A 144179-nucleotide genomic window follows, 5' to 3' on the forward strand; every position below is an offset into this window, starting at 1 on the left:
GAGTTGGTGATGCCATCCAACCATCTCATCCTCTGTCATCCCCTTCTCCTGCCCTCAATCTTTCCCAGCATAGGGGTCTTTTCAAATGAGTCAGCTTTTTGCATCAGGTGGCCAAAGTACTAGAGTTTCGGCTTCAACATCAGTCCTTCCAATGAACACCCAGGACTGATATCCTTTAAGATGGACTGATTGGATCTCCTTGCAGTCCAAGGGACTCTCAAGAGTCTTCTCCAACATCATAGTTCAAAAGCATCAACTCTTCGGCGCTCAGCTTTCTTCACAGTCCAACTCTCACATCCATACATGACCACTGGAAAAACCAGAGCCTTGACTAGACAGACCTTTGTTGGCAAAGTAATGTCTCTGCTTTTTAATATGCTGTCTAGGTTGGTCATAGCTTTTCTTCCAAAGAGTAAGCGTCTTTTAATTTCATGGCTACAGTCACCATCTGCAGTGATTTTGGAGCCCAGAAAAATACAGTCAGCCACTGTTTCCACTGTTTCCCATCTATTTGTCATGAAGTGATGGGACCAGATGCCATGATCTTAGTTTTCTGCATGTTGAGCTTTAAGCCAACTTTTTCACTCTCCTCTTTCACTTTCATCAAGAGGCTCTTTAGTTCCTCTTCACTTTCTGTCATAAGGGTGGTGTCATCTGCATATCTGAGGTTATTGATATTTCTCCCAACAATCTTGATTCCAACTTGTGCTTCCTCCAGCCCAGTGTTTCTCATGATGTACTCTGCATATACGTTAAATAAGCAGGGTGACAATATACAGCCTTGACATACTCCTTTTCCTATTTGGAACCAGTCTGTTGTTCCATGTCCAGTTCTAACAGTTGCTTCCTGACCTGCATACAGATTTCTCAAGAGGCAGGTCAGGTGGTCTGGTATTCCCATCTCTTTCAGAATTTTCCACAGTTTATTGTGATCCACAGAGTCAAAGGCTTTGGCATAGTCAATAAAGCAGAAATAGATGTTTTTCTGGAACTCTCTTGCTTTTTTGATGATCCAGCGGATGTTGGCAATTTGATCTCTGGTTCCTCTGCCTTTTCTAAATCCAGCTTGAACATCTGGAAGTTCATGGTTCATGGACCTATGTAGGGAGAATCTAATCCTACAAAGTTAAAGGTACTGTTGGAACACTAAACATAGTATTGAAATCCAAGGTCAACATAGAGAACTCGTGACCATAGTAGGACAGGGCAGGCTGAAAGAGTTCTTAACCCTGGTAGTAATAGTATTAATAAGTTATTATTAAAACACTGTTTTAAGACACAATCATATATACACACACACATATACGTATATAATGTGTTTAATAACACAACAAAATGAGGTATAATACTGTAATTAATGCCATATCCCAATGAGAAATTCAAGGGCTCTCAAGTAAGGCAATCACCCCCAATGTTTCTAGGCTACTAAAACACTGAGCCAGAATTTGAGCCTAGGGTCTTGGCACTGGAGTCCATGCCCTTAACCACTAGATTGCTGCTCAAAGCCATAGTGCTTAAATATAAGCAACCCTAGATCTAGATCTGAAAAGTCCTATGATCAATCCTTTCCTTCCAGGGTAGACATTCTGACATATAGCTTTGGGGAGAGAAAGGGAGGGAGAGAAGGAAGTAGAATATGAGATGTTCTGCACTGCCACTTGCCCCTTGCCCCCTGTCTTCATACCGAGGCGCATGCTTAGCTTTGGATAGGATTGGCAGAGTCTAGCCTGGCAAAAGCGTTTGAGTGAAACCTTCACACTGCTTGTGTTTCTTTGTGCCTGTATCATGGATTTGTTGCTCCTTGCCACCCATCATTTCCTCTCATATGCATGCTAAGTCACTTCAGTCATGTCCGACTCTTTCCGACCCCATGGACTATAGCCTTCCAGGCTCCTCTGTCCATGGGATTCTCCAGGCAAGAATACTGGAGTGGGTTAGCATTTCCTTCTCCAGGGGATCTTCCCAACCCACGGATCGAACCTGTGTCTCTTATGTCTTCTGCATTGGCAGGCAAGTTCTTTATCACTAGCGCCACCTGGGAAGCCCCCTCCTCTCATATAATAAGGTTTTATGGGGCCACTCGCTCTCTCGGATGACAGCATACACATTTTGAGCTTTAGGAGGGAGGCTTTTTGGTAAGAGAGAAAAAGGAAGTGACTCACAACTGAAATTTTTCAGCTGGTCAGAACATTCTGTCTGATGCATTTGACCACTGATTAGAACAAGAAACTAGCGTATCATTCCCATCTTCAAAAATGAAAGCTGCCTGGGGTAACTATCATGCTTCCCAGTGACAGAGAGTTCACCATCAGAAACTTTCTGGGTTTGACTCCTAGACAAAATTGCAGTGGTATGTGCCCAGAATCACATTGTAGGCTTAAGCTGTAATGAAGGACCCTTGCTTTACCAGCAAAATCCAGAAGCTGGGTTAAATATTCAATGACAGGTCAGGTCCTGGAACATAGCCAGTCTACTTGTTAAGAAACAATAATCATCTAACAAAGCTTCTCCAGGATGGAAAATAGATGGCTGTCCCATATTCACACAGCTGCAATATGATAGATTGAAGTGGGATAGCCACAAGCAAGGTAGACAGAAATATGGTCTAAAGATGTACCAAGTCATGACTTTAAAACACAGACTGCAGTGACTGGGGAACACTGCAAAAGGTGGAATACTAGGTATGCCACAAGTCAGATGAGAGCCTCTGCTCTTTCTAAGGAAGGGCATTGAGAAGAGCAGGGGACAAAGAGCTTCAGGCTGAAACTATAGTCCAAACGACAACCTTTAAATATGCAGTATATGGAGTGTGGATGATACTAATTGTCATGGCTATAGATCTGCATGTATAACTATATAGGGGTAGAGTAGCAGCTTGTAAGACCTAACAGTGATTACTTTAAAGAGCATTAATGGTTAACATATGTAGTAATACTTAAATTATTTAGATTAAAATGCTTACTGACCACCAGCTATAGACCTTCCCAACAGAGGGAAGTGGAGAGGAACAGAGGAAAATAACAGATGGAAATGTTACAAAGCAGCAAGAAAGACTTCTGTTCATCTTTAAAAAGAAGAGAAGGAAATAAGACAAAAAGGTGGAAACTGAGACTGTGAAGCCAGGTTCTTTCAAAATGGAGCTTTGAAAAAAAGATAACTTTAAAAAAAAATCTCCATTCACCTAAAATTTTCTGCAAAGAATTTTACAGGTTTATTAACTATCTGAATAGTTGCCCAACCTTTAAGTCTTGTGTGACAGAGGTAACCCGGGGTTTAGAAAGCCTGTGAAACCCATGAGGTTATATGCAGAACTCAGTGTGTTTATGTGTATATTTAAAGATGTGTGCATATTTTTCCATAAAGAGGGATTTCCCCCTTTTTTTACATTGGCTGGGCAAGGTTGAAATTAGTTGATATTTAACATTAGTATAATTAAGATATACATTTCTGACTTCATGGGAGAAGACGTTTGCAAATGACATATCTGACAAGGAATTAATATTTCAAAAATACAAAGAACTCATACAACTCAACATCAGAAATACAAATAACTCAATAAAGTGAGCAGAGGACCTGAAGAGACATCAACACAAGATGGTGCCCAACATCACTAATCAACTGGGAAATGCCAATCAAAACCACTCTGAGATATCACCTCACATCTGTTAGAATGGCTTTTCTTAAAAAGACAATAAATAACAAGTGCTGGTGAGGATGCAGCGAAAGGGAACCCTTATGTACTGTTGGCAGAAATATAAATTGATGCAGCTACTGTGTAAAGCAGTCTGGTGATTCCTCAAAACATTAAAAATAGAACTACCATATAATCCAGCAATCCGTACAATCCATACAATCCACTTCTGAGTATTTATCCTAAGAAAACAAAAACACTAATTTGAAAAGATACATGTACCCCAATGTTCATAGCAGCACTGTTTACAATAGCCAAGATATGGAAGCAGGCTAATGTCCATCAACAGATGAATGGATAAAGAAGATGTGGTATATCATTTTGAAATGTATAGAAATATCAAACCATTATATAGTGTTGTGGGTCAATTATACTTCAAAAACAAACACAAAAACTCAAAGAAAGAGAAGATATTTATGGTTACCTGAGATGGGGTGGAGGAGGGGGAATTAGACAAAGGTTGTCAAAAGGTAAAAACTTACAGTTATAAGATAAATAAGTACTTGGGATGTAATGTACAACATGATAAATATAATTAACACTGCTGAATGTTATATATGAAAGTTGTTGAGAGCAAATCCTGAGTTCTCATCACAAGGAAAACATGCTTTTCTATTTCTTTAATGTTTTCGCTATGTGAGACAGTGGATGTTCATTGAAACTTATTGTGGTAGTAATTTCATGATTATGTAAGTCTATTCATTATGCTTAAACTTATACAGTTCTCTATGTCAATTATATCTGAATAAAACTGAAAGAAAAAAAGATATACATTTCTGGACAGAGTAGTACCCATGGGGTACCCATGGGGGGAAAAACACAGAAGATACAGACTAAACAGTTTCTAGAGCATTAGGCTGATATCTGGATCCCGTGACTCAGTAAGAATCTCACTATATGGTTGCATATCATATATGACTGGGAAAGAAAGAAGAGGAAACTACACCTAAAAACACCTATTATGTGCCAGGCACCACCACTCATTTATTGAGTCAACAAATATTTACTGAGTGCCTGCTGGCTCAGATGGTAAAGAATCCACCTACAAAGCTGGAGACCTGGGTTCGATCCCTGGGTTGGGAAGATCCCCTGGAGAAGGGAAAGGCTACCCGCTCCAGTATTCTGGCCTGGAGAATTCCATGGACTCTATAGTCCATGGGGTCGCAAAGAGTCAGATATGACTGAGTGACTTTCACTTTCACTACTATATTTACATGTATATTTTCTTTCCTAAGCCCCACTCTGTAAGCATCATTTCCCACACTTTATGGATGAGGAATCAAAAGTTCAGGGAAGTTAATTAATTGCTCAAGATCAAAGAGGAAATGTTAGAGTGGGGATTTGAACCCTGGCCTTCTTGGACTCAAAACCTGAGTTGCTACCTTTAAATCCAAGTGACAAACAAAAATATTGAGACCTAGAGAGTCAAAATGCTTGACAGGGTGTAACAAGTAGCAAAGTGATGGGAAGAACTCAGGGCTGCCTTAGGCTTCTGCTCTCTGGGTAAGACCATCTGAGGAGCCAGTACCTATGACCTGCTTCTGGGACTCCGCCAAGCGACCTGGCACTGCTCAGGTTGGCTTCTCCAAAGCAGCCTTGCCCCTATGCTCTTGTTTCCAGCAGAACTGACGCTATTAGATTACAGACTTCCCTGGGAGAAGTGACAAATGGCTTTTCCAACCTTCCAGCTGCCTGACTGAATCCCCGGAGGCAGTCTCTCCTCACAGGGAAAACTCTAAAGAGTCAGCTATTGGTGACGCTATTGTTTGACTTCACATTTTGGCCTACCACCAGCTTGCGGTGACAGAGGCTGACTTTTGGCTAGCCAATCCTGATTTGTAATTGATCAGTCTCTCCCTTTTAACTCCCTTCAGAAACCTTAGACAGTATTTGATATCTGTTTCTTAAATTAGGGCTGCTTTTTGTCCAAGTCACTCCTCCTCAGACCAGATCTGTTAAAGGATATTGTCCTTGAAGATCAAAGATCCCATGAGTTCTTTTAGGACTCAGGAGCACTCATGATGAGGAAATAGAAGAAAATGCTTCAGGGGATCCCTGAGAATATAGGAGCTATATACTGCTTCGGGGCTTCCCAGGTGGCGCAGTGGTAAACAATCTGCCTGGCAGTGCAGGGGACGCAAAAGACATAGTTTCCATCCTTGGGTCAGGAAAATCCTCTGGAGTAGGAAATGGCTACTCACTCCAGTATTCTTGCCTGGGAAACCCCATGGACAGAGCAGCCTGGCAGGCTACAGTCCACTGGGTCACAAAGAGTCTGATAAGACTGAAGCGACTGAGCGTGCATGCACACACACACACACACAAGTACACTGCTTCAGCAATCACACAGAGCTGTTAGACCCAACTTCCGGAGGCTAATGGTGAAACGCTTGACATAGCAATCACATACTTTAGGATCAGAGTCACATGCCCAAACTCACACCTACACTTCTAATGTTTCCATGGCAACAGTGAAGGCACAAAGGCTCTTCTCTCTCTTACATATGATAGCAGTCCCAGATTGCCCAGTGCTAGTTCTCTGTTTGTGCAGTTCCCTGGAGTCTCCTGCCTCGGTTTTCCAAACAACATTCCGGGAGAATGTAGAAAGGAACTCAGGACTTTCTGGTGGTCCATTGCAGGGTGGGGTGGTGGTATGGGTTTGATCCCTGATCAGGGAACTAAGATCCCACATGCTTTTCCACTCCATAATATGAAACAAAAATAGTGGGGGTTATTTAGCAATACCTACAGTTAGTTTGCCCAGGACCCTGTATTTCCAAAAGACTGAACTTGAGCTGCAAGAGGATTCTGAATCACAAAGCAAATAATGAAAAAGGCAAGAATTGGGCATTTTCAGGGTTGAGGACATTATTGGCACCCTTTGGAATGCCAGTGTTGATCAATTACAGTATCATTACCATCAAGATAAGAATATCCTATTACTGTAGCATATTCTTTTTAACTCTAAGATTTCTCAGAATCATCACTATATGGAACCACTAGGTATACTTCATTGGAAGCTTGAATGACCCAAGTCCACCTTTAGCTACATGACAACCTTGAAAAGTCCAAAATGATCTATTTTTAGAAACCACTGCTGTCCATGGGATTTTCCAGGCAAGAATACTGGAGTGGGTTGCCATTTCCTTCTCCAGGGGATCTTCCTGAGCCAGGATCGAACCTGAGTCTCCTGCAATGACAGGCGGATTCTTTACCACAGAGCTACCAGGGAAGCCCTGATTTTTGTTTTTTAACACCAGAGACCGCAAGTGTCTTTCAAGTAGAAAAGCTTCATAAAATAGGAAGGTATCCAGTTTACCTCATCCTACTATTTTGCCAAAACAAAGGCTTCTTTGGAAAGCCAGGGGAAAGATCAAATGCCTTCTGGGTAAAGCTCCTTTAGAAGTTCATTTTTGGCCATGCTCTTTACTTTTGCAAGATCATTGTGCAATCCTGTAATTCAGGAGAGGTGGTTGTTGGAGAAATGTTGTAGGGCCTCACTTGAATGTGTGTGTGTGGGAGTTCCACTTGGTGTATCCAGCTCAAGTTCCAGAAAGGAAAGAGGAAGGAAAGATGCCATCACTCAATGAAATTCCATTAATATGTAAGCCTAGACTTCAAGTTCAGAGGGAAAACTGAATCATAAAATAATGAGCACTAGATGCTACTGCAGCCTCCCCACACTGCCAGTTTTTTCTCACTTTTTAAATTTTTCTGATGACTCCTTGATGTAAGGACTAGGGAGCAGTCAAAAAGAGATATCCTTGAAAGATGTACTCACTTGAAACACTTCACTTTCCCTCTTTCTCCATTCTCAGTTCTAAGCAAACCCAGAAAGTTATGGAATAAAACCATGAGTCACCTTGAAAAGCAGTCCTTTAGAGGGTCCTTAATGATATCTGTGGCTCAAACCAGTTAGGTCACTATATTCAGAACCATGGCTAATTTAGAAAACTTTGTTAGGTCTTGTGACTCGTATCTTTCTTGATAGCTCTTGAGCAGATACTACTCATGGCCTGAAGCACAGAAGCTCAAGTTCATGGGGCTGTCTAGGTACAAAAGAAGGCAAAGAATTTGTCCTGTTCATTATTCATTAGAGTCCACAAACCATTCTCTTCTCTTTGTCCAGAACAATTAGCATCTATGCCAGAATATTTCTTCATTGCCATATCACCCCCAGTTCACTGTGGGCCCACATACCCTTCCCCAGAAGGAAGTATGTTTATTCAAAGTGAATGTGGCAAATAAAGATGAAGAAGCCAAAGAAAGTGAGGGGCTCTCATGGAAGATGTTGCAGGAAAAGAGAGTGGGGTATGAGAGGCTGGTCTTGTCTCAGGTCTCAGGTCTCAGGTCTCAGGCCCTGGGATGACCGCCAAGGGTGGATTCTTGGCTTTGTGCAGGAAAGAATTCAAGAGTGAGCCATAGTAAAGAGAAATAAGGTTTGTTCAGGGAGATACACACTCCACAGACAGAGTATGGACCATCTCAGAAGACAGAAGAGGTGCCAGGGTATGCAGTTGTCAGTTTTTATGCACTGGGTAATTTCATAGGGTAATGAGTGGGAGGAGTATTCCAGCTATTTTGGGAAGGGCTGGGGATTCCAGGACTTGGGCTGCCTTCCACATTTTTACCTTTATGGTTGACCTTGGAACTGTCAAGGCACCTGTGGGTATGTCATTTAGCCTGCTGACGTGTTATAATGAGCGAATACCGAGGCTCAAGGTCTAGTGGAAGTCAACTGGTCCACCATCGTGTACCTAGTTGGTTCTAAGTAGTTTATGTTGTGTCCTCAGGCTATGTTATCCTTTTAAGGTTGTGTCCTGCCCCCTTCTTGTCTCAAAGGGGTCTCATAGAGCAAGGGTAGGGAGGACTCAAAGAATGGGGAGGATGCCATAACCTAGCAGTTAACCTCAACTTAGCTATTAACTATAATGTATTTATGAGCAGATGGATCTTTCTTTTTAACTCCAGTTGATGAAGCCTCCAGCTTCTTTGCCCACCCTAGCTTCACTCCACTCTCACCCCACCCCTACTCCCATCCCATCAGCCACCTGCACTCTGCTACCTAGTAGCAACTCCCAGAGTGCAGAGGTCAGAGCAATCATTCTATTAGCCATACCCTAGGGATGGTTTGGATCACTGCCATTTCAGAAAACCTTACCTAACAGAGGGGGAGGGGTTGGAAAAGAGCTACAGAAGACTGTAGAAAGAGATTAAGGGCACAGGAGGGGGAGGTGTTGCCATATGGCAGAAAGGAGTCCTGATTAAAAAGATTAGCTGCCCTTCAATCAGAAAGGCTGGGGTGGGAGAGATGCGTTAGAAAGCTATAAAATCACAAAAAGCCTCATAGAGTGAGCAATGAATTCTAAAAGAGAAAAAAGGAAGAACCCCCTTCAAGTATATTAGGTAAGTTTAAGTCGAATTGAGGGAAGTCTGATTTTACACAGTGAGGAGAAAATTTAGAGAATCCATTACCATGAGGAATGGCACAAGCTGGCAATCATCCCGCAAAACGCAAAGAAAGATGCACTCTTAACAAACCCGCAATGAATTATTAAAGGAAAGGCAGTAACATCAAAGAGGCCAACCTCAACCCATCTGTGGGAGCCCCTGCAAAAGATAAGAGCCAGGGGCTGAAGAACGGGGCTGGCCTAGCCTTTTCCATTCTTTGGTTCTTAGGAAACATAGTGAAGATGGGTTTGCACTCCCAACACCTTTGGTTTCTAGATCTTCCATCTGGAGAAGAATCAACCTACTGAAAATGATACCTTCTATATGTCTTCTAAAGATTTTCCAAATAAAATTTTATAGTCTACCATGTTGTAAATAACTTTGAATTTGGAGCCATAAACATAGCTATAGAAACATCTTGGCCTAGGTCATAAAAGTAATTGTCTGAGCCCAAATGAAATCAGGCTCAAAGACCTAAGAATCTGAGTACAAGTGGAAACCTTCAACACACTTCACTTTTGCTAAAGTGAAGGGAAGGACTGGGGCAATTACTGGGCTCTTTGGAAAACTCCATAGGCATATTTGAGCAAGGCTGACTCGGAAGATTAGCTGCTCTCCTCAGGAAATTGTCATGTCTTTAGGTCATAGGGTGGTAAGCAGCAAATGGAAAGACAAAAGGAGAGACTTATTCTCACCTAGCCTCTCTGTCTCTATTTGTCTCTCTCTCTCTTACATACACACACACACACACACACACACAAAATGCTTAAGCATGTGGGAATAATGCAAACATACTCAGTGAGAGATTGACTACTTATAGAATTCTACCTTGTGGACTGATGCTGAAGCTGAAGCTCCAGTACGTTGGCCACCTGATGCCAAGAACTGACTCACTGGAAAAGACCCTGATGCTGGGAAAAGATTGAAGGCAGGAGGAGAAGGGGATGACAGAGGATGAGATGGTTGGATGGTATCACCGACTCAATGGACATGAGTTTGATCAAGCTCCAGGAGTTGGTGATGGATAAGGAAGCCTGGCGTGCTGCAGTCCATAGGGTTGCAAAGAGTCAGACACGACTGTGCAACCGAACTGAACTGAACAGATAATCCTAGAAATATGTCAGCCAGTCAACCAGATGGCACTCAAACTTCAGAATGACCTCACGCAAATACAAGATGTTTATGATGCCCTTTTAGGGTTGACCACACTAGAACAACTTTAAGATGTTACAGAAGAATTTGAGTATTTTCCTAGGGAGCTTTTAGACTGGCTAAGACATTTTTTAATCACTTGAAGTTGCTGCCAAAGGAGACATTAAAAATGGATGGATGGTTTTGGGTGATTTTTAAGGAACTGGCAGGGAATTGCCCTGTTGAAAGGGCAACTTTACTTTGCTCTTCAGATTTATTGCCAAAGGCAATGCTATTACCTTTACTGGAAACAAAAGCAGTTAGTTTTGGTATCTGAGGCTAAGCAAGCTATTAGGAACAACACCTGAACATTGTTGCCAATGTTGGGGAAGAAGAAATTGTCCTCTCCCCTTCTAGGTTCTTCTGGTTGGTCTAAGAATTCAATTAACATGAGACAGATTATCAGGGGAAAATCCAACAAAAGTTTAGTGACATGTATATATGGGAGAGACCCAGAAGAGCTGAGTAACTCACACAAATGGCAGAAGCCTTCACTTTAAACACCCTTCTCAGCTAAAGAGAAAGTTTAAGGTGGGAAAAATCAGTTACAGGAAGTTACCAAGAAAAGCAGATTTAAGTAAGTGCCTTCTCCATTGATGACAGTTTCTATAGAGTTGGTATTCCTCCCCCAAACATGGTTGTTGTTCCTCGGTTGCTAAGTCGTGTCCAACTCTTTGTGAGCCCATGGTCTGCAGCACATCAGGCTTCCCTGGCCCTCACTATCTCCCCGAGTTTGCTCAAACTCATGTCCATTGAGTCGATGATGCCAGCCAACTTTCTCATCCTCTGTTGACCCCTTCTCCCTGCTCTCAATCTTTCCCCAAACACAGAGAGCAGTCATCCTTACAAACAGAAATTTCTCTTACAAATATAAATATTTCTTTCTTAAGGGCAACACTTCCATGGTTTTCAGAGCACTTCCCAAGTCTGCTGTTTCTCGAAAGTAACCTGCTTAAAACAATATGCCAAAGAGACATATTTTAGGATGACAAAATTCTGCTTCTTTACACTGAGAAATTAGAATTTTTAAGAATTCCAGGAAGCCAAGAGATTTCTGAGTAATGTATAAATCATAGAAGAAAAATCTACTTTTTTCAGGCCAAATGTTGCCTCTCCAGTGATGCAATAAGATCAATAGGGCATGAAGCCTTTGTTCTCCTCATGCAGCTTTAAGTTGTCCATATTTTCAAAATACTGTATTTATCAGAAATACCCTCTCTGTCACCCTCAAGGAACGAGTAGGAGTAGGGACCCTCCACCCTTGGATCAACACTATTAAGGAGCCACCCTCTAGATACTTTCTCCAGGAGAGAATCCTGACTCTTCATGAATGTCCCCAGACTTCTTGAAGCCAGCCTTTTTCCTAGTATAACTGAGCAGGACCCTATGGGGCCTTACTGGGACAGACACCACCACCCCCCCAACCCCCAGCCACATGCTCTGCTTCAGCTCCTCTCTGAAGCACCTAGACAATAGTATCTGATGCTTATTTCCTGACTATTTCAGATGCTAACACCTTCACCAAGTGGGAACAATTAACTAGTACACAAGTACAGAGCCCCCAGATCTGGCGCCTAAGGGCTGATCACCATCAACCAATCAGCGAATTGTGCACAAGCTCATGATAAACTCTGGGGGATACACCCTCCCTCACCTGACCTTTAAAAAATCTTTGCTGAGGGACCATGTGGGCTTCCCTGGTAACTCAGACAGTAAAGAACCTGCCTGCAATACGGGAGACCTGGGTTCAATCCCTGGGTTGGGAAGATCTCCTGAAGAAGGGAATGGCTATCTTCTCCAGTATTCTTGCCTGGAGGATACCATGGGCAGAGGAGCCTGGTGGGCTACAGTCTATGGGGTCACAGAGAGTTGGACACGACTGAGTGACTAGGCTACCATATACATATATATATTCCCTGGTGGTCCAGTAGTTAAGAATCTGCCTTGCAGTGCAGGAGACACCGGTTTAATCCCTGGTCAGGGAACTAAAATCCCACGTGCCATGCAACACAACTAGAGAGTCTATGCACCACAAAGAAAGATCCCACATGACAAAATGAAGACCATGTATGTCGCAGCTAAATAAATAAAGATATTAAAATAATATAACATTTAAAAAAATAGTTTGCTGAAACCCTTCGAGGAGTTTGAGCCACCCATTTTCCTTGTATTAGTACCTTCACAATATGCTGCATTTCCCTTCACCAAAACTTGGTGTCAATAGACTGGCTTTACCACATGTGTAAAGTTTGGTTCAGTAACAGGGGCATCTTGCATTACAAATGAAGCTATATACACCAGAAAATGCATTTCTGTTGACTTCATGTCTTCACATCTACTGCTGATATCATCCTTATCATCATCAGTAACATGGATACTTAAGTTAAAAAATAAATTATGTGATATATATAGTAGCTGTACAAAAAATAGGTAAACATACACACAAAAGGTACATGGACAAAACTATAAAGAAGAAAATTCCAAGTAACTATACCCTCACCCCTCCATGATCACTACCAGGTACCATGCAGCAGTTTTCATTCTTCCAATATTACCAGCTATGCTCTTCACATTTCCTTCCCCCCACGGGGTGGAAAGCACCCTAGTGCCATCTCAATCTGATCCATGATATTGTAGGAACTTCTCATGAAAACAGGCCCATTCAGTTTCTTAAGACTTAGTTCCATTTGTTTCGCAACTTTAACCTTCTATTTGATTTTAAGCTCCCACTCCCTCTCAGTGCTTCCTGTCCTGCCTTCTTTCTGGTGCTTACCCTTCTGGTATTGGGGTTAAAAGAAGAAAGAGAAACTGATCTCAGTGAGGGAGCAGTGAGCGCTGGTGTGAAGCGAGATCTACTCTGCCCAGGAATTGAACCTGGGTAGCCGGGATGAAAACCAGGAATCCTAGCCCAACAAAGGCTAGAGGATAGAAGCTATTTTTCCCTGGATCTTTGCCCCCAGTGAAAAAATGCATTTCTCACGGAGGCAAAAATCTGTTCAAAGTTTATTACCAAAGACATAGCACGACAAGTGGGAAAGCACACAGAGAAGTGGTTTGTTTGGTTAAGACAGAAGCAAGGAAGAGATGCACATCTGGAGAGAAAAGGTGTGGGTGTCCCACATAATGAAGGTGAAAGTGAAAGCCGCTCAGTCCTGTCTTACTCTTTGCGACCCCATGACAGTCCATGGAATTCTCTAGGCCAAGAATACTGGAGTGGGTAGCCTTTCCCTTCTCCAGGGAATCTTCCCAACCCAGGGGTCAAACCCAGGTCTCCTGCATTGCAGGCGGATTCTTTAACCAGCTGAGCCACAAGGGAAGACCCCCTAGTGAGGAGGAGTGCAGTAAGAGGCAGTTAAGTCATTTATATAGGACAGTTCTTCTGGGTCTTTGCTTACCTTTAGTCAATTATCTGGTTTCTTTTTCCACACTTGACCTACCCTGGGACCTTCCCCAACATGCATGCACAACTTCTTTCCAAGATGGATTCCAGCCCAGAGGCCTAAGGGATCACTTATTGGCATCACATATTATGGGGTGGTGCCCCCTCCTTTTGACCACCAAGGAGCCTTTCTGTACATGTGAAATGCCTCCCTTGTCCCAGGGATAGGAAGTATATGAACTCTTAATCTTTTTAAAAAATTATTTGTTTATTTATTTATTTTTGCCTGCACTGGGTCTTTGTTGTTACACATGGGCTTTCTCCAGCTGCAGAGAGTAGGGGGCTACAATCTAGTTTCGGTGCTTGGGCTTCTCACTGTGGTGGCTTCTCTTGCTGCAGAGCAAGAGCTCTAGGTCCATGGGCTCTAGAGCACAGGCTCAGTAGTTGTGGTATATGGGATTAGTTGCCTCGAGGCATGTGGGATCTTCCTGGACCAGGGATTGAACCTGTGTCCCCTGCATTACAAGCTGGATTCTTAACCACTGGACCACCAAGGAAGCCCCTAAACTCCTAACCTTTTAACAGGGCTTATTCCCACTCTGTCCCTGCCATTAAAATGCCCAATGTCTGATTATTTACCCTATTCACATTGCTAGTTTTTTGTTTTGTTTTTTTTTTAAAGAATTATTTATTTATTTGCCTGGGCCATGTCTTAGTTGTGGCATGTGGGATCTAGTTCCTGACCAGGGATTGAACCTGGGCCCTTTGCATTGGGAGTGCGGAGTCTTAGCCACTGGACCACCAGGGAAGTCCCCATATTGCTAGTTTTTATATCAAGGTGTAGATCTCAAAATATAGACTGGAGTCCAGTCATAAATATATATTAATAGTCCTGGAGCCTATTTGTTTCTTGCTTCAAGAAATGTAAACAGGGGCTGGTGATGAATGGATAGCCTGAAATTCATTGTCTTTCTCACCGCAGGAGGTGTGAACCGGAGGCCAGTTGTAAATGCCTAGCCTGGAGCCCATCTACCTCCTGCTTCAAAACTATTATAGTTGAGCACTTTGGATGATACCACTTGATACCTCCCCTGAGCAATTCTGCAGTTGCTTCCCTTCTGAGGAGCTAGGTGTTGTGCACACCCACCCCCTAGACACTGATATTCCCGGCATCTTCCAACTGGTAATCCTTCTCTGCATTCCTCTTGAAGCACATGCCTCTTGTCTCCACAATATGCATGTGCATGTGCGTGTGTGTGTGTGTGTGTGTGTGTGTGTGTGTGTGTGTGTGTGTGTTGGGGGACCTATAGCTCCCAATCTCTTCCAAGGCTCTGACCTCTTGGGAAGGAGAAATTCAAAGAGAAGTTATTTGCTCCCTTTTCACCTGGGAGTCCCGTCATTCCTTGGATTCTAAAAGTCTTGACTCCTTTCCAGTGATACCAGGCCTGGTCTACAGAGCAAGACTGGTGACTAAGCAAATGTCTAAGCACTATGGTTCTGAGGCCTCCCTCCAGTGTGTATGCTGAGCCAACTCAACCCAGCTCACATACACGGATTGGTAAATTTTCAGAAAACACTTTAGCCATTTGACATCATATTGGTACCTTGAAATTGGCCTTGGCTGGAGTGTTTACACTCCAGAGATGCCTCCAGTGTGCTGTAATTAACCAGCATACCATTGCCTCTTTTCCACCAAGGGGAGGGGAGTTGGAGACGGAGAGAGTCTCTCACCATCACTGCAGTCCCCAAAAGGCAACATTTGTTTTCCTTTCAGTCCAACTTTAGATGGGTGGAGGCGGCTGGCCTCAAGAACTAGGGCTATTAGATTGTTTTTATTGGCTGCCTGCCATTTCATTGTCTCATTGCACCATGATTTTTGTAAACATAAATCTTTGTGTTTGATGACGTAAGCCTTCAATAAATGTTGGCTCTTATAAGGAGGATGATGATGATGATGACTTTTAAGTGGGGTTATCAGGCTCAGCACAGAGCAGGGCAATACTAAACAGCCCCTCCCCTTCCTCTTTCCCATCAACACCGTTAATGCTGGCTGTCTTACTCCTCTCTGCTCCCGCTCCCAGGCAGGAAATCAAACGGTTCCTTTCTGGGAAATTTGGCCTAGGAGAAAAGACTCACAGATATGGATATTCAAATGAAATGGCCAGTTCCACATAAGAATGTAAGACCCACTAGTCAGTTGTCCTAATACACACACACACACAACACACAGCTTTTCAGTTGCCTCACTCCTAAATACAAATGAATAGTTAAAGATAATCAAACACTGAAGAAAAATCTTTAATAGAAACAAAGAAACTAAAACAGACGCTGAAAAAAGAATCTGGTAAGAAATAGAAACAGTGCAGGGAAAAGAAGAAGCTATATACTTAATATTCTCAGAGAAATGCATGAATGCACTGTATACATGAAACATTCATTGATGGTAGAAACAAACAAGAACATTCTGAGCATGAGAATGATCTCTTGAAAATTCAAACTATTAGAAGAGAATTGTTTCTAATTCAGCAGAAAGAACATACATTTAAAAAAATCTCTAGAATGCAGAACAAAATGACTGAGAGGTAGGTAATAAAGACAAGATAGAAGAATTAAAGAACCATTATCCAGGAGGTCCCAGAGAGAGAACAGAAAAAATGGAGAGGAAATAATCAAATAGAGTAAAAGAAAGCTTTTCCCCAAAGGAAATGAGTTACCAACTTTAAAGGCTAAATATCTAGAATAAGACTGTAACACACATGCTGAGACACATTGTCATAAAATTTTGGACTATGAGGGAATAACCTCTCAAAAACAGTACCTCCCATGAACCCTTTTCAAGAAGCTATTGGAATAAGTGCATCACCAAGACAAAGAAACAAAGGATCCAACACAAAAGACTAATGAAGAAAAGTCCCAGGGGACTTCCCTGGTAGTCTAGTGGTAAAGAATCCGCCTGCCAATGCAGAGGACATGGGTTCAATCTCAGGTCCAGGAAGATTCTACATGCCTTGGAGTAACTAAGCCTGTGTGCCACAACTACTGAACCCTGCCTAAAGCCTGTGCTAGGCAGGGGCTGGCAGGGGCTAGTTCACATGCTAGGCATGTGAAGACTTTTCTTCATTAGTCTTTTGTGTTGGATCCTTTGTTTCCTTGTCTTGGTGACGCACTTATTCAATAAGTGCCTAGAGCCCATGCTCCTCAACAAGAGAAGTTACCATAATGAGAAGCCTCTGCACCTAGAGAAAAGCCCATACAGCAGTGAAGACCCAGCACAGCCAAAAACACACAAATATATAAAAAAAATTTTAATTCCAAGATGAAGGTGAAAGGAAAACAGCCATGTTGTAGGCTAGAGACAGATAGATGGAAGGTTCTGAAAGGACATCTCCAGAAAAAAATAACCATCAGATTTTTTGATGTGTTGATCTTATTGAGAAGAGTTTTAGATCCTTTGAGGAAGTCTGAGGTTGAATTAGTAATGACAACCACATAAATACTAAGCTAGTGAAAAAGGAAACCATTATCAACTCCAAGAAAAATAGGACAGTTGTGTATATATAATGAAGGGGAAGGGTTGCAAGAGAAAATTAAATCATTATATTCCATATAGGAAATGAATTGATAATGCTTCAAGTTGAAAAATCAAGAAATAGCAGTAAAAGCTGTAATTTAGGAATTTAGAGTTGAAAAACAAAGGCCCAAACCAGCCACAAGACATGAGAGTGGTTTCCTCTTAGAAGATGGATAGAGGATAATTAACACACTGTAGAGATGGCAAAAAAAAAGAAGATGGATACAGGAATTGGGAAGAGTAAGGGTTGCTGTTTCTTTTCAATATTAGGGCTACTAACTGTTCAACTGTGTGCATGTATTGCTTTGATAATAATAATAACTGCTGAGAGGGGTTTTTGTGGGGTTTAAGTAATATAACACAGATAAAGCTCTCAGCATACTACTTGCAGTGTACATGTTAATTGAAAGTCCCTGTTAAGTACAAAGTTGTTATAATATTAGCCACAGAAAGCTGTAATCAGGAAGGTCAATCAGCCATATATTGTATTTGAAGTCATGTGACTCTTGGTCTTGCAGGCACTTGGGAATTTTAAAACTACTTCCTATCTTCTATTCACACACAAATTGGAGAGCTTTACATCTGTTATTCTCCTTCCTTGTAAGTCCATTTCCTCCATTGTTAGGAGACAAAGAAGATACCTCTGTTTTTGTCCCTCTGACGTTTAGCCTCAGAAGTGAAATGCACTACAGCAAAATAAATAATGTGACTTTGTTCAGTAGAGCACATGAGACCTTGATTCTTTAAAGTAAACATCTCAGACCGGATGGAGTATTCTCAAGCATTGCAAATGTGCTGGTGGCCAAAGACACAGGCTCTCCCTGGTATCTGAGCCATCAGATCTCTGGACTCTCAGGCTAAGAGAATGGAATCTGAACGAACGGCTGGAAGTGTAGCTGGGGAAGTTTTTTTTCCCTGAGATTCCTCTCAACTTGAAAGCTTTTAACCCTGTTTTATTTGTTGTTTCATTGGGTTTTTTTTTTCCTCCTATTTAATGGCACACTAGAACTGTGGTCTAAGACAGTCCGATTTTCATCAAAGATCTAATCACACCACAGTCAGGATAACCTTTCTTATACCACACTTAGTAGAAAGTTTACAGAATAAAGCGAACATATGGGTGGTGTGATATCTGATAAAAGCCCTGAATCTGGAGTCAGATGAACCTGGGTTTATCTCAGTTTATTCTTTCACTGTCACCTTAAGCAAGTAACCTAACCTCTCTATGCCTCAGTTTTTTCAACTGGTAAATGGGAACAATAATAACATCCACTCTCTTAAGAGTCTCATGAGGACTAAGTAAGAAACAACACGTGAATCACTTCACCTCGTGCCTGGGGCGTAATAAGCCCTGGAAAAATGCTAAGCAGCTGTCTATTCATCATGCCTCCTTGGGAAGTGACGTAAGTTCCTTTCCACTTGAGATATGGAAATCGAAAGGTACTTAATCAACCCTAGAGTTTCCACTTTATCATCCAACTGGAAAGGCACAAAATCTAAAAGAAGCCCCAAAATGATCAAAAATACTTTTCATTTCTCCTAATCAAAGGGAAAGCGCTTTCATCATTTCATTGATGATTTGTCACTGTACCTCTGGCGCCCACTAGTGGCAAAATGCACAAAATTTCCTCAATTGTCTCTCCGGTGATTTTGAAAGTAACAATGCATTCTGTGAACTTCAAATTTGAAGTGGAAGAGAAGTCTTTAAACTGCCGTTGTGGTGTTTGTTGTTTAAATCACGACTCAAACCAAGGTGCCACATATTTTAGGTGCGTTTGTCGGTAAGCCTCTTGCCTGTGGATGCACTTTAAATTGGGATTCTCTCTATAATCAGAGATGAAAATACAGGATGACCTAATAAAGAACTGACTAGGTTCAGTAGTTACAACTTTAGAAAATGCCAGGCTGCATCAATAGGATCCACACAAGGACTGTGAAACTCAGACTGCAGGTTGGCTCCCAAAGATCATGAATGGCTGATGCAAGAAAATTGCGTTTTATAACCTGCAATTAGGGACTTCTGAGAAAAGTCATTCAAAGTGATATTAACTATAAGCAAATTATTTTTATATTTTATTTTAAAACTGAGTCACTTACACGGGCTCTTTCTAACTGAATGCTTGAGAAAGATTTCAAAGAAATGAAGACAGTATCAATTAAAACACAATCACATGTACAGTATTATTAACTAAACTATAGATTTTATTCAAATTTCACAAAATTTTATGCTTGTGTACATTATTTGTTTTCATACCTTATTCAAGATTGCCTTTAGCTGCATTGGGCAGCTTCAGCTGCATGCAACGAATTCTGGTAAATTCTCTTTTCATTTTAATTTTGTTACAAGTATTTTCTAATTTTTCTTGTTATAGCTTCTAAGATATACCCATCATTTGAAGGTGGACATTTAATTTCCAAATACATGGTTTTTTTTAAGTATCTTTGATATTAAATTATCATTTTGACATTAATTTCTCATTTAAATGTTTTCTTCTCTGTAATCATCCTCTGTGATTTTTCTCTTTTTTTTAATTAATTTTTTTAATTTATTTATTTTTCATTTATTTTTATTAGTTGGAGGCTAATCACTTTACAATACCGCAGTGGGTCTTGTCATACACTGACATGAATCAGCCATGGAGTTATATGTATTCCCCATCCCGATCCCCCCTCCCACCTCCCTCTCTACCCAATCCCTCTGGGTCTTCCCAGTGCACCAGGCCCGAGCACTTGCATGATTTTTCAGACTTTTAACTTTATTGAGGCTTTCAATGGCTAAGTCAAGGACCTCTCTTGGTAAATGTCACATTGCACTTGAAAATATGTGGGTTATTTTAAAAAATCTTTTGATATTGATCTAATATAATACTACAGTAATAAAAGAATAGACTTTGTAAGATTTCAATACCTTTAGACCATGACATTTTTGCAACTTCTTTTCTGTCCCTGGATATGTTCCAGTGTTTCCTAGTTTATAGTCTATGGGAACTGAGTAAAATTTGTATCCTACTGCTGTGTGAAAATTGTATAAGTCTTAATTATGTTGAACTGGTTCATGGTGCTTTTCAGGTCTATTGCATCCTTCTACTTTTCTGTATATTCATTCTATTGATTTTTGAGAGTTTGATATTGAAACTCCAACTAAAACTCTTAATTAATCTACTTTAAAAATAACTAATGTATAGTGGAACTATATGTGACTTTGTTCTGTATTTTCCAAGTCTCCTGTAAATGTGTTATCATAACTCTATAATTGAAAAAATAAAAAATAAAGAGGATAAAAAGACAATCACATGACCTAGAGGGTGGAATGGAGGGAGTGGGATGGAGGCTCAAGAGGGAGAGGAATATGTGTATACATATGGCTGACTCACAAAGTTGTACAGAAGAAACTAACACACCATTGTAAACAATTATATTCCAATTAAAAGCGCACACACGCACAAAGATAATCACAGAACCTTCTAATTTGGATCATCAGGCAACATCCAGTCTGAGGAAAAAGGAAAGGACATTTCTGACTCCCAAGGCTTAAGTAATTTCTTGTGTCAAAGTTCTATTAAATGTTTAATCAAAAAGAGCAACTCTAATGTTGCTTCCTGTATTTCTCTATTTCTTCCTTCTAGTATTTTCCTTCTTTGTGTCTCTTGCTGTTTCTGTTGCCGCCCCTTTCCTATACCTCCCTCAAATCAATTCAGCTTTATTTCACAAGAGTTGGGTTTAGGAGTTAGAGTCCAAGTTTCCCGAGACACCATCCCCACACACCATTTAATTAACATCATCACTAAATAGTATATTCCAGAAAATGTGACTAAATAACCAAAGTTGTCATGGTTTCAGAGCTTCTAGGAAGGGAGCTGCCTTTCTTGGGTTGGCTCATGAAATATGCTACCAAACATGCCCAATTTTACTTTCTCTTTGTTTGTTGGACAATGCAGCCTACAACATACTCACTACAGCTGCCACGCTGCCTAAGACCTCAATCATTGTGATTTCATCTACAGCTCTGCCTATTTATCAAGTGAATATAATGTACCCAGTAAATAGTGTCCTTGTACCCATCACTTGCTGAGCACAGAACGCAGAGGGGAGTTTTAATGAGGCACAGAAGAAACGTTTTAGCAGTGGTAGTTCACCTGAGGAAAACCTTCAGCTAGTGAGCTGAGAAGCTTCTGTGATGGCAGTTTTTAGAACTGATTTTACCATTTGAAATATGAACCCGCCAAAGCCCTACCAAAATGTCCTACTACTCTGCCTGCCATGGATCCTAATGATGACAGACACAACTGAAAAAGGAAAAACCAACAGAGACAGATCCTAGGTCTCCCAAAATACAACTGGAAAAAAGCTAGAAAATACAAAGGCATAAAACTTGCCTGTTGTAAAAATCGACGCTTACTCATAAAAGATAACATTGTGAGCAGAAATCGCATCTTCAGTATACATTTTGAGCCTTTGGTATCCTCGCCCACAGCCAGAAAAGTGTTCAAAACCAACTCAAGAGAGAGTGGACAGGATATGTTGACTGACCCTCTCAGTTTAAGGAAAAGTAATAGCTTCTGAAATGATTGTGAAATTTGGGGACCAGTTTCAACCCATTTCAGGCTGAGATCAGCCCACTTTCCTAGAATTCCTGCAGCACTTCAACTGTTGTTTATAACAAGGGCAAGACCTTAACGGGCTTTCTGAACTCTCAAAGAATCAGCCATGCTTAGTAGAATTTTAATGTTAAATATATTTTATTGTCTTCCTATTCTTCTTAAGGGGCTTAAATTGGTAATTATCATAAAGGACACAAGCACTTCCAAGCTTACAAATACAGCCGGTTCCAAAAAGTTCTTAGTAAATAGTAATTTGGAATCTGGATCCCATTTTCCCAGGAATCAATGACACAAATGAAGGTTTGGTTTCAAGTTCAGCCCACAAGAGCTTATTCAACATTCAGTGTTAGTGAAATGCTGGATCTTAACCAAAGAAGAAACAAAAAGTGGTTGCAGCAAAATCAATAATTACGTGAGACAGAAAGAAAATTGAATAATTATTTTGCTTTTTTTTTCTCAAATGATAGTGCTTGAAGTCTAGTTACAGGAGGATGAGGAAATAGGTGGATTTGTGGGGAAGCTTCTGGGCTTTAAAGGGGATATGGTACTTGCTGGCCCTGGTGCCTTATTATGTTTTGTTGCTGTTGTTTAGTTGCTAAGTTTTGTCCAACTCTATGTGACCCCATGAACTATAGCCCACGAGGCTCCTCTGTCCATGGGATTTCCCAGGCAAGAATACTGGAGTGCGTTGCCATTTCCTTCTCCAGGGGATCTTCCCAACCCAGGAATCGAACCTGCGTCTCCTGCTTGGCAGGCAGATTCTTTACCACTGAGCAGCCAGGGAAGCCCTTACTGTGTTTTACTGTTCATCCTTCTCTAGGATTTCAGGGACTCCCCCGGTGGTAAAGTGATTAGGACTCCATGCTTCCACTGCAGTAGCCCCAGTTCAATTCCAGGTCAGGGAACTAAGATCCTGCAAGCCCCATGGTGCAGCAAAAAAAAAAAAAAAAAAGGCATAACAATGAAACCCTTCCTCTGGGATTTCAGAGTGAAATTCATGGTACCCAAGAATTGTTGCAATTCCTTGTTTGAACAGCTGAATGAAATTATATAAGTGAAGGTCTCTTGTACAGCATGGAGCCTGGAGCCCGGACAGGTGGAAAACAATTTAATGAACACTGGGTGACTCTGAGCTATAGAACAGGTGTGAATTCTGGATTTGGGCAGCATTTCCCAATGGCTGGTTCACAAACCTACAGTTTCAGGTCACTAAAGGCAGTAATGGCATCTTTTTTCAATTTCTGTTTATAAAATCAATATTTTTAAGTGTTTAATATTTATTTAAAAAGAGAACAGTTGAGTAACTTCTAGGGCAGAGGTGGTGACCTCACATGGCAGTCAGTGAATCTTAGATGATGATGGATCAAACTCATCACTCAGCTACTTCATCACTTAGCTACTTACTGAAGGCTAGTCTGTTGGTTTGATCATTATATGGTTACAAATTGGTTTTGTTGACAGTCATACATTGTTCCATTTTTGCCTGCAGTGGATGGCTGACTAACAGATGCAAAGCTTAAGAAAGACTGCTTTTGAAATATAAGTGAATAAGAATAAAAAGGTGGGTGATCACACCAACCTGATTATCTGGGTTGTGAAGATCTTTTTTGTACAGTTCTTCTGTGTATTCTTGCCACCTCTTCTTAATATCTTCTGCTTCTGTTAGGTCCATACCATTTCTGTCCTTTATTGAGCCCATCTTTGCATGAAATGTTCCCTTGGTATCTCTAATTTTCTTGAAGAGATCTCTAGTCTTTCCCATTCTATTGTTTTCCTCTATTTCTTATACTGATCACTGAGGAAGGCTTTCTTATCTCTCCTTGCTATTCTTTGGAACTCTGCATTCAAATGGGTATATCTTTCCTTTTCTCCTTTGCTTTTTGCTTCTCTTCTTTTCACAGCTATTTGTAAGGACTCCTCAGACAGCCATTTTGCTTTTTTTGCATTTCTTTTTCCTGGGGATGGTCTTGATCCCTGTCTCCTGTACAATGTCACAAACCTTCGTCCATAGTTCTTCAGGCATTCTGTCTATCAGACCTAGTGCCATAAATCTATTTCTCACTTCCACTGTATAATCATTAGGGACTTGATTTAGGTCATACCTGAATGGTGTAGTGGTTTTCCCTACTTTCTTCAATTTGAGTTTGAATTTGGCAATAAGGAGTTCATTATCCAAGCCACAGTCAGCTCCAGCTCCCGGTCTTGTTTTTACTGACTGTATAGAGCTTCTCCATCTTTGGCTGCAAAGAATATAATCAATCTGATTTCACTGATGGCCATCTGGTGATGTCCATGTGTAGAGTTGTCTCTTGTGTTGTTGGAAGAGGGTGTTTGCTATGACCAGTGCTTTCTCTTGACAAAACTCTATTAGCCTTTGCCCTGCTTCATTCTGTATTCCAAGGCCAAATTTGCCTGTTACTCCAGGTGTTTCTTGACTTCCTACTTTTGCTTTCCAGTCCCCTATAATGAAAAAGACATCATTTTTGGGTGTTAGTTCTAAAAGGTCTTGTAGGTCTTCATAGAACTGCAAATTTGGAAAACTCAGCAGTGGCCATAGGACTTGAAAAGGTCAGTTTTCATTCCAACCCCAAAGAAAGGCAATGCCAAAGAATGCTCAAACTACCACACAATTGCACTCATCTCACATGCTAGTAAAGTAATGCTCAAAATTCTCCAAGCCAGGCTTCAGCAATACATGAACCATGAACTTCCAGATGTTCAAGCTGGATTTAGAAAAGGCAGAGGAATCAGAGATCAAATTGCCAACATCCATTGGATCTTCAAAAAAGCAAGAGAGGTCCAGAAAAACATCTATTTCTGCTTAATTGACTATGCCAAAGCCTTTGACTGTGTGGATCACGACAGCCTGTGGAAAATACTGAAAGAGATGGGAATACGAGACCACCTGACCTGCCTCTTGAGAAATCTGTATGCAGGTCAAGAAGCAATAGTTAGAACTGGACGTGGAACAAGACTGGTTCCAAATAGGAAAAGGAATACGTCAAGGTTGTATATTGTCACCCTGCTTATTTAACTTATATGCAGAGTACATCATGAGAAATGCTGGAATGGATGAAGCACAAGCTGGAATCAAGATGCCAGAAGAAATATCAATAACCTCAGGTATGCAGATGACACCACCCTTATAACAGAAAGCTAAGAAGAACTAAAGAGCCTCTTGATGAAAGTGAAAGAGGAGATTGAAAAAATTGACTTAAAGCTCAACATTCAGAAAACTAAGATCATGACATCTGGTCCCATCACTTCATAGCAAATAGATGGGGAAACAGTAAAACCAGTGGCTGACTTTATTTTGGGGGGCTCCAAAATCACTGCAGATGGTGACTGCAGCTATGAAACTAAAAGATGCTTACTCCTTGGAAGGAAAGTTATGACCAACCTAGACAGCATATTAAAAAGCAGAGACATTACTTTGCCAACAAAGGTCCATCTCATCAAGGCTGTGGTTTTTCCAGCAGTCATGTATGGATGTGAGAGTTAGACTCTAAAGAAAGCTGAGCACTGAAGAATTGATGCTTTTGAACTGTGGTGTTGGAGAAGACTCTGGAGAGTCCCTTGGACTTCAAGGAGATCCAACCAGTCCATCCTAGAGGAGATCAGTCCTGAGGGTTTATTGGCAGGACTGATGCTGAAGCTGATACTCCAATACTTTGGCCACCTGATGCAAAGAGCTGACTCATTTGAAAAGACCCTGATGCTGGGAAAGAATGAAGGGAGGAGGAGAAGGGGATGACAGAGGATGAGATGGTTGGATGGCATCACCGACTCAATGGTGATGAGTTTGAGTAAACTCCAGGAGTTGGTGATAGACAGGGAGGCCTGGCGTACCGTGGTACATGGGGTCGTGAAGAGCCGGACATGACTGAGCTGAAGGATGAAAAGAATGACAGCAGTTTTGGACATTTGTCCTTTATGGACTGAATTGTGTTCCCTCCAAATTCGTATATCTAAGTACTAACACTCAGTACTTCAGAAAGTAACTGTATTTGGAGACAGGTTCTTTTCAAGTGGTAATTCAGTTAAAACGAGGCCATTCGGGTGAACCCTAATCCAGCATGACTGATGTCCTTATAAAAATAAGAGATTAGGACACAGAGCAAAGAGCATCTGAAAACACCAGTAGAAAATGATCATCTACAAGTCAAAGAGACAGGACTCAGAAGAAATCAATCCTGTCACAATTAAATCTTGGATTTCTAGTCCTCAGAACTGTGACATATTTCTTTTGTTTAAGTCACCTGTTACTTTGTTATGACAACCATAGCAAACTAATACTCTGTCTGAAACTGCGTTCTACCAGATTCTTAAGTGACAACCTCTGATCCAAAAAATGTACATGGTGCATTAAGCTGTCAGACTTCAAAAGTCAATCACAAAATTGAATGTACAGTGACAATTATGTGTAGTTAGGTTCTACATTTATTGGGGAAATATTTTAAATGTTTGCTATATTATTTATGTAGAAGGTGTGGAGAAATAGCAACACCATTTTCTAATGTCATCACTTAGTAACAAAATACTAAAATTATGTAAATAAGCAAATTTATTTCTATAGTACAAAATGTAAGAACTCCAAACATCACATGAAAGCAGTTTTTATTTTTTGATGCATTGCACAGTTAAATTGCTTTCAACATTTTAATATACATTCAGTCTCCAAACAAAACACCGTAATGTCTTATTTAAATGCATTTGTCAACAAATCATGTTTCATTTTGCATAGCTTAAACAGCATGCATCACTCCAGATAAATAATTTTCCTGCATTTTGAATAATATTAAATATTGTATTGAAATGTGCTTTAAATTATGATCTTTGTGGTAGGTAGGAAACCTCTGAGATGGCCCCCAGTGATCCCTGCCTCCTGGGATTCAGGCCCTTGTATAATCCACTCCCCTCAAATATGGGCTGTACCTAGCAACTTGCTTCTAACAAAGTATGGCAAATGTGGTGGTATTTCACTTCCAAGGGCGTACATACTCACCCGTGTCTGACTCTTTGCGACCCCATGGACTGTAACCCACCAGGGTCCTCTGCCCATGGGATTTCCCAGGCAAGAATAATGGAGGGAGTTGCCATCGCCTGCTCCAGGGGATCTTCCCCACCCAGGGATCAAATCTGCATCTCCTGCTTGGCATGAAGATTCTTTACCTCTGTGCCACCTGGGAAGCCTGGACCTCTTCTTAAGGCAAGTCAGATTGAGCAAGTGAGAGAGAGAGATTCAGTGAGAGTAGAATAAGCAGGGGACAGTCAGATTCTTGGGCTTCCCTGGTGGTTCAGTGGTAAAGGATCCGCATGCCAATACAGAAGACATGCGTTTGACCCCTGATCCGGGAAGATTCCACATGCTGTGCTGCTGCAACTATTGAGCCTGTGCTCTAGAGCCCAGGAACTGCAACAAAAGTCACTGCAACCAGAAGCCTGGCACTGCAATAGAGAAAAGCCCATGCAGCAATGAAGACCCAGCACAACCAAAAGTAAATTTAAAAATAAATTAAATTAAAAAATAGAAAGAAGAAGTCCACGTGGCAAGGAACTGATGGTTTTGGTCAACAGTCAAAAGGAACTGACCCCTTCTAACAATCACTTGAGTGACTTTGGAAGCAGACCCTCCCCTTGTTGAACCTTCAAAGGAGACCACAGGCCATGGCCAATGTCTTGATGGCAGCCTTGTGAGAGACCTTGAGCCAGAGGGAACCAAAAAAGCCAGGCCCAGATTCCTAACCCACAGACATGTGATGGATGACAATGCTGTTTTAGCTGCTAATTTGGGAGTAATTTATTTTGAAGCAATAGGTAACTAATACAGTCTTCAATAATATAATGATCAAAAATAAAAATATTTGTTCCTCAGAATCACTCTTTGCTATACATTATCACAAGAATGAGAAAATATTTCAACAGTTTCCAAAAGGGATTTACGAGATTGTATATTGATATTAGGGCTTCCCCTGTGGGGCTAGCGGTAAAGAACCCACCTGCCAATGCAGGAGACACAAGGGACACAGTTTCCATCCCTGGGTCCTGGGTCAAGAAGATCCTCTGGAGGAGGGCATGGCAACCCACTCCAGTATTCTTGCCTGGAGAATCCCAAGGGCAGAGGAGCTTGTCAGGCTCTAGTCCATAGGTCGCAAAGAGTCAGACACGACTGAAGTGAGTTAGCACACACACATATTGATATTAACACAAAAGAGCTATAGAAACTTGCAATGGATTAAGCAATGCTTTCCTTCTCTGGAGAATCTTTGGGTTGTACTGGCCAGGAATGGTTATGATGGGAGTAATTTCCCCTGGGCCAGAGCTCTTGGGGTTGCTGACTAAAAATGCAGATTTCTGGTGCCCATCAGGAACTACTAGATCAAAAGATCTTAGTGGGCTGGGGTGTATAAATTTGCATTTTTATCAAGTCCCACCCCACCAAGTGAATCCAATGTGTATTGAAATGTGAGAATTATTGTTTTCCAGACAGGCTTGGCTTCTTAAGCCTAGCTCTGTGCATCAGACTTATCTTGGGAGTTTATTCAACCCTGTGTTCTTCTCGAGAGGTTCTGAGGATGGGTCAAAACTAACCAGACAGACTACAAAATCTGTCTGGCTAGTTTTGAAAGACATTCCCAAGGACCAGCTTGGTTAGGCTAATATTTGTCACTAGGCTAGTAAATGTCACTTCTTTGGCTCATGCTATCCACCTGACCTGTCCTAATACACTCATTTGGAAAACTGCTTATACTAAGTATTCCAGATCTTATTGGTCCCAGAGGAACCCACCCACACCTCGGCCACGTGCACTAGGAGAGAGAACAAGAGCCTGGCTTTTGGGGAAAGGTCCATGAGTTACAAGTGACGAAACTCCATGATGGCTGGTGGGAGTAAAGCACATAACTGAATATTCTACAAATCCCATCACAGTTCTGAGGCACCCACAACTTGGGTCTCATGGAGCATGGGAGAAAACAAGGACCCTGTTATAAACAGTATCTGGAAATCAGTGTTCTCAAGCATGGCCTGATGAGGCTCTGGAACCAGATGATATGGCCTGTGTAGTAGTTGGCTACTGGTCTTTTCTTCCTCAACTATATCTCAGTGAGCAGGCTGATGAGATCTGTGATAGCAACAAATTCGAGCACCATTTCTGGACTCTTGCTCCAGTCAAATCTTATGTTAAAGACTTATCATGAAGCTGCTCATTCAATACTCATGATAACCCTGTGAGTTGAGTCCATCTATAGTCTTCATTTTATACACTAAGGTTCAGAGAGGTTGAGTAGCTTCCCCCAGGTCATGAAGCTAAAAAGTGGTAGAACCCACATCTGGCTGGCTCCAGAAGCTGAAACCTTAGCTGAGACTAGATTATTTGTATTTATAAGATGGTACTACTTGTCCCCTTTGGCTAAGGCCTTTACCACTGAAGCTAACAGCAACTAAAACTTGGTGGTGAGTGTTGTACATAGTCCAGCTGCAAGGTTTTCCAGCTGGCTCTCAGCCCTCCTATAAGCTCCTTTAGATAAGAGTGACTCATTCTCATAAATCTTGCCTGTTGGGGATGAAAGGCTCCAGAGTAGCCTCTCAACACTTTTTGAGCCTGGGGGCTCAAAGGCCCCCATCACAGGACCTGCTCCCTGGTAGGTTGGCGTTCTTGAGACCCTAGGTCATTTAAGTACAGTAGCAGCTGGCTCTGAGATAACCAAGAACTTGGGTTCTCCATCTTAGTTAACTATTTGTTCCAGGAACAAGCTGAGACTCATAATAAGCTCTGATAGCAACTCAGAGGCCATGGCTGGCCACTGCGTAGGGGCCTTAAAGAACAGGGTGGGGGAGAAGATCTTTCCTCTGCAGCATTCGTGGGCAAGTAGCTCATCCACTAAGAAGCTGACTCTGGTAGCTCCATCCTGGGCAGGGAAAGGAATCACCCTACTGGGCTTGGGGATCCTACCCCATCTCTGGCCTGCCCGTGGGATCTTCTCTGTTGGTCGGGGTCACAAAACTAGTACTGGGTGTCCTAGACGCAAGGACCCTGTCCTGCTAGACAGCCCTGGAAGGCTCTTTGGAAAACCTCTTCTGTGACCTTTGGAAAAGCCTCTCCTACAGGCTCAGGAGAATCAAGAACCTGTCGGAGAATATTTCAGGAGTTCAGAAACCCTTACACTTGGGGAACAGCAGTGTCCACAATAAAAAAGTGAATAAAGTGTCCACAATTGTTCACTTCCTGGGCTCTGGAAGGCAGAAGGTGCAGAAGATGGCTTTAACAGGGGCTGGAGGAGAGGCCCCTCAGACCTATGGGATGCAGGAGGCTGCCCTGACCTGGGAGCTGCCTGAGACGGCATCACCCACAACCACCTTCTTCCTCGGTTCAGAAGTGTGTGTGTGCTTCATGGCTCAGTTGTCTCCCACTCTCTGTGACTCCACGGACTACAGCCACCAGGCCCCTCTGCCCACGGGGATCCTCCAGACAAGAATATTGGAGTGGGTTGCCATGCCCTCCACCAGGGGACCTTCCCAACCCAGGGTTCGAACCCAGGTTCCCACATTGCAGGCGGATTCTTTACCATCTGAATTGGTCCCATGGGTCTTGGGGACTGGCTGACTTTTATATATAAAAGCCAACGCAAAGCAAGGGGTTCTTGAGACTTGGAGTTCACCAGGGTCTGTCCTCTCCCTGACAAAGTTCTTAGTAATTGGCTTTGGGACCTCAGGGACATTACAGAGAAATCATGGGGAGACTAAGGGCATCCTGGAAAGAGCACTCTGAAAATAGGATTAGGTCAAGTGTCCTAGGTCAGGGTCAAGCATCAGAGGCTAAAACTAACTTGGAGTGTCCTAAGCATTCTTTGCAAGCTTTGAGGCATCTCAGAGAGGATATAGCTCACTTCCTGATGGTTATCTGCAGCGGCAGGGGAGGCTAGCTTTCAGTGCTTTGGGGCCTGGACACTGACCCTCAGCCCCCTCACATTCTTCACACTTGATGCCCCCAAGTTGCTGTCAGAGGTAATGGTGAGAATCTCAGCTTATTTATGGGACAACATTTCTGAGGGAACAGACTGGCAGTAGCAACTCAAGGGATATCTACAGCCTGGGGGATGCAGGTGGGAGAAGTGAACAGCTACTATTCCCAGTGACAGCATTTCCAGTCTTTCTGGGTTGCCTTCAGATTGCATCTGGGGGGAAGCTCCCAAGGAGGCCATGGGGAAGAGGTTGGGAGGTAGCTAGATCTTGTGCTAAACCCTAAGTAATCCGGTCCCAGTGGTTCCAGTGTAGGGCTTGTTTGAGAGCAAATATCACACACATTGAAGTAAGCAAGAATTCATGTGCATGTTTGTGTGTGTGTGTGTGTGTGTGTGTGTGTGTGTGTGTATGCTCATGTAAGCACATTACTAGTTTCTATGTCCCCAACTCATGTGATGGTGACTATGGCAAATCTCAGTTAAAGCAACACCTTGAGTGGATGTAAGAACCATTTCCTACCCTCTTTTAGATAAATGTTACCTGCATGCAGAGTTGTAACTAAAACTCTCGTGGCTAACTTGTTGCTCTAGATTTATGGGATCTGGTTAGGGGTCCTCTTAGGTCTAATTGAAGTTTTATGGCTCCTAGGAGACCCACAGTGGTTCACACAGACTAGATCTTTAGAAATGCCCTCATGAATGTGCTTCTGGTTCCGTAGCACTGAAGACTCAGTTGTTTGCACTGAATGCTCCAGTGGTGAACATGTAGCCCTTGTACTTGTCCTTTCTGTCCAAAATTTCTGGTGGTTCAGTCAGTCCAGTTCAGTCACTCAGTCAGGTCTGATCTCTTTGCGACCCCAGAGACTGCAGCACGCGTCTTCCCTGTCCTTCACCAACTCCTGGAGCTTGCTCAACCTCATGTCCATCGAGTCAGTGATGCCATCCAACCATCTCATCCTCTGTCGTCCCCTTCTCCTCCTCCCTTCAATCTTGCCCAGCATCAGGGTCTTTTCCAGTGAGTCAGTTCTTCGCATCAGGTGGCCAAAATATCAGAGCTTCAGCTTCAGCATCAGTCCTTCCAGTGAATATTCAGGACTGATTTCCTTTAGGATGGACTGGTTGGATCCCCTTGCAGTCCAAGGGACTCTCCAGAGTCTTCTCCAACACCACAGTTCAAAAGCATCAATTCTTCAGTGCTCAGCTTTTTTTATGATCCAACTCTCACATCCATACATGACTAAGATGGACTTTTGTTGGCAAAGTAATGTCTCTGCTTTTTAATATGCTGTCTAGGTTGGTCATAACTTTCCTTCCAAGGAGCAAGCGTCTTTTAATTTCATGGCTACAGTAAACATCTGCAGTGATTTTGGAGCACAAGAAAATAAAGTTTGTCACTGTTTCTATTGTTTCCCCATCTACTTGCCATGAAGGGATGGGACCGGATGCCATGATCTTAGTTTTTTGAATGTTGAGTTTTAAGCCAGCTTTTTTACTCTCCTCTTTCACCCCCATGAATAGGCTCTTTAGTTCCTCTTTGCTTTCTGCCATAAGGGTGGTGTCATCTGCATATCTGAGGTTATCGATAATTCTCCTGGCAATATTGATTTTAGGTTGTGCTTCATCCAGCCTAGCATTTTGCATGATATTCTCTGCATATAAGTTAAATAAAGCAAGGTGACGATATATTATAGCCTTGACGTACTCCTGTGGTTACGTAACCCCTGTGGTTAATCCTGATGTAACACTGGTGGTTAATTTATTGGATTTCATCAGAAGACATGCCTCCACCAAAGAACCCATATATAGTTGCAATTTCTACAGCAGTCCCCACAACAGTGATTCTGTCTAGCAGAGCTCTGGGGAAATATTCCCTTCCAAAATCCCCCTCCCATGCAAACGGTGAGTCTTTAGGAGAGAAATTCCATCCCTATGTCTATTTTAGCTTTCATCAACATTGCTCTTTCCGGTTTGTAAACATTTCCCCCAGATGAGTAGTCTTTAACTCATATGACTCATGATTTAAGATCTCACATCTTCATCCTCTACACTGCTCCTAAACCACAGAAATGTTTAGTTGTAGTAAAGAAGAGTTACCAAGTTGTACCTTAGACAAAAATCTATTCTTTTCACTCCTTCTAATGAACTAAGACTTGTGTTACACAAGGAACTGGGTTAAGGGTGGTGGCAACCTACAAAAAGATATGCAAAACAGAAAGAGTCTCACAAACATAGAAAACAAATGTATGCTTACCAAAGGGGAACGGGAAGATGGATGAATTCCGAGTTTGAAATTAATGGATACACACTACTGTGTATATTAGTAAAATAGATAAACAACAAGGACCTACTTATAGCACAGGGAACTATATTCAATATCTTGTATTAAACTATAATGGAAAAGAATTAAAAAGAATATGCATATATATATATAATATACACATATATTAATACATATATATATATGAATCACTTTGCTATACTCCTGAGACTAAAGCAACATTGTAAATCCACTATACTTCAATTTAAAAAAAAGAATAAACTGTGGTCTTGACATTCAAGTTGGTGTGACTTCTTCACCAAGTGCAGTTATGGTATATTTCAACAAATGACAGTTCAGGGGGCAGTGTAGAATGAGGTGGTTTAATGGACTTGGGTATGAAATAGACATCTTGGCTCTGCAGCTTATGGTCCATGTAACATCAACCACATGACTCCATTTGCTCATCTCTAGAATGGGGATAATAATAGTTTTTATTGCATAGGGTGGTTGTGAAGAATACATGAGTAAATCTTGGCAGTCAGTGTTTTATAAATGTTAGTGATTTTTTTTACTTCATTCTCTCCAACTTATAAGAGCAGTATCTGTCTTCTATTGTGCTAAGACACAGGGAATACATGAAACATGAACTTCCAGATGTTCAAGCTGGGTTTAGAAAAGGCAGAGGAACCAGAGATCAAAGTGCCAACATCCACTGGATCATCGAAAAAGCAAGAGTTCCAGAAAAACATCTACTTTTGTTTTATTGACTATGCCAAAGCCTTTGACTGTGTGGATCACAATAAACTGTGGAAAATTCTTCAAGAGATGGGAATACCAGACCACCTCACCTGCCTCTTGAGAAATCTGCATGCAGGTCACGAAGCAACAGTTAGAACTGGACATGGAACAACAGGCTGGCTCCAAATTGGGAAAGGGGTACACCAAGGCTGTATATTGTCACTCTGCTTATTTAACTTACATGCAGAGTACATCATGAGAAACGCTGGGCTGGACGAAGCACAAGTTGGAATCAAGACTGCTGGAATCAATAACCTCAGATATGCAGATAACACCACCCTTACGGCAGAAAGCAAAGAGGAACTTAAGAGCCTCTTGAAAGAAGAGAGTGAAAAAGTTGGCTTAAAACTCAACATTCAGAAAACTAAGCATGGCATCTGGTCCCATCACTTCACGGCAAATAGATGGGGAAACAATGGAAACAGTGACAGACTTTATTTTCTTGGGCTCCAAAAATCACTGAAGATGGTGACTACAGCCATGAAATTAAAAAACACTTGCTCCTTGGAAGAAAAGCTATGACCAACCTAGACAGCATATTAAAAAGCAGAGACATTACTTGCCAACAAAGGTCCATCTAGTCAAAGCTACGGTTTTTCCAGTAGTCATGTATGGATGTGAGAGTTGGATGATAAAGAAAGCTGAGCACCAAAGAATTGATGCTTTTGAACTGTGGTGTTGGAGAATACTCTTGAGAGTCCCTTGGACTTCAAGGAGATCCAACCAGTCCATCCTAAAGGAGATCATTCCTGGGTGTTCATTGTTACGTCTGATGTTGAAGCTGAAACTCCAATACTTTGGCCACCTGATGTGAAGAACTGACTCATTGGAAAAGACCCTGATGCTGGGAAAGATTGAAGGTGGGAGGAGAAGGGGATGACAGAGAATGAGATGGTTGGATGGCATCACCGACTCAATGGACATGAGTTTGAGTAAACTCCAGGAGTTGGTGATGGACAGGGAGATCTGGCATGCTGCAGTCCATGGGGTCACAAAGAGTCGGACATGACTGAGCGACTGAACTGACCTGAACTGAAGACGCAGGGAATTCTGGAAGAAATCAGGCCTGGGGAAGCTGGGGCCTCACAGAATAAAACTTGGGACACATTTGCTATAGGCCAAGAGAAGAAATAGTGAGTGATCTAGAGGACCAGATTGTTTAAAATATCCCCACCCTTACAAATACCAAACTTTAAGAGGCCTTCTAGAATAGCTGCAGGACATGATGACAAGAAAAAAGCATGTGACTGAGTCAGGTTTCTGGCCAAGTTTCACCTGCCTCCTCCTCTCCACCACTCCTCACCTGACTTTGGCAAGGCCCAATCTCAAGCAAGGCTGGCCTGGAGGCAGCAGGTGGTAACAAGTAACCTTTAGCCAGAGTGACCAACGAACCAGCACACCTCTCTGAAGCAAAATCAATTCCCAGATGTGCCCTTGGAAAGATATAAGATTTGCTCACCACAAATTCTGCAAGTTTACATTGTAGGAGTGGATCTTCCAAACTTGCAACATTTTGAATAAACCTGAGTGGGGTGGGAGTCAAGAGTTTACTTTGAAATCAATAATCTCATGGACAGATTTTGTCCTTTCATTGCTCAAATTCTATGCCTGATTCAATAATGACTCCACCATTCAGTCCCTGTGGGTACTTTCAACCAACTTGGGTTTAACACTCTTCATTCCAATGAGATCACATTGCCAGAATGGATGCTGTCATTCAGTAAGTGGAAAACAGCTGTTTCCAGGTGCTTGCTTGGCCAGGATATAAAGTAGTGCTGTTGTCTGGTAAGAGGAAGTTGTGCCTCGAGGACATGTAAAAGGTGTCAGCACTGGTGAGTCATGGTATCCAAATAAAATATGCAAAAATAATATTTTACTCACGTTGTCTTCCTATAGTAGTGATGATAGGCTAATTTGATAGCTGAAAATAAACACATGTAGAAAACATTTAACTCCTATGTTAACTAATTTTCTTCCTCATGCATTTTCTATGTTCTATCTCCTCTTCTTTTAAAACAAACAAGTTCTCATCTCTTTTAACATTTTATTATTGAAAATTTCAAATATATGAAAAAGAAACTAGTATTATAACTCCTATCACCCATCTTTAACCATCATTACCATTTTGCCCTTCTTGTTTCATCTAGCCAACCCTCTCCCTAAATTAAAAATATATTTTTTTATTTTAAATAATTAAAATATTATAAATTAAATTAAAATTAAATTATATAAATTAAATTAAAATAAAATAAAAATTTAAATATTATATATTATATATATATAAAAGTATTTTAAAGTAAATCTCAGATATTATATACTTTCGCTCATAAAAAATATCAGTATGTATCTTAAACAGTTTAGTTCTGGAGATGTAATGTTCAGCCTGGTGACTAATAATTAACAGTACAGTTGGCTGTCTGTATCCATGCATATGGAACCCATGGTTATGGAGGGCCAGCTGTAAGGACTTGAGTACCCATGTATTTTGGTATCCAAGGGGGTCCTGGAACCAATCCTCCATGGATTTCAAGTGACAACTGAACTTTATTGTATATTTGAAAGTTGCTAAGAGGTCAGATCTTAAAAATTCTCATCACAAGAAAAAAATGTTAACTATGTGATATAATGGATGTTAAGTAGACTTATTGTGGCGATCATTTTGAATTATACATGTATATCAAATAGTTGTTGTACATCTTAAACTTATACAGTGTTATATGTCAATTATATCTCAATAATATTGGAAAAGAAAACATAATCACAATATAACACCTAATATAATTAACAGTAATTTCCTAAAACCAGTTAACACTTAGTCCAGTTTCAAGTTTCCCTGATTCACAAGCTCTATTCCAGAAGAGGCGTTTGAAATGAAGGGTTAGAGGCTCTGAGATGTGGCATGCTTTGCCCTAGGTCATACAGTCGGTTAATAAAAGAGCTATGACTAGAAGAATTTATGTCTCTTGATCCACTGTCCAGTGCTCTTTTTACCTTCTCTGTGTTTTTTTCCCCACTTTTTACTCTCCACTTACCACTGCTTATTGTCTTTCCTAACTTTTCCCCTTTCCATCTGACAAGACAGTCACCAATTTCTATTTGAGGGTGAAAAAAGCAACAGTAAGAAAAAGGACCATGATATTAGAAATCATGGTTACTGTATGTGCTTTCTACTGAAGATTTGGCAGCAAATCAATGCCAGCACTGATTATTAATTAGCTTAGATGACTTTGGCATCCTCCCATTCATGCATCAAAGCCAACGACATTCCAATGTCTCTGTCTGTACGTGTTTCCTCCTCTTCTGAGCACATTGCTTCAACATTTGGATATTTGGGGACTTTGCTAATACTTGCTGAGGATTCCAGCATATCTTGAATCAGTGGCACACCCTGGCACATGCAAACAAGGGGAAAATTGCAAGAAATAGACCCAATGCTCTGCAAAGATGCAGAGAGGATTAACAGCTAAAGCTCCAATAGCAGCTGCCTGTTAAGGATTGCTGGAGGGTGGGCAGGTGGAATGGCCAAAGGAATGGTCCAAGAAAAGCAGGACTGAACATGCCCTTGCATGAGTTCTGTGTAAAGATCAGTATAGCTACAGCCCAAGATCCATGTTAGAGAATCTGTGAGATTATGAGTGGGCAGAGACTAGAGTGCCAGCTATGTCTGGAGAGGAATTTGAATTTTTATGCTAACTCTAGACAAGCAAATAAGTAAATCAACAAATTACCAAGCCAACCCTTGATCAAATAGAAATGTAAAATAAAGTCCTATTGGGCCTTGGGTTTCTGTATCTTTTCTTTGGACAGCTATCTCCCTGAAACATTTATAAGATTTCAGTTTTTTGTCTCATTGTGGTATTAACATAAAAGAAAATGCCACTGTTGGAATCAAACCTGGACCAATTGCTTAGAAATCAGATCCGCCAGGACACCTCCTCTGCAGCCGGGCCATGAGATAGGCTCCAGTCAACCTGAAGGATGACAGGTGAGATTTGTGCAACACTGAATGTAGATGAGGAAGGAGAAGGCAGATTTCCAAGCTCATTGAAAGATGAAAATTAGACAGTAACAACTTAAAGTTATGTTCAAACAGTCTTGCTCTCCTACAATTCCAAAGCCAAGCTGTTTCTCAGACCAGTTGTTTCCACCATTGCCAGTGTAGTATTGTTTTAGTCCGTTCTGATTATAATGCATTATCAGGGGAAAAATATGCTATTTACCACAAGTGGTTGTTAGTCTAGTTCCTATTGGAGTCAAGAATTTAGATTTCTTGATTCTTCATTCTTTCTACTATATAATGAGTAACCTCATTCTGCCTTAATTTCTTCATCTGTTAAGTGAGATAATGATAGTTCCTTCTTCATAGAATTTATGTGAGGCTTCAAGGAGTTAAACATGTAAGCACTCAGTAAATGTAATTATTTATTCACTCATTTATCCATTTACTTAACAACTATTTGTTTACTACCTACCATGTCCGTACACAAGAAGGAGCTAAGCCCTATGAGACAGTATAACAAAGACAGGCTCCTTCCTTCAAAAAACTTACAACCTTAGGGGAAATGCAAGACATACTTCATGAATCTGTGACACAATTTGCATTAAATGAGGAAAAAAACGATATAGGCTATAAGCAATCAGAAGTCATGTTGCTGTTCACTCACTAGGTCATGTCTGACTCTTTGTGATCTCATGGACTATAGCCTGTCAGGCTTCTCTGTCTTTCACTATCTCCCAGAGTTTTCTCAGACTCATGTCCACCGTGTTGATGATGCCATCAACCATCTCATCCTCTGTCATCCCATTCTCCTCCTGCCCTCAATCTTTCCCAACATCAAGGTCTTTTCCAATGATTCAGCTCCTCAAATCAGGTAGCCAAAGTATTGGAGTTTCAGCTTTAGCATCAGTCCTTCCAATGCATATTCGGGACTGATATCCTTTAGGATGGACTGGTTTGATCTCCTTGCGGACCAAGAGACTCTCAAGAGTCTTATCCAGCACCACAATTCAAAAGCATCGATTCTTTGGCGCTCAGCCTTCTTTATGGTCCAAATCTCACATACACACGTAATTACTGGAAAAACCATAACTTTGACTAAAAGGACCTTTGTTGGCAAAGTAATGTCTCTGCTTTTTAATACATTGTTTAGGTTTGTCAAAGCTTTTCTTCCAAGGAGCAAGTGTCTTTTAATTTCGTGGCTCCAGTCATGGTCTAGGGTGATTTTGGAGGCCAAGAAAATAAAGTTTGTCACTGTTTCCATTGTTTCCCCATCTATTTGCCATGAAGTGATGGGATTGGATTCCATGATCTTCATTTTCTGAATGTTGAGTTTTAAGCCAACCTTTTCACTTTCCTCTTTGACTTTCATCGAGTCTCTTTAGTTCCTCTTCATTTTCTGCCATAAATGTGGTATCATCCACGGAAGTCATGACTACTAGCTAAATTTTCTTCTTCTCTAAATGCACCAGGTTCCACCTTTTCTAGGAAGACTTCCTTCCTTGACATCTCTCTCCCTCCAACCCCTAAGCTCTTCTCCATCTTTCTCCTCTGTTCTCCCGTAATATCCTAGGCATTATCCTCTCGTTCATGCTCTGAGCTACTGTAAATGGCCTATTTCTCTGCCTCCCCCATGAGACCTTGAGTGTTTGAGAGCCAAAGTCATGGCTTCTTCACCTCTATATCCCTAGGACATTGCACAGTGTCTGGCACACAACCGTGGTCAACTCTGTTGAATGAATAAGAATTTGCTGCCATGAAAATTTTGCTGGAAAAAGGACCATAAAACTTGGGTTCTGGTCACAGCCCTGCTACTCACCAAAGCCTTCTTGGCTTTAGCTTCCTCATCTCTGATACCTGAGGGTTGAACCAAATGAACTTCAAGAGCATTTCAAGCCCTATTATTCTAAAATATTTCTTCATTTAGTGTCATGGGATATCTGGGGGTTGAGCTATGACTGTACATCTCTTCCCTACATTGAATGTGGGTTACAAGTTGTAGTGAAAGGGACTTTAACTTTCTTTCCAAAATCCCTCCAGGCAGGGAGGGTTGGGGTGGGCAGAGATGAGTCATCTTTCCAGAGGACATTAGCAGGAAGAAGAGATAGGAGAACAATAAACATGTATTGCTTGTGGTGTGCTTTTTTTTTTTTTTGAGGTATGTGAAAACATATGACTCTATTTGTAACAATGATAACAACAAAAGCAATATGTGTCTCCATATGGCCTTATTTTCCTTCCCCTTTCTGTAATACAAAGGCCTATCAGTGCCTTTCCTCTGTAGGCATTTTTAGTTCAGTTGTCGCCATGTTTCCCTTTTTATGAAAGAATTACCTAAGTATAGGAAAGTCATCTTGACCCTGAAAAACCACAAATCTGCCTTTGCTCCTCCCTCTGTTCTCTACAACTTTCTTTCCTTTCTCATCTGTAATCCATCCTCTCTGGTTCAGCTTCTCACACTCTTCAATGCCCCAGAGTCTTCATTCCTGACTCTTTCACCCTTGGCCTCATGAGCTAACTTTCATCCATTCAATGTATTTACCCATTTAGCAGTGTTCATTAAGTATCTGTTTTTTTTTTAAGATTGCATTTATTTATTTATTGTTGGTTGTGCTGAGTGAGTCTTCATTGCTGCTTGTGGGCTTTCTCTAGTTGTGGTGAGCAGAGGCTACTCTGGTTGCAGAGCACGGGCTTCTAATTGTGGTGGCGTCTCTTGTTGCGGATCATGGACTCTAGAGCTCATGGGCTTCAGTAGTTGTGGCTCACAAGCTGTAGAGGGCAGGCTCAGCAGTTGTGGCACATGGGCTTATTTGCCCCATGGCATGTGGAATCTTCCTAGACCAGGGATCGAATCCATGTCCCCTGCATGGACAGGCAGATTCTTAACCACTGGACCACCCAGGGAAGTCCCAGTACCTGCTTTTTATCCAGGTCCAGAGCCAAGGAATGGATCTCAGAAAGTTTCTTAGAGAAAACATTTGAGTTAGATCTTGAAGGAGAATAGGAGTTTTCTGGAATGGGGTCGGGGATGAATAAGGAATTCTGGGCAGAGGAACAATATGTACAAAGTCAGTGGGGCATAAAACTCATAACAAATATAGGAGCCTTATAACCTGGGATGCCTATGGCACAGGAAAGTGGCAGTGTGTCCAACTCTTGCAACTCCATGGGCTGTAACCCACCATGCTAAGGGTTTGGATTTTATCAAACAGGCTATAGGGAGCCATTGAAAGTTTTTATGTAGGAGACTAAAAATCAGATTTACACTGAGAAAAATCTATGACAGTAGGATTAAATAAGAAATAAATAATTCCTTGGCAAGGAAGCCAACTGATAAGAGGATTCATCAGAACATTATTGAAATATTCTAGGAGAAAGAAAAAGAGGCCTGAGCCAAAGCAGTAGCAATGGGGATGAATAGTGATGAGTGACAAGGCACATGAATGGGATGTTTAGGAGGTAGGTGACAAGACTTAGTAACTGATTAAATGAGAGAGATGAGGGAGGTTTCTGACTCTGCTGGTCAGCTGGATGGCAATGCTATTTATAACAGAGGATACAGGAAAAGTCAAGGCCTGAGGGAAAATAATGAGACACATTTTGGATGTATCAGGTCTCTTTCAAATTCTGTTAGATAAACAGCACCTGAAGGAAAGGTGACCACCTTCCAAGTAGCTTAATGAGAAATTGCATTTTGTTTGGGTTCTGTATGGGTAACAAAACTGAAGATTAAGTTAATACCAATTATTTGATTTCTCAGTGAGAAGTCTATTGTATTTAGAAATCTTCATTAATTTAAAAAGCAATTTTAGACACCAAAGCTTTTCTAAAGCTGGAATGCATACAAGAAGAAAAAAATACATTATTGTGACCTTATTAAGTTTCTCCTGTAGAGCTTTTTAGCTGAGTTGCATGAAATAAGTTGGTCAGCCCTTCCCTCTTCATTATAAAGCCTTTTTTTCCAAAGACTTAGAGCCAACTCAATTAGCTATGCTGATGGAAAGGAGAATAGCACAAGTAATTGAAAACCTCAGACAATTCAAAGCTCCATGGACAACTCTTAAGAAAAATGTGGCCTCCTGTAGTTCTTTGGAACCCTGAGTTGGCCTCACTGGCAGATATAAATGGTCAGGCGGTGACCTTTATGGCAAGTTTATGTTCTAGAAAGTCTAAGTTTATAAATAAGAGGTAAGAAAAAACAGTGGGAGGAAGTAATAACATAATAACGATGAAGCGTAAAATTAACATTAAAAGACTGTTCATTGCTATTATCACACAGCTGTTGATGGGAGTTGGATTATTTGAAAGACTAAAGGGTGAAAACTGAAATATAATAGTAACTGAGTGACTAAGGAAAAAAGGATAGATCTACATGTTGCTTTTTTGAGTTAAAACTAGATGCAGTCTGATGTTTTCCCATAGTCCAAAGATCTGTAGAGAAATTGGAAATAAGGACAATTATTTATTTGTATTTCAGACCAAAAATCTAGAAGTTATAAAAAACAGAAAGAGACTCACAGACTTAGAGAATGAATGTATGGTGGCTGGGAGAGGTTGGGGGAAGGATGAGGGGAAGGGATAAAGTTATGGAGTTTGGGATGGGCGTGTACACACTGCGATATTTAAAATGGATAGCCAACAAGGACCTACTGTATGGCACAGGGAACTCTGCTCAATGTTATGCGGCAACCTGAATAGGAGGGTGTTTGGGGGAGAATAGATACATGTATATATATGCCTGAGTCCCTTCACTGTTCACCTGAGACTATCACAACATTGTTTGTTCATCGGCTACACCTCAATACAAAATAAAAAGTTTTAAAAATAAATTATTTTTTAAAAAAGAACCAAAAATCTAGAAGTTATATCTGATTTCTCATTTTCCCTTACATGCTACACTCACTGAATTAGCATATCCTGATAGTTATACTTGGGGCTTCCCTTGTGGCTCAGCTGGTAAAAAATCCACCTGCAATGTGGGAGACCTGGGTGTGATCCTTGGGTTGGGAAAATTCCCTGGAGAAGGGAAAAGCTACCCACTCCAATATTCCGGCCTGGAGAATTCCATGGACTCTATAGTCCACGGGGTTGCAAAGAGTCATGTTCTGAATCTATCCACTCCTCTCCGTCTTCTCTTAGTCCAGGCCACCATCACAGCTTGCTTGGACTCCTGCAGTTGTCTTCCAGCTACTGCAATTGTCTCCCTGCCTCTCCTCATAGTCCAGTTCACACATTATTCTTCATCTGGCAGCCAACAACATCTTCGCAAAATTTCAACCAGATCGTGTTTTCCTTGCCTAAAATCCTCCAATGCTTTCTCATTGTGTTTAGGAAAAAAATCCAAATTCATTAAAACAGCCGGAAAAACAAACAAACAAACAAAAAAAACTATGCTACCTAGACTCTATCTACCACTTTATCTCTCATCGCTCTCTTCCTCCTCTGCTAAATGACAGCCATGTGTGGTCTTCTTTCTGTTCCTCAAATAAACCAAGCTCTCCCCACTCATAAAACCTCTGCACCTGCCATACTCCTTTTCCTTGCAAGCCATGTGAATAATTTAGTCATTCTTTTTTTTTTCTTCTTTTTAAATGTTTTACTCTCACTTCAAAATGAGTAGCAAAGTACTGTATCTCAAGCATTCTTGATACAGTTCTTTTTAAAAAATTGAGCTATAGTTCACATACCATACAATTCACCCATTTTAAAGTATGCAATTCCATGGTTTGTAGTATATTCACAGAGTTTTTGCAACCATCACCACAACCTAATTTTATACTATTTTCATCACCCTATAAAGAAACTCTTTCACTATTAAACCCCACCTGCCATCTCCTCCCCAGCCCTAAGCAATCATTAATTTGCTGTCTCCATAAATTTGCTTATTCTGGACATTTCATATAAACAGAATCACATGATATGTGGTCTTTTCTAACTGGCTCTTTTCCATTAGCATAAAAGTTTCAGAATTTATCCATGTTATAAGAGTGCTTTGATCTTTTTAATGTTAAGATATTATTCCATTGTGGGAAAGAACCACCTTTTGTTTATTCATTTATCAGTTGAAGGACACTGGGCACTTTCTACCTTTTGGTTGTCATGAATAATGTTGCTGTGAATATCTATGTATGAGTTTTTTTGAGCACATAAGTTTTCATTTCTATACATAGAGGAGTTACATTGCCTAGTCATGTGGCAACTCCATGTTTTGTTGACCTTCCCTGACCACTCCATCAAAAATAATCACCCCACCACCATCATAGCTCTCCATTACTTTATCACACTTTGTTTTCCACATGCCCTTACCACTGTTTAAAGAAATATTATTTGTTAGTATACTTATTTGCCAACTGTGTCTCCCCACAAGAACATCAACTCCACAGGGACAGAGACCTTGTCAATCTTTCTCACTGCTGTTCCCTCAGCACTTAAGACAATACTCAGCATATAGTTGGAACTCCTAAAGTATTTATTGACTACTTGAATGAATCCATGGCAGGAACGTTTGGGATTTTTTTCCTTACCACAGGGCCTATCCACAAAAATATGTCTATTTTAGTGCTTTTCTATTTCCTTAACTCTTCTTCAGGTAAAGTCAAAATACCCATTTAAATTATAGAAAGAAGTGGCAAAAGCAAAGAACATGTGGATAATTTGACCTAGATTTGTACCTCCTATCTGCCCCTTCACCCAAAGTTGTGGAACCAGAGCCGTACGCCTTTAGTGGCAACTGCCTAAGATTGCAATAAATAGAAATGTTGCAGGAAAGAAACCCTGGTGAGTAAAATGAGTGAGATGCCCAACATAGTAAAACTGTAAATTGAGGCTTTCTTCTTTGAAAATGAGGCACTTTGCAAAATACCTGGACTTCCCATCCTTAGATACAAATTAAAACATGTTTTGCACTATTCCCATGTTTCTAAACTGGAGATCTTTCTAAAAGAGCAGTATTAGTCTGTTATATCTTTGTCTGGGGAATGGCAGAAAACTTGTGTGATATCCTGGTTTGACCTTAATCAGTCATTTGCATAAAATAAATGGTACAGTGTGAGGAGAAGGAGAGAGGGGATATTATTTGAGGGGTTTTATTTTCTCTTGGGTCTTAATAGGAAAATGAGATCAAGATTTATACACAAAATATTTGCCTCACTTGATTCAACATGCCCCTGTTTGAGGGTGGAAACTTTTTAAAAATTGAGATGCAGAACTGAACAGGTGTAAATTTCAAGACGATAAATCATTAACATTTCAGAAGGAATCAGAGTTGCCTATGTAACATTTTCATATGCATGCTAATACCTTCCTGCACAACTTTGCATTTCAGAAATGTTAAAAGATGCCTTTTAGGAAGTGTTTGTTGTTTGAAATTTCTGGTTGAATATTTTTAAGCCTTGAACAAGCAAGTTTTAGGTACAACCTTTGGTGGAGTCTTGGGGCCTGGCAGGGGAAGTATGAGCGGGTTTCTAGCTGAAACCACACACCTGGTTTCAGGACTTAACAAAGATCAGGTTCTTTATGTCTTGGGGCAAAAGGAATTCAGTGAGAGGCAAAGTAATAGGAAAGAAGTAGATTTATTAATATCCTTTGTAAAGAAGTTGCAGGGAAATGGGGCACAAGAGAATGATCACATCCCAGGTCTCAGGTGAGTCCTTGGGACAGGTTACCAAGTGAAGGTCCTTGACTTCACACGGGAAACAATTCAGAAAGAAGTCATAGTAAAGTGATAGGAGAGATACACACGCCAAAGGCAGAATGGTGCAGTCCTTCTCAAAAGGTGAAAGTGGCCTTGGGGTGCAGGGGTGGTTAGTTTTTATGGGCTGGGTAATTTCATAGGCTAATGAGGAGGAGGACTATTCCAACTATTTGGGAGAAGAGGCAGGGATTTCTGGGATTTGGGCCACCGCTCATTTTTTGGCCATTTATAGTCAACCTCAGAACTGTCATGGCACTGGTGGGTGTGTCATTTAGCATTCTAATATATTACAATGAGATAATAAGGCCCAAGTTCTATTGGAAGTAATATCTTCTGCCATCTTGGGCCTAGGTGATTCTAGGAAGTTTATGTCATATCCTCAAAGGTTATGGAATTCTTTTAATGGTTGTGCCCTGCCCCCTTCCCTCCTATCTCAGTACAGCCCAGTACACGTTCACAAAATGAGCATACCTGTGTAACCAGCTCTGTATCTGTAGTTCTGATTCTTAAGCTGAGTGGTGGGTACATGAGTGTTGGTTCTATTATTTCTACTTTTTATATGCCTGAAATATTTGATTTAAAGGTTTTTCTTTTAACTCCACAAGGGCCTCAAGTGGTTAGACTACTAATCCTTTAAATATCCTTCCAGTTTTAAAACATATGGAAATCCAATCAAAATAGGATCTCAGGGCAAAATGAATTAAAAAACCATAACCGGCATAAGTTATGTCATTTGTCATTTTATGCCATTTTAATGTGTATGATAATATCAAAGTGTAAAAAACTATAGTCACTTGTGTTAAAAAATTCAACCAAGTAAATTTGAAGATCTGTTTGGCCTTATTAGAAAATTCACAGATTGGGTAGCATCTGACTTGACAATTAGAAGAAGGCTTTGAGTAGTTGTCCAAAATGGAAAGTTCTTATCAGAAGAAGGACGGGGCAAGGGAGCTATTAGCAAATAAAAGAAATGATTATTTTTACATCTTTTGTGAGGAAAGGAAACTGCAAGGGTTTTATCATGCAAACAACATCTTTTTCCCCTGGGGGAAGGAGGGTGTAGAGAACCCATGTGGCAGATGACCTCATTGGTGCTAAAGAGAAAATTCCAGGCCAGTTGATGAAGATTACAATTCTAGTGAAGATCCAAACTGCAATTAGATTGCATATTAAATCTTCAGATTGCTATCATGAGCTTTAGCATAAGTGATACAATTTTACACCTGTGGCTTTTCTCTTTAACAATTGAATCCTCAAGGAGGGAAAAATTTTCCTTCTCCCATTTTAGATTCTTTGGTTGGCCTAATAATTAAGTTGACATTTATTTTCTTGGGCTCCAAAATCACCGTAGACGGTGACTGCAGCCATGAAATTAAAAGATGCTTGCTCCTTGGAAGAAAAGCTATGACCAACCTAGACAGCATATTAAAAAGCAGAGACATTACTTTGCCAACAAAGGTCTGTCTAATCAAAGCTATGGTTTTTCCAGTAGTCGTGTATGGATGTGAGAGTTGGATCATAAAGAAGGCTGAGTGCCGAAGAATTGATGCTTTTGAACTGTAGTGTTGTAAAAGACTCTTGAGAGTCCCTTGTATTGCAAGGAGATTCAGCCAGTCCATCCTAAAGGAAATCAGTCCTGAATATTCATTGGCAGGACTGATGCTGAAGCTGAAACTCCAATACTTTGGCCACCTGATGCGAAGAGCTGACTCATTGGAAAGGACCCTGATGATGGGAAAGATTGAAGACTGGAGGAGAAGGGGATGACAGAGGATGAGATGGTTGGATGGCATCACTGACTCAATGGACATGAGTTTGAGTAAACTCCAGGAGTTGGTGATGGACAGGAAAGCCTGGCATGCTGCAGTCCATGGGGTCAGAAAGAGTTGGACACAACTGAGCAACTGAACTGAACTGAAGAAAGATTAATAGGAGAAAAACACAAACAAAAGTTATATAACATTTTTAAAAAGTTATATAACATGTATACATGGGAGAGATCTAGGAAGACCGAGTAACTTTCTGAAATAGTGGAAACCATTAGCTTAAATACCATTTCTGCTAAAGACAGAAGATATTGGGAATAGGGAGTCAGTTATGGGCAGTTACCAGGGCACCATAAACTAGTGTAAGGTTATTAAGCAAATTTAAGTTCTCGTCTTCTGCATTAATAAGATTTTCTTGAGACTGAGTCATCCTTCGCTTCCTGGTACAGCAGGGTGATACCCTTACAAGTGGAGATTTCCTTACAAGTGTAAATGTCTTTTACAAGGGGTAACTTTAGTTGATTTTCAGAGATTCTTCCACATCTGCTGTTTCTTAAAAATAATCAGACTAAAATAATCCTTATGCCAAGAGACATATTTTCGAGTGACAAATTCTGCTACCCTGGAATACCTGATATGAAACATCCCCAAGAAATTTCACAGTCCAGAAGGTAAATTGCTCCATCTCACTGAACCAGTCTCTTACATCTGAGAATTCAGAATTCAGCTCTGAAACTGCAAAACTCAGATGGGACTTGAACCCACGGTCTTTTTTTTTTTTTTCCTTTTTAATTTATTTTTTTATTGAAAGATAATTGCTTTACAGAATTTTGTTGTTTTCTGTCAAACCTCAACATGAATCAGCCATAGGTATACATATATCCCCTCCCTTTTGAATCTCCCTCCCACCTCCCTCCCCACCCCACCCCTCTAGGTTGATACAGAGCCCCTGTTTGAGTTTCCTGAGCCATACAGCAAATACCCATTGAGTATCTATTTTACATATGGTAGTGTAAGTTTCCATGTTACTCTTTCCATACATCTCACCCTCTCCTCCCCTCTCCCCATGTCCATAAGTCTGTTCTCTATGCCTGTTTCTCTATTTCTGCCCTGTAAATAAGTTCTTCAGTACCATTCCTCTAGATTCTGTATATATGTGTTAGAATATGATATTTATCTCTCTCTTTCTGACTCACTTCACTCTGTAATAGGTTCTAGGTTCATCCACCTCATCAGAACTGACTCAAATGCATTCCTTTTTATTCCACTGTGTATATTTACCACAACTTCTTTATCCATTCATCTATCAATGAACATCCAGGTTGCTTCCAAGTTCTAGCAATTGTAAATAGTACTGCAAAAAATAATGGGATACATGTGTCTTTTTCAATTTTGGTTTCCTCAGGGTATAGACCTAGGAGTGGGATTTTTGGGTCATATGGTGGCAGGGATCAAGACCACCCCCAAAGAAAAGAAATGCAAAAAGGCAAAATGGTTGTCTGAGGAAGCCTTACAAATAGCTGTGAATAGAAGAGAAGCTAAAGGAAAAGAAGAAAAGGAAAGATATACCCATTTGAATGCAGAGTTCCAAAGAATAGCAGGGAGAGATAAGAAAGCCTTCCTCAGTGATCAATGCAAAGAAATAGAGGAAAACAACAGAATGGGAAAGACTAGAGATCTCTTCAAGAAAATTAGAGATACCTAGGGAATATTTCATGCAAAGTTGGGCACAATAAAGAACAGAAATGGTATGGACCTAACAGAAGAAGGAGATATTAAGAAGAGGTGGCAAGAATACACAGAAGAACTATACAAAAAAGATCTCATGACCGAGATAATCATGATGGTGTGATCACTCACCTAGAGCCAGATATCTTGGAATGCAAAGTCAAGTGGCCTTAGGAAGCATCACTATGAACAAAGCTGGTGGAGGTTATGGAGTTCCAGTTGAGCTATTTCAAGTCCTGAAAGATGATACTGTTAAAGTGCTGCACTCAATATGCCAGCAAATTTGGAAAACTCAGCAGTCGTCACAGGACTGGAAAAGGTCAGTTTTCATTCCAATCCCAGAGAAAGGCAATGCCAAAGAATGCTCAAACTACCGAACAATTGCACTCATCTCACACGCTAGCAAAGTAATGCTCAAAATTCTCAAAGGCAGGCTTCAACAGTACGTGATCAGGGAACTTCCAGATGCTCAAGCTGGTTTTAGAAAAGGCAGAGGAACGAGAGATCAAATTGCCAACATCCACTGGATCATAGAAAAAGCAAGTAAGTTCCAGAAAAACATCTACTTCTGCTTTATTGACTATGCCAAAGCCTTTGACTGTGTAGATCACAACAAACTGTGGAAAATTATTAAAGAGATGGGAATACCAGACCACCTGAACTGACTCCTTAGATCTGTATAAAGGTCAAGAGACAGCAGTTAGAACTGGACATGTAACAACAGATTGGTTCCAAATCGGGAAAGGAGTACGTCAAGGCTGTATATTGTCACCCTGCTTATTTAACTTATATGCAGAGTATATCACGAGAAACACTGGGCTGGATGAAGCACAAGGCTGGAATCAAGATTGCCAGGAGAAATATCAATAACCTCAGATATGCAGATGACACCACCCTCATGGCAGAAAGTGAAAAAGAACTAAAGAGCCTCTTGATGAAAGTGAAAGAGAAGAGTGAAAAGTTGGCTTAAAACTCAACATTCAGAAAACTAAGATCATAGCCTCTGGTCCCATCACTTCACAGCAAAGAGATGGGGAAACAATGGAAACAATGACAGACTTTATTTTGGGGGGCTCCAAGATCATTGCAGATGGTGACTGCAGCCATGAAATTAAAAGATGCTTGCTCCTTGGAAGAAAAGCTATGACCAACCTAGACAGCATATTAAAAAGCAGAGACATTACTTTGCCAACAAAGGTCTGTCTAGTGAAAGCTATGGTTTTTCCAGTAGTCATGTATCGATGTGAGAGTTGGAATATATAGAAAGCTGAGCACTGAAGAATTGACGCTTTTGAACTGTGATGTTGGAGAAGCCTCTTGCGAGTCTCTTGGACTGCAAGGAGATCCAACCAGTCCATCCTAAAGGAAATCAGTCCTGAATATTCATTGGCAGGACTGATGCTAAAGCTGAAACGCCAATACTTTGGCCACCTGATGTGAAAAACTGACTCATTTGAAAAGACCCTGATGCTGGGAAAGATTGAAGGCAGGAGGAGAAGAGGATGACAGAGGATGAGATGGTTGGGTGGCACCACCGACTCAATGGACATGAGTTTGAGAACTCTGGGAGTTGGTGATGAACAGGGAGACCTGGCATGCTGCAGTCCGTGGGGTTGCAAAGAGTTGGACATGACTGAGTGACTGAACTGAACTGAAATAATGATGGTTTTATTCCTAATATTCTAAGGAATCTCCACAACGTCTTCCATAGTGGCTGTATCAATTTACATTCCCACCAACAGTGCAAGACCATTCCCTTTCCTCCACACCCTCTCCAGCATTTATTGTTTGCAGACTTTTGTAGATGGCCATTCTGACCAGTGTGAGGTAATATCTCATTATAGTTTTGATTTCCATTTCTTTAATAATGAGTGATGTTGAGCATCTTTTCATGTGTTTGTTAGCCATCTGTGTGTCTTCTTTGGAGAAATGTCTGTTCAGGTCTTTTCCCCACTTTTTGACTGGGTTGTTTGTTTTTCTGGCATTGAGTTGTATGACCTGCTTATATATTTTGGAAATTAATCCTTTGTCAGTTGTTTCATTGGCTATTATTTTCTCCCATTCTGAGGGTTCTCTTTTCACTTTGCTTATAGTTTTCTTTGCTGCACAAAAGCTTTTACGTTCAATCAGGTCACACTTGTTTATTTTTGTTTTTATTTCCATTACTCTAGGAGGTGGGTCATAGAGGATTTTGCTTTGATTTATATCATCAAGTGTTCTGCCTATGTTTTCCTCTAAGAGTTTTATAGTTTCTGGTTTTACACTTAGGTCTTTAATCCATTTTGAGTTCATCTTTGTGTATGATGTTAGGAAGTGTTCTAATTTCAATTTTTTACATGTTCAGTTCACTTCAGTTCAGTTGCTCAGTTGTGTCTGACTCTTTACAACCCCATGAATTGCAGCATGCCAGACCTCCCTGTCCATCACCAACTCCCAGAGTTTACTCAAACCCATGTCCATCAAGTTGGTGATGCCATCCAATCATCTTATCCTCTGTCATCCCCTTCTCCTCCTGCCCCCAATCCCTCTCAGCATCAGGGTCTTTTCCAATGAGTCAACTCTTCGCATGAGGTGGCCAAAGTACTGGAGTTTCAGCTTCAGCATCAGTCCTTCCAATGAAAAAATGTAGCTGTCCAATATTCCCAGCACCATTTATTCAAGAGGCTGTCTTTGCCCCATTGTATATCTTGCCTACTTTTCCAAAAATAAGGTACCCATAGGTGAATGGGTTTGTTTCTGCACTTTCTATCTTGTTCCATTGGTCTATATTTCTGTTTTTGTGCCAGTACCATACTGTCTTGATAGCTTTGCAGTATAATCTGAAGTCAGGAAGGTTGATTGCTCCAGCTCCATTCTTCTTTCTCAGAACTGCTTTGGCTATTCGGGGTCTTTTGTATTTCCATATGAATTGTGAAAGTTTTTGGTCTAGTTCTGTGAAAAATGCCATTGGTAATTTGATAGGGATCTCATTGAATCTGTAGATTGCATTTGGTAGTATAGTCATTTTCACAAAATTGATTCTTCCTACCCAGCAACATGGAATATCTCTCCATCTGTTTATGTTGTCTTTGATTTCTTTCATCAGTGTCTTATAATTTTCTGTGTACAGTCCTTTTGTCTCCTTAGGTAAGTTTATTCCTAGATATTTAATTCTTTTTGTTGCAATGGTAAATGGGATTGATTCCTTAATTTCTCTTTCTGATTTTTCATTGTTAATATATAGAAGTGCAAGTGATTTCTGGGTATTGATTTTGTGTCACTGATTAGCTCTAGTAATTTTCTGATCCTATCTTTAGGGTTTTCTATGTACAGGATCATGTCATCTGCAAACAGTGAGAGTTTTACTTCTTCTTTTCTGACCAGGATTCCTTTTATTTCTTTTTCTTCTCTGATTGCTGTAGCTAGGACTTCTATAACTATGTTGAATAATAATGGTAAAAGTGGACACCCTTGTCTTATTCCTGATCTCAGGGGGAATGCTTTCATCTTTTCACCATTGAGAATAATGTTTGCTGTAGGTTTATCATATATGGCCTTTACTATGTTGAGTTAGGTTCCTTCTATGCCCATTTTTTGAAGAGTTTTAATCACAAATGTGTGCTGAATTTTTTTCAAAGGCTTTTCCCATATTTAGTGAGATGATCATATGATTTTTATCTTTCAATTTGTTGATATGATGTATCACATTGATTGATTTGTGTATATTGAAGAATCCTTGCAGACCTGGAATAAACCCAACTTGATTATGGCGTATGAGCCTTTTGATGTGTAGCTGAAATTTCATTTCTGTTTGCTAAAATTTAGTTGAGGATTTTTGCATCTATGTTCATCAGTGATATTGGCCTGTAGTTTTCTTTTTGTGTGCTGTCTTTGTCTGGTTTTGGTATCAGGGTGATGGTGGCCTCATAGAATGAGTTTGGAAGTGCTCCTTCCTCTGCAATTTTTTGAAAGAGTTATAGGATAGGCATCAGCTCTTCTCTAAATGTTTGATAGAATTTTCCTGTGAAGCCATCTGCTGCTGGGCTTTTGTTTTTTGGGAAACTTTTTATCACAGCTTCAATTTCAGTGCTTGTAATAAGGTTGTTCATAATTTATATTTCTTCCTGGTTCAGTCTTGGAAGATTGAACTTTTCTAATAATCTGTCCATTTCTCCCAAGCTATCCATTTTATTACCATACAGTTGTTCATAATAATCTCTTATAATCCTTTGTATTTCTGCACTGTCTGCTGTAACCTCTCCTTTTTCATTTCTAATTTTGTTGACTTGATTCTTCTTTTTTTCTTGATGAGTCTGGCTAAAGGTTTGTCCATTTTGCTTATCTTCTCAAAGAACCAGCTTTTAGTTTCATTAATCTTTACTATTGTTTCTTTCATTTCTTTTTCATTTATTTCTGCTCAGATCTTTGTGATTTCTCCCTTCTACTAAGTTTGGGGGGGGTGTTGTTGTTGTTTTTCAGTTGTTTTAGGTGTAAAGTTAGGTTGTCTATTTGATAATTTTTCTTGTTTCTTGAGGTAGGATTTTATTGCTATAAATTTCCCTCTTGGAGAACTGCTTTTGCTGCATCCCATAGGTGTGAGTTGTCATGTTTTCATTGTCATCTATTTTTAGAAATTTTTTGATTTCCCTTTTCATTTCTTGAGTAACCTGTTGGTTATTTAGAAATGTGTTGTTTAATCTCCATCTGTTTGTGTTTCTTACAGTTTTTTCTTGTAATTGATATCTAGTCTCATAGCGTTGTGGTCAGAGAAGATGCTTGATATGATTTCAATTTTCTTAGATTTACTGAGGTTTGTTTTGTGATCCAAGATGTGCTGTATCCTGGAGAATGTTCCATGTGCACTTGAGAAGATGTATTCTTCTGCATTTGGATGGAATGTCCTAAAGATATCGATGAGATTCATCTCATCTAATGTATCACTTAAGACTAGTGTTTCCTTATTAATTTTCTGTCTTGATTATCTGTTCATTGGTGTGAGTGGGGTGTTAAAGTCTCCTACTATTATTGTGTTACTGTCAATTCCTCCTTTTATGTCTGTTAGTGTTTGTCTTATGTATTGAGGTGCTTCTATGTTGGGTGCACAGATATTTACAATTGTTCTGTCTTCCTCTTGGATCGATCCCTTGATCACTGTGTAATGTCCTTCCTTATCCCTTGTAATCTTCTTTATTTTAAGGTCTATTTTGTCTAATATGAAGATTGCCACTCCAGCTTTCTTTTGCTTTCCATTTGCATGGAATGTATTTTTCCATCCTCTCACTTTCAGTCTATATGTGTCTTTAGGTCTGAAGTGGGTTTCTTGTAGACAGCATATATATGGGTCTTGTTTTTGTATCCATTCAGCCAGTCTGTGTCTTTTGGTTGGAGCATTTAATCCACTTACATTTAATGTAATTATTGATATATAATTTCCTCTTGCCATTGTCTTGCTTGGGGTTGATTTTGTAGATCTTTTTTCTTCTCTTGTATTTCTTGACTATGTAAGTCCCTTTAACATTTGTTGTAAAGCTGGTTTGGTGGTACTGCATTCTCTTAACTTTTGCTTGTCTAAAAAGCTTTTTATTTCTCCATCAATTTGAATGAGATTCTTGCTGAGTACAGTAATCTTGGTTGTAGATTTTTCCCTTTCAGTACTTTAAATATATCCTGCCATTCCCTTCTGGCCTGTAGAGTTTCTGCTGAAAGATCAGCTGTTGAATGTATACGGTTTCCCTTGTATGTTACTTGTTGCTTCTCCCTTGCTGCTTTTAGTATTTTTTCTTTGTGTTTTGTCTTTGTTAGTTTGATTAGTATGTGTCTTGGCATGTTTCTCCTGGGTTTATCCTGTATCGGACTCTGTGCCTCTTGGACTTGATTCGCTACTTCCTTTTCCATGTTGGGGAAATTTTCAACTATAATTTCTTCAAAAATTTTCTCATACATTTTCTTTTTCTCTTCTTCTTCGGTGACCCCTATAATTCAAATGTTGGTGTGTTTGATGTTGCCCCAGAGGTCTCTGAGACTGTCCTCAGTTCTTTTCATTTTTACTTTATTCAACTCTTCAGAAGTTATTTCCGCCATTTTTTCTTCCAGCTCACTGATTCGTTCTTCTGCTTCAGATATTCTGCTATTAACTCCTTCTAGAGTATTTTTAATTTCAATAATTGTGTTGTTTGTCCCTGTATGTTTGTTCTTTAATTCTTCTAGGTCTTTGTTAATTGATTCTTGCATTTTTTCCATTTTGTTTTCAAGGGTTTTGATAATCTTTACTGTCATTATTCTGAATTCTTTTTCAGGTAGTTTGCCTGTTTCCTCTTCCTTTATTTGGACTTCTGTGTTTCTAGTTTGCTCCTTCATTTGTGTAGTATTTCTCTGCCTTTTCATTTTTTTTTTAACTTATTGTGTTTGAGGTCTGCTTTTCCCAGGCTTCAAGGTTGAATTCTTTCTTCCTTTTGGTTTCTGCCCTCCTCAGGTTGGTCCAGTGATTTATGTAAGCTTCATATAGGATGATATTTGTGCTGAGTTTTTGTTCGTTTATTGTTCCTCAGATGGGCAAGGCTGAGTGAGGTGGTAATCCTATCTGCTAATGATTTGGTTTGTATTTTTGTTTTGTTTCTTGTTTAGATGAGGTGTCCTGCACAGGGTGCTACTGATGGTTGGGTGATGCTGGGTCTTGTGTTTAAGTGGTTTCCTTTGTGTGAGTTCTCACTATTTGATACTCTCTAGGGCTAGTTCTCTGGTATTTTAGGGTCTTGGAGTCAGTGCTCCCACTCCAAAGGCTCAGGGCTTTGTCTCTATTCAGGAATGAAGAGTCTATATGTGGTTTGCTAAGAAGTCACTCTGTGGTTCTTGACCTCAGTTTTTTAGTGTTTGCATTCTGTGATCATTGTTCCCTCTTCTTCCACAAATGAGTCACATAGGTGACTCTAGACATTCAAACTGCTGGAGTTTCAGTTTCTTCTAGGATCACTTCCCTGATTTGTAGACCTCAAAAGAAGGAGGGGGATAACAGCCTGGAGCTGTCAGACAGAATAAGCTGAATCCACAGTCTTTTAATTGGGATCACACACCTGGTCTCAGGAATTAATGAAGTTCAGGTTCTTTATGTCACATGGCAGAAAGAATTCAGTGAGATACATACTGATAGGTAAGAAGTGGATTTATATATAGAGAAACACACTCCACGGACAGTGTGGGCCGATTTCAGAAGGTAAAAGACCCTGAAATTTGGGGAGGTTGGTTTTTATGCTCTGGGTAATTTCACAGGCTAATGAGTGAGAGGGTTATTCCTACTATTTGGGGGAAGAGGCAGGCATTTCCAGGAATTGGGCCACTGCCCACTTTTTGGCCTTACATGGTTAGTCTCAGAACTGTCCTGGCATTGGTGGGTATGTCATTTAGATGCTAATATATTATGATGAACATATAATGAGGCTCAAGGTCCACCAGAAGTTGAATCTTCCACCATCTTGGATCTACTTAATTCTAACCATTTATGTTGTGAACCCAACAGTTATGTCATTCTTTTAAAGGTTGTGCCCTGCCCCCTTCCCTCCTGTTTCAGGTCAATTCAACTAAACAGTTATGTCATTTCAGAAAGTGGCTGATGTAGCTGGGCTCCTAAAGTTAGGCCTATATTGTGCCAGAAATCAGGTATTTAATAAGGCATTTCTGTGAAAACAAAAGAAAACCAAAATTAATGGTTGAAGAAAATTATGAACCTATGAAATTATGCCTGAGTCCTAAAAGTTGCTAGTCAAGATTTCTAGTACTAGTCTCAAAGTATCTGTAGGGAGCAAAATTTACCATCTCAAAATATTTCTCTTTGGCATGAGGATAATTTAGGTAGATTATGTTTAAGAAACAGAAGACTCAGAACGTCTTTCTTTTTACCTCTCCCTTAGCTGCCTAAAAACTTTAAGTAAAAGTCATGTTCTTGGAATAGAGCTATCACCAGAGATATCTGCAAAGAATATGGGCTAGATATGGTGGGCCTAAAGATTAGGATCCACTCTGCATCCCACTGTCTTTGCGTGGTCAAGCAAACATTTTTTTTTAACCAAACATTTTTTTTTCCATCTCCATGTCAATTTCCTTCTTCCCCTTTGAAGTCCCCAACCCCTACCCTCAACATCTTCTTTTATTTTTAACTGAAGAGGATATTTAAAGTGAGGATTTCAGCCATTTTCATGAGATTCTCAGGTTTCCTGGGTCTCTCTCTTTTTATACATGTTACTCAACTTTGGTTTGATTTTCTTGTGTTAGCCTGTCTCATGCCAATTTAATTCTTGTTTAAAAATATTTATTTATTTTTGGCTGCATCATGTCTTAGTTGTGACACCTGGGCTTCTCTCTCCAGTTGTAGCCTGTAGGCTCTAGAGTGCAAGGACTCAGTATTTGTGGTGCTCAGGCTTAGTTGCCCTGCAGCGTGAGGAATCTTAGTTCCCCAACCAGGGATCAAACCTGAGTCTCCTGCATTGCAAGGTAGATTCTTAACCACTGCACCACCAGAGAAGTCCCCATGTCAGTTTAATTCTTAGACCAACCATAAGCAATAAGCATGAATCTCCTTGTAACAGGACACAGTTGGAAGCTGGTTATATTACCAAAGCTTGATTTTAATGTCATATTTGAGACAGACAGACATAGATTCAGATATGATCGGACAGCTTAAGGAAACAAAAATTGACTTTATGGAGCCAATAAAGCCCCTTGGAGATATTGGTTTGGTACCTTGCTTACAGGGTTCCCAATAGTCTAACCATATGAGTAAAGAAGGTCGCTTCCTGGCAGGTTCCTGCTTATTTCATTTGAAAGTGAAAGTCGCTCAGTCAAGTCCGAGTCTTTGTAACCCCATGGACTATACAGTCCATGAGATTCCCCAGACCAGAATACTGGAGTGGGTAGCCTTTCCCTTCTCCAGGGGATCTTCCTAACCCAGGGATCGAACCCAGGTCTCCCACATTGCATGTGGATTCTTTACCAGCTGAGCCACAAGGGAAGCCCAAGAATACTGGAGTGGATAGCTTATCCCTTCTCCAGCGGATCTTCTGGACCCAGGATTTGAACCAGGGTCTCCTGCATTGCAGGCAGATTCTTTACTAACTGAGCTATCAGGGAAGCCCTATTGAATTTACACAAATAAATATATTCCATGAAAATAAGAACAATCACTATGAGTTTCTGAATTCTGGATGGATCAGGTAGGGAGAAAAAGATAAGTGTTTTAATTCTGCTTACAGAGGTATAATTTACCAAATTGCTGTAAATCATAGTTATCTTAAACTTCCCTGATTGCTCAGTGAGTAAAGAATCTCCATGCAATGCAGGAGACATAGGATTTGCAGGTTCAATCCCTGGGTCAGGAAGTTCCCCTGGAGAAGGAAATGGCAACCCACTCCAGTATTCTTTCCCGGAGAATTCCATGGACAGAGGAGCCTGGAAGCTTACAGCCCATGGGGGTCACAAAGTGTTGGACATAACTAAGTGTGCACACACACACACACACACACACAGTTATCTTAAGAGGAAAGGTATCCTTATATCTGGAAAACAAAAGCTTAAAGAACCACCAATATTTCTAACAAAAAGTCATTAAAAAATTATACTCATCCTCCTCAGCTTCTTCAGTCCACATAATCAATTCTTGTTGATCTTAATCTTTTGTTAGAAGTTTTATGAAGCCATCGATTTCTCCATTATAGTTCTGTAAATTCTATGAAGCCATCATTTCTCCATTATAGTTATGTAAATTCTTAGAACATTTATCAGAAATCTGTGTTCAGAATTCTTTCTATGAGTCTTGTTCAAGATGAAGCACTTTTATAAAAGCATCAGAGTAAAGCAATAACCATAAATGACAAAAGACTTAAAAATGACAATAGTTAAAGATCTGATTAGACTTTGTTACAAAGCAATTGAAAAGGAAATTTGGTTATTTCCATAATATACAATTAAGATGATAACTAGAATTACAAATGATAACATTGTGTATAACAGGACATATTAACATTAAATTTTAGGAATTTCATACAATTTCCAGAACATTTCTGTTAATAACACATTCCTGTACTTAGTCACTCAGTCATGTCCTACTCTTTGCAGCCTCATGCTAGGCATGCAACCAAGCCCGCTAGGTTCCTCCATCCATGGGATTTTCCAGGCAAGAATACTGCAGTGTGTTGCCATTTCCTCATCCAGGATATCTTCCCAACCCAGGGATTGAACCTGCATTTCCTGTATTGGCAGGCGGATTCTTTACCACCAAGCCAATAACGTAGTAAAGTGTTAGTCGCTCAGTCATGTCCAACACTTTGCGACACCATGGACTGTAGCCTGCCACACTCCTCTGCTCATGGAATTTTCCAGGCAAGAATACTGGAGTGGGTTGCCATTTCCTTCTTCAGTGGATCTTCCCAACCCAGGGATGGAACCCGGGTCTTCCACATTGCAGGCAGATTCTCTATTGTCTGAGCCACCAGGGAAGCCTAAGCCAATAACATATACTGACACAAATATAATAAAGGAACATTTAGCATCACTTATGTGACAGTGCTTCCTATGCAATTTAACATGCCAAATAAACTTAATTATTTAAATATCTCTCAGATATTTAAGGGGCCCCCTGAAAAATTCCTGGTTAGCTAAAGGTCAAAGGCACTTCGTTTAGAATTTGATTTTAGGAAGTTTGACAAAGATATCAAAAAGTTTGGACACTTGACTAAACAGGATCATAGATTATGAAATAATGGTGGTGGTGGTTTAGTCGCTAAGTCTATCCGACTCTTGTGACCCTATGGACTGTAGCCTGCCAGGTTCCTCTGTCCATGGGATTCTCCAGGCAAGAATACTGGAGTGGGTTGCCATTTCCTTCTCCAGGGGATCTTCCTGACCCAGGGATTGAACCCAGGTCTCTTGCATTACAGGCAGTCTTTACCGACTGAGCTACAAAGGAAGTCCTATGAAATAATACTCAGTTATCTATTTAACCAGAGTGACAATAAAAGATTTCAAAGACAAATACTTAAGGTTACATAGCGGTGAGCAAAATCAAAGACTTCATAAAGCACAGGAAATTATTTTCATAAAACACAAAATATTTGCTTTTTAGGCAGATATTACTTAAACGGAAAAGAAAAAAACCTTTCATAATATTTTACTATCAAGAACTGACCAATAGTACAGAAAAAATGTTATCTTTTTAGTAGATGAAAGAAAATTAAAATTTAGTTTTATATAATTACTTACTGATTTTAAAGCTCATTTTTAAGTACACACTATAAAACATATGTTTTATATGCCTAAAAGCTCTTATCCCAGTTACAACTATCTAAATAATTTGTTCTCAGCAATTATGTTTAGACTACTCACTAAAACTTCACGAGATATTAGACAAAGTCAGCAGTCATCTCAAACTAATTCTCTTGCTGATGAATTTTGTATAGATACTATGAACTTATTTGATGAATAAAACCAGCTGGAATAAAAGTTGCATGTCTGCATTACATTCTGTGTTGATAATTCTAAAGACATATCTATTTTAATTAAACCAACAAAATTAAATTGGCTTTTATTTACCAAAGTATCCTAGATCACATGAATTTGAAAAGGGATAAGGATAATTTTTATATTTCTGAGAGTTTCAGAATACCTGATCATTACAATCATTTGCCCCTTCAAGCTAACTAGAGTTCTTTTACAAATTAATTTTGGTAACACCATTCAGAGGTGGAAAACAACAACAACAAAAAAAAACCTTACAGAGTCAATATATAGACACACACAAATGTACAGACAAGCACTTAAGATTTTTCAGTTGCCCATTTTCCAAATATTTTTTCTTTTGATGAGAGTCATCTCCCTAAAGATTGCAGTTCAAAGAATGGCTCATGGGTCTTAGAGAAAATGGATAGGTAGGAACATCACAAAGGCACAGAGAAAGTGTCCAAGTTTTCTTCAAGATGGAATCTTGGGAATGTATTTGCCTATTATCGGAGATCTAGGATAACTACTATTTGGAATAGTTTTTGTTTTCTTTTTCTTAAGTGCAAGACAATTTTGTTTCCAATATCCCAATACCTAAAAGCATTCTGAGATGAATAGGGGAGGTCTGGGGCTTGGTTTGAGTTGTCTTTAGGGCTTTACTTCTAGCCTTGCAGAGATTTGCAAGACAAAGACATTTGCTTCCAATTTCTCAAAGAATTGGTTGCAGTCTGCATATCTAAGAGCCGGCCCACCCATAAAAAATCTGCTGCTGTCCAGAGGACATGAATTCTTTGGGTGGAGGTCCATGACAGACGCATGAAGGGCATTGCATAATAAGGGCCTGAATTTGACAGCCTGATTACAGAGCCCTAGAAGATAGGGGGAGTTATAAGAGACAACAAAACCTTATCACTCATCTCAGGTGCTTTTTGCTAAATTCCCTTCCTGGCTTTTAAATTTTTTCCAAATAAAGGTAAATAGAGTAGACTTGCTTGCGGCCCTTTAACACTGCAGGACAAGCGTGAGATCTCTTTGGTGCTGACAGTGCTGTATTTAAACCTTTGTTCCAACCCCATCAATGTCTGTTTAATTCATCCCATTTCTTAATAACCATCTAAAGATTCCCCAAAGAATTGAGCACTGAAGAATTGATGCTTTTGAACTGTGGTGTTGGAGAAGACTCTGGAGAGTCCCTTGGACTGCAAGGAGATTCAACCAGTCCATCCTAAAGGAAATCAGTCCTGAATATTCATTGGAGGGACTGAGCTGAAGCTGAAACTCTAATACTTTGGCCACCTGATGCAAAGAACTGACTCATTTGAAAAGACCCTGATGCTGGGTAAAATTGAAGGCGGGAGGAGAAAGGGACGAGAGGGGATGAGATGGTTAGATGGCATCGCCGACTCAATGGACATGAGTTTGAGAAAACTCCGAGAGTTGGTGGTGGACAGGGAGGCCTGGCGTGCTGCAGTCCATGGGGTCTCGAAGAGTTGAACATGACTGAGCAACTGAACTGAACTGAAATATTACCCGCTGGCAAGAGTCCTATGACCCTCTCCTTAGTCTCTTCCCCATTCTATTATTAATATGCCTAACATTTTAATTAGTATATGTAAGACTCATAAGACAGAGGTGTTTTTGTCTCAGCTCCCAAAGAAAACCTAAAGAAAGAGACTTATCTAGCTGCAAATGGGGTGCATCTCATGTTTCTCTCTGGTCAAATCTGGGAGCTCCCACCTGATGGCTGCCAAGACAAGTTCTTAGGACAAAAAAATGACACAAACAAGAAGGCAATAACTGAAAGCAAAGACTTTGCACTGTCACAGGCAGTAAGAATGATGTAGTACAAAACAGTGTCTCTGGTTTCCCATGAGAACATGAGATACTTCCAGTCATCGACTCACTAGTCTATGACACCAGCCAGCTGCTTCTGGACTGGGACTTCTCCAGAACTAAAGAGACAAATATTGAGAAAACAAAGTCCTCTTATGGACAGGGATCCCATATAACAAATTCCCCTGAGAGCTGGCACATTTGAACAAGGAATAGGGCTTATTGGAACCACAGCTTATTGGGCTGCCTGCCAAATACACGCCAGTACATGCACCCCCTGGTTGGCAGAGACCAGAAACAGTATTCTTACTGGTCATAAAGCCAAACTCCCAAGACATAGAGCAAGACAAATGATACAACAGAGAGAGAGAGAGACAAAGAAAAACAGTAATCTCCTCTGAGAGGAAAAAGATCAATAAAAACCAACACTCCTTCATTTACCAAATTTTTACCAGTCACTGAGTCTAAGGAACTGGTTCTACAAGTATTTTTCTCTTACCTAAATTTGAGGGAGAGGAAAGGATTCTTATCACTCTCACTTCCATTAGACCCTGAAGGCAGAGATCTGGGGGACTGATGTGGTGGGAAATCGTATCTTCTGCAAACTTTTTGTCAGCTCTGGAGTGGGTAGAGTTCTTCCAGTGAAATATCCTGCTATCCATGCCAACTGTAGCAGAGGAAAATTTTTCCTTCTCCTCTTCTAGGTTCTTTGGCTGGCCTAATAATTAAATTGGCATAAGATAGACTAATAGGAGAAAAACAAACGTTTAGGAACATGTATACAGAGGAGACTTAGGAAAACTGAGTAACTCTCAGAAGTGGGAGAAACCATCACCTTCTGTCCCGTCTTCGGGGAAAGATCAAAGAAGATATTAGAAATAGGGAGTTGATTATGGGCAGTTACCAGGAAAAGCACAATGCAGTAAACAAGTGTAAGGTTGTTATGCAAATCTGAGTTATTGCCTTCTATACAACGATAGACGCTAGCTTAAAACTCAACATTCAGAAAACTAAGATCATGGCATCTGGTCCCATCACTTCATGGCAAATAGATGGGGAAACAATGGAAACAGTGAGAGACTTTATTTTTTGGGGCTCCAAAATCACTGCAGATGGTGACCTCAGCCATGATATTAAAATATGCTTGCTCCTTACGAAAAAAGCTAGTACAAACCTAGACAGCAAAAAAGCAGAGACATTACTTTGCCAACAAAGGTCCATATAGTCAAAGCTATGGTTTTTACAGTAGTCATGCATGGATGTGAGAGTTGGACCATGAAGAAGGCTGAGTGCTGAAGAATTGATGCTTTTGAACTGTGGTGTTGGAGAAGACTCTTGAGAGTCCCTTGGACTGCAAGGAGATCCAACCAGTCCATCCTAAAGGAAATCAATCCTGAATATTCATTGGAAGGACTGATGCTGAAGCTGAAGCTCCAATACTTTGGCCACCTGATGCGAAGAGCTGACTCATTTGAAAAGACCCTGATGCTGGGCAAGATTGAAGGCAGGAGGAGAAGGGGATGACAGAGGATGAGATGGTTGGATGGCATCACCGATTCAATGGGCATGAATTTGAGTCAACTCTGGGAGATCGTGAAAGACAGGGAAGCCTGGCATGCTGCAGTTCATGGGGTCACAAAGAGGTGGACATGACTTAGTGACTGAACAACAATAACAATACAACAATAAGGGTTTCGAGAGACTGTCCCCTTCTTCCTAGTATACCAGGGAGACACATTTACAAATGTGTAGGGAATTTCCCTGATGATTGTAGAGATTGATATGTAGAGATTTCCCTGATGATTTTAAATATCTTTCACAAAGGGAAAGTCCTTCTTGATTTTCAGAGCTTCTCCCCTGTCTGCTGTTTCTTAAAAATAATCCTTATGCCAAAGAGACATATTTGGGGGTGACAAATTCTCCTCTCCTAAAGATCCAATGAGAGGAAATTTAATGTACAGGGGCCCAATCCTGGCCTTTTCCTTCTGCAGGTACCTCCCAGCTCAACTCTGAATTTCTACATAGGGGGTTCCATTGCCTATTGCCAGAGAATTCCCTGACTCCCCCACTGATAAAAAGGAAAACCACACAGGGAAGGGAGCTTGGGTTCACAGTTGTTTCAGCTTGGATGCTGCCCCCAACTGGTGGAAGATTCAACTTTTGGCTGATGAGTTAAAGCATTCTTTTCCAGCTATTAATTGAGGCCATATGCAATTTATAAACACAGTGTGCATGTTGAAATCTGCTGTTTATAGCTTGCCTGCATTTTCCTATAAACAAAAGCCATGTTTCACACAGTGGTTGAGCCCCCATTGTCATCCCCTCCAAATTCATAAAGTAATCAAAGCCTACCCATATTTCTATGGAAAGTGCCTTCAAACAGGATCAAGTGTTCACCAAGTTGTCTCCTATGTGTGAGGCACTGCAGGGCTCCTGATGTGATTCAGAGTCCTTGCCTCTCAGACAGTTATCTTTTAAGGGGAGAGAAGACATTAACATGAGTAACTTTAAAAGAAAGACTCTTAGAAGTGTCCATTGGAGGGGTGCACACAGAAAAAAGTGAAGCCCAAAGAGAGGAAGATATGACACCTGGGCAAGAGAAACCATGGAAGGCTTTAATAAAGCATTGGAATTTGAGATGAATAATGGCAGTAACAAAGAGGGTTGACTATTTTAAGGAGTAGGAACAACAGAAACCAAGACATGAAAGCAGGAACACACAACATGTGGCCTAGAAGTGGCAAATAATCCCTCATGTCAAGCCAAAATATTAGGGGACAATTCAGGTATGTCACTTGAAGATCCCTGGTTCTCCTTGACAGCAGGAACAAGGACGATCTCCTTCTCCCACCACCCTTTTTGGCAGTTGGACAACGATCCCTCTAGTTCAGGCGAGGCAGGGTGAGGGGGTACAGATGGGGAGTCCAGCAGGTTGAAGGTTGTGAGTGGCTGGAGATAGGACTCAGGGATGCAGAACAGACTTATGGATTTGGAGGCAAAGCCCTGGGTGATGTCCCCCCATGAGCAAGAAGTAGGACACTGAGGCCAGAGGTGCCCCACTTTCTCCCATTCTGCCTCCCTTCCCCTTTGTCCTCTCCTTCAACCCTGGCCAGCCCATGGGACTGGCACTGCAACAGCTAGAGGGTAAAGGGGGAAACTTCAGTGGTAGCAGCACTGGCAGAGTAGGATAGGGTTCTTTTTCCTCCCTTTCTGCCCCTTGACACTGTCATCTACTGCTGGGAGGGGTTGGGGGGTGAGGGAAGAGATGATCAGCTCTAGGAGGCAGGGGTTGATGAATAAACCCAGGCAGTTTTTCCTTCTTCTTCGCCTGTTGAAAGATGTTCTTTGTCACTGCTGGGGCCAGGCTCTAGGCCCCAGGACTGCCATGAGGGACAAATAGAGGGGGAAGTGGGCCTCCTCCATGGTGGCAGTTCCTAGGTGGCAGGCGTTTGTGGTTAGTTATACACACACCTCAAAGAAGCTCCCTGCCTCTCTCTTCTACTTATGTGTCAAGGATGCTAAGTTTGGAACATTCCCTGTGCAGTGAAAGAGAGCAGCCTACTATCACCCTAGACACAAAGGAGGCATGGGTTTCAAACTAAATTTGGTAATAGTACTGATAGCAATTAAATAACTAGCATTTGTGGAGGAAATGCTACGTGGCTGGCACTGAACCTTCCTTATCTCATTTAATCCTCACAGTACAAGCACTATAGATGTAAGCCCTGAAGTCAAACCAACCTGAGTTTAAGACTTAGCCCTGCCACTTTGTCGCTCCAGCACAGTGCTTGACACAGAGTAATAAACATGAATACATATGAAATAAACATGAATCAATTAACCAGTCCATTTATATTACTAATCCATATTCATTAATATCACAATGTATATTGGTGTTCACACACACAGTGCTATGACGACGTATTATTATCTTCATCTTATTAATGAGGAAATTGAGGTCCCCTAAGGAATTGGTGCAAGTTTACACAGCTAGCAAGTGGCAGAACCTAAATTCAAAACCAATTGTCAAGAGTTTCTGTTGGGATGATGAGAAAGTTATGGAAAGGAATAGTAGTGACGGTTGCACAGCATTGTGAATGTGTTTAACATACTGAATGCTACACTTACAAATGGTAAAAATGGTAAATTTTATTTTATGTGTATTTTTATTGTTTTTCAGTTGCTCAGTCGTATCTGACTCTTTGCGATCCCAGGGACTGCAGCATGCTAGGCTTCCCTGTCCATCACCAGCTCCCAGAGCCTGCTCAAACTCATGTCCATCGAGTCAGTGATGCCATCCGACCATCTCATCCTCTGCCGTCCCCTTCTCCTCCTGCCTTCAATCTTTCCCAGCTTCAGGGTCTTTTTCAATGAGTTGACTCTTTGCATCAGGTGGCCAAAGTATTGGAGCTTCAACTTTGGCATCAGTCCTTCCAATGAATATTCAGGACTTATTTCCTTTAGGATGGACTGGTTTGATCTCCTTGCAGTCCAAGACACTCTCAAGAGTCTTCCCCAACACCACAGTTCAAAAGCATCAGTTCTTCAACACTCAGCCTTCTTTATCTCTCGTCCATACATGACTACTGTAAAAACCATAGCTTTGACTAGACGGACCTTTGTCAGTAATGTCTCTGCTTTTTAATTTTGTTATAGGTTTTTTTCTAGGTTTTTCATAGCTTTTCTTCTAAGGAGCAAGCGTCTTTTAATTTCAAGGCATATTTTACCACACATTAAAAAAAAAAAATAGCTGTCAGAAGCTAGGCTTTAAACCACAGTGTTAAATATACTGCCTCTCGATGAACATTAATTCAGTGCCTATTGTTCATAAGGCCCTCCAGTATCATAGAAAAAGCACTAAATTTTCAGTTAAAAGACCTCTGTTCAAAACCACATCTGCTTCTTACTCATTGTGTTATCAGCGAGTGACTAAGTCTGGGTTCTCGAGCGGAAAGGGGAACCAAGTTCTGGGCAAGCCCCTCACCAAGAGTTCCCAGCAGTTGCAGACAGACAGGTCTCCTGTTATGCTGCTGACTGACCTTGAGGAGAGGGGGGTCTAGTCAGCTTTGAGCCCCTACGAGGAAGGTAATTAAAGTTTGAGCCCGTTTACCCATTCTTCCTTATTCCTTTCACCAAAGTGAAATGTGACCACGACTGGATAGGAACTTCTATGAGGAAGTGAGACAGCTACTGATACGGGAACTTGAGAAGGGCCTCCTTGGAAAGGGGAAGGAAGATGAGTTCATATTGAGATAGATCATTCTTGGGGGGAGTAAAACTAGATAAAGTCAGTATTTTCACATGCTGTAGGAAACAAACCCACACCGCAAGCAATGCTGGTAGCTATTTTTCCTGCAGAAGTGGATCACTCTTTATCCAAGCTTCTTTGGAAAGAAAACCTAAGTCCCCTTCAATCTTTTGGGTCCCTCTATGGCTTTGCACATACTCAGTGGAGAGAAGAAATATTCAATAAGTAGCTGAGTCCCCAGATATACCATGATGCTATACGAGGAGATGACACAAGAGGAAATCCACCCTCCTTCCCATTTTCCAGACCACAACCTCCATGCCCTTAATTTCTCTAAAGCTGTCGCTAGACTTTCCAGGATGGAAAAATATGACCAGCGGATGCTGCCCTCTTTTGGAAAATTCTGCCTCCTCAGAGGTTGCACAGCCATATGTAGCTTCTAGAAAAACTTTGTGGGTTAATGGTTTGAAGCCCATGACACATGTTCTTAATAAGAACAATTCAGAGTGCCAGGTTACCAACTGAAATGCATTCATCCTGAGAGGAGGACATGCAGAGCCCCAAGGCAGAGCAGGTCCGTTACCTCCTCCACACAGGACAGACAGTCCTATTACAGCCTGGAGGAGAAGCACAGGATGCATCAGTTTTATTTTCCCCATCCTGGCCCCATTAACTATGCTCAGTCTGTCCAGAGGAATCCAGGTATGTAATAGCCCAGCAACATTGGGTGCCCGTGTTCTTATTTGTTCTTTCAGCTCCACTTCAGCCGTCTTATTTACCAAGCATCTTGGTCTCTGGAACCTAATTGACTCAGCTTGTTGACTCCTGATACTCCCCCTCAGTCTCTCTCTGTTCCTATGCCCCATTTTCAAGAGTTCTTCAATCTGGATCTCAACAAGCTCTCTTCAAATTCTGTTAGTTTCCCCACAGCCTCACACACTCACCTTCTGCCCATTCCTTTATTTTTTTTTTTATTTTAAATTACCAAAGTCCCTGAAGTAGAGGACTAGTTTATTTTTAGTATTAATGTGACTAACAATAGTTCTCATTATTTTGACTTATCCTTTTTCAAACTCACTTGCTCAGAAAGTTACAAACCCATACAGTTTCTACCAAGTCCCACTAACCATTAAGAAAGGACTTATAACAATAAAAGTTATGTGCACATGAAAAACCAGAGTAGAAAAATGTCATTCAGAGGTATAATACAAAGAGAAAGAAGACTTTCTGTGATTTAAATAATGTTTCATGTCCATGATTCAGGAATGCTTCTATTGGGAGCTATGAAATCAAGGTGAGAAAACTTTGGTATCCAAATTGGATGTTCGGGTTCTCTGCCATGCCATTTTGGGCTAGGCCTGAGGAGGAGGAAGAAATTCTCAATTCCAGATCAGTCGCCAGTCCCAGGGTCAGGAGTGAGGACTAAGTACAAACATACTCAAGGTCTGACCTTGGACAACAGTGGGACAACCTGGGAAACTACTCACTTGAGTCAGGCTGGCTGTGAAGAGCCAGGTCAGCTCTGTTGCAGGCAGGGCCTTTATGCTACAGACCCTCAGAAGACTAGGCATTTTATGTGAGAGGCTGATATAGCTGGAGTTAGGTGACTTAAAAGGTTGTAACTCACAAGGATGGAAGTAATAGCCCTTAACACTATGCTTCAGATAATTGACATGACTCCACCTATAGGGCAGTAGGACTAAGTAAATTCCTAATAACTGAGGTTAGGCAGGATCTTAGGTCATAACTCATAGAAGAAGCTATAGGTTCTACTGTATAAAATACATGTACAGTATAGATCCAAGAGGCTGGGACACTTAGAGAGTGTGGCAGAATACATGGTCTTCAAAGATCTGCTTCTCTTTTGCTGAGAAGGTCTTGTCACATATTGGACAACTCAAACTAGGGGTCTGCAGGTGCTGCTCCAAGGCCAAGTTGTGATCAAAAACATCATCAGGAAAGTCTGATTTGCAGGTGGGGCATTTCTTGATGGAGAGCAGGCTTGGGGCAGAACTTTCTTGGATACCAGAATATGGGTTTCCAAAGACAAGTCCTGGGTCTTGTCTTGTACCTTGATTCGAAGTGGGCACTTGATATGACAAAGAGTCACAGTCCAGACCCATGTAACTCAGCAGTCTGCTGTTCTCTCTCTTCAAAAAATCATTTTCTTCTTCCATTTTCTCTTTCTCTCTCTGTAGAACATTATATGTCATCTTGTTCTCACTCAGTCCTTTTGACAGGTCCATGTTCTGGTCCATTAACTCCTGTTGTTTCTTCGCTGCAGTAGTTTCTCTCTGCTTCATCTCCTCCACTGTCTACTCGAGCTTCTTCTGGTGCTCCCTCTGCTCAGTTAAACTGAGAAAGAGCTGGCCATTTTCCTCTTGCAGGTGCTCCAGCTGCTCCGTCTTATCTTGAACTCCCTGAACAAGCTTCTCCATTTCTTTCCCTTGATTTGACAGCTGAGCCTGAAGCTGATCCACCCTGACTCCCATCTTCTCATTTTCTGAGGACATCTTCTGGTTTTGTTCTTTCAGTTGAAGCAGCTCCATCTCCCAACAGTCCTTCTGTTCTTTCATTGTCTGTTCCAACTTCTTATTGATGCTTTTCAGGGTTTCCAGCTCCTCCTGCTTCTTTTGGAGCGTGGCCTGCATGTCTGAGTTTTGCTTCTGGAGGCTGACACAGCTGTCCTTCAGCTCCCGGTTTTCTTTGCAAAGCTCCTTGTTGTGCTGCTCAATTTCTTCCACCTCACCCTGAGTGGTAACAACCAGGATGTCCTCTTCATTTTCTGGACGGAACTGGAAAGGGATACTTGCTCCCCGGACCACACCATCCTGATCCACATAGCAGAACTGGTAATACTCGTCATCCTTGGGCAGGTAATAAGCTTTGAACTGGACTTCCTGCTGTTTGGCTGATTCACTGTTTAGGTCGACGGGCAAAGTAACCCACATGAAGGTGTAGTACTCGTGGGTTGTCTTCCATCCAACTCTAAAGATGCCAATCCAATCCTTTCGACGGGGAATGAAATGTTGCGTGAGGGTGTAATAGCACGTGATGTCCCCCCCAGGGATGTAGAACTTCTCCACACTGTTAAAGATGACCTGAGAGAAATGACAGTGGTCCAGCAAGACAGCTGATGTGGGGGGATCTTCTACTGTCTCTTCCATGGTAGGGGTCCAGGGGCTGCAGCCAGCGGCAGTGCAATAGCAACAGGTGCCCATTCCTTTAGACGGGGTTGACCTGCTCCCTCAGGTTGGGGATACCAGAAACCACCTATCACCCACTCAAGAGCATTACTGCAGTGTCTTGTGCTTCAGTGTCAATCAAGGAAATTGTGGGACTCTTCTCACAATCTTGTTGACCTACCCCCTCACCACCACTGGTGCTGCTACTCCAGAGATTAACAAGGGTAGGTTAACAAGGGTTAATCTCTGAGGTGGCAGATACAGTTATGACTGGAAACACTGGGTTCTAAGAGTCCTGAGGGAATGCTGCATAAATCATATTTCTTGTTTCCTTGTTGGCAGAAAGGCCATACAGTGGGACCATGTTTTTGCAAACAGGAATATATTGGAATTTTGTTGGAATAATGTGGCTTATGCTAGAATTTTCCAGATTTTGCTTGAGATTTCCAAACTGTTTTAAGAAACATTCTATGGCTCCACCTGCTAAGGTATAATCAAGTCTGTAGGAAACCAGGTTAGTTTTGCTTCCTGAAGCAACAGGGGCTGCAGTTGGAGGGGAATGAACTGGCAACCCAATTCTTCAAGGTCTCAAAGGATCAATGTGCAATGAATTGCCTAGATCAGCTGAGCCTGGGAGCCCTTGGGAGCTAACAGATTTTACTTGAACTGTTAGAAGGCTGTCCCACATCTCCTGGGCACAGCAGATCCTCCCATGAGGGTTCAAGGGATGATGCAATTTATGTAGTTGGCTGCCCCCTCGTGTCCACAGAGCAGCAACAACAGCAGGCAGGGCAGCTAAGCTTCTGTTAGGAATGGCAGCAGGGCATAAAAGTGCTAGGCTAAGGTGTTGTGAGCCTGAAATTCAGCCTGTCCTCTCCTCAATGCACAGGGCTCCTTCCACCAGGAGGCTGACCTCTTTCTCTAGTTTTTCTGCCCACAGTGTTCATTTTTTCCAACTCTTATTTAGAAATCTCCACATCGCCTACTTGCTTGCTTTCCTGATGGCTCAGATGGTAAAGAATCTGCCTGCAGTGCAGGAGATCCGAATTTGATCCCCAGGTTGGGAAGATCTCCTGGAGAAGGGAATGGTAACCCACTCCAGTATTCTTGCATAGAAAATCCCATGTATAGAGGAGCCTGGCGGGCTACAGTCCCTGGAGTTGCAAAGAGTTGGACACGACTAAGCAACTGAGCTCGAACACACAAGTGCTTCTCTGTGGTCTTTCCCCTCCAATTGACACATAGGTGCACATGACCTGGATGCAGCTATCCTGCTGCTGCTGCTAAGTCACTTCAGTCGTGTCGGACTCTGTGCAACCCCATAGACGGCAGCCCACCAGGCTCCTCCGTCCCTGGGATTCTCCAGGCAAGAACACTGGAGTGGGTTGCCATTTCCTTCTCCAATGCGTGAAAGTGAAGTCGCTCAGTCGTGTCCAACTCCTAGCGACCCCATGGACTGCAGCCTACCAGGCTCCTCTGCCCGTGGGATTTTCCAGGCAAGAGTACTGGAGTGGGATGCCATTGCCTTCTCTGGCAGCTATCCTACTAAGGCCAAAGTTCAAGGGAGATGGAGATGTGAAATAGATTGAACCTGGGTCCCTGAATGACCATGTGGAGCTGAATACCCCTGCGTATTTGAATTACTCACTCTCATCGTTATCTGAGAAAGAAAGAAATTTCCTTAAGCCACAGAACTATTGTTGAGTCCTTTTGTTACAGCAGTCAAGGAGTATCCTAATTAACAAAGTGATCAATGAAAGGATCTTTGTATGAATAACTAAATGGAGAAGTAGTCATCCACCTAAACAACATTTTGGTAGATATTATTCCATTCGGCCTCAAATCAACCTGGACTAACTGACAGAACCACTTCTGGGCCATTTGGGAAAAAATGCTTAAGTGTTCAAGTGGGATTTCTTAAAAGACAAGCATGATGCCAAGCAAGGTCCTAGGCTTGGAGGCTTCCAGGATGATTAATGTTGTCTGGCAATTCTTAGTTTTCCAGAAACTATCCCAATGATTCATGCTCTGTTTCTTACCCAGAGAAATAATTCATCTCAAAAGACGAAAACTATTTGTCTGGTGCCTGCCCAGTGACCATATTCCTGCCTCCAAAAAGCCTACTCATACCCCAATCTTGATGAATCTCAATCCAGCCAGATCTATACCCTCAAAACCAAAGCCTAATATATACATGCATCCTGCCCAAAGAGATTTCATGCATTGCAACTGCCACCTTTATGCCTGTCTCAAGGCAGTTGGTGCCAGTGTGGAAATGAGAGCTGTAAGTGATCAACTCTCCCTTTGAAGTTCAGGAGCACAGCCATTAGGAGCCCAACAACCCCTGTCTTTAGATCACTTCATCTTAGGGAAGCCAAGGTAGACCCTAAAACTGAGCCCATGCCAGAAGAGGTGGATCACCTTCAAGCAGTTTTATTTTTCTATCCCATACATAGCAAGAAGAGCAAGCTACCGAGAAGACCCTGTAGTTGAAAAGTTAAAGAGACAGTCTAATTGAGCCCATTCTGGAAAGTCCTCTGGACTGTTAACTTCATAGTCATCCATTAAGTTCATCTATGAACTTCTGTCAGCCCTACCTACAAAAATATCCTGAATCCATCTGCTTCTCTCCATCTTCACTCAGTTCCAAACCAAACTACCAGAATTTCTGGTACAATGGTTGCAATAAAGAGAGAAATACTGGTCCGCCACAATGGACCTCTAACTGGTCTCCCTGCTTCCATGCTTGTCTCTACACAACCACCACGATGATGAGTTAGAAAATAAATCAGTTCGTGTGACTCCTTTCCAGTGGTTTCCACTAAGGGCTTGTCCACTAAGCTCCAGAAACACTGGCCTTTTTTAAAACTGAATTTTTTATTGAGATCAATGCAAAATCACATGCAGTAGTAAAAATAATACAGAAAGATCCTTGCACACTTGGCCCGATTTCCCTCAATGGTAACACTTTGCAAAACTATAATATCACAACCAGGATATTGGTACACTGATACAATCCACTAATATTATTAAGATTTCCCCCATTTTACTTATATTCATGTGTGTTAGTTACCTGTGACTGCTCGTGTATCCACTCTCACAGTCAAGATACCAAACGGTAATTCCCACAATGAGGCCACAAGGATCTCTCGTGTGTTGTACTTTTATAACCACACTCGCTTCCCTCTCCTACCCACTTGCTGAATCATGGGCAACCACTAATCTGGTCTCCATTTCTCTAATTTTGTCATTTCAAAGACATTATACAGATGGAATTGAATAGTATGTCACTTTGAAACACTTTTTTTTCCATTGAACATGACTTTCTAGAGATTCATCTAGGCTGCTACATGTAACCATAATTTACTCCTTCTTATTGTTGAGTTGTATGCCATGATACTGATGGTGCTTCAATTTAACCATTCACCCATGGATGGCATTTGTATTGTTCTTGAACATTCACGTACAGGTCCTATGTAAATATGTTTTCATTTCTCTGGAATAAATGCTCAAAAGTATAGTTGCTAGGTCTTATTGTAAGGACATGTTTAAGATTTTTGGACATGTTTAATTTTTAAAGAAGTTGCCAAATTGTTTTCCAGAGTGACTGTTCCATTTTATATTCCCACCAGTGATACAATAAACTCACAACTCTTTCCATGGGTTATTAGATCCTAGACAATCTGGCCTCTGCTTAGCTCAGGTCTGGAAGTAGCACACATCACTTCCACTCATATGTTATTGGTGAAAAGTCAATTATACTGCCACTCTAATTGCAAAAGGGCTAAGGACTAGAAAGGGAATTACTAGCTAGGCAGCCATGTCCCAGTGACAAATCGATTATCATAGAGGTAAAGGAGTAGATTTTAATGAGCAGTCTCTGCCACATATTACTAAGTTCCTTTACCTTCCCTTCTTTTAATTATCATTGTCAGATTGTGCTATACCTTTTGTTTTAACTACCAAATATGATTTATAAAACTCATGAGGAAAGTGATTGTTGTATGTGCCCATATTTCTGCTCTAGCCATTGTATTTTTTTTCCTGATGCTCCAATATTCCTTCTTTTACAATTTTCTTACTGTTTAAATAAACTTCCTTTAGGCATCATTAAGGATTGGGTCTGCTAGCAAACAATTATTTTGGATATGCTTCATCTGTAATTGCTTTTATTTCTTACTCATTCCTGAAGGATATTTTTGCAGGTATAGAATTTTCCCTTGACAGTTCTTCTCTGCCAACACTTGTAAAATGCATCACTTCATTCCTGTCTTTGTGGTTTCTGATAGAAATCTGATATAATTTGAATTGGCCTTCTCCTATATGTAATTTATTGGTTTTTTTCTGGCTGCTCTCAAGATTTCTTCTTTGTCTTTAGTTTCAGAAGTTTAATTATGATGTGTCTTGGCATGGATTTCTTTGGGTTTATCTTGCTTGGGGTATGCTCAGCTTCTCGAATTTGAAGGTTTGTATTACCTCTCATCAAATTTGAGGAGTCTTTAGCCATTATTTTTTCAAATGCTTTTTCAGCTCCAAAAGGAGAAAAGAACTTCTCTCCTTCTGGGCCTCTGATGATAAGAATGAATGTTAAATATTTTGTTATCGTCTCACAGATTCACAAAGATCTCATCATTTTCAGTCTTTGTTCTGTTATTCAGAAAGGGTAAATTGTATTGATCTGTTCTCAAGTTCACTGGTTCTATCCTCTGTTATCTCCGTTCTGCTATTGAGTCTATCCAGTGAATTTTTCATTTCTGCTATGTGCTTTTCAGTTCTATAATTTCCCTTTTTTGGGTAACTTCTGCTTGTTTGCTACAATTTTAACTTGTTTAAGGGGAATTTGCACTGTTGAAACATTTTTATGATGTTGCTTTCAAATCTTGGGCAGATAATTCCAACATCTGATTACTCTCAATGTTGTTGTCAATAAACTGTCTTTCTAATTCAAGGTATGTTGTTTGTTCTTGGTATGATAGGTGATTTTCAATACCAGCTGAACATTTCGCCTATTAGGAGACTCGAACGTTTGTGCTTGTGAGTGCTCAGTCATGCCCAACTGTTGTGACCCTATGGACTGTAGCCTGCCAGGCTCCTCAGTCCATGGGATTCTCCAGGCAAGCATACTGGAGTGAAAAAGTAGAATACTGGAGTGAGTAGCCATTCCCTTTTCCAGGGGATCTTCCTGACCCAGGGATCAAACCCGAATCTCCTGCATTGCAGGTGGATTGTTTATCACTCAGCCACCTGGGAAACCTCTAGGAGACTCTAGAGATTATGTAAATCCTCAAGTTTGTCAGACAATTACCCTGTTTAGGTTTAGCACACAGGTACTAGAATATTCTTGTGGGCTGTGATTCCAATGGTAGTTTAAGTTTCAGTCTATGAAGTCAGCCTCAGAAAGGTCCAGCTGAGGTAAGAAGGCATCCTCCCCATGAGCAGAGCAGCAGCAAGGAATCTAGGCATGCTGAAACAGGTGAACAGGAACATCCAAGAAAGGAGGGAAGTTAGAGAGCAAGAGAAAGTCAGGCTTCTAGCCTTAGAAGTGGAGGCACAGGGCAAGCTAGGTAATAAGATAGGGATCCAGGTATCAGGTCTGAGCTTCGAAGAGTACTTACCTTAGGAGCAAAGCCCAGGTACTAAAGACAAGGTGAAAAATTAGCCTCTAAGCAGCTAACTAAAGCTTCTTATTCAATGTCCCTCATCCAACAGCACTATTGATCTGGGACAGAAGCTATTAATAGGTAAGAAGTACGGGAAGATGAAGGTTGTGTATAAGCAGGGCCATAGAGACAGTGGTTAAAAGGATGGGCTCTGCGGCTAGAAAGCTCTATGTCTTATATGTTGTGTGGTCTTCAGCAAATTGTTGAGGCTCTCTGAGCCCCCATTTCTACAAAGAAGAAAGTAATAATAACACCCAGAGGAAGGATAGAATGAGAACTTCTATTGAAAGAATTGAGCCCAGTGCCCAGCACGTGGTAAGTGCCCCATAAATATGAACTAATTATCTTATCCCTTGCTTGACTCTGACCTTGAATAATGCAAGCCCCTTCTCAACAACTCCTATACTAGTGACAGTGAAAACAGGAGCCTTCAAGGTTGCCTAAAAGTTACAAAATCTCATTCTAGGGGATATGTTCATTGATATTCTTACCACCTTTTCTTACAGACAGCATCAGAGGCCGAGATTTATGTAATGTGAACAATTTAAAATAATAATTTCGGTAAGCATACACAGAGCCAGCTTTCAATTACTCACTCTAATGGACAAGATCAGAGTCATGTGTAATCCAGAACTGCCAGATCCAAAGTCATCTCTGTTTGGCTTGGAAATGGACTGGATGCCCTTCTTCTGCAGCACATTTGCTTTCTGGATTCTTTTCTGCTTTGGCTAATAATAAAATAAATGTACATTCTCTAAGCACACTAGCTGGCAGCAAGTGAAAATACACAAATATTCCTGGGGAAAGGGGGAAGCTGAGATCAGGGTATCAAATTTGTTGCAATGAACAAAGGATTTACTTTACATTTGTTTAGTGGTTCTCAAGTTCAGAGGAGATAGAAAATCACATGTGGAACTTGTTAAAAATGCACCGTCACAGCCCCAACCCTTAAAATTTTGATACAGTAGCTCTGGGTTGGAAGTGGGACTCAGAACTATGCTTTTCTTTCTTATTGTGATAAAAATACAGAGCGTTAGGGACTTGCCTGTCTGTCCAATGGTTAAGACTCCATGGTTCCAACACAGGGGGTGGGAGTTTGATCCCTGGCCAGGGAACTAAAATCCCACATGTGACATGGCATGATCAAAAAATAAAAGATACTTAATTTTTAAAAAAGATATTTAAAATATACATTAAATTTACCATCTTAACAATCTTTATGTGCACAGTTCAGTAGTGTTGACTATATTCACATTGTTGTACAATAGACTGTAAGAACTTTTTCATCTTGCAAAACTGTAATTTGACATCTGTTCGACATTAATTTCCCCTCTGCTCCTTCCCAGCCCTCAGCATCTATTTTCTGTTTTTATCATTCTGCCTACTTAAGATACTTCATGTGAGTGGAATCACACATTTATTCTTTTGTGACTGATTATTTCACTTGGCATAATGTCCTTGAGTTTCATCCATGTTGTAAATGTGGCAAGATTTCCTTCCTTTTTCATGCTGAATAATATTCTATTGTACGGACATACCACATTTTCTTTATCTACTCATCTGTCAATGGATGTGCTTTTCTAATAAACACCTTGGGCAATTGTTAAAGCTGGACCTCATACCACAACTTGAAAATAATAATGTAGATCATAAACTTTAAGCCTGGAAAGGCCTTCACATAAGAATCAGGTATCATATGATCCTGCTGTGATTTTACAGGTGAGAAAGCTGCATTCCAGGGAGGAAAACTGATCTGTTCAGTGTCATAAGACTAATGGTGGAATGGAGGTGGGACTTAGGTCTCCAGCTCTTCATATAATGAACCAGGCAGAGGCAATAATGGAGGCCTCTGAGGAAGAATGAAGAGAGAGAAGGGCAGACAGAGGACAGAATCATGGAACTTGGGGTGTGTCCACATTAGATGGGGTGGGAGAACACAACAAGAATAGAGAAAATGCATGAAGTAAACTGCTGTTGCTGTTGTTACTTAAAAAAAAAAACTTTTTATTTTGTATTGAAGTATAGCTGATTAACAATGCTGTGATAGTTTCAAGTAGACAGCAAAGGTACTCAGCTATACATATACATGTATCCATTCTCCCCTGAACTCCTCTCCCATCCAAGCAGCCACATAACATTGAGCAGAGATCCCTACGCAATACAGTAGGACCTTGTTTGTTATCCATTTTAAATATAGCAGCGTGTACATGTCGATCCCAAACTCCCTGACTATCCCTTCCCCCCATCCTTCCCCCACCCCTGCTCCTAACCATAAATTCATTCTCTAAGTCTGTGAGTAGATGAAGCAAACTTCTTGAACCTTGGCTCTTCTCTTCAGAACCTTCTAGCCCAGCATTTCTCAAATGACCATATACCTGGGTCAATCTGGCCACTCATTAAATTAAGTGCAGATGCACAGACTTTCTGATTTAGTTGCTCTGAGTGAGGGTTCAAGTTTCTGCATTAATTTTTTTTAAGTAGGCACATAGAGTGGTTCAAATGAAAAAGTGAAAAAATCAAAAGAAAAAATTATAGCTTGGAAAACTGCTTGTCTAAACTTCTAAGCTCTTGAAGGTTTGCTGCCAAGCTGCTTTAAAGAAATGTTGAAGTCATTGATAACTCCAGAGTCCCCTTAGTCAATGACTTGGGACCAGCATTGGAGTCTGATAACCCATCCACTGCTGGGATGGAGTGCTCTGTCTGGATAGCAGAAATATGGCATGCTGCTTAAGGATGCAGAATTTCAAGCTGTGTTGGTCTGGGTCCAAATCCTGTCTCTGCTATTTGTTAACTAAGTCATCTCAGGCAAGTTCTAGGTTATTTTCCTCTCTGAGCTTGTCTCCTCATTTGCAAAGAAATTCACTTTCCTCTCTTCTTGCCTCATAAGATCATTTGAGGGTGGTACCTAAATAGCATTTAGTAACCACTCAAACCCGGTTTAAATTATTACTGTTTCTTGGTTGTTTAGATGGTGGATCCTTTGCTCAGGTTTAATCCTCTGAAGATCCTACAGGAGTTAGAGTGAACAACAGTACCCATTGATCGAGGACAGGGAGGTCTCCCAGGACGAACAACTTTCAGTGCTAAAAACCAAGACTGTCCAAGGGAAATTGTGATGATCAGTCACTCTAAAAGCAGACCTTAATTTTATTTTTTGGCCGCACCATGCAGCATGTGGGATCTTAGTTCCCTGACCAGATATTGGACTCGTGTCCCCTGTATTAGAAGCAAAGAGTCTTAACCACTGGACCACCAGAGAAGCCTCCAAAGGTAGACACTTTTGAAGCTCTTCAAGTACTTCAAAATAATCGCTGAAAGTTATCTTAGAGTCTATATGTTGTTGTTGTTGTTCAGTCGCTAAGTCATACGGACTGCAGCACACCAGGCTTCCCTGTCCTTCACTATCTCCCAGAGTTTGCTCAAACTCATGCCCATTGAGTGGCTGATGCCATCCAACCATCTCATTCTGTCGCACCCCTTCTCCTCCTGCCCTCAATCTTTCCCAGCATCAGGATCTTTTCCAATGAATCAGCTCTTCAAATCAAGTGGCCAAAGTATTGGAGCTTCAGCTTCAGCATCAGTCCTTCCAATAAATGTTCAGGGTTGATTTCCTTTAGGATTGACTGGTTTGATGTCGTTGCAGCCCAAGAGACTCTCAAGAGTCTTCTTCAGCACCACAGTTCGAGAGCATCAATTCTTCCATGCTCAGCCTTCTTTATGGTCCAACTCTCACATCTGTACATAATTACTGGAAAAACCATAGCTTTGACTATATATCAATTACCTTTTCTAGCTAAAATTTCTAACTTGGGAGACTTGGAGAGAAGCTCATAGGGGGAACACATTTCTCGGCTCCCTGGAAATCCCTGTATCTGAAATGTGCCCAGCTCTGCTGTGTGTATTTCTAGACTAGGTGATATATTTCTTTTGGTAAACATGTAGCCATGTGTTTTTTATTTTATTTGATTGCATCAGGTCTTCCTTGTGGTGCAGGCTCTAGAGGACTTAGGCTTAGCTGCCGCGAGACATATGGGGTCTTAGTTCCTCCACCAGGGATTGAACTTGTGTTCCCCTGCGTTTGAAGGTGGATTCTTAACCACTAGACCACCAGGGAAGTCCCCAGATGTGTGTTAACAGGACTTGGAGTAGTCTTACAATGCTCTTTGCTCAGTCGCTCAGTGATGACCATCTCTGTGGCCCCATGGACTATAGCCCACCAGGCTCCTCTGTCCATGGAATTTTCCAGGCAAGAATAATGGAGCTGGTTGCCATTTCCTCCTCTAGGGAATATTCCTGACCTTGCTTTGTCAGGCAGGTAGTTTTTTTTTTGTTTTTTTCTTTTTTTACCACAAATGCCCTCTGGGAAACCCCACAATGCTCTTTGGTAGCTCAATAAATGTTAGATGAATAACTGGCTACCAATCAATATGTCAAGACTTGAGTGTTTTGGAGCCTTGATTTATGAAATATGATTTTTAAGTCATTCCCTTCTCAAATAACAATTTCCTCCCTCGCACAGCACTAATTCTCTCTTAATGTGGCCTCCCAGAATAAAGGTTTGATACATTGCAGCCACCATGCTTCTCAGGTAGCACTCACAGTAAAGAACCTACATGCCAATGCAGGAGATGTTAGAGATGTGGATTCAGTCCCTGGATTGGTAAGATCCCTTGGAGTAGGAAATGGCAACTCACTCCAGGATTCTTGCCCGGAGAGTCCCATGGACAAAGGAGCTTGGTGGGCTATAGTTCATAGGGTCACAAAGAGTTGGACATGACTGAAGTAACTTCACACACATGCATGCACAAGGCAGTCAAAACATCCTTGGGATGGCTGTAAGGAGCATTTGTGGAGTTTCTGAATTTGGCCAGGTCATCTGAGATGCATGTATGTGATATGAACACACATACATCATACATATTATTTACCTCAACAATGCCAAGCTAAAGTCATATATCACATGCAGCTATGTTCCAGGTGGGACTAGACCTTTGCTGTCCACATATTTTCATAGGACAGTGCTTTGGACCTGTTAGAGTGGCTGAGGGTTGAAACTGGCTTTTCTTTTAAAGATCTACTGTATTTTCTCAGACTAGGATTGTCATCTTCCATTCACCACTAGATGGCCCATCAATCAAATAAAAAAAATTATCCCTTCATTCGGAAAAAAGTTTCCCACAATCATTTGAGTATCGCCATCATGAATTTGAGCCATATCACAGCACACTACTATATACTTTTAAAATATTTTTCTTTAAATTGACAATTTTTAACTTAAATATGCTTATTTTAGAAGTAAACTGGAAGATGAGGGGTAGAAAAAAGAGAGGTATATTTCAACACAATGGCCCCAAAGTGAAAGAGCTGCACCAAATATTAATGGGAAAGGATAATGGGTCTGAAGCTGATGATCCAGAACTCAAGGGACTCAGATCAATAGCAGAGAGATGGAGGGAGCAGATGAGAAAAAAAGGAATTGCAAAACTGAGAGAGAGGGGCTTCCCTGGTGGCTCAGTGGTAAAGAATTCACCTGCCAATGCAGAGGACATGGGTTTGAGCCCTGGGCCAGGAGTATCCCACATGCTGCGGAGCAGCTGGGCCCATGCCCCACAGCTGCAGAGCCTGTGCTCTGGAGCCCGTGTGCCACAACTGCTGAAGCCCAAGCATCCTGGAGCCTGTGTTCTGCAATAAAAGGAGTCATCACAATGAGAAGGCAGAGCACTGCAACTAGACAGTGGCCCCCACCTGCTGCAACTAGAGAAAAGCACCCACAGCAATGAAGACCCAGCACAGCCAAAAATAAAATAAATAAGGAGTGTGTACGTGAGAGGCTTCCCAGGTGGCACAGTGGTGAAGAGTCTGCCTGCTGATGCAGGAGACAAAGGAGACTCGAGTTCGATCCCTGAGTCAGGAAGATCCCCTGCAAGAGGAAATGGCAACCCACTCTAGTATTCTTGCCTGGAGAATGGCATGGACAGTGGAGCTGTTGCAGAGTCAGACACTACTGAGAAACTGAGCATACACATATAAGAGGCAGGGAATTATAATTTTAAAAAACAGAGGGAAAACCAGGGCAAAAGATAGGATGAGGAAAGCATAGAACCTAGGGGATAGGGAGGAGCTGAGACAAATACAGAAAAGTTGGTATAAGAAATTTATATAAGGTGAGGCTGCTGCTGAGTTTGGCAAGCCAGAGGCCAAAAGAAAGGGGGAGCCTAAGGAAGAGGCATGGGGGTGGATGCTGAGGAGTACAAGGAGGTGTACCTGACACTGGGCTGCCTAGCCGGTTTCCATCCCTTCCTCCTTCTTTTGGGGGAACATTGGGAAACACTGTTCAGTAACCAAGCCCCAAATTGTGGCCCAACAGACCACAAACTTGCAAATGCCTTACCTACGGACCATGTGACCGTGTGTGTTTGGGAATTCAGAGTTGTTTGGATTTTAGAAAAAGTATGGCACCCCACTCCAGTTCTCTTGCCTGGAAAATTCCATGGCCGGAGGAGCCTGGTAGACTGTAGTCCATGGGGTCGCTAAGAGTCGGACATGACTGAGCGACTTCACTTGCACTTTTCACTTTCATGCATTGGAGAAGGAAATGGCAACCCACTCCAGTATTCTTGCCTGGAGAATCCCAGGGACGGGGGAGCCTGGTGGGCTGCCATCTATGGAGTCGCACAGAGTCAGACACGACTGAAGCGACTTAGCAGCAGCAGCAGCATACAGTATGTACTCAACACTAAGTAACATAACCAGTATGGTCTGGGGCAATACCTCGTAATCAAACATATTACTATTTCTGCTGTGAAATGCATGGTTGCTCACAGAGTGGGACAGATGGAGATTATGAAATAGCTTTAGGTCAGTCCAGGTTAGGTTTTGTGATCAGAAGAATTTTGACGCCAAACTTAAAAAAATCTCTTGACTTTTAGAGCTTTTTGAACTGTGTGAACTGCTTATGTCTAAATTTTAAATCTGGGTCATGGATACCTGGATGTTTATCATATTAATTTATACCTTTTTATATATCTGAAATGTCAATTTGGGGAGGTGCAAAAGTAGACTTTAATGCAAATAACATTTCAGTAAAGTAAGCTTCAAATTTGAAGAATTGGTATCATACCATCTTTTCTCTGATGGTAGTACATTTAAATTAGACATTGATGGGATTTTTCTGGTGGTCCAGTAGCTAAGATATTCCATGCTCCCAGTATGGGAACCCTGGGTTCACTTCCTGGTCAGAGAACAGGTTCTAGTCAGGAACTAGGTCCAGTTGCCGCAACTAAGATCCAGGGCAGCCAAATAAATAAATAAATACTTTTTAAAAAATAAATTAGACATTGATAACATAATTATAATTGATAGCACATTTTGCATGTCACAGAAATTGCCTTTTTTACTTAATAATTTGAACATTTTTATCTATTAGTATGAATATATAGTCATGGCATTCTTTACATATTATACATATTAAGTAAGAGTATGTATGCTTGCCTCTGTTATTCATTTTTTTCTTTCTTTTTTTTAAATTGAGGTAGAGTGGATTTATATAAGTCTCAGGTATACAATGTAGTGATTCACAATTTTTTAATGAAAGATTGATTTTTAAAACCTTTGCATCCCATAGGCTTGTGTCTGTTTTAAGAGGGCACGTAACACAGTACTGGCTTCATAGCAGACTTACTAAATACTTGTTGAATTGAATCAACTTGACCTAGCCCTCTCACACTATTGTTCATTATCCTTGCCTTAGAAAAAGCAACAGATGCTCTGCTGGTTAGGGAGGTTAGTCTGGTTTTGAATACAAATAAGAAGTAAGCTGGAACAAGGACCGCCCTAGGAAAAAGCCATTCATTCTTTCATTCAATAATTCAACAAATACTTATTGAGGATCACTCTGAACCTAGCACTGTGCTAGAGGCTGAAAAGGCATGGGGGACAACACACGAAAAGTATTTCCTCTCCATGATTGAGAAATTCATGGCCTGATGGAGGAGATGAGCTTCTCCCACCTTCCTGTGATTTAATGGGCTGAGTGCCACAGGAGAGGCACCGAGGGCAATGAAGTCTCCATATGCCAGGCATATGGACACCTGTGCGTGCCTGGAGATCTTAACAGAGGAGCTGGGAGTACCACAGTCCCCACTCTGCTACCATCTAAAATGGCAATCTGCTCTCTCTGCTCCCTTGAGGACTTGGGTCTTCATTAGATTAGATTTCTGAGGTTCTTAGAGCTTCCTCTCCACCCAAGAAGAGTGGAAAACCATGGCTAAAGGCTTCCCAGTGCTTACAGAGTATCATTTTAGATGGCTCCTGGGGCTATTTATCATGGTCTCCAGGATGATATTCTAAAACAGTCCCTGAACTGACAGCCCCTGCTCCAGACAGTCCCGCTCCAACAATTCCCTTGAGAAAATACCCTCATAACTCTACAGTCCTCAGAAAAGACTTCCTGAAGCCCAGAGGTTGCAGAAGTTCTCCAATGACTGAGGGTCTTGGTTTCTGTCTTCTTTGATCCTAGCCAGACTCAGCTCAGCCCAGGTCTACACTGTGATGTGGGCCACCAGATTCTTACCTGAGGATAATAAAGAAAGTTGATGTATGCAGCTGTGTACCCGTCTCATAGAGTTAGTGTCAGGATTAAATCAGATTATCCAAATAAAGTGGTTAGTACTCAAATATTAGATCTTATTATTTACTACTACTATCCTGGTCAAGGAGTACTCCAGTTCCAGTAAATTCCACCCATAGATCTAGATCTCTAAGAGGCCGACACCTGTGGGATCAAAGGTTCTGTTTGCAAAGAGGAAATGGTACTCAACTCCAAGGTCTAGAAATTCCATGATGGTACATTCATAGCTGAGAGAAGGAGGCTGCGGTGGGGACCCCCACCCCCACTCCATTCCAGTGACACGATTATTGTGAAGACCACCAATGACCTCTTTCTTGGTCAATTCAATGGATCATTTTCAACCCTTATCTTCTGTGACCTCGTCTTTCAGCAGGCAACACTGGCACTGTTTAGGTTTCCTTCTTTCCATGAGATGTGGTTTTGGCTTGTATGCAACCACACCCTCCAGGTTTTCTTCTTTCTCTCTGGCCACTCCTTCTGATTCTCCTTCACAGGCACTTCTTCCTCCAGCCATCTCTTCACTGCTGGTGACCATCAGGGTTCTTCCCTAGGCAACCTTCTCTTCTCATTAGACCTATTCTCCTCAGGTAATCTTATCCACACCCATGCTTCAGTGACCCATATGCTGATGACTCTTAAATCTCTAGCCCAGATCTCTCTTTTGAGCTCCACACCCATAGATCCAATTGCCAACTGAACATTTCCTCATGAATGTCTTACCAGCACCTCAAATTCCACATGGTCTTAATTCAACTCACCATCCTCACCTCATCTCCATGAAGAACCTTGCTCCTCCTCCTATGTTCCCTAGTTCTGTCTCTGTCATCAGCTGCATCTAATCCATGTGGAGGTGGCTCTACTTCTAGAATATACCCTGCATGAATCCACTGCTCTTCATTTCCATTGAAAGTGAAAGTGTTAGTTGCTCAGTTGTGTCCAGCTCTTTGTGACCCCATGGTCTGTAAACCACCAGGCTCCTCTGTACATGGAATTCTCCATGCAAGAATACTGGAGTGGGTTGCCATTCATTTTCATTAGCACCACCCGAATAGCACCATCTCTCACTTGTAACAGCTTTCTAATGAGTGTCATTCCCTTCTGCTTTTCTCCTCTGCTGTCCATTCCCCACACTAAAGTTGGAAGGAATGTTCTGAAACAGCAAAGATGATCAGGTCACTCATCTGCTTAAAATCTTTTGACAACACCTTAGAGTTTTTGGGTAATAATAATAAAAGCTTGTATTCATATCTTGCTTATATGTGCTGGGTATTCCTCTGAGATATATATTGCCAACATTCAATGAAGAACCAAGACCTGGCAACTATGTGAGTAAGCTTGAAACTAGATTGATTAACCAGCTCTAGTCAAATCTTGAGATGGCTGCTTCAGCCAACAGTTTAATTGCAACTTTAGCCCAAATTACCTAAATAAATCACTCCCACGTTCCTGATTCTTAGCAACTATGTGAGATAATAAGTGCTTGTTGTTTTAAACAGACTAGTTTGGGGGAAATTTGTTACATAGTGATGGATAACTCATTCAACACTCTAGTATATGTCCTCAAACTTTATTCATTCATTCATTCAACCAAACAACCAATAACTACATAATGAGTACCAAGTATGAAAAATCAGTTTAGTTCAGTTCAGTTGCTCAGTCAAAGAAGTAATTTTCATATTTGGTGCTAGTACGAGCACCAAATATGAAAATTACTTCTTTATCCACATCGCCACGTTTGTCTCACCCCCCCAACCCCATGAGAGTGATCTGAGTTTTCATGTTTTGGTGCTTTTGTGCTGCCCAAGGCTATCCTTTGCTTCTTTTTTTATCCCAGCCACCTTCCAGTCTTCCTCAAAGTAGGATTACTGTATAGCTCTCAGTCTAAGTTACATGCTTCATTTTTGTGCTGTTAATTTTTTTTAATTATTTTTTTATTGAAGCATAATTACTTTGCAGAATTTTGTTGTTTTCTGTCAAACCTCGACATGAATCAGCCAAAGGTATAGATAAATCCCCTTCCTTTTGAACCTCCCTCCCATCTCCCTCCCCATCCCACCCCTATAAATTGATACAGAGCCCCTCTTTGACTTTCCTGAGCCATAGAGCAAATTGCTGTTGGCTATCTATTTTACATATGGTAATGAAAGTTTTCATGTTACTCTTTCCACACATCTCACCCTTTCTTCCCCTCTCCCCATGTCCATAAGTCTACTCTCTATGTCTGTTTCTCCATTGCTTCCTGGTAAATAAATTCTTTGGTACCATTTTTCTAGATTCCATATATATGTATTAGAATACAGTATTTATCTTTCTCTTTCTGACTCCTTCAATCTGTGTAATAGGTTCTAGGTTCATCCATCTCATTAGAATGACTCAAATTCATTCCTTTTTATGGCTGAGTAATATTCCATTGTGTATATGTAGCACAACTTCTTTATCCATTCATCTGTCAATGGACATCTAGGTTGCTTCCATGTTCTAGCTATTGTAAATAGTGCTGCAATGAACAATGGAATACACGTGTCTCTTTCAATTTTGGTTTCCTCATGGTATATGCCTAGGAGTGGGATTGCTGGGTCATATGGTGGTTTTATTCCTAGTTTTTAAAAGAAATCTCTATATATCTTCCATAGTGGCTGTATCAATTTACATTCCCACCAACAGTGCAAGATTGTTCCCTTTTCTCCACACTCTCTCCAGCATTTACTATTTGTGGACTTTTTGATGATGGCCATTCTGACCAGTGTCAGGTGGTAACTCATTGTAGTTTTAATTTTCATTTCTCTAATAATGAGTGATGCTGAGCATCTTTTCATGTGTTTGTTAGCCATCTGTATTCTTCCTAGCCATCTGTATTCTGGGTAGATTCTTCCTACCCAGCAACATGGAATATTTCTCCATCTGTCTATGTTGCCTTTGATTTCTTTCATCAGTGTCTTATAATTTTCTGCATACAGTCCTTTTGTCTCCTTAGGTAAGTTTATTCCTAGATATTTAATTCTTTTTGTTGCAATGGTGAATGGGATTGATTCCTTAATTTCTCTTTCTGATTTTTCATTGTTAATATATAGAAGTGCAAGTGATTTCTGAGTATCGATTTTGTATCCTGCAACTTTGCTAAATTCACTGATTAGCTCTAGTAATTTTCTGATCCTATCTTTAGGGTTTTCTATGTACAGTATCATGTCATCTGCAAATAGTGAGAGATTTACTTCTTTTCGAATCTGGATTCCTTTTATTTCTTTTTCTTCTCTGATTGCTGTAGCTAGGACTTCCAAAACTATGTTGAATAATAGTGGTGAAACTGGACACCCTTTTCTTGTTCCTGGTCTTATGGGGAATGCTTTCAGTTTTTCACCATTGAGAATAATGTTTGCTGTAGGCTTATCATATATGGCCTTTACTATGATGAAGTAGGTTCCTTCTATGCCCATTTTTTGAAGAGTTTTAATCATAAGTGGTGCTGGATTTTCGCAAAGGCTTTTTCTGCATCTATTGAGATGATCATATGATTTTTATCTTTCAGTTTGTTAATATGATGTATCACGTTGATTGATTTGCATATATTAAAGAATCCTTGCAGACCTGGAATAAACCCAACTCGATCGTGGTGTATGAGCTTTTTGATGTGTAGCTGAATTCTGTTTGCTAAAATTTTGTTGAGGATTTTTGCATCTATGTTCATCAGTGATATTGGCCTGTTGTTTTATTTTTTTGTGTTGTCTTTGTCTTGTTTTGGTATCAGGGTGGTGGTGGCCACCTGGTGAGTTTGGAAGTGTTCTTTCCTCTACAATTTCTTGAAAGAGTTTTAGAAGGATAGGCATTAGCTCTTCTCTAAATGTTTGATAGAGTTCTCCTCTGAAGCAATCTGGTACTGGGCTTTTGTTTTTTGGGAGATTTTTTTAAATCACAGCTTCAATTTCAGTGTTTGTAATTGTGTTGTTCATAACTTCTATTTCTTCCAGATTCAGTCTTGGAAGACTGAACTTTTCTAAGAATCTGGCCATTTCTCCCAGGTTATCAATTTTATTGCCATATAGTTTTTCATAATAGTCTCTTATAATCCTTTGTATTTCTTCATTGCCTGCTGTAACCTCTCTTTTTTCATTTTTAATTTTTTTATTTGATTCTTCTCTCTTTTTTTCTTGATGAGTCTAGCTAAAGGCTTGTCCATTTTGTTTATCTTCTCAAACAACCAGCTTGTAGTTTTATTAATCTTTACTATTGTTTCTTTCATTTCTTTTTCATTTATTTCTGCTCAGATCTTTATGATTTATTTCCTTCTACTAATTTTGGGATTTTTTGTTCTGTTTTCAGTTGTTTTAGGTGTAAAGTTAGGTTGTCTATTTGATGTTTTTCTTGTTTCTTGAGGTAGGATTTTATTGCTATAAATTTCCCTCTTGGAGAACTGCTTTTGCTGCATCCCATAGGTGTGAGTTGTCATGTTTCCATTGTCATTTGTTTCTAGAAACTTTTTGATATCCCTTTTCATTTCTTCAGTAACCTGTTGGTTATTTAGAAATGCGTTGTTTAATCTCCATGTGTTTGTGTTTCTTACAGTTTTTTTCTTGTAATTGATATCTAGTCTCATAGCGTTGTGGTCAGAGAAGATGCTTGATATGATTTCAATTTTCTTAGATTTACTGAGGTTTGTTTTGTGATCCAAGATGTGCTGTATCCTGGAGAATGTTCCATGTGCACTTGAGAAGAAGATGTATTCTTTTGCATTTGGATGGAATGTCCTGAAGATATCAGTGAGATCCATTTCATCTAATGTATCACTTAAGACTAGTGTTTCCTTATTAATTTTCTGTTTTGATTATCTGTCCATTGGTGTGAGTAGGGTGTTAAAGTCTCCTACTATTATTGTGTTACTGTCAATTCCTCCTTTTATGTCTGTTAGTGTTTGTCTTACGTATTGAGGAGCTCCTATGTTGGGTGCACAGATATTTACAATTGTTATGTCTTCCTCTTGGATTGATCCCTTGATCACTATGTAATGTCCTTCCTTATCCCTTGTAATCTTTATTTTAAGGTCTATTTTGTCTGATATGAGGATTGCTACTCCAGCTTTCTTTTGCTTTCCATTTGCATGGAATATATTTTTCCATCCTTCATTTTCAGTCTATATGTGTCTTTAGGTCTGAAGTGGGTTTCTTGTAGACAGCATATATATGGGTCTTGTTTTTGTATCCATTCAGCCAGTCTGTGTCTTTTGGTTGGAGCATTTAATCCACTTACATTTAATGTAATTATTGATATATATGTTCCTATTGCCATTTTCTTAATTGTTTGGGGTTGATTTTGTAGATCATTTTTCTTCTCTTGTATTTCTTGACTGTATAAGTCCTTTTAACATTTGTTGTAAAGCTGGTTTTGTGGTACTGAATTCTCTTAAGTTTTGCTTGTTTGAAAAGCTTTTTATTTCTCCATCAATTTGAATGAGATTCTTGCTGGGTACAGTAATCTTGGTTGTAGATTTTTCCCTTTCAGTACTTTAAATATATCCTGCCATTCCCTTCTGGCCTGTAGAGTTTCTACTGAAAGGTTAGCTGTTAAGTGTATGCGGCTTCTCTTGTATGTTACTTGTTGCTTCTCCCTTGCTGCTTTTAGTATTTTTTCTTTGTGTTTTGTCTTTGTTAGTTTGATTAGTATGTGTCTTGGTGTGTTTCTCCTGGGTTTATCCTGTATTGGACTCTTTGTGCCTCTTGGACTTGATTCACAATTTCCTTTTCCATGTTGGGGAAATTTTCAACTCTTCAGACCCTTTCTTTTTCTCTTCTTCTTCAGGGACCCCTGTAATTCGAATGTTGGTGCATTTGATATTGTCCCAGAAGTCTCTGAGACTGTCCTCAGTTCTTTTCATTCTTTTTACTTTATTCTGCTCTTCAGAAGTTATTTCCAACATTTTATCTTCCAGTTCACTGATCCGTTCTTCTGCTTCAGATATTCTGCTATTGAATCCTTCTAGAGTATTTTTAATTTCACTAATTGTGTTGTTTGTCCCTGTATGTTTATTCTTTAATTCTTCTAGGTCTTTGTTAATTGATTCTTACATTTTCTCCATTTTGTTTCCAAAGTTTTTGATCATCTTTACTGTCATTATTCTGAATTGTTTTTCAGGTGGTTTGCCTATTTCCTCTTCATTTATTTGGACTTCTGTGTTTCTAGTTTGCTCCTTCATTTGTGTAGTTATTTCTCTGCCTTTTCTTTATTTTTTTTTTAACTTATTGTGTTTAAGGTCTCCTTTCCCCAGGCTTCAAGGTTGAATTCTTTCTTCCCTTTGGTTTCTGCCCTCCTCGGGTTGGTCCAGTGGTTTGTGTGAGCTTCGTATAGGGTAAGATTTGTGCTGAGTTTTTGTTTGTTTGTTTTTTTCATTTTTCCTCTGATGGGCAAGGTTGAGTGAGATGGTAATCCTCTCTGCAGATGATTTGGTGTGTATTTTTGTTTTGTTTGTTGTTTAGATGAGGCATCCTGCCCAGGGTGCTACTGGTGGTTGGGTAATGCTGAGTCTGGTATTCAAGTGGTTTCCTTTGTGTGAGTTCTCATTATTTGATACTCCCTAGGCTTAGTTTAGTTCTCTGCTAGTCTAGGGTCTTGGAGTCAGTGCTCCCACTCCACAGGCTCAAGTCTTGATCTTTGGTCAGGAATGACGATTCTACAAGTGGTTTGTAATGGCATTAAGGGAGAGGAAAACAAATATCCAAAAACAAAAAACCAAAGATGAACCCCAGACAAATGGCAGTTACAAAATCAGGCAAATAATAATTAGTAATGGAATATACACATATACACATACACCCATGAGCGAAGCCAAAACAGTCCAACAAAAATAAAGTACAGTAGATTGATCCATGAACAAAAGAAATAAAAAATTACAGTTATGAGTTAAGAACAAAACTAGTTTAAACACAAACTGGAAAACAAAACTAAAGCAAGATGCCAAGTGGGAATAAAGCAATGAAAACAAAACTAACAAATATGTTGCAAGGAAAGGAAAGAAAGAAAGAATAGATATGCAAAGTTAAAGAGAGGTAGATGAAGATTTGTATACATTAAAGATTAACTGCAAGGGGAAAAGAAGAGTAGGAAAGGCAAACAAAGGAATAAATGTAGAAAAAATATAATAGGTTTTTTAAAAAATTAAAATTATAAAAAAGAGAGAAAAAAAACAAAACAAACAAAAAAAGGGGGGGGGAGAAGAAAGAAGAAAGGGGGAAAAAAAGGAAAACTCCACCAAACTGCAAAAGCCCAACATAGAGGCATAGGTTTATAGCAACAGGAAAAATTGTGACTGAAGATACACATATACGTATACACCTATAAGGAAAATCAAAACAGCCCAACAAAAATAAAATACAATAGATTGACCCAGGGAACAAAGGAAACCAAAAATTATATCCACCAAAACAAAACTAACTAAAGCACAAACTGGAAAACAAAGCTAGAGCAAGGTGCCAATTGGGGAATAAAGCAATGAAAATAAAACTAACAAATATGTTAAGGAAAGGAAAGAAAGAAAAGAAAGAAAGAATACATATACAAAGTTAAACAGAGATAGATAAAGAAGAATTATATACATTAAAGATTAAGTTCAAGGGGAAAAGAACAGTAGGAAAAGCAAACAAAAGAATAAATGTAGAAAAAAAGTAATAATAGGTTTAAAAATTAAAATTAAAGAGAAAAGAAAAAAAGAAAAGGAAAACTCCACAGAACTGCAAAAAGCCCAACGTAGAGAAAAAAATCCAGAAGAATCTACAAAGCAAGTCAAAACATAAGACTAATAAATGTTTTTCTTGAGTCACTGCTGTCAGAGTCCTTTCTCTCACTGGGAGTCACAGTCCACCTCACCTCCCTAGGATGCTCTCCATCACTGTGCTGATCTCTGGACCTGCTGTGGGGGCAGCTCAGAGTCTAGTCTGGTCCTACTCCTGTGTGTTCTTGCCTCCAATGTCCATAGCTATCAGAACTACTGTGTTTTTCTTTTGTGGGAGCTCTCAATGATCTTCTATATATTCCATAGACACAGAGTCTGCCTAGTTGATCATGTGGATTCAATCTGCAGCTTGTACAGCTGGTGGGAAGGTTTTGGATCATCTTCCTTAGCCACCCTGCCCCTGGTTTTCAACTGTGGTTTTATTTCCACCTCTGCATGTGGGTCCCCCACTGGGGTTTAGCTCCTGAGGTTGCCCTGGAGGGCTTGGGTCTGCCCCAGTGAGGGCCAGGTGTGGAGGTGGTGCAGCTGCTTGGGCCACAGGGGTTCTGGCAGCACCAGGTACTCAGGGGGGTTGGCGGCCAGGGCAGCAGGAAATATAGTGCTCTAGAAGGGCATGGCAACCAGTCTTGGCCAATATGCTCCAGTATTCTTGTCTGGAGAACCCCCCTCCCTGACAGAGAAGCCTGACAGGCCACAGTCTACAGGGTCACAAAGAGTTGGACATGACCAAAGCGACCCTGCATGCATAGAGGCAAGACTTTTTTTGCCTGTGGCAGCTCCGCCCCAGCGAGAGTTGAGCGTGAAGGTGGCGCAGCTGCTTGGCTTGTGGGTACCCTGGCAGCTCCAAGTGTGCAGGGACACGGACTGCTTCTGCTGCAGGAGTTATGGTCCTATCAGAGTCTTTTTTCAAGCCTCTTGTAGCTGGCAATCAGAAGGCCCCTTTGGCCAGTCTTTCTCCATAGCTCTGCCAGTTCAGGCATTTAGAGGGTTCCCTTGCCTGGGGTCCTTCTCTATTGTTCAATGCGTCAGGCACTTAAACAGGCACCCTGGGTGGGGTCCTCCTCTGTAGTACATTGCATCAGGCGTTTGATGGGCCAGCCTCTCTCTTGTTCAGCTGCCCATGCTGGCGTGTAGGGAGAGAGAGTCTATGGTGATGGCTCCAACCCCCCATGCATGACTCAGCAGTATCTCCTGGCTTCCATGGCTGCCCGGCTTTCCTCCACAGGCAATTCCCCCAGACAATCTCCTCCCTCACCTCTCCTCGATCAGTCTCTCCACAGTCAATAGCAGCCCTTGCCCTGGGATCACTCCAGACTCCCCAAACTCCAGCTCCCAGTCCCCTTGCAAGGGACCCGCCTCCCTGTCTGTACCCACAGGGGTACATATGCCTGTGGCAAGGACTGTCTGATTCTCATTCCATTTAGGCTGCCACAGATCAGCTGTTTCACTCTCAGCCTTAAATGTTTCTCCTCTGACTCAGATCGTTGCCCTGATGTGGGGATCGGACCCCTGCTTCAGTTCCCCTACCCGCCAAGGGCAGGTCCAGTCCTCCTAACACTCCTATTTTTCCCTAGTTCCTTCATCCTACCAAGTTTTGTGTGGTTCTATATATTCTTTTCTGCTGGTCAGGTACTCCTGTCTGCTCTCAGCTGGTGTTCTGCATGCACTTCTGTGTCTGAAGGTGTATTCCTGATGTATCCATGGAGATAGATGTACTTCACGTCCACCTATTCCTCTGCCATCTTGTTCTCCTCTCAGTTAATATTCTGTAAAAACCTCTCTTACAGCTATTATCTCACCACTGAACCTTGAGGGAGAAACTATGTCTTACTCATCTGCTCATTCCCAGTGCCTGCTTGAGGGTCTGTAGAATTGAAACAGGAGGGAAGGGAGTGGATAGCCTCTAAAGGAATGATATAGCCTAAGGATTTGACATAAACTGGTTAGAACCAATTCCGTTCAAGATGGTGGAAGAGGCCACTTCCAGTAGACCTTGTAATACATTAGCATGCTAAATGACACCCACAGGCGCCATGACAGTTCTGAGGCTAACTGTAAAAGGCCAAAAAGTGGGTGGTGGCCCAATTCCTGGAAACCCCCTCCCTTCTTACCTATAACTTCATCTCTGAATTCACCAGCAACAGAAGGAATGAACCAATGAGCAAATGAATGTAAGTTCTAGGGAAAGCAGGGATTTTTGTCTTCTTTGTTCACTGATGTATCCCAAATGCTACATAGTCAGTGCTCAACAAGTAACTGTTGAATGTTGCAGAAGGTTTAATGAAGAAACAAATGAATACAAAGCCCACAGACCTGTAACATATGAAAAGGTGCTCTACCCCACTCGTAATAAGTGTAAATTAAAACTAAAGTTGTAAACTATTTCCTTCTTATTCAACTTGCAAAAGTCTGAACGCTTGACAACACTCCACTGAAAAGCAGTAGAGAAATGAACACTCTCATTCATTGCTGTTGGGATTACAAAATGGTCCAACCTCCAGAGAGGCCACCTGGGCAATGTCTATCAACATTTAAAAACATTTAGCCTTCTGAGGATTTATCTTACAGGTAAACTTTCACACTTGTGAAACAACTCATGCACAGGGTTACTCCTTGTTTAGAATGGTGAAAGGTTAGAAATAGCCCAAATGTCCACAGGGAACTGGATAAATAAACTGTGGTTCATCTGTACAATGTAGTATCACACACTTGTTTAAAAAGATGATTGAGGGACTTCCATGGTGGTCCAGTGGTTAAGAATTCACCTTACAGGAAAAAAAAAAAAGAAGAAGAATCCACCTTACAATGCATGGGATGCAGGTTCAATCCCTGGTTGGGGAACTAAGATCTCATGTGCTGCAGGGCAACTAAGTCCACAATCTGCAACTACTAAGCCTGCACAACACAACTAGAGAGAAGCCTGAGTGCAACAGTGAAGATCCCACATGCCATAACTAAGACCCCATGCAGCCAAATAAATAAATATTTTTTTAAAAGATGATTGAGGAAGCTGTCTCTGTACTGATACTGAAGTATAGTTGACCTTCCATATCTGTGGATGCAGAACTCTTGGATATGGAGGTCAACTGTACTATGTCATTTTATATCATTTTATATAAGGGACTTGAGCATCCCCAGATTTTGGTATCTCTGTGGTGTCACAGAACCAATCCTCTGTGGATACCGAAGAACTACTGTATCTTTATGATTCATACTACAGCGAAGAAAGCAAAGTACAGTGAAGGCTATATAATATGTTACCTTCATGAAAGAAAGGAGGAAAAGATGAAACACACACACATATTTGCACAAATATTAAAGGTTAAACCAGAAGTTGATAAAAATGGCAAGAGGATTGGGCAAAGACTGGGGTAATTTAAGACAAGGTAGAAAGAAGACTTCTTAATGTATCCTTTTTAAATAGGATCAATTTTTGATCCTTTAAACTTTGGAATCATGTGAATGTGCCACCTGTTTGAAAGCATTACATTACCTAAAAAACAGCCCTACTTTCAGCTAGTTACACATCGAAAAAGACAAACTCAGTCCCTGAAACATATTCATGTGCTTCTCCCAAAGACCTGTGCCTTCAAACAGGGACTCTAACCTGAAGCCAAAGAAATCAAATATGCATGGTGAAATTTCAGGCAACAGAAGCCTTCCACTGAGGAAGAGGGGAAGGAAGAGCACCCCACCCCCTCAATCCTATCCCCTATCGTGACTTTACACAGAGTTTGCCTTTCCTAAGTGCAGCCCCTGCTCTCATCCCCAGCTCTACACTCTGCCCACACATTCAGGAAACAGAGCCTGGAAGGTAGGCTCCTAGAATCCAGGGCTAATACCAGGTTCCTGGCTGTATATCTGCAAATGCTAGCTTTGGGTAGCATAAATGAATTTCTTTTGCTAGTGGAGAATTGAGGCTTTTTGAAGAAATATATGTGGAACAGAAACGTAGAAAGGTGCCCTTGACTTCCCAGAAACAGAAGAAAAAAAAAGATAGGAAAAGAAAAAGCTATAACCAGCCACTGATATAAAAACCTGGGCAGTTTATTTGGCACAAATCCTATGATCATGAATGTCTCAGAGCTGTAATTCTGTCTGATTACTCTGTGCTGTCAGGAGGGTGAAAAAACCCAGAAGATTAATGTTTTGTGTGGCAATAAGGTGGCAGGCTTGCAACTCTAAGCTTATCTCCCATGAATCAGAAGCAGTGCTGAGAGGCTTCAAGAGACAGGGACATTTTATAATTATATATATATTTGCAGAAAGAGACCTGTCAAGCCCAGATTCATTAGCTTCTGCTGCTGTTGGCTTCTTTAGTAGACAGGCCAAATCTCCCTGTGCACAGCTCCCCCTTCCCTTCTCCAGTGGCTTTTGTGGCAACAAGCTTTGTGGGAGAGGGGATATATGGGTGTGAAGGGCAGGGGACAAGGCTAACTTGGATATGAGCTCTGGTTTCCAACCTTTGTTAAAATGCAGAAGCCTCAGAAACATCTATAAAGCTCTTTCAATGGGAGGTAAAGTTCAAGAGTTGCTTCTAGCTCTTTCCCAGGGCACACATGGAAAAAGGTGGCCCATTTAAAACAATAACAACTGTTCAGTCGATCTGTCTATTGACCTAAAACATTAAAGCTATAGCACATGTGCTCAGTCATGTCTGACTCTTCGTGATCCTATGGACCATAGCCCGCCACGCTCCTCTGTCCATGCAGATTCTCCAGGCAAGAATACTGGAGTGGGTTACTGTTTCCTCCTCCAGGGGATCTTCCTGACCCTGGGATCAAGCTCGTGTCTCTGGCATCTCCTGCACTGGAAGGCAGATTCTTTACTACTGAGCCACCTGGGAAATCCATAAAGCTATATAGTACGTAGAATTTAAGTACAAACGTTGTAAATCTGCCCATTTAAATAGTAGTACCAGCAAAAATTTGCATGTAGAGTTATACTACATATAAGCTGTGTGACTTTGGAAAAGTTACTTAACCTCTCTGAGACTCAGTCTATAAGATGAAGATAATATTATCTAACAAGGGGGTTGTGAGGATGAAATGAGATAAAGTTATGCATTATCTGCCATTAAGGCATATACCCAGGGATCAGAAGTTAACTCCAAAAAAAAAAAAAAAGAAGTTAACTCCAGCATTTATTAACCATTTATTAATCTTTAGGAAGCTCCCTAATCTCTCTAAACTTCAATTTTCATATCTTTAAATAGGAAATAATAATCTTCACAGGCCAATGAGGAAGGGCAGTAAGTCCCCTACATATGAACAAGTTACATTCGGAGAGTGTGTTAGTAAGTCCAATTTGTTCTTAAGTGCAACAAAGTTACCCTAAGTACCCAACTAACACAGTTGGCTATATAGTACTGTACTATATAGTATACGTTTACAATACTTTTCACACAAGTAATACATAAAAAACAAGGACAAAAAAATAAAGAAAACATTTTTAATCTTACAGCTCAGTCCCTTGGAAAATACAGTAGTACAGTACAACGGTTGGCATACAGGGGCTGGCATTGAGTGAACAGGCAAGACGAGATACTGACTGGAGGATGGAGGGGGTGGGGGATGGTAGAGCTAAAGGATCGTCAGCAATAGGAGACAGAGGGCAAGCTACAATTTCACTCACATCTGACTTTGATGGCACAGGTTCTGGTTCCTTGCTGGATTCTACCCTCTTGAAAAAATAATCCAGTGATGTCTGGGTAATAGCTCTTTCTTTCTTGTCATAGGTGACATGATGACATGGTGGCACTGGATTGCATTCTGAGTGTCTGCTGCAACCTACCTGTACTCTTCTAGGTTTGGGTCCTGTGCCTCAAAACTAACAGTGCCTCCTTAAATAAAGAAAATCTTGCCATTTCCTGCATCATGAATCTTTTTGGTTTTTCAGTTACTTCTTCCTCTTGTCTCCCTCCGTCCTTTCTCTCTTCTCCTCCATCTTTTCACTTCACTCCACTCTCTCAATTATTTTCGCTTTTGTTTCCATCATTATCACTTGGTTCCTTTTAGCAATACCAGCTACGTCACCACTGCTTTTACATTTGCTTCCAGACATCCTGGGCTTGAAATAAAGGTACTGTACCCTATACAGTACTGTAAAGTACACAAAAGCACAACCACTCGTTGAGGACGCACTCACATGACAATGTACACCAGACACATAGACTAACAGGTGATTGGACATTTGAACACACATTCACATCTTTGAAAGTTCGCAACTTGAAGGTTCATTTATACCACTACTTACTTTAATTACCACTAAATACAGATTAAAAACATAGCACCAGTGCCTGGCAGAGTAATCATTTAAGAAGTGAAAGCTAGTAGTAATGGTAGGAGTAGTAAGAGGAAGAGGAGGAGGAGGAGAAGAAGGAGGAAGAGGATAGAAATGTACGCAAAAACTGCAGGAAGAGAGATTTGACTTAGACATAAGAACTTAGTGATGCAAAATTTTTTTATCGAAGTATATTTGATTTACAAAGTTCCAGGTGTACAGCAAAGTGATTCAGTTATACGTACATACATACATATATATATATATATATATATATATATATATATATATATATTTCAGGTTATTATCCATTATAGGTTATTACAAGATATTGAATATAGTTCCCTGTGCTATACAGTAAATCCTTGTTGTTTATTGTATACAGAGGTGTGTATCTGTTAATCCCATATTCCTAATTTATTCCTCTCCCCTGCCTTTCCCCTTTGGTAACTGTAATTTTGTTTTCTATAGAGTGACTCTAAATTGATTCCTCCTCCCACTCCCGCCACACACAAAACACATACACACTTAAAAACTCTATATGACTCCAAACTCCATAGAATCATATACAAAGCCTTTCAAGATCTCTGTCCTCTTTATATTTTTCCAGCTTCATCATCTTCCTATCCCTTTCCTCTGCACTGCAGCTCAGACAAGAATTCCCATAATTCTCATGCCCTGAACATGCAAGACTATCTAGCCTGTTGTTATTATTTGTTATTTATATGATTATTTAGGTCATTTGTTGAGCACTTGCCATGTGCTAAGCATAGGCTTCATTACCAGTTGACTGTCAGCTCCATGAGGAGCAAGGCCACCATTGTCATGGATTTACCCTTGTACCCACACTGTCCAGCCAAGTGCCTGGCCGATGGGGGGCCCTCAGTAAATATTTCTTCATTCCTGAATGAATCTAGCTCTCACAACAACTCTATCAGATGCATATAGCTTGTTCTCATTTTATAGATAAGAAACCAAGGCTCAGCTACATTAAATAAAACTCATAAAATACCACTTCTGGGCATACACACTGAGGAAACCAGATCTGAAAGAGACACGTGCACCCCAATGTTCATCGCAGCACTGTTTATAATAGCCAGGACATAGAAGCAACCTGGATGCCCATCAGCAGACGAATGGATGAGGAAGCTGTGGTACATATACACCATGGAATATTACTCAGCCGTTAAAAAGAATTCATTTGAATCAGTTCTAATGAGATGGATGAAACTGGAGCCCATTATACAGAGTGAAGTAAGCCAGAAAGATAAAGAACATTACAGCATACTGACACATATATATGGAATTTAGAAAGATGGTAATGATAACCCTATATGCAAAACAGAAAAAGAGACACAGATGTACAGAACAGACTTTTGGACTCTGTGGGAGAAGGTGAGGGTGGGATGTTTCGAGAGAACAGCATGTATATTATCTATGGTGAAACAGATCACCAGCCCAGGTGGGATGCATGAGACAAGTGCTCGGGCCTGGTGCACTGGGAAAACCCAGAGGAATCGGGTGGAAAGTGAGGTGGGAGGGGGGATCGGGATGGGGAATACATGTAAATCCATGGCTGATTCATGTCAACGTATGACAAAACCCACTACAATATTGTAAAGTAATTAGACTCCAACTAATAAAAATAAATGAAAAAAAAAAGATATGTGCACCCTTATTATGTTCATAGCAACACTATTTACAATAGCCAAGACATAGAAACAACCTAAATGTCCACCAACGTTTAGATGAAGGGATAAAGAAGATATGGTATATATACACAATGGAATATTACCCAGCCATAAAAAAGAATGAAATAACACCATTAACAGCAACATGGATGGACCTAGAGATTATCAATCATACTTACATGAAGTAACTCAGAAAGAGAAAGACAAATACACACACTATCACTTATACATGGAATCTAAAATATAATGCAAATGAACTCATTTATGAAACAGAAATGGATTTATGGACATAGAGAACAGACTTGTGGTTGCCAAGGGGAAGAGAAATGGGGGAGGATGGGCAGGAGGGTTAGCAGATGTAAACTATTGTATATAGAATGGATAAACAGCCATGTCCTATTGTATAGCACAGAGAACTATGTTCAGTACCCTATGATAAACCATATAGTAAAAAATATTTTTTAAATGTGTATCTATGTATAACTGAATTACTTTGCTGTACTGCAGGGATTAACATGACATTGTAAATCAACTATACTTCAATAAAAAATTTTTTAAAAACTCATAAAAGTTGTAGCGTTGAGACTCCAACCCAAGTTTGTCTGATTCCAGAAGTTCTCCTTGGACCCCCTCTCTTGTCCATCTCAGTCTCCCCAGTGCACACCATTAATTCTCATGCTTTGGTTTCTCTGCTCCTGCTGCCAACCCTATCCTTTTTTCTCTGTCCATCCTATAAGCCCATCCTTTAAGACTCACTTCATGTCATTGTCTTTTATGATTACTCTATTTTTTATATTCCACTTTATTCTGAAAATTATTTGAGATGGCTTTCATAGTGAAAACAAGAAAAACAAAGAAATGCTAAAAGCAAAGCCAAAAGAAAATTAGAATTATCAAAAGAAACAAAAACCCAGTGAGGCAAGATTCACCTGGAAAAAAAGTGCTTGTTAAAAGACTCTCTGTTTCTGAAGATGTGGGCCACAAATTTATTTCTAAGCTTGCTAGCAGCAAAGGCAAGGATAGAAACTTGATTAATTACAGGATTCTTAGTTTCCATAAGTTAAAAAAAATACCTACCCCCTTCATTTTAAAAAGAAGCTCATTTTTTTCCCCTCAGATATGAGAGAAACATCCTCCAAGGATTCTCAAAAAAAGAGATACTGCAAGATGAATTGGATGGAATTCTCCACAACACTCCTACGATGAATTTGATAGGAAATTGCTTATTTTATTAATATTCCTCATTGCAACACAATCGCTTCCTCTGAGAAATCTTTCTTGGTTACCACCCCCAGCTTCTCAAGGCTGAAATAGGGCCCTTCTATGTTCCCATAACATCTTGTCCTTCCTTCAATCAAACTACATTATAATTATTTAAATATCTATATTCTTCATCAGAGTGAGAGCTTTGGGGGAATAGGTAGCATGTTTTGGTTACCCCCATACCTGTGTCTCAATTTCCTTATCTGTAAATGGCGATATTAGTAGTACTTACCTCCTGGAGTTGTTATGATGAGAAAAAGTTAATACTTGTAAAATGCATAGAACAGTGCCTAGGGTGAGCACACAGATAAGTATTAGCTATTATGTGCAACACTGGGCACCAGACATTCAATCAAAGTGTTGGATAAATGGATCAATGTACGAGCCTGTGAATTCTCTTTGCCTAGAGAGCTTTCAAACTATGGACGAAGCCATTAGTCTTAAGTTGTTTACTCTCTTTAGGTCTCTATTCAAAGGTTACTTTTCAGTGAGGTTCTACCCTGACCCCGCTATCTAAAATTGTAACTCACCCAAAATATTTCCTATATCCCCTTCCTTGCTTCTTTTATTTTTGTCTTTGCACTTCACACTATCTAACATATTATGTTTGATTATTTATTGTGTTTATTCCTGCCCTTCCCCACTACAATTGAAGCTCCATAAAGCCAAAGATGCTGTTTGTTTCTAGACAAGAACTTGGCAAATAGTGGATGATCAATAAATACTGATTGAAAGCATCATTGTATGGAAACAAAGCAGAGTGGGGACTAGGATGAAACAAGCAAGGTGCCCAAGGCATATTTAAGAAAGCACTCACTCTCAAACCCCAAGCCTGATTTTCCATAACCTTAAGAAAGTGACACCTTACAGTTTCAGCCTAGGCACCTTGCTTGTCCACCCCAGTACCAGCCCTGAAAGCAGAGGATGGACCAGATGACCTAGTGGGGGGTTCCATCTAGTCCTGAACAGTGGAATGGAGGTAAATGCTTACCAACCATCTCTTTGCAGGGTGAACTGTGATTTACAATGTTTGCCAATTTCTGTGGTGTAAATATTCCCACATGGCCCATTTGAAGCAATCAGTGAAATGTCTCCAAACAGAGAGTGGGGAAACATGCCCAAACTTCTCTTACAAGCTGATGCAAGTTGACTTCTGCACACCACTGGCCAGGATTCCTGGACTTTTTACTAACTGCAACCCAGGCCAGCATGAAGGATGGCAAAGAGAAATTAAAAAGGATAAATGGATCAGCATTACCCATCTCCACCACTAAGAAATTGTCCAAATGTGCACATTCTGAATGGAGGACCAATGGCTTTACTTTCAAATTATGAGGGATGAAAGGAGCAAATCTAGTGTTTTGTGTGTACATAATATGATAAACTAAGTACCACTATTGCACCCATTTTACAGATGAAGCAACTGGAGCATAGCTTGTCCAAGGTGACACATCTAGGAAGAGGCAGAACCAAGATTCAAAGAGAAGCTTGTTAGATTTCAAAATCCATGTGTTTTCTCTACACAGCATAATATGGTGCTATGGCTTCAAAATATGGTGAGATGACCACAGGTATATACTGAGAAGCTTCCATAGGCCTAGGCATGTATCACAGGTAAATTCCCTCCTCCCCATTTGCACAAGCTTCCACTAGCTCCAGAGGACAGTGGTTGCAGCTGTCTGATTTTCTATATTCAGTGACAAGCACAGTGTCCAGAGCATAGACCTTATTCTATAAATAATGTCTAATGATGAAAGGAATAAAAAAAGAAAGAAAGCAAATGGAGGAGAGGAAGGAATTTTTGCCCCATGGATACTATTTGTGTTTATGGATTACTTGAGAAGACTTTAGGCAAGAAATTTGCATGGGTAGCCCCAAGCAAATTCCTCTTTTCAACTTCTACTAATTAGATGAAGCTAAAGCCTGCAGTGGATTCCTTCTTATGCCTTTTACCAGAGATTCACAAGGATGTGGAATTGGGGGAATGGATTCTGGGATTATCATTTTTGCAGATTTGCTTTCCTAATTTTTGTGGGGAATAGCAGGCAGTGCCCAGGGATGTCACTGAATGTCACAGGAAAGGGACACAGGCTTTACAATTCCCATGACTAATCCCTAGAGGAGGCAGTCCTCTCCCATAGATAATTGAATAGTGACTGAATTCAAGTTACCAGCTAAATTTCAGGACACTTCCATTTGTGAGCCTTATCTAAACACCTTTTGTGAGATTTTTTTAAAGAGATAAAGTTATCTTTAGGTTGGTTTTTTTTCTGTCTCTCCTTCTTTTTCATGAACATATAATCAGTGCCAGGCCTGTTGCAGGGAAGAAAGTGAGCTGGGAGAGGTTGGTCACATCCCAGGTCTCAGGAGAATCCCTGGGATGGCTGCCAAGGGTGGGTTCTTGGCTTTGTGCAGGAAAGAATTCAAGAGAGCACCATAGTAAAGAGAAATCAGGTTTATTCAGGGAGATACACACTCCACAGACAGATTGTGGGCCATCTCAGAAGGCAAGAGGCACCAGGGTATGGTGTTGTCAGTTTTTATAGGAGTGGGTGATTTCATAGGCTAATGAGTGGGAGGAGTGTTCCAGCTATTTAGGAGAAAGGGTGGGGATTTCCAGGAATTGGGCTACTACCCACTTTTTGACCTTTGTGGTTGACCTTGGAAACTGTCATGCCATCTGTTGGTATGTCATTTAGCTTGCTGATGTGTTACAATGAACTGAGGTTCAACGTCTAGTGGAAGTTGGCCCACCAGCCATCTTGGACCTAGTTGGTTCTAACCAGTTTATGTTGTGTCTTCAGGTTGTGTCTATTCTTTCAAAGGTTATACCCTGTCGCCTTCCTGTCTCAAGGCCAAAGGTCACCCAAGCTTAAATATTCTGGACTGATTCAACACCTGGGGTCATATACTGGTACAGCATCCAGGAGAGATGGCCAGGAGACTGAATGCATCCCAAAGACATATTTTTGCTCAGCATGCTCAATATTTCAGGATAATTTTTTTGCAATTTGAAAGTATTTATAAAAAAAAACAAGGAGATTTTGCGTTTTTAAAACATCAGCTCTTTTAGTTTCTCTTGAAAAATGCAGAAGCTCTGCCAACTCTAGGCACACAGTCTGACCTGCATCCTCGCAGGGCTAGAGCTGAAGAGTGACTGCCCTGCGTGAACAGAGCATGCGCCCCTTCTCTCATTCACCTCTGATCCACCACTTCCTTTTCTCAGCCAGGCACAGAGGCAGGCTCTCATTTGTGCTATTTCATAATTCAGATGAATATGTGCTTTCCAGTTTGCCACAAAAACTAGTGCACCACACCCACTAGATTTATTTCAGTTGCCTACCTGGCTCCTGCTGTCGCTAGGTCTCTGTCTCTGACCCCTACTCTAAGGACACAAGGCTGGTCTTAGACACGGGCAGGGTTTGTAGCTGCCAGCACCGATCTGTGAGACAGCTTGCCAACAGAAAGGCCCTATGCCTCAAAAATAGCTTTCCAGGGGCCTACCTGCCTGAAATTCACATTATCACTCACTTCTTAGGTTAAAGAACATAGCCTTCCCCTTTCAAAATGAAAGCATGTTAAGTTGGGAGGGACAGTCTATTCTGCTGGTTTCCAGGAACACGAAGGGGAGAGGGTCTGCAGCAGAAGGATTTTGGAAGGGGTTTAGGATGGCTAACATTGTTCAAGTCACTTAGCTAGTCTCCAGCAAAAGGAAGAGAGAGCATGTAGAGAATAAGTCACAGCATAAGTAAACTTGACTGAGAGGAGGCCAAGAAGAAGGGCTCAGCAGAGCCTGAGGGCACACCCAGGGTGGCAGGCGCTGGTGGCCCTGTGGGTGGAGGAGCGCAGAAAAGCATCTGCCTTTTATGGCCAGTGGGTCCTTCAGAGAAACAATGAATTTGTTCTTTAGAAAAGATGGCTGGGTTGGCTGTAACTCACAGGTGGTGTGAAGGCTGGAGCTCTATAAACAGATCCTCTCGCAGTTACCAGAAGCTATTTTTGATTCTCGCAACATCATATGCCGGGCAGACAGTGCCCCTGTTGGAAAGCAGAGTCAAGCGACACAGCAATTGGTAGCTCCCCTAGGGAGAGTGTGTCTGTTGTTTTTGTTTTTGTTTTTTCCATTCCAGCACACCCTGAGCCACCCCTTCACCCTTCCCATCCTGCAAGCCTGGCATCTACTAGCAGCAACCCCTCCTCAGCTTCCTGGAGCCCAGAGTGGTCTGTGGAAAGCCAGGTGGGATCCAGAGGCCAGGCAGCTGCCCAAACTATCCTGTCCACCACTCCCAACCAGCTGGGTTCCAGGATTCTCCTGCTTCCATGGCCTCTCCTCTGTCACAGGCCTCAGTCATAGGCAGCTCTTTCTTGCTTCTCTCTCTCCCTCTTTTTTTTTTTTGACTGCACTTCACAGCATGTGGGATTTTAGTTCCCAGACCAGGGATCGAACCCATGCCTCCTGCAGGGGAAACATGGATTCTTAATCACAGGACTGCCAGGGAAGTCCCTTTCTTGCTTCTTTGACCTGGCTTTGCTCTCAGGACTTCAATTAGAAGGGGCTCAGAAATTCAGAGAAATGGCAGTTTTGAATACATGGGGAGGGAGATGACCCAGGTTGGGGGGTGGTCTTTATTTTAGTGTTTGAGGAGTAGCAACCAGAGGGGAGTGGAAGCAGGGTGTAGGAGGGAACAGAAGAGTCAGGGGAAGGACTTGGCTTCCCTTAACGTTTTACTCCCATTCTCCTCCTGTGAGTGACTGCAGCTCTGGCCATAACCTCTGTGCCTCTTGGGGAACCCCCCAACCTCCACTTGCACAACATTGTTCCGGGGCCCAGCTCTTTCCTCCAACTTGCCTCCTACTACCTGTGCCCAGGCTGCAGCATGCTGATTTACGGATTAGTCAGATGAACACGTAACACCCACCTCCCCTCAGTCTTGGCAGCTTACATTTCCATGAGAGTGACAAGAAGGGTGGAAATACTTATTGTCTACTTTATTTTATATGGAAGCCAATCCTTGCAGGGCCCACACTATTCCTCTCAAGCAGTGGTTGGTACTGGGAGAGGCCGCGTGACCTTTTTAGGCCACTGGGAGAGCCTGGGAAGTGGTAATTTACCAAAGTCAACCCTTGATTCCTCCTGTGATTTATCCACTTGGCGGATTATCTAAGGATAATGCCTGTCTCTAAGCTGGTTTCCCCCTGCCTGCTAGCCTGCTTCTGAGCTGTTTTCCCCTCTGCTCCCATGACAGCCTGTGGATGTGTGCTTAAGGAATGCAAAGTTGAACATTTGCCTACGCAAAATGGAAATACAGAAGAAAATTGGATGGGAAAAGGGGGGTGCACACAATCCTCTGATTCTTTCCTGTCAGCCAGAAATGATTTGGGGCCTTCAGTTAAATCCCCAAATTCCAGCTGCACACTATGTGCAAAAGCCTTACTTTGGTAGCTAAAGAGACAGTACCTTTATTTGTCCTATGTGGCTTCTTTTTGTTTCTTAGGGGCCCCAGAGATGCAAAAGAGTTAAATATGAATGAAACAAGTTGACCAATAAGGCAAATTATGCATTATCATCATTATCATCATCACAAAGACAGCTAACACTTGTTGTTTAGTTGCTAAGTCATGTCTGACTGTTTTGTGACCACATGGACTGTAGCCCATCAGACTCCTCTGTCTATGGGATTTTCTAGGCAAGAATACTGGAGTGGGTTGCCATTTCCTTCTCCAGGGGATCTTCCTGACCCAGGGATCAAACCCATGTCTCCTGTGTCTCCTGCATTGGCAGGCAGATCCTTTACCACTGAGCCACATGGGAAGCCCTAGCTAGCACTTATTATGTGCCAGGCACAGTTCAAATGGCTTTACGTGAATGAACTCAGTCATCACAACTGCGAACTGAGATATTAACCCTGGTTTAGAGGAAAAGAAACTGAAGTACAGAGAGGTTCAGTGACCTGCCTAAGGTCATGCAGTTGGTACCTTTAACCAGCCTTTAACCAGGCTCCACAGGCTTGACACTACACTATACCTCTCACTGCACTCATTTTGCTGTTTCTCTTTTCCATTGTTACAGAATCACCCTCCAACTTAATGGCTGAGAACAACCATCATTTTCCTTGCTTGTGATTCTGTGGGTAAAGAATCCCAACACACAATGGATGACTTGTCTGTGTTCCATGATCTCTGGAGCCTCAGCTGGTATGGCTAAAACAAATGGGAATTGGTCAGGATGGCTTGACTGGGCTCCCATATCTGGGGCCTCAGTTCTCACTGTCCATTGAGTTCCTGGATTATCCTCTACATGGCCTTCCCATGTGGCTAGCTTGGGCTTCCTCACAGCATGGTGGTCAGAACAGTCAGACTTCTTACATGGTAGCTGGGCTACCTGGTGGCTCAGTGGTAAAGATTCTGCCTGCAATACAGGAGATCTTGATTCTATCCCTGGGTTGGGAAGATCCCCTGGAGAAGGGAATGGCTACCCACTCCAGTATTCTTGCCTGGAGAATCCCCTGGACAGATGAGCCTGGCTGGCTACAGTCCATGGGATTATAAAGAGTTGGACATGATTGAGTGACTAACACTTTCACATGGTAGCTGGCTGCCCCTAAGAAAATTCAGATGCCTTGAGAACTCTGAAAAAGCTAGACCTAGAACTGGGCACGGTGTTGCTTAAACCACATTCTATTAGTCAAATAAGACATGAGATCAGACCACCTCCAAGATCATCTTCACTCTGATGACTGGAGTGGTGTGCTGGTGCTTGAAAAGAAGTAATTATAGTGGCCATCTTTAGGGACTACCCCATTGTTTATATATACACCATTTATATTATGTTTTCTATATACATGTTAATTTGTTACCTCATATGTTTGTATGTATACACACAAAAACTTAATTAAAAAGCCAAAAATTGCAGATATTTTGACCAATACTCTGCATCGGTTGGCCCCACTTCAAGATGCTTAGTGAGTACTGGAATCATTCCCAGGCCTGGATCCCATCAAAGGTTTTAATGCCTTTTCCAGTGGCTCAGCCAACTCTCCCTGTTCCCAGTGACTTAGAGGACTATGATTATACAGCTGACCCTGTGTTCTACCTGCACGGAATCCCTTGTTTTTTCCTATGACAGAAAACAGTGGGCTTCTCAAATGAAGTTCTATTCTGAGGCAGTAACCCACTGGGACTCACACAGGGAAAACCAGCCAGCCTGGCAGACCTCATTGCTTTAAGTAAAGTTTCAGCTGCTGAAGATTCCTGGCTGTGTGATGCCAAGGGAGGAGAATGGATGAGAGAAACTCAGGAAACAAGAGTTTGTAATCTTGGTTCTGCTTCTCTGCCGGTGAGTAGGGAGCAGAGAAGAAGGAGGTAGCAGAAGGGTATGGAAAGTATTTGTGAGTTATATCACCTCACCGCCTATAGCCCCCAAATGGACATGAATAAAGTGATAGTTTATTACCTCCCCTCTCCCAAAGGTGCTTTTATTATCTCCTTTCCCCTCCTCAAAATTGGCAGGGTCTTGGCATAAAGTGTCACATTCCACTGCCATACCCAACCATTTCCCACTCTTGGCTTAGCTGGCTTCTTGTTCTTGCCACTGATAGTTCATTCATTCATGCAATATTTATTGAGGGTTATTATGTGCCAGGCAGGCTTCCCAGGTGGCACTAGTGGTTAAGAATTCCCCTGCCAATGAAGGTAGATGCCAGAGACAAGGGTTCAATCCCTGGGTCAAGAAAATCCCCTGGAGGAGGGCATGGCAACCCACTCCAGTATTCTTGCCTGGAGAATTCCAAGGACAAAGAAGCCTCGCCGATGGGCTATAGTCCATGGATTCGCACAGAGTCGGACATGACTGAAGTGACTTCACCAAGCGCTGCTCTAGGCACCCAAGATAGAACAGTGAATACAACAGACCAAAATACCTGCTCTTGGGGAGCCTACATTCTATTGAAATGAAACAGACAATGAATGAAATAGGTAAGATGCACAATAAGTTAGGTATTGAATGCTATTAGAGAAAAATGAAATAGGAAAGGGAGGTAGAGATGCTGGGACAGTTTGGGGCGGGGGTGACAATTTGAAACAGTGTGCATAGGCAAGGCCTCTCAGAGAAAGTGACATCTGAGCAAAGACCAGAGAGAGGTGAGGAAGGGAGTTACATTGAGAATAGACTCTAGGAAGAAAAAGAAGCAAAGAGAACAGCTAGGAGGCATGGCAGATTCGATTAATGTTCTGAATTTTTCACTCCCTTCCTGTTACAGAATTTTTATGCATCCCCTCATCAAATGACTTTGAAATACTTCCTTCTAGAGCAAGTAGACTATATTTCACCACCACGTTGCCTGCTGAACATGGCCACATGACTTGTGATGTCCAGTGGAATGTCAATGGACAGGATGCTAGCAGAGATTTTAAATGTGCTTGCCTGATTTAGCTTGGCCTCTTGTTCACCTGCCATCTGCTGTGAGGAGAACACGCCCCAGCTGACTGCTGGTCCTAGAATAAAGAGATACATGAAGAGGATATGAACTTGACTCTCAGCCTGAAGCAGAGCCATCCCAGCCAACCCACAGACCCATAAACAAGCAAAATAAATGTTGTAAGCAATTAATATTTGGGGATTGTTTGGCAATGGCTGACAGATAGAGGAGGTTGTGCAATAATCCAGCTAAGAGATGATGATGCTTTAGATCAAGGTGATAATAGTGGAAATGATAGAAAATGATCAGATTCTGGATATATTTTGAAGACAGAACTGACAGTATTTGCTGATGAATTGGATGTGGGGTATGAAAGAGAGACAGCAACAGAGAGAATATTCAAGGACAACTCCAAACAATTTGGCTTGAGCAACTGGAAAGAGGGAGTTATTATTTAACAAAATGGGAAAGGCTTAAGGTGGAACAGCTTTGAGGGGAAGAGGAATATCAGAAGTTTGGCTTTGGACATGAGCTTGGCATGCCTATCAGATAACTCATAGTTCAGTGTTTCCCCCAAAGACTGTTCTAAGGTTTAGACTTTGAAAGAATAATGATACCTTCATCTCCCTGAATTGTTTGGAAAACTCTGAAGCCCCCACCCTGCTGACCTATCACTCCATTTCCCTACCTATTGGTGGTTTTGAAATTTTGCTTTGAAGGAATTTGAAGAAAGCAGTCTGTTTAAAAGGGAGCTATGGGACTCTTTTTGAAGCTGCCTTTGCAAAAAAAAAGCACATGGTTTTCACTTGACTTGTGTGCTACAAAGCAATAAAAAGAGCAATTTTTTCTGAATATGCTTTTGTTTACACATTACATAAGCCTGAGAAAATATTGCTCTTCTATATCATATAATACAAACCAGGAGGAAGTTCTTATGGCCAATCTCACATCACACATTAGAACAAAAACTCCCAATAGCTAAGGACCACAGGGAACCATTGATTGGATGATCTACTTGGCTCCAAGAATTGCACTAGGTGCTGAGAATGCAGTGATGCAGCAGAATGTATTACTGTCTAAATTTATTGTCACCCATGCCTGAGTGACATATATATTATAAACTTGCCCATCTTGTTCAACTCAGCAGTAGTGACTATGCCATTTCCAATCAGAAGCTTTCAGAGCCATAGCATGATAACTCTTTGGTCTGTCTTCTGTCTGCTATGGGAATATCAGTATCCCAGATAGGGGCCACTCTGTGAACCTGGGTCCCAGAGTGAAGACACATGGAGCACAGCCGTTACCAACCCATGGCCAACATATAATAAATATGAACAAGAAATAAGTCTTTGTTTGGGGAACCGTTTGTTACTGCAGTGTGTGTGTGTGTGTGTGTGTGTGTGTGTGTGTGTTAGTTGCTCGGTTGTGTCTGACTCTTTGTGACCCCATGGACTGTAGCCTGCCAGGCTCCTCTGTCCATGGGATTTTCCAGGTAAGAATACTGGAGTGGGTTCCCTTCTACAGAGGATCGAGCCCTGGTCTCCTGCATTGCAGACAGATTTTTTACCATCTGAGCCACCAGAGAAGCGCTAATACACACACACACACACACACACGCACACACACACACACACGAGATTTAAAAAATTATGAGAAAAAATGCTGTCCATAGTGGCTTGGATTATAAGAAATGGGGAGCCACTTATGGTTTTAAATGTGGCATGAGGGGAGTCTAGCCTTAGTTTTAGGAAGGTAAGCCATTGGGGCGGCAATGTAAAAGATGGACTGGGAGGTAAGAGACTGGTGAATGGCAGCAGAAAAGAGAGGTAAGGTAATTCAGAACAGTGCAGGCAAATGATGAAAAGGAATAAGAATGAAGGAAGTAGCAGCAAAAGTGGACAATCTAGAGGTAAGGCCGGAGTTTCCAGCTTAGGTAAAACATAAATATGGGAATATATTTCTGTCTGCTCAGGGCTATGGATTTCTTAGCTTAACCTGTTTTAAAGAACTATCAAAAGTAGAGCACTCAGGGAATTCCCTGGCAGTCTGGTGGTTAGAAACTCCACACACTTTCATTGCCAAGGGCATGAGTTCAATCCCTGGTCAGGGAACTAAGATCCCACAAGCTGCACTTAGCCTAAACTGACTACTACCAAGTTGTAAATGGGGCACATGTGGTCATTGCCCTCATGAGATGTACAAAGAGATAAAGAAAGCAGTAAACAAGTAAGAAACAGAGAGAGAGGGAGGGGATTATTGTAAGGAATTGTATGTAGTGAAAATGATTACCTCTGTGTGTGTGTGTGTGTGTATGTGTGTGTGTATGTAGACCTACTTTATATAGGTGGTCAGGTAAGGTAGGTTGCTGACCCTTGACCCACAGAACATGAAATCAACTCTTCTTCTTTCTTTCTCTCTTCTTCATCTTCTCCCTTTCCTCTTCTCTTCTCATCCCCTAACATCAAGTCTCATCCATCTCACCTTCCTCTCCAAGATACTTTCTCCAGATTCTGTCTTTCTTTTCTTTCAACTCTCCACATTTCTGTGCATAGACATATGTGTACATATGTGTATACTTAAGTGCACTTGCACACATGGACACACACACACACACACACACACACACACACAGGCAGTGCTTTGGAGACTGAACTTGATCATCATAACCCTGGGAGCCCTGCTTATCCTACCAGAATTGTTGCAGTGCTTTAATTACAGCCATTATTCACAACACCTCGCACATTTTCTGTCTTGTTGACAGTATTTGGGAAGCAGCAGCTGCTCCCTTACTTTCACATTGATTGCTACTGTTTTGCCTTGCAAAGGGATATTAAACATCACAGTTAAACACAAATCTTCTTCAAGATGGCTTCTGTTCCCAGCCATTCAGATCCCATCTCTTTCATTCAGCTGAGATCTGCAGAGCACTTTTAGATTGGCTCCTCTGCTTGACTTACTTCAAACTGGCTTTGATTTGATTCCACCTCCCTTCCAAGTCCCCTAACATCTCTGCTGCCTCTGTGGCTGCCTGCCCCTCCAGTTTCCATTGGTCTGTCTCAAGACAACCTGCCTCTCCCAGGAAACATCTCTGTGACTTTATTCATGAGTTCCATGAGGTTTTTAAGGACTTTGGGAGAAATCCCCGACCTCCCTCCCCTATCTCATTGCTCCTGAAACAACACAATTTGTAGTGTATTTCTTCACATTAAAGCTCCCAAGCCAAGTGGTTTGTGAAAGTGAAAGTTTCTTAGTCGTGTCCAGCTCTTTGCAACCCCATGGACTATACAGTCCATGGAATTCTCCAGGCCAGAATACTGGAGTGGGTAGCCTTTCCCTTCTCCAGCGGATCTTCCCAACCCAGGGATCGAACCCAGGTCTTCCGCATTGCAGGCAGATTCTTTACCAGCTGAGCCACAAGGGAAGCCCAGTGGTTTGTACTTTAAAAAAAAAAAAGGATCATGGACTGGGATTTTCCTGGTAGTCCAGTGGTTAAGACTCTGAGCTTACGATGCAGGGGGCCTGGGTTCGATTCCTGGTCAGGGAACTAGATCCCACATGCCACAAATAAATGATCCTGCATGCTGCAACTAAGACACAGTGCAGCCAAAAAAAAAAAAAAAGAGAGAGAGAGAGAGAGAGAGAGAGATCAAGGACCCCTTAACTATCTGATCAGATGTATGACTGCTTTTTTTTTAGAAAAATGCACACACTTACAGCATTTAACATACAATTTCAGAAGATTCTTGAATTTTCTAAAGTCCATTCATGCACCACCTGTCTCAGGAGTACATGAGTCTCAAGTGAGAATAGCCAATGAGAACATCAGTCCCCCTGAGAAGGGTCAGCATCTATCAGTGGGGATGGTTATAGCAGGTTCTTTCCAGAGGCTTTAACCAAGAGGGTAACATGAGAATGAAGGCAAAAGTTCGTGACTTGAAAAGGTTGCCTAACTTCAGTTCTGCCTTTCTTCTACTCTCCGCTTTCCACCGTCTGACCCATGCTCAGGCCCTTTCCTCACTACAGTCTTCTCTCAGAGGGCCTGATGCCCAAGGACAGCTCCCCAAAGCACACAGGATGAACCACCAGGCCTGAGATTTGCCACGTGTTGTGAAGTTCCAGGTCACTTGTCAAGGCTGACCCAAGCACCAGCATGTTCTCTGAACTCATTCTTTTCAGTTTCGACATCTGTAGGTAACACATGCTTTCAACCCAAGGTTAACCTGACAGTGTGGCAAGGATGGCAATGGACACTAGCCTCTAGAGTTTAACCTCTGAGTACTTGTTGACAGTTTTGGACTTCTGGCCAGGGCTGATTTTTCTCCGTGACTGGTAAACTCTGACAAACAGAAAATGATAATGCAGATGGGAAATGATGTGCTTCCTGCCCTGGAAGGCATTCTAGGGTTTCCCTTGATTTTCCTAAATAAACAAGTAGCGTGTGTTTGTGTGCTTAGTCACGTCTGAATCTGTGGCCCCATGGACTGTAGCCCATCAGGCTCCTCTGTCCATGGAATTTTCCAGGCAAGGATACTGAAGTGGGTTGCCATTTCCTACTCCAGGGAATCTTCCCAACCCAAGGATCGAACCCACATCTCGAACCCGAGTCTCTTGTGTCTCCAGCAATGACAGGCAGATTCTTTACCACTAGTGCCACCTGGGAAGCCCCAGGCAGGTCTGGGACAAAAGGGTGGATATACAGAATTGCAGCTGAGAGGCTGAACTGAATGAAAAAAAAATGGAGGAGTGCTTTTAAGGGACCCCATGTAAATAAGGTGTTAGAGAGTAAATGTAAATAAGGTGTTAGGGAGTGTGGTTAGTGAGGCTGATTGGCTGAGAATGGGAGAATATACAAAAGGCAGGGGATTCGGAGGTCCTAGCCCTCTGAGGACAAGCCACTTTTCCATTCTGAGAGTCAGTTTCCTGGATGTCAGAATCTGGCAGACCAGTGTTCCGTTCATTTCTAACTCTGTCATGCATGTCCTTCCTGAAACTTCTCACCCAATCAAACAAGTGAGGTGGCTGCCTGGATCCCAATCCCCCTTCTGTTAGGGAGGGATTTGGCTGAAGTGGTTAAAAGCATGGAATCCGGGAGCAGACTGTCCAGCTTTCCCACCCTTAGCTGTGTGACTTCCAGCAAGTCATCTATAACCTCTCTGAGCCTCATTTATTCATTTGTAATAGGGGAATCAGTGTGTCCCCTCATTTGCTAGTTGTGAGGCTTAAATGAAATAATACACATTACTTAGATTACTGGGTAGCACATGGTAAGCACTCAGTATGTGCTAGTCATGATTATTATTCCCTGAGAATGACCCTTTATATACATAAAGGTGGAATCTCCCGCCGACACACACTCGGTAGCCATACTTGTACTAAGTCTGAGACAGATCCTTGGCACAGATCAGGTCAATGGAATTTTCTCTCCAGAAAACATGAACTGTGAATGGAGCAAGTCAGAGAGGACAAGGTGCTAGAATTGAGTCACATTAATGGCAGCGCTTTGTTTCCAGTTGTTTTTTTTTTTCCAGTGGGTTTTATCATACATTGACATGAATCAGCAATAGATTTACACGTATTCCCCATCCCCATCCCCCCTCCCGCCTCCCTCTCCACCCGATTCCTCTGGGTCTTCCAGTGCACCAGGCCCAAGCACTTGTCTCATGCATCCCACCTGGGCTGGTGACCTGTTTCACCATAGATAGTATACATGCTGTTCTTTTGCAACATCCCACCCTCACCTTCTCCCACAGAGTTCAAAAGTCTGTTCTGTACTTCTGTGTCTCTTTTTCTGTTTTGCATATAGGGTTGTCGTTACCATCTTTCTAAATTCCATATATATGTGTTAGTATGCTGTAATGTTCTTTATCTTTCTGGCTTACTTCACTCTGTATAATGGGCTCCAGTTTCATCCATCTCATTAGAACTGGTTCAAATGAATTCTTTTTAACGGCTGAGTAATATTCCATGGTGTATATGTACCACAGCTTCCTTATCCATTCATCTGCTGATGGGCATCCAGGTTGCTTCCATGTCCTGGCTATTATAAACAGTGCTGCGGTGAACATTGGGGTGCACGTGTCTCTTTCAGATCTGGTTTCCTCAGTGTGAAGTGGGATTGCTGGGTCATATGGCAGTTCTATTTCCAGTTTTTTAAGAAATCTCCACACTGTTCTCCATAGCGGCTGTACTAGTTTGCATTCCCACCAACAGTGTAAGAGGGTTCCCTTTTCTCCACACCCTCTCTGTTTCCAGTTTTTAATTGGAGGATAATTGCTTTATAATGTTGTGTTAGTTTCTGCTATGAAATTATATATATATATATATATATATATATATATATATATATATTCCCTCCCTGTTGAGCCTCCCTCCAACCCCCCATCCCACCCCTCTAGGTCATCACATAGCTCCAGGGTGGGCTCCCTGTGTTATATAGCAGCTTCCCTCTAGTGCTTCCCTTGTGGCTCAGCTGATAAAGAATCTGCCCGCAATGCGGAAGACCTGGGTTCGATCCCTGGGTTGGGAAGATTCGCTGGAGAAGGGAAAGGCTACCCACTCCAGTATTCTGGCCTGGAGAATTCCATGGACTGTCTAGTCCATAGGGTCACAAAGAGTCGGACACTACTGAGTGACTTTCACTTTCCCACTAGCTATCTACTTTAGGCCTGGTAGTGTTAATGCTGCTATCTCAGTTTGCCCCACCCTCTTCTTCCCCTGCTATGTCTGTAAGTCCATTCTCTATGCCTAATGGCAGCACTTTGGAGCAGAAGCTGAAGACATGTGTTTTTCTGGGCCCTTACAGTGTCTTTTGTTTTAATGTGGGTTACTAGTGAATGTTTTAAAATCAGGGAATGTGAAATAACCCACAATTCTGGCTTTACTGGATCTGGTGACAATGGGCCAAATTTTTATATAGCAACATTTGGCTAGAGGGAAGTAACAACTGCCCCAGATCACTATAGCCTACTTCAACCCTGTGTGACCCCCGGAGTTTATGATCCTTGCTCCTCCGGGGTATGTTTTGGCGTGCCTTGGTTTCTGCTATTTCTGAGCCTTGACTACTTCAATCTACCTTAGATCCTTTGACATACCCCAGAATCCCAAGAGGCATTCCACTCAACACTTTGTACCCCCTGCGTGACCTGGAGTGTCTGCCTCTTGCAGCCAAAAGATAAGACTATTAGAATGGCTGGACTCCCATGGTAGAGTCTCTAATGTGACTGGTTCCCAAGAGCTGGCCAATTCCATGAAGCATTCTTCAGACTTTCCTGTAGCTCAGATGGTAAAGAATCTGCCTGCAATGCAGGAGACCTGGGTTTGATCCCTGGGTCAGGAAGATAGTCTGGAGAAGGGGATGGCAACCCACTTCAGTATTCTTGCCTGGAGAATCCCATGGACAGAGGAGCCTGGCAGACTACACTCTGTGGGGTCACAAAGAGTTGGACACGACTGAGTGACTAACACTACTATATGCTTCAGACATTCTGATTGAGTTGTCTGATTGTCAAGGGTTGTAATCATGACTTTCTCCATCTGGAGTTTCTACATACTAGGATTTAAGACAATGTATGTTCTGACCTGATTTTCCCAGATGGATCTGTTCTATTATTCCCTAAAATTACAGTTATATTTTTCAGACCATGTGTTCTAATCTGGGGGTTGAAAAGTATCCTCACCATCTACTTCAAATCCTAAGATTTTTTTTTCATCATTTAAAGTAGCTCTGAAACATTAGGAGAAGGCATAATGAAACCACTTGAAATCAATTTTAAGATCTGTTAAGCACTATTTAAAAGCAGTTTTAAATAAATATCTTCCCTAACATGCATAATATGTCCTCTCTGCCTAGAATGTACTGTTGTCCTTCTTCACATGCAAAAATGCCACTCAGGCTTCAAGGTGCATCTCAAAAGCTACCTTCTAGATTAAATTTCTCCCTCCCACCTACCCACCTAGGGAAACTATTCATTTCCACCAGTGTGCTCGCATAGCCCCTTTTCTAAAAAATATATATTTATTTTTTTATTTTTATTTTTGGCTGCTCTGGCTCTTCGTTGCTGCATGCAGGTTTTTTCTAGTTTCAGAGAGTGGAGGCTACTTTTCATTGCGGTGCTCGGGCTTCTCATTGCAGTGGTTTCTCTTGTTGTGGAGCACCAGCTCTAGGGCATGCGGGCTTCAGTAGTTGTGGCACACAGGCTTAGTTGCTCCATGGCAAGTAGGATCTTCCTGTCTTGCTCCATGGCAAGTAGGGATTGAACCTGTCTTCCCTGCATTGTCAGGCAGATTCTTATCCACTGTGCCACCAGAGAAGTCCCTCCTATAGCCCTTTGAATACACTTTGAACATAACACTTAACACATGGTATTACAAACATTGGTTTACTTATCTGTCTCTCATATGGACAAGTGAGACCTCTTGTTTGTGAGCTGCTTGAGGGTAAAATTCATGTCTTGGTCATCTTTGTATCCCCAGCATCCAACTCATGGTAGATGCATCACCCATGTTTGCTGTATGGAGCTTGTTGTTGAGTTAATTGAATTTAGACTAGAAAAACATCCCGAGAAAGATATTTCCATAGAGTTTACATACAGGTGATAAACATGGATTACAAATACTTAATGACAATGAATAGCAGGGTATTTAGCATCAGATACATATGAAAACAAGAGCCATACAGCACAAATAACTGTTGAAGTTTTTTGAATTGTGCACGTAGATTGAAGAAAATGGTATAGCTGTTAGGAAGAGACAGAAAAAATGTTAATATATCAAAAATAAATATATCTCCAAAATGTAGAGTTTTATGAAAAATGTCAATTTTTAAATTTAATTTCTTTAATTTTGGCTGTGCTGGCTCTTCATTGCTATGCTGGCTTTTCTCTAGTTGCTTTGAGCAGGGGCTACTCTCTAGTAGAGGTACACAGGCTTCTCATTGTGGTGGCTTCTCTTGTTACAGAGCACGGGCTCTAGGGCACATGGGCTTTAGTAGTTGCAGTACATAGGCTCACTAGTTGTAGCACTTGGGCCCTAGAGCACAGGCTCAATAGTTGTGGCACATGGGCTTGGTTGCTCTGCGACATGTAGGATCTTCCTGGATCAGGGATCGAACCCATGTCTCCTGCATTGGCAGGCAGATTCTTTACCTGTGAGCCACCAGGGAAGCCCCTAAAATTATTTTTTATGGAACAATACATGTACCTTCGTTTCAGGGTGACCAGTTGACAAAATTATAGGTTGCTAAAGCACATGAAAATAAAAGGAAAAATCAGAAATGGAGGCAGACTTGGGCAGAACATAGAAGTTTTTGTAAATACCTTCAGAATGGGAAAACTTAGCCCAGAGGAAGAATGGAGACATGGGTAGTCTGAAAGACCTAGAGTGGAATCCTCTTTCCTGGAGCCTGGAAAATCAAAACTAAAACCTAAGTAGCTCTATGAACTAAAGCCAGCTGAATAAAGCAGTCAAGGCTCTGAGAGAGGCATCTGTGAGCAGCTAGAGACTTCATAATTGACTCTCCGTGGAGCCTCAGAGGGCTTCCCAGGTGGTGTAATGGTAAAGAATCCACCTTCCAATGCAGGAGACGTGGGTTCAAGAAGATCCCTGGGTCAGGAAGATCCCTTGCAGAAGGAAATGGCAACCCACTCCAGTACTCTTGCCTGGAAAATCTCACGGACAGAGGGGCCTGATGGGCTACAGCCCATGGGATTGCAAGAAGTTGGACATGACTGAGCACCAGAGCACATATGCATTCACAGAACCACAGAATCCAGGATAACTTTGGGAGAAATAAAACACATCGAGATTTGAAAAAATATGAGAAGCCAGAAGGTGAATCTAGAGTTAAATTAAGCTGTGTTGTACAAACAAGTAAAGCAATGATAAGTCCTTATATTTGATTATTTATTTATCCAGGTTGTAGCCCAAAATATGATGTCAAAACTCTATGCTTGCAGAACCAGTGGGCTGGTGATCCCTGAAGAAATATATTAATAGTTACATAAGTTGATACACATGGTAGGGATTTGGGGGTGAAGGCGTCAGAAGCCTGAGGAGAGATGAGAAGAATGGAGGAAATACTACTGTACAAGTTATCAATCACTGTGATAATTTGGTAATTTACCAGAAATTTGACTAAAAGTTGCACACATTTACTATCTTGTAGATTCTGTGACTTGGGAATTTGGGTATAGCTTAAATGGAAATGGGTCCTTTGTTTCAAAGTCTTTCACAATGTTGCTATCAAAGTGTTAGCCAGGGGTCTCATTGGAAGATTTGACTGGGGAAGGCTCTAGATCCAAGTTCATGTGGTTGTTGGTGTGGTTCAGTTCTTCGTGGGTTTTTGGGTTGAGAGCCTCAGTTCTCTTCTCAATGTTGATTAGAGTCCTTCCTCAATTCTTTGCCAGGTGGGTCTCTCCAACAGGTTACTTGCTTCATGAAAGCATGCAGGCACTGGAAAGAATCAGTCAGCAAGACAGAGTTAAAATCTTATGTAACATAATCAGAGAAGTGACTTCCCATCACCCTTTTCATATTCCATGGGTTAGAAGCAAGTTTTTAAGCCAGCCTACACCCAAGAGGAGGGAATTAGGCAAGGACACACCAGGAAACAGGGATTATTAAGGGCCATCTTAGAGTCTGTCCACCACTATTACGGGGTCTGTGCCTTACTGGTTCCAAAGAGATTAGTTTTGAGTTCAATTAGAACCAGGCTCTGGACTCTGTGTGATTCTCGGCATAAAACGTGCTGCTTCCTGGCAGGTGAAAAAGTGAGTCACAAAGTTGAGGAAAGACTAGTCTCAACCCCCCACCCCCGCCTCTTACCACGCTGCTGCAGACAATAGTGCCATTCAGGATGGCCATCAGCAGAGGACAGCTGTGCATGGTCCAGAGCATTCTCGTGGGGCCAGAAGCAATAATAAGGGGCTTTGATAAGGAACCTAGAGTGAAAGAACATGAGAGAACATATTTCCAAGAATAAAGTGAAATGTTCAAGGAGAGTCACAGAAGTAACTGGGGGAGTCTTTGAGAGAAGGCTGAGTTCCTCCTTGTTCAAGTTATCTCTGACAGCCTGCATTTGGTGTCATCTTGGCACTAAATGTTCACCTGATCTCTTGCTCTTTCCTCTCATACCATCTCTTTCTCCCACTTTCCTATTTCTGTAAACAGTCATTCAGGCTCAAAACTTTGGAGTAATCCTCAACTCACTTGTGTTTTCCTAGAGTCACTGCTGCCAACCTGTTGATTGTTCAAGCTCTCAGTCCAATCGGGTACATCAGTTTTCTCCTGTATCAATTATCATATAGGTTCAGTTGCAAGCAACAGAACATCCAAAATGACAATGTTTATACAAGGTAGATATTTTTTTCTTGTGAATGTAAACATAGGAAGTCCAGGGTTAGTGAAGTCTCCACGATCACTGGCATCCAGAATTCTTTCACCTTGTTGTTCTTCATTTCTCAACACACATCTTCCATGCATGGGCCAATGTCACATCATGATTCAAGATGGTTGCTCCAGCTCCAGCTATCGTGTCTGCATTCCTGCCAGTAGGAAGAAGGAAAGACAGAAGTATCCCCCTCTGAAGGATACCTCCTCAAAGTTGTATCCACCACCAAAACATAGCTTATAGCCCATTGGCCAGAACTTAGTCACATAGCCACTCATAGTTCCAAGGGAGGGTAGAGATATAAGATTTATTTTGGCAGCAATATTCCCAGTTTAAAATTTTGTGTTCTATTATGAAGGAAGGAGAACTGATTCCAGGGGACAAGTATCAATCTCTGTATTAGACTATCAAAATGAACTATTTCCAAACTTTCTCATTTCTAATGTAAATCTAATTTCAGAGCTAGAAAGGAAACCTTATAGATTGTGCGGCACACCTGCATTTTACAGAAAAGGAAACTTGTCATCCAGAGTTGAAGTAACTTGCAACTCGAGATTAGAACCTGACAATTTCATCTCCCTAAAGTCTCTTACAATCATTAAAAGGAGCAAAGTATGGTGGAAAACCAGAGGCTAGGGAGTTAAGAAGGCTGAAGTCATTTCAGCCACACCATCAGCAAGTTGTGTCCCAATGGATAAGTCATTGAATTCTCTTTGTTTTAATTACATTCTCTGTAAAATGAGAAGATTGGACTAGCAATCCTTTCAGTATTATAATTCTATATGATTCTACGATATTTTGTCATCTCACTGCCACCATTTTTTCAATGCTAAGTTTAGGTATTTGAGGCTCTTCATGATCAATCCCCAACCAATCATTCCAGATATGACCCCATCTTCCTTTGCACACCAAACACCCATTGTTTCCTGAACACATCCCACACTTCCATTTTGCTTTTTTGCTCATGCTGTCCCCTATGTTGTAAAGTAGCCTGCTTCACCAACCCCTATCTTGGCTGAAAATAATGTTCCCAATATGCCCATTTTTAGATAAATACATAGATACAAAAAATTAAGCACTTACTCTGGAATAGGCCTTAGTCTGAGAGATTTACATGTATTAACTCATCTAACACTTAAAATAAGCCTGTGAGATACATGTTATCATTATCACCCCCATTCTACAGAGGAGCAAACTTAAAGCACAGGAAGTTAAGTAACTTTGTGGCACAAGCATGTTTCATCAAATCAATTTCATCTTCCGCTTCCTGGGCACACATTTTCCCATCTTTCCTTGCAATTAGGCTAAGACCATGTGGCTGGCTTATGACCAATATAATATGCACAGAAAAGATGCAAGCCATTTCTGGCCTGGCTCTTAAAAACATCTCATAAATCCCTCCTGTTTTTTTTCTTCCCCTTCTGCAGCACCTTCAGAAGCCACATGTTGCTATGGTGGTATTACAAGATTGCAGAGCCTCTGTCACCAAGGTCCCTTCTATCACTAAGGTCCCTTCTATCCTCACTGGCCTCATGGCACATAGTTGTTAAAGGCAGAGGAAGAATATGAAGTCAGGCAATGTGACTCCAGAGCTCACTCTCTGTAATGCCTCCTCCTCCTACTTTTGTAACTTTTTTCTATGGAATATTTCAAACAGTTAAAGAAGTTTAAAGAATAGTACAATGAACCAAATTTATCCATTATCCAGATTAAGACATTATCAATTTATGTTCATTCTCATTTCCTTTATAGTGCCACTCTCTTGCTATTATTTTGAAGCAAATCCCAGTTGTTATAACATTTCATCTATAATCATTTCACTGTGTATCTCTGTAACAAAAGAACTCTTTGCAAAAATAGCTATATCATCATCTCACTAAATTCCTTAATATCATTAAGAAATTCCTTAATATCATTAAATATCTAGTATACATATTATTTCTTTTGTTTTTTAAAATAATTTTTTGAATCAGGAAAAATAAGATATATATACATTGCAATTCATTGATAAGTCTCTCTCTCTCTTTTTTTCCTTAACATTTCCCAAACTTCTTTCTTCCCAGCTTTATTGAGATATAATTGATATATAACTGTATGAACATCAACAAAATTAAAAGGCAACCTATGGAATGGGAGAAAATATTTGAAAATCATATGTCTGAAAAGGGCTTAATATCTAAAATATATAAAGAACTCAATAGCAAAAAATTTTTTTACTAAAAAATGGACACAGGAACAAAACAGACATTTTTCCAGAGAAGACATACAGATGGCCAACATGTACATGAAAAGGTGCTTAGCATCACTAATCATCAGGGAAATGAAAATCAAAACCACAATGAGATGTCACCTTACATCTGTTCAGTTCAGTTCAGTTGCTCAGTCGTATCCGACTCTTTGCGACCCCATGAACCACAGCACACCAGGCCTCCCTGTCCATCACCACCTCCCAGAGTCTACCCAAACTCATGTCCATCGAGTCGGTGATGCCATCCAACCGTCTCATCCTCTGTCGTCCCCTTCTCCTCCTGCCCTCAATCTTTCCCAGCATCAGGGTCTTTTCAAATAAGTCAGCTCTTCTCATCAGGTGGCCAAAGTAATGGAGTTTCAGCTTCAACATCAGTCCTTCCTAATGAACACCCAGGACCGATCTGCTTTAGGATGGACTGGTTGGATCTCCTTGCAATCCAAGGGACTCTCAAGAGTCTTCTCCAACACCACAGTTCAAAAGCATCAATTCTTCCGTGCTCGGCTTTCTTCACAGTCCAACTCTCACATCCATACATGACTACTGGAAAAACCATAGCCTTGACTAGATGGACCTTTGTGGACAAAGTAATGTCTCTGCTTTTTAATATGCTGTCTAGATTGGTCATAACTTTCCTTCCAAGGAGTAAGCATCTTTTAATTTCATGGCTGCAATCACCATCTGCAGTGATTTTAGAGCCCCCAAAAATAAAGTCAGCCACTGTTTCCACTGTTTCCTCATCTATTTGCCATGAAGTGATGGGACCAGATGCCATGATCCTAGTTTTCTGAATGTTGAGCTTTAAGCCAACTTTTCCACTCTCCTCTTTCACTTTCATCAAGAAACTCTTTCATTCTTCTTCGCTTTCTGCCATAAGGGTGGTGTCATCTGCATATCTGAGGTTATGGATATTTCTCCCGGCAATCTTGATTCCAGCTTGTGCTTCATCCAGCCCAGCATTTCTCATGATGTACTCTGCATATGAGTTAAATAAGCAGGGTGACGATATACAGCTTTGACATACTCCTTTTTCTATTTAGAACCAGTCTGTTGTTCCATGTCCAGTTCTAACTGTTGCTTCCTGACCTGTATATAGGTCTCTCAAGAGGCAGGTCATGTGGTCTGGTATTCCCATCTCCTTCAGAATTTTCCACAGTTTATTGTGATCCACACAATTAAAGGCTTTGGCATAATCAATAAAGCAGCAATAGATGTTTTTCTGAAACTCTCTTGCTTTTTCGATGATCCAGTGAATGTTGCCAATTTGATCTCTTGTTCCTCTGCCTTTTCTAGGATGGCTATTATCAAAAACATAAGAAATAACAAGTATTGGAGAAAAGGGTACTCTCATGTGCAGCTGATTAGACTGTAAACTGGTGCAGCTTTTATGGAAAACAATATAGAGGTTCCTAAAACATTGAAAGTAGAACTACCATATGATTGAGCAATTACACTTTTAGGGATTTATCCAAAGAACATGAAACTACTAACAAGATATATGCACCTTGTGTTAATTGCAGCATTATTTACAATAGCCAATATATGAAAACAATCCAAATGTCCAGTGACAGATGATGTTCGATACATATATTACATTTTCATTAGAGGACTTCAAATGGCAACCCATTCCAGTACTCTTGCCTGGAAAATCCCACGGATGGAGAAACCTGGTAGGCTACAGTCCATGGGGTGGCAAAGAGTCGGACATGACTGAGCAACTTCACTTTCTTTTCTTTCTGGTGGCTCATATGGTAAAGAGTCCGCGTGCAATGCAGGAGACCTGGGTTCAACCCCTAGGTCAGGAAGATCCCCTGGAGAAGGAAATGGCAGCCCACTCCAGTATTCGTGCCTGGTGAATTCCATGGACAGAGGAGCCTGGCTGGTTATAGCCGCAAACAGTCAAACATGACTGAATGACTTTCACTCACTCACTCACTCATATAATACACATATTTTATTTTATATATATGTGTGTGTGTGTGTATATATATACACAAAATATGTATTATATATACATATATATATACATATTTTATTATATATATGTGTGTATATATAGACACACACATACATAATGGAAATTGGCAATTAAAAAAAAAGTGAAATCTTCCCATTTGTGACACCATGGATGGACCTTAAGGGCACTATGTTAAGTGAAACAAGCCAGACACAGAAAGACAAATACCATATGATTACTTACGTGTGGAATCTAAAAAAACAAAACCAAAAACATTGTGTAAATTTAAGGTGTACAATGTGATGATTTCACACACATATATGTTGTGAAATGATTACCACAATGGAGTTAGCTAACACATCCATATTCTCTTGGCAGCTTTCAAGTATATAATATGGTATTGCTAACTATAGTCACTATGTTGTGTATTAGATCTCCAGAACTTAGTTATTTTCTAACTAGGTGTTTGTACCCTTTGACTAGTATATCCCCCTTTACCCCTTAACCCCTGGCATCCACCTTTCTACTTTCTGTTTCCCTGAATTTGAGTTTTGTTTTTTAGATTCCACATATAAATGAGATCCTATAGTATTCATCTATTTCTGTTAGACTTATTTCACTTAGCACAATGCCCTCAAGGTCCATCCATGTTGTCACAAAAGACAGGATTTCTTTCTATTTATGGCCTAATGGTATTCCATTGTATATAATACACCATATTTTCTTTATCCATCAATGAACACTTTGGTTATTTTAATGTCTTGACTATTGTGAATAATGCTGCAATGAACATGGGGGTGCACATATCTCTGAGATAGTGATTTCATTTTCTTTGAATATATACCTAGAAGTAGGATTACTGGATCATACGGCAATTTTTTGAGGAAACTCCACACTGTTTGCCATAATGGTTGAACAAATTTACATCCCCACCAACAGTGTGTTAGGGTTCCCTTTTTTCCACATCCTAGCCAACACTTGTTTTTTCTTGTCTTATTGATAATAACCATTCAAACAGGTGTATGGTGATATCTCATAGTGGTTTTGATTTGCATTTCCCTGATGATGAGGGATATTGAGCATCTTTGATAAGGCTCTTAAGTATCTCTAGGCACCCCTCTTTCTTTTTTCTTTATTCTTTGTAATGTATTTGTTGAAGAAAACAAGCAGTTCATCCTGTAGAATTTCCTACAGTTTGGGTTAATGCCACCCTCTTGTGCTTTTTCTGACTTCCCAAGTTGGACATCATTCCTTCCTTCTAAGAACTCTGCTCCCCACAGCAATTTCTAACCCTTTAATGGCACTGATTTTTAGACTACTTGGTTTTTTAAGTAGGAGTGTGTACTTGCTCTCCTGAAAGAAAGACCCCTTTCGTCTCTGTGTGATCTTCCACCCTCAACCCAAGACCCTAGACTATTTTGTAGACTAGAAACTCCATAATTTTTATCAGACTATTGTTTGATATGCTGCTGTTGGGTAGTACTTGCACTGGGTGTAGACATGCTGTTTGGAGAGAAAGCCTTGCCCAGGAAGGAAGGAAGGGTTAGGAGTCTAGGCCTTGGAGTCAGAGATATTCACATTTGAGGCAAAATTTAACTGTTCCCTGACTGAATGACTTTGGGCAAGTCATTTGACTTCTCTGTATTAGTCAGATTCTTAGTTATAGGCAACAGAAACTGACCCTAGTTGATTTAAGCAGAAAATGGGTTAATTATGGTAGTTTGCAGGGTAATCGTGAGGGATGGAGAGCAAGCCTTGAAGAAAAAAGTCAAGAATAATATCTAAAACCACACAATGGACCTATCTTGGTGAGGAAATCACTGCCATCAATAACTTCAAGCACTAGCGGCCACAGTTTGTACTGTTTGAGTTCCTGGTGATTCTCCACTTCAGGCAGGACTAGAAAGTATGCTGGTACTATCTAGAGACTGTTTAACAGTCTGTTCGTGTCTGTTAGTGTCCCGATAATCCCATCTCATTGTGATCTAATGAGTCAGAATATATCAGTTCCAGAAGAATTGGTCAGGTCCAGAATGAAAGTAAAAATCTTGGTTCTACCATTTATCTCCTTACCAGAAGGTGGGCAGAAAAGAGCCACATGCTCCCCTAGTTCTTCAGGAACTATTTCCAAGGTTCAGTATCTTCAGAAAATGACTTTTCAGTGTTAGATGCAGAGCTATCTAGCAATGCCTCCATCAGGGTTTTTATTCTTGTCACATAACTCTATACCAGTTGGACCCCAGTCTCTCCAAAGCTAATCTGAAATACTAATTTGACCTAAGAGGTTAGTGATTCATAAAGCATTGTGTAGTATCTCCTTCCTCATTCTCATAAGAGCTCTAAGTTAATTAATTCTTTACTTTACTAAGCAAACTCTTATTGAACATCCATTATGCTCTGGACACTGTGCTAGATGTTGGAGACACAAGAGTGAAGTAGACAGACATGACACCTGCACCAATGGAACTTACAGTCTAGTGAAGACAAGCTAGCAAATATACAATTATGAAGGTGTATATGGTGGCTATAAAACATGTCCACAAATTCTGTTATGCTCTTCTTTTCAAGAGGTGGAACTTAATTCCCCTCCTCTTGGGTGTGGGTAGGATTCAGTGTTTCATTTCTAACAAATAGAATGTAGCAGAAAGAATGATGTGTGACTTCCAAGACTTGGTCATAGAAGCATTGCAGTTTCCTTCTTTATCCCTTTCTTGGATCACTTGCTCTGGGAGGACATAGTCAACATTTTGTTTACAACCTCATGTGAAATCCTAAGTCATAATCACCCACCTAAGCCACTCTTGACCCACAGACACTGAGAAACAATAAATGCTTACTATTTTCAGGCCTCTAAGTTTTAGGGTAATTTGTTACACAGCAATAGATAACTAATACAAGGTGTGTAAATACTATGAAACAGGAAGTACAGGAACTATGAAAAGGTATAGCTGCTGCACAGGATCTTAAGTTTAAAGAGTCAAATAAGTTCTTACTGAGGGATCAGTTAAACTGAGTCCTCAACAGAAAGGAGGAATTCACCAGGATACAGGGGTTGATGTAAAAGGAACAATATTTTCGGTGCAGAGAAACTTCCATGTGAAGGTAGAGAGGAGAAAATAAGCCTGATGTTTTACTCCAACGGGAGTGAAGAAAAATATAGAGCCAAGAAGATCAGTTAGAAGACAGCTGCAGCCATTCATATGTAAAAGGATAGTGACTTGAAATAGGGAAGTGGCATTAGACCTTTGTAAGAAGTGAATGAGTTTGAAATTTATTGGAGAGGTAGAATCAATAGATCGCGTCTACCTTGAGGTTTTTTGGAAAGAAGTTGCAGGTATTCTCTTCTGGTAATGATTTTCTCCTTGAAGAGGATGTTAGGCCATCTGTTTGGAGGGTGTGGGCTTCAAAATAGTTTTGGATGTTTTGGCCACAGCAATCAGAGCAGAAAAAGAAATAAAAGGAATCCAGATAGGAAAAGAAGTTAAACTCTCACTGTTTGCAGATGACATGATCCTCTACATAGAAAACCCTAAAGACTCTACCAGAAAATTACTAGAGCTAATTAATGAATATAGTAAAGTTGCAGGATATAAAATTAACACACAGAAATCCTTTGCATTCCTATACACTAACAATGAGAAAACAGAAATTAAGGAAACAATACCATTCACCATTGCAACAAAAAGAATAAAATACTTAGGAGTATATCTACCTAAAGAAACAAAAGACCTATACATAGAAAACTATAAAACAATGATGAAAGAAATCAAAGAGGACACAAATAGATGGAGAAATATACCATGTTCATGGATTTGAAGGACATGGACAAGTTTTGAAATAGCTGGAGTTGTGAGTGGTAGAATGCTGATATTGGTAGGCAGACATCATTGAGGGTCAGTTGAGTTTAGAGACTATGGATTTATGGAAACACCAGGGTGCACAGTTACTTGATTTTCTCTATGTTCAGCAGCTCAGGTATAAGAATGGGGAAAGTTACTTGAATTCACTTAAGATTGGAGGCTTTACCTGAGCAGTTAACACAGAAAGACAATAGAATAAGCATTTGAAGGTACTTACTTGAGTATAATTGGAGTGTTGAACAATGACATGAAAGCTGAGTAGGGAAGGAAATGAGGACGGGAAAGAGGCTGATAGATTGAAGTGTGATACAAACTGTAATATCCCACCCAGACCACCTTTCAGTGAAGGACTTGTTGCCTCAGTTGCTGGGAATGCCTTCAGCTGTGCTGCCAGAGGCTTCAGGAATTGCTTCATAGCCACAGAGAGAGAGCTTCCTTACACAAAGAAGTCACACCACTTCCCCAGTGGCCTACATTCGATGATTGACTAAGACATGAGCATAAAGGCCCGGCCAACTTGGCTGAACTCAGAACAACACTTAAGGATTATTATAGCTTCAGAACTCCCCTATGGGATTGACCAAGACTGTCTCTGGGCCTATCTCTGCTTCTTTCTCTTCCTTTATACAGGTATTAATCCCAAGAACACTTCTTCATTAATGCCTTGCACACTAAACTCCTCCAAGAGTTTGCTTCCTTAGGAATCAACCTGTGACATGGTGTCTGTGGACTGAGTCCTTGTGAGGTTGAAGGACTAGTATGCTAGGAGTAACTGAGGTGGAAGGATGAGAGGGTGTGGTCAAAGGGTGGAATGTCTTATGATTTCAGAAGTGGAATGTTCTAGATGGTGACAAGGACACAGGTGTGGCCAAGAGAGTGAGTGGCTAGAGTGAAATGAAAGGCAGGATCATTGAGGATGTGGAAGTCACCAAGAATTCACTAAGTCAATAAGTATTTTATTGAAGATCTACTGTATTAGCTATTCCCAAATCTAGAGACAAAACAACAAACATTTCTTACCTCACAGTATCTGTGAATCAGGAATCTGATTTGTCTCCATGGCTTCAGACAGTAAAGTCTGTCTGCAATGCAGGAGACCCAGGTTCAATCCTGGGTCAGGAAGATCCCCTGGAGAAGGAAATGTCAACCCACTCCAGTATTCTTGCCTGGAGAAGCCCATGGACAGAGGAGCCTGGCAAGCTACCATCCATGGGGTCACAGAGTTGGACATGACTGAGTGACTAACACTTTCACTTCACTTCATCTAATTTGAGACAGAAAGAGATGCTATAAATTCTGAAAATTCTGAGGTGAGTGTGAGCAAGATAAGCTGCTTTTTGAAATTAATTTAGGCTTTAGGCTTCAGCCTTGAAATTCCAGTTGGTTTAGTCACAAATCTTCAACTTCAAATCTGCTTCCCTCCCGATGACTCAACTAGGGTAATCTGCCTGGGAAAGTGTTCTCTTCTGGCCTCCTACAGCAATGTCCAGAGAAACAGCAGGTTAAGGTGCACACAAGCAGGTCAAGAACCAGATCTGGCCCTGGGCTTCGAACTTCTTTACCTTTCCCCTGGACCAGTGTTTCTCAACCTTTTTTTCTTTTTTTGCATTATTGCTCCACTAAGGAGCCTTTTAAGACATCTCTTTCCTAATCTCTTTCTCCCCATGAAATTTGAATGACACAGATGAAGTGTATATCTGGTTCTGCACTGTTGTGTTTTGGAGGTCACACACCACTGTAACATCCACCCCTAAGAAACAATATTCCCCCTGCCCCAAGCGTTGATAAGCCCAGGCTTCCCAGGTGGCTCAGTGGTAAAGAAACCACCTAACAATGCAGGAGACACGAGTTTGATCCCTGGGTCAGGGAGATCCCTCGGAGAAGGAAATGGCAACCCACTCCTGTATTCTTGCCTGGGAAATACCCTGGACAGAGGAGCCTGGCGGGTTATGGTCCATGGGGGGTGATAATCACTTCCACTGGGAATGCATCCCCTAATGCAAAGAAGCACCTCTGATGGTGAAGATTTTAGACATAAGGGAAGAGTCCATTGTGAGACATTTTAAATAAGAGTTGGGAGCTGGGAGGAGTTAGTCCCCCCACAGCCCCCCACACATCCCAAACCACATCAAGCCGGGAACATACAGCTGCTGCAGATAGAACTGTCACTGATACTTCACAAATCAGAGGTCAAGTTTGAGAATCAGTCTTTAGCGCTTGTTGATATATCCTTCATTGTGTCCACTGGAGCCCGATGGTTCTTGGGACTGAGAGCTGAGTTGCGCTCCAGGATGGCAGAGTAAACCCCATGCCGAAGGGGACCCCTGGGAAGTACCTCATTGTTCCGTGAAACAAACATCCACGTGCCTCTCTCGCAGCAAGACCCAGCAATGGCTGTTTGGTGGAATCTTCCATCTTCCGTGGGTGTTCTAAGCAGTCAGTGCGCCCCTGCCTCCCTCCCCCCTGCTGTGGTTCTTCTGCCAGGAGGACAGTCCATAAAGACTGCATATTAGCTGGAAGGTAGCAGTGAGGGGTGGGATGGGAAGGCTTCCCTGGAGAGTTAGACAGCTCCCCAGAGAGCAGCCTCTCTCTGAGCTGCACTGAGGGAGCTGGGTGGCTGTGCCTGGGCAACGGAGCCAGGGGAGATGGTGGTGCCTCCCTGCTCCTGCTCTCTGCCGCTCTCAGGCTGCCAGAAGCCAGGCAGGCTGCCACGGTCAGATGCTGTCATTACCCAGGCTTCGGTTCACCTGAGCTTCCTCTCCCTGCTGAGCAGCAGCAGACTGTCCACCTTCATTTCCAAGCCCATGTTTACAGTAGAGAGGGTGGAGAGATAGACTGTATCTATAAAGAGAATCATTGAAGAGCTCTTAGGCTGGACTGTTCTATTTTCTCATCTCTCAAGCAGACCCAGTCTCCCAGCATAGTCCCCAATACAGGCTAATCTGGGAAGAAAACAAAAGCAGTGTGTTCGCCTTATTTTTTGGAGACTCGTGTGTGTGAAGCCCATGTGATGGTCCCCAGTGCCTTGCATTCACCTGGGCTCACTGGGAACTAAAGGAACTCCCCACTCCCACCCCCAACACAGGAAGGAATCCTCCAGCAGTTTTCCTAACTCTGACCCAGTGGGTCCCACAGTTTAGTGTCAGAACCACCTGGAGAATTGGTCCAGGCAGAGGCCCCAGAGTTTCTGGCTTGGTAAGTCTGGAGTGAGGCATGGGCCTTGGGATTTCTAACAAGCTCCGTGAGTCACCCAGATGCTCAGAAGTCCAGGGCTAGAGTTTGGGAAGTAGTGCTTTGGGAGCTCTTGGATGGGTTTCAGGAAATTCCTGGACCCCTGGCATTCTATGCAAATTGTGTTTGGTGAGTTCATCCAGATAAGCTCAGTCACTTCAGTCGTGTCCAACTCTTTTTGACCCCATGGACTGTAGCCCGCCAGACTCCTCTGTCTATGGGCATTCTCTGGGCGAGAATACTGGAGTGGGGTGCCATGCCTTCCTCCAGGGGATCTTCCCGACCCAGGGATTGAACCCATATCTCTTATGTCTCCTGCATTGGCAGGCATGTTCTTTACCACTAGTGCCATCTGGGAAGCCCTCATCCAGATACAGGCCCACAGAATTAAAAGACACTGCTCTAAGACAGTAGTTAAAACATACAGTATATTTCATGAGAAGCAGACATTGATCAACAAAGGAGGCCACTGGGTCCCCATGGGGAGGCAGCTATACGAGGAGAAAGTGCCAGGAGACTGGCCCTCTGGACCCTAGGGGCCAAGAGCTGAGTCTTGACAACCAAGTGACCGTTTGCTCTTGGCACACTCTTCTGTGAAAAAATCCAGTGCTACTCAGATCACCCTTATTCGTGGCCTGTTCCAGCAACACTCAGGCCTTTACTCAAGCCTGCTCTGCACAGGAGGCACTTCCCCTTCACCAGCACCTTCTCCACTTGGAGTCAGGGTGTGCGCTGCACTTTAATAAAAGGAGAGCAAATGAGAGAGACGGGAGGAGAGAGGGAAAAGGAGAGAGAAATACTGAGAAGGTCATTTGTTAGCTACGTATCAAAAAAGAGCAAGAGCTCCAAGTGTAATTCTCTGTGCCCCTGCCTACACACACTCATATACACACACATAGTGGGATGCTGTTATAATTGACTGACCACGTGGTATAATTTAAGAGACCTCTGCACAAAAGTATCATTTTCCCCATCAGTCACTCCTCCCTTATTTGCGTCTTAAATCTTGAGGGTTTTCCTCTTTCCAATTTTCCTATCAAAGTTCAAATATAGTCATGCCTTGTTATCTGACGGGGATTGGTGCCAGCCCTCCTGTGAATAGCAAAATTCTCAAATCCTCAAGTCCTCATTTAAAATTGTGTAGTATTTGCATATACGTTGTTGTCAACCACAACAATAACTATGCATATCCTTCTGTATACTTCAAATCATTTCTAGATTATTTATAACACTCATTTATATACTCATACAATGTGTAAATACATTGTATTTACATACAATGTAAATAGCTGCCAGTGCACAGCAAATTCAAGTTTTTCTTTTCAGAAATTTCTGGATTTTTTCCCAACTATTTTCCATCTGCATTTGGTTGAATCTACAGATGTGGACAGAAAGTCAACAGTGATTCTTAACCTGGATCCATGGATGTCTTTAGGTTGTGGGATGCTTTAGTGTGTATTAAAATAATCAGAATGTGTTTACATGTGAGTTCCATGTCCCAATCCATTTGCAAAGAGTCTGGTTCCTTCACCCCAGAGAGGTACTCAGGAATCTGCATTTTAAACAAGGCTCCCAAGAGATTGTGACACATGTTGTTCTTAGGCCACACTTCAAAAAACACTACTTTTCAGGGGACTGTGAACTTTCTGAAGGTAAATGCAAGATTGTGGGTATGTTATATGTGCATATATTTCTGGGCATTGGGTATGTACCTTTAATCAGATTCTGAAAGATTTCTTGAATTGAAAAGGCAGATAGTCACTAACCAGGAAATATTTCAGCAAGGAATAGCAACAATAGGATTCACAATATAATGGGTAGGGCAAGGAGGGAAGAAATAACCCTACATTGTATACAACATCAAAGTAGGAAAAGATCATCAATAAAGTCACTTTGCTACTTGCTCTGGCTGAGAAATTGGAGAAATTAGACATATCATGACTAAAATGAAGGATCTTTGACTTGTGGAAAAATATTTGCAATTTACATCACAAAGAGTTAATTTCCTTACTATATGAAGAGCTGCTACAGATTAACAAAGAAAAGACTGTATACAATATTGTACATATATAATATTGTAGCTATAACTTATATATTACATCAACTATACTTCAATAAAAATAAATTAACTTAAAAAGATCATTAAGCCAATAGAAAAATGGGCAATGGATGGGAACAAACAGTTTACAGAAAAGGAAACACAACTGGATCTTCAACATATGAAAATATGCTCAGTGTCACTCATAATAAGAGAAATACAATGTAATATTTCAATGAGAAGACATTTTTCACCTATCAGATTGAGGGATATGAAAAAATGTGACAACACACTGTGCTGATGGGTGTGTAGATTGGAAAATCGCTATGGAGGGAAATTTAGTGATATGTATAAAAGTTACAGATGCCTACACCATCTGATGGAACCATTCCACTTTTAAGAATTTATCATACAAAAATACTCCCACATGTGTAAAAATCATTCATTAGCAAAAGACTGCAGAAAACCTAAATATCCGTCAATAGGAGACAGGTTACATATCAATAACTCACAGCAATCCATACAAAAGAAGAGTATGCACCTATAGTTGGATGGTATCACCGACTCAATGGGCATGAGTTTGAGTAAACTCCGGTAACTGGTGATGGACAGGGAGGCCTGGCCTGCTGCAGTCCATGGGGTTGCAAAGAGTTGGACATGACTAAGCGACTGAACTAACTAACTAACTATATGTGCTTATAGAAGCATCTGCAAGATGCATAGTTCTGTGGAAAAAGCAAGATGCCGAACAATGTGTACGATGTGCTGCCATTGGATTAATAAAAGTATATGCATATTTGCTTGTATTTATCTGCACTCTTTCCTGCAGAACACATAAGGAACTCTTAACAATGGTTAGACAAAACAGGGTTTGGGGGGATAAACTTCCTTTTAATTTATACTCTTGCATCTTTTGGATTATTTGCAAGTATTTTTTATTTAAAAATACATAAAATGCTAAAAAAATGAAACTAAAGCAGGCAAGCAGGCTCTGGTTGCAGTGGGAAAGGTGGGTTGGCAGAATGGGAGGGAGGCTGGAGTAGAGAGTCTCCCACTGAGAAGCACAGCCTTTTAGGTGAGCTACGAGACCACATCACCACAGCCTCTGGCTCACAACTAAGCATGCTGGAGGGTGAATAGATGGGACACATCACATTCCTCAGCAAGTTTGGGGTGTAAATAAGACTGAGAACCGCTGGATCACAGGTAGGGAGACGCTTAAGAAAGCAATGGCTAAAGACACATGCTCCCCAATGTTCATTGCAGCACTATTTACAATAGGCAGGACATGGAAGCAACCTAAATGTCCACTAACAGAGGAGTGGATAAAGAAGATGTGCTACATATACACAATGAAATATTATTCAGTCATAAAATTGGGTCACTTGTAGAGACATGGATGGACCTAGAGTCTGTCATACAGAGCAAAGTCAGAAAGAGAAAAACAAGTATCACATATTAATGCATATATGTGGAATCTACAAAAATGGTATAGACGATCTTATTTGCAAAGCAGAAACAGAGACACAGACATAGAAAACAAGTGTATGGATACCAAGAGGGGGAGAGGGGATGGGATGAATTAGGAGATCGGGATTGATATACGCACACTATGATTCTATGTATAAAATAGATCGGGTTTCCCAGGTGACTCAGTGGGTAGAGAATTCACCTGCAATGCAGGAGATGCAGGAGACCTGGGTTCAATCCCTGAGTCAGGAAGATCCCCTGGAGGAGGGCACGGCAACCCACTTCAGTATTCTTGCCTGGAGAATCTCATGGACAGTGGAGCCTGGCGGGCTACAGTCCATGGGGTCACAGAGAGTCAGAAATGACTGCAGCAACTGAGCATGCACACAAAATAGATAACCATTGAGAACCTCTGATATAGCACAGGAAACTCTACTCATTGCTCTGTGGTGACCTAAATGGGAAGGAAATCTAAAAAAGAGGAGATAAATGTATACGTATAGCTGATTCACTTTGCTGTACAGTAGAAACTAACACAATATTGTAAAGCAATTATTCCCCAATGAAAATTAAAAACAATAAAAATATAATAAAATTTAAAAAGAAAGTAGTTCTTCAACATTTTGTCAACACCTTAAAATCGACTTCACCTTCAATGCCTGGTTCATAGGCTAATCCTCTAAAAGGACTTGCATGCTCTCCGTCCCATAGGCCCAAACCCCATCTCCTGTGGGTTGAAGCTCATTTCCTTCCTCTGTGCTCCAACAGCATTTTTCTTAATCTGTTTCTTTTAGGCTGTATTTCAATTGGCTTTATGGTTTAGACACTAATTTGCATATCAACAGTCTTAACCTTAATGGTTAAGACTCTCTCTTCCCCATCTCTGTCTGCACCCTTCAGTGAGGGCACAATGAATATAGATGATCCATAGTAAAGGGAGGGCTTCCCTGGTGGCTCAGTGGTAAAGAATCTGCCTGCAACACAGGAGAAGTGGGTTTGATCCCTGGGTTGGGAAGATCCCCTGGAGAAGGGAATGGCTACCCACTCCAGTATTCTTGCCTGGAGAATCCCATGGACAGAGAAGCCTGTCCATGGGGTCGAAAAGAGTCAGATATGACTTAGCAACTAAACAACAACAATGATAGTAAAAGGAATGCAACTCTCCTTATAGGACACCCTGAGCAGGCGTGTGCTCTCAACTATACTGCAGGACACATCAGCATGGTGGCTGATAATGGCCACAAAAATAGGCCTTAACTGGGCCATCTTCCCAATGAGTCACTTGATTCACTCAGATGTTTGAAGGAATGTTTCTTACCAGCCAGCCAGGCAGTAACAGATAGGACTCAGCAAATAGTCTGCACTTCCAGGTATCCCTTTCAATTCACCAGATATGGAGCAGAGCTGGTGCCCTTATGCCTCCCCTTGCTCCTCCCATGCCCACAGCCGCCCTCATTAATCAAGCAGACTCCCTTTCCCATTGTCCCCAGATGTAGCCTCAAAATCCCTCTCAAAGGACAGCAGCTGGGATCGGCACACAAAGCAAAACCTATTTGCCACCCCAGGCCTTGAGCAGATTCCTACCTTCTGGGGCACAGTGCCCTGCCAGCATGACACAGAGCTCTCCCAGGGGCCTGGAGACCCAGGCCTACTCTAGGTCTGCAAGTGTTATGATCAAGCCACTTGTGAACCCTGAACACTGATAAGTAAGTCCACCAGTCCTGGTAGTGCTAAGCCCTGATTGGAAAATAAGCTTGCTCTGCTGCTAACTTGGAGGCAGACAGACCTCAGTTAACTGGAATCCAGTTCATCAGACCCTCAGACTGGAAACTTCCCTATCTTCCTCCTTTATTCTACTCCCCAACTCAAAAAAAAAACTACATTATACTTTTAGGAAGTAGAAGAAATAGAAAGGAAGCAAGCTCCTATCAGGATTCCTGTTTTAATACAGCACTACCAGGGAATTCCTGGCAGTCCAGTGGTTAAGATTCCACACTTTCACTGCCAAGGGCCTGGGTTCAGTCCCTGATCAGGGAACTAAGATCCTGAAAGCTACATGGTGAGGACAAATTAATAAATAAATACATAAATATATTAAACAGCATTACCAGAATACATCTTGGGGTCAAGCCACACTAGGCTTAATCACTAGCATCCATCTCCAGCATAACTTCCACTTCCATGCCTGGATAGTAACCAGAGGTGATGATAACTATGGCCTGTGAAAGAAAGTCAACTCAAAAGAGGCTTAGGCGATGGCTGTCCATTCATGATTTCCAGCCTTTCCTTTAGTTTAGATCAGGAGTGTGCAAACTACAGCTCAAAGGCAAAATCCAGCTCACCACCTGTTTTTATAAAGTTTTATTGGGACATATGCTTGCTTGTTCATCTATGTATTGTCTATGGCTATACTCACTCTATAATGGCAAAGTTAGACAGCTGTGACAGAGACTGTGGCTCACAAAATCCAAAATATTTACTATCTGACCATTTATAGAAAAAGGTTGCAGACTCCTGCCTTAGACTACTCTTGGAGCTGGTCGTAAATCAGTGAGGGACACTTCTTTCTTCCTTCTCTTCTCTTCTTCTGCCTTCCCTCCACTGACCACCTCAGATACACACACACACACACACACACACACAGCTGAGGGGAAGCCAGTACTGGGAAAAAGGAGCAGGACTGTGGGCAAGCAGACTGAAATGCTCTTCCTATACCTAGCCATCTCTACATAGAACACAGAGCCAGAGAACTGTGGGCGGCTGTGTGTATATTTGTGGGGGTGGGGGATAAAGTCAAGTGAGAAAGCCTTGTTGGAAATGATGTTCTTTGCCCATGTAAGAGAGGGTGTGTGGTCTACATGAATGTCACTAAATCTCAGGCTGAACTGGGAAGCCACCTGCTCCCTTTCAACCCAGAGGCAACTTTGACTGTCTAGTTCCATTCTCACTTAGGGGTTGGAGTTTGGGATAAGGATGGCGCGGGATGGGACATACAGGCAGAAGTTCTTTAGACATTTCTTCTCTTCCCCTTCCTCTCTTTCTGGCCTCCCCACCCTCTCTTTCTCTCAGCTAGTTTAGGCAGCAATGTGGGGGAGGCCGCTATTATGAAAACACTAATGCAGACATGATTTCTGGACCAAAGATCAAAAGCTTAGCTAATAGTGGACACAGAAGACAGATTGGTCAGTTTTTCTCTTTCTCTTTCCTTTCCTTGTTCTGAATGGGCCATAGGTGATCTATCCCTATCACCAATTTGGAAACTTCCTAGAAAAGAGGAATGGAGATGGAATGGTCTTAAAGTTGAAAACAGGGTGCTGATTTACACTCTGACTACATGGGACAATCGGATTATAATAAAACCAGATCTATACACAAATATCATAAGATATCAGTTACATGTGGAATCTAAAATATTACACAAAGGAACTTATTTATAAAACAGAAATAGACTCACAAACACAGAAAATAAACTTATGATTACTGAAGGGGAAAGGGGGAGGGATAAACTGGGAGTTTGGGATTGGCAGATACACACTACTATATACAAAAGAAACAACAAGGACCTACTGTATATTAAGTATCTTGTAATAAACTATAATGGAAAAGGATATGCATATATTATAACTGAATCTGGCAATCCACTTCAGTATTCTTGCCCAGAGAATCCCATGGACAGGGCAGCTTGGCTACAGTCCACAGGGTCGCAAAGAGTCAGACATGACTTCAGTGACAGCACGCACGCACATAACTGAATCACCATAAACTAACACAACACTGTAAATAAACTTCAATAAAAAAAACAGGTTTATCCAATCAGCATGTGGGCTTTGTGAAAGCCCATTCATACACAGACTGGAACAGGCAGCGGTCCTCGGATAACCACCACCAAATGGTCAGGCTGAAGTGGAAACTTGGGCAATCACTTGGTCTGGTTCTTTAGGAAAACAGATCTAACCTTAATCAAAGAAGGAAGTGGTGATATAAAGGAACTTTAAGGGAAAAGTTTGATAACCTTATTTTCAAGAAGCAGAAAAAGATACTAAGGGAAAGGAATGGTCTGGTTCAGAGCTTACAGAAAGCTTGGAGAGTAGGGATGGGAAGGCCTGACAGTGTCCTTAGGAAGAATACCTGAAACGAAACAGATGCTAGGGCCAGCTCTCCAGTCCTTGATCACATTATGTGATAGTAAACGTCCCAAAGTCTGCACCCTCACTGAGTATGTCCTTGCTCTCTCTGCTTTTCTGCCTGTCAAATCCAGCTGTCAGAAATGGGACTGAGATATGTTCCTCCCAACTGAAATGTAAAGGGTTGGGAAGGGTGAATGTATTACCTCTTCAAAGGAGACTGGCATTTTGACAAAACCAACAGTTCTTAATTAACAGGAATTCAGGTAGGAGCTACCCAAAATTGTTCTGAGGAGTGAAGAAATTTTCTCCATCCCCTAAAGTCACAGCAATATTGCTGGAGCTCTCTGTGCTTCTGATTCATCATCCCCATCATGGACATTACAGAATTATTGGCTTCCTAGTGCTATTCTGAGGACTAAATGAGATAATTACTGCGTATAAAATGTTTTGCACAGTGCTTGGCACATCATAACAACTCAATGGACATGAGTTTGTGTAAACTCCGGGAGTTGGTGATGGACAGGGGGGCCTGGCGTGCTGCGGTTCATGGGGTCGCAAAGAGTAGGACATGACTGAGCGACTGAACTGAACTGAACTGAAGAACTCAGCAAATATTAGATCTTTATCTTGATTACACTTTCTACTCATAGTGCCAGCCCTGAAAAAAACAAACACATATTCTTATGCTGGGTGCTGTCAGCCCTATATAATTGTTACATGTAGGTTGCTCTTCCAATTGTGCCATGAGCTAGAGAAGGTACAGAGAGGCTCCAATTATCTTGCATAAGGGAATCCTAAACAGATTACCTCTTTTCAGTGGGAAAAGGTGAAGAGGATGCCATCAAAATGTATTATTCAAGAACATCCTAAAAGCATGGGAAGAGTATATGGAGTATAGGTTAAGGACTTGGGACTCTGCAGACTGGGAGACCAAGGTTTGAGTCCTAGCTCTGCCACGTATTAGCTTTGTGGCCCTTAAGATGACAGTGTGAAAAAATGAAGACCAAACAAGTAAGAGCAAGCAAAGGCTATTCTGAACTTGCTACAAGACAGTCAGTCACTGTTGCTTAGGCTGAGGCAGACGCTCAAAAGCAGGCAGAGGAGTGAGGAAGTTTTAGAGTGGAAAAAGGAAAGACTTTGAGTATATGCCCTGATTGGAGGCTGTTAGCATGGGAACACCTCGAACAGGCTAACCAGAAGCAGGGCATCCTATATGATTGATTAGAGGTGATATTTGGCTTTCTTTGGTTGGTCCCAAGTTGGAAGCTGGAACAAAAATTAGAGGAGCTGTCAATTACTAATCTGGTCCTGGCCATTGGGGGCTGACTGTTACAGGGATCAGTGTTTGGCTGACTGGATTATACAGGAGATAGAAGTCTGACTACAATCAAGTCAGATGCCTTACTGGGCTGGTTATTGAAGATGAGAATTTGGTTTCCTGGGCATTTGCTGCAGGTTATGGGTCAGAGTTTTATTTTTATATATGGTATGGTCATTGTCCATTTGTATAATCTGTCTGTCATTGCTTAACTTCTCTGAGCATTGGTTTCCTCAATTTAAATGGGCCATTAAAACTTTGAATTTCAGGATTAAGTGAAATTTGTCCATTAACAGTTTAGCACCAAATCTGGATGGAACATAAGTGCCCATCATTTTGCTTTGTTTTTTAAATTTTTTTTTAATTTGGAAATTAAATGTTCACTTTTATTTATTTTACTTTATTTTCATTTATTTTTATTAGTTGGAGGCTAATTACTTTACAATATTGTAGTGGTTTTTGTCATACATTGACATGAATCAGCCATGGATTTATATGTGTTCCCCATCCCGATCAAACTGAACCAGATAAAAACAGAAAAAAAAAATTTTTTTAAGTGTCTATTTATTTATTTATTTTGGCTGTACTGAGTCTTCGTTGCTTTGCTTGGGCCTTCTCCATTTGCCGTGAGTGGGGGCTATTCTTCATTGTAGTACACTGGCTTCTCATCGTAGCGGCTTCTCTTGTTGCAGGGCTCAGGCTCTAGGCACGCGGGCTTTGGTAGTTGCGACATGGGCTTGACAGTTGCAGTCCATGGACTCTGGAGCTCGGGCTCAATAGTTGTGGCACGCGGGCTTAGTTGCTCCAATGCATGTGGAATCTTCCCGAACCAGGGATCGAAACTGTGTCTCCTGCACTGGCAGGCAGACTCCTGTCCACTGTGCCACCAGGGAAGTCCAAGTGCTGACTGTCTTATAACTAAATCCTTACATAAGAGAATGTAGTAGACTGGTACATCTTAGAGTGGGAGGAGGGCAATGTTATCAGGAAGAAAAGGAAACCCTAGTGAACCCTACAAAAAGTATTAAATATATAATCACCAACAATAGCAAGAGCTAACACATATCACACTTAATGTGAGCCAGACACTATTCCAAGTAGGCTACCTACATTGGCTCATTTAATTCTTATAACCACCCCATGAGGTAGATACTACTGACATTGTCGTCCTCATCTGACAGATGGAGGAAACTTTGACAGAAAGAGGCTAAGAAACTTGCCCAAGGTTACACAACTACTGTGTGGGGCCAGGTAGTCTGGCGATAACAGTCTGTTCTTTTACCAGTTCTGCTGTTCTCACAAGAGATTAGACATGCTGACGTTACAAAGAGCTTCAGGAAAGAACTGGATAAAAATTTCAGGTATTTCTCCATAGACTAAATGAAGGGAAATCACAGGGATGTTTAGAATATCCTGAGTCTTTGAGGCTGACATCAATGGAGGGCATCTCACACATGTCCCTCCAGATACCACCTGTTTAAGTCTGACCTTGATCTCAGTTGGAAGCCACTTTCTCAGAAGCTTTGTCTGAGCCTCCAGAGTTCATTAGGCCCCCCTCCCAACCCTACTCCGTCCCCATTCTTATCACAATAGATAAGGATGTAATTATTTATTTCATATCTGTCTTCCACACTAGACAGAATGAGCAAGTGGGTCTGTTTTGCATATCATTGTATCCCCATCACCTAGCCTAGGGTCACCAACCTATGGCCTGTGGGCCAAATTTAGCCCAAAGTCTGTTTTCTTTTAATAAATTGAGATTGGCACACAGCCACACTATTTAAATATTGTCTATGACTTCTTTCACACTAAAATGGCAGTGTTGAGTAGTTGCAAGAGACTATGTGGCCTGAAGGCCTAAAAAAATATTTAGTATGTGGCCTCTACAGCAAAATTTACCAGTCCCCGACTCGCTCGTGGATATGCTAAGTTGCTTCAGTCTTGTCTGACTTTTTGTGACCTTATGGACCATATCCCACCGGGCTCCTCTGTCCATGGCATTCAACTCCTGGCAAGAGTACTGGAGTGGGTTGTTATGCCCTCCTCCAGGGGATCTTCCTGACCCAG

The 144179-nt window shown here is 41.3% G+C and overlaps 2 protein-coding genes across 2 annotated transcripts; both read right to left on the reverse strand.

The window, feature by feature from the left end:
• Positions 1-69450: 69450 nt before the first annotated feature.
• Positions 69451-69936, reverse strand: LOC122690223 (calcium-binding and coiled-coil domain-containing protein 2-like). Its single transcript, XM_043897274.1, has one exon. It carries the CDS (start codon positions 69934-69936, stop codon positions 69451-69453), a length of 486 nt encoding a protein of 161 aa, XP_043753209.1.
• Positions 69937-69948: 12 nt separating this feature from the next.
• On the reverse strand, positions 69949-70800 carry LOC122690222 (calcium-binding and coiled-coil domain-containing protein 2-like). The gene has a single exon (XM_043897273.1). It carries the CDS (start codon positions 70798-70800, stop codon positions 69949-69951), a length of 852 nt encoding a protein of 283 aa, XP_043753208.1.
• Positions 70801-144179: the final 73379 nt, after the last annotated feature.

This window comes from Cervus elaphus, chromosome X (assembly GCF_910594005.1).
Source record: "Cervus elaphus chromosome X, mCerEla1.1, whole genome shotgun sequence".
Lineage (NCBI taxonomy): Eukaryota > Metazoa > Chordata > Mammalia > Artiodactyla > Cervidae > Cervus > Cervus elaphus.

Bases quoted from the DNA above. Each gene is read 5' to 3' on its own strand.
- LOC122690223 (XM_043897274.1), bottom strand. From the start codon at position 69,936: ATGAAGCAGAGAGAAACTACTGCAGCGAAGAAACAACAGGAGTTAATG.
- LOC122690222 (XM_043897273.1), bottom strand. From the start codon at position 70,800: ATGGAAGAGACAGTAGAAGATCCCCCCACATCAGCTGTCTTGCTGGAC.